The sequence below is a fragment of the Carcharodon carcharias genome, chromosome 26 (genome assembly GCF_017639515.1).
Source record: "Carcharodon carcharias isolate sCarCar2 chromosome 26, sCarCar2.pri, whole genome shotgun sequence".
NCBI lineage: Eukaryota > Metazoa > Chordata > Chondrichthyes > Lamniformes > Lamnidae > Carcharodon > Carcharodon carcharias.
The window spans coordinates 21246055-21367950 of NC_054492.1; the positions used below are offsets into that span (position 1 = coordinate 21246055).

The following is a 121896-nucleotide window of genomic DNA, read 5'->3' on the forward strand; positions in this document are numbered from 1 at the left end:
ATAAATATCCTTGTAAATACAGAATGTACTGAATAGTTAAAAGGGGAAGAATGTAGTAATTATAGTTTTAGGAAATGTTGGACTGTAGCTTTAAGAATAATCCTGTGCTGTAAGTCACATGATCTGTGTAAGCCAATGAGTTAGCAACACGGGCAACCTCGACAGAGGGAGTACTTCTTAGTTATGGAATTTGATGGACACGTGTAGTTGCTGCTGCAACCTTGTAAATAAAACCAAATGTTTCCACTAAGAAAAGCTGTCTGAAGTTTAACTCTATAACAACAAGCAAATGAGCTTTATTCACAACAGAATTAAAAAAAAACAAAAATTTCAAGAGTTTTTTCTAGCAGCTGCTGTGTCACTCATTTGAAATCATTCTTTAAAAATAATCCATCTTGGGGCGTTATTGCCCATCCCTAGTTGCCCTTGAGAAGGTGGTGGTGATTCTCTCACTGCCCAACTTTAAGTGAGTTTAAGTATCAGCTCACAGCTTGAAACCGGAAAACTTTGACACAAAACAGCAATTCTCATTCAGAAAGTGGATGTCGGAAATTCACATTGGTACAACTGGCGACAGAGGGCTTATATCTTTATCTCCTTACATGAGACAGACAATGCATGTGCTTAAGTCTGTTTCCATGGCTAGTCTTTGCTGGAACAGGTCACTAGTCTGTAGCCAGAGGCTATAGCCTGAGGACACCACTCCAAATCAAGCATGGCTCAGGTGACTCTCCCACTCTTACTGCCTGCATTGGTATATCAGAAGGATTTACAAGTTGATACTCAAACTGTTTGGCCACATTATGAACCCACCTTCCTTGGTCATCAAATCCTAGAGTGGCAGGGACACTACCCACTGCACCACAAGATGAGTCAGAGAACAGATTGATTGAAATCAAAAACTTTCAGGTTTTTAATCTTCTTATGCATAGGAAAATTGACCCGGTCAGATTAAAGCTCTGTAGTAATCTATTTTAAAAGGAAGTGTAAACTTTTGAAGTACAGAAGTTCTGTTGTTTCAAAAGTAAGAGTTTAGGAAATCATAGGTTACAACCCATTGTCTATAACAGCTTTGCAAGAGTACCTCAGCTAGTCCCAATGCTCCAAACCCCTGAAAGTTTTCTCTTCAGATAATCCAGTCCCCTTTAAATGCCTCGATTGACCCTGCCTCCACCCCACTCTCAGGCGAAGCATTCCAGACCCTAACTACTGGCTACATAGAAAAGTTTTCTCTCAGTCGCCTTTGGTTCTTTTGTCATTCAATTTAAATCAGTGTCCTCTGGTTCTTGATCTTTCTGCCAATAGAAATGTTTCTCCCTATCTACTCTGTTCAGACCCGTCATGATTTTAGGTCAGTGGAGGAAATTTTAAACTGGCATCAACTGACATCCAGGTGCTGAGTTACACCTGGAAATTGGTGAAACATCTCAGCATTGAAGCATGAAAAAAATCTTTGTTACATTTCTTCTGATCCATCTTCCTTCATACCTCAATCCTTCTGCCAACCATTGACCACAGTTTATATAAAATATTGACATTCAGGAATTAACCAGCAGAGGCAGAATTATATATCCGTAAGAAGCATATGTTTAATAGGAGCCAGGAAAGGGTTTCCAATTGGTGCACAAGATTTGTCCTTCAGCCAAAATCAAAAGGTTTTACATGAAAATAGATTCCATGTCAGGATTTCAGCTGAAATTACTTCCATTTTGTTTTCCAACCACTCCATTTTTTAAAGATTCCTTTTGTGATTGCTAATACATACTGCTTACCCTCAGAAAAGGCAGTCAGTCAGTTCCCAATGCCTTCAGCAAGTACTAGAAATATACAGGAGAAACCCATGCTTCACCCCTTCAAACACTCATGAACAGACTGCCAGACAATTGCAAGCAACAAGTCAAATGAAATAATTGTTACACAGCACATTGGTATGCCTGGCACTACCAGCCAATACCGTCAGTTCACAAAATATTGCCAATAGTTGATTGACAACTTATACACTTATACTTCACAATAAGACACTTTTTGGGCCAAATGAAGAGGAAGATATCAAGCAAGATTTGGAAGAAGGATTAGAGGAGGTGAATATAGGTGTGGCAGATCAGGAAGGTTTACAGGAGGCTTTTAATAACATAATTGATGTTGAGAGGACTAAGGCGAGATGTTCATGATTGCTGCAGAGGTTTCTAACACAATGAACCTTACTTTAGGGGGAAGTCCTCTCCTGTTCTGTAACAATTGTTGGATCTTCTATCTTTTAGATCCTCCCTCTATGTTACTGCATCAATTGATGTTAAATGCATTGAGATGGAAAGCATTGATTGGATGGTTACATGAGCACATGTAAGAGACACTTACTGACACAGGAGTAGAGTGAAGTCAGGAAACATATACCCATAATCTTTCACTCTGTGAATAAATCTATCCCAAGTAAATACTGCTTTTGGATTCCTCCTTCACCAATTGGCTATCAGGAATATAAAACTCTGTGTGGGTCTAACCATCAAACTTGAATAAAGCCCATCATCTTCAATTTTCTCTCACACCCACTACCGTTCCACTCAGCCACATCCCACGGGAATTAGTTTAAAAGTGGAGAATATCAAGACATTTGCAGATTATAATCCCAAAACAAACCTCTGCAATTCTCTAGCTAACTTAATGAAATTTAAAGAATCTCAAGGTCATAAAGTCAAAAGTTTAAATAAAGTTATGTATTGGTTTTATTTTCAGTAAAGTTTTGTTCAAAAGCTTAAAAATAGAGATCATCAAAAGAGGAAGCTGAATGAAAAGCACCTCGTTCTCAACCCTCTCATCCTGTTCAATAATCTCCAAAAGTGCCGGCACTTCTCCATTTCATTGACTTTCTGGAATCTCAATCACCCTGGAGGAGAAAAATATTCACTAAATTAAAACTGTTGAATAAACAGGTTGCTCTTCAAATATGAAAACAGAAAATACTAGACACACAGAGGTCAGTCAAATAAATCCGGCTCATTTTTAGGATCCAGCCTTCATCAGAACACCAGAAGATAAATGAACTACTTCATGGAACTGAACAAGGTAAAAGGAAACAGGTATAAACCAAGAGTCATAAATCTGTCTCTGATCAAAGAATCATTTCCTGTGATTTTGATTAAATCTTTTCATTGATTAGAAAAAAAATTTCAGATTCGAACTCTCTTAAGCAAATGGTATCAGATCAGCTACCGTTACGCACAACACCTGATAGGCCCACGTAGCATTGGCCCCTGATCCACTTTTTGCATCACTCCTAAAGTGGAACTTCTCCCCACAATATCCTGGTCGTCCTAAAGTGTTCAAACAAAAACTAAATCATATTTATAACTGTGACCTTCATATATTCTGAATTTTAAAGACACCTTCAAAACGCAATCTTTAAATAATTTTACAAATTGCCACAAACAACTTGCATTTTGATAGTTCAGCTAGTGACCAGGGCCAATTTCTATCCTTTCCTTATTTTGTAAAAATGGTTATTGGTTAATATTGACTAATTTTTTAATGTATTCTGTCGACTTTTGGTACATTTGTTGCTTCAATCCAAGTGACTATGGCACTTGACAATCAGTTCCTGCACAATGAATATGATTCTCAAGTTAAGCATCTCCAAATATCTATTAAATTTCCCAACAGAAGGGAACTCTCTCCGTCCATATCTTACCCACTCATCCTCTTCAGCTCCCTCTCCTTGGGTGCTAGCTTTGGCTTCTTGCTCATTTTTAGACTTTGCAGCAAATACCTTGTCAGTCCAAGAAGCTCCCACCTTTTCATCTCCTGCAAAGTTGCATTTAGTCACAGTTCCAGCATCCATTTTGGCCAGTGAACCTAAAAAACAAGAGCCTGTATTACTACAGTAAGAGCTGGCTACACTCAATCTGTCAAAAGATAAGAGTCAAGCTTAGCTTATGGAAAGATCACTCAATGACCCACCCATCAGCTGAAGGATAAAGGGACACTGGGTTACTGCTTTACCTTGATGATAATGATGGAATATAGCAAATAATCAGTTGAGTGTCAGCTGCGGCTTAGTTAGTAGCTCGCTCAGCTCTGAATCACAAGGTTCCAAAGTCAAGTCCCACTCTAGGGACTATGAACAAATATCAAGGCTGACAGCAGTGCGGTCGTGCTGCACTCTCTGAAGTGCTGCCTTTTGCATGAGACATTAAACCGAGGCCCCATCCAGTTGTTTGGGTGGTTGTAAATGATCCCATGGCACCATTTCAAAGAAAAGCAGATTTATCCCTAGAGTCACAGGAACATAGCAGCAGCAGGCCATTCAGCCCTTCGTGCCTGTTCCACCATTTAATGAGATCATGACTGATTTTGTTATGGTCTCAACTCCACTTCCCTGTCAGCCCCCCATAACCATTGACTCTCTTGCTTAACAAAAATCTGTCTAACTTTGCCTTAAATAAATTCAAAGACCTAGCCTCCACTACTTTTTAGGGAAGAGAATTCCACACATCAACCACCCTTTGGGAGAAAAAGTTTCTCCTCATCTCTGTCTTAAAAGGGAGATCTCTTACTTTTAAACTGTATCCCTTAGTTTTAGTCTCCCCCACAAGAGAAAGCATATTCCAGGTATCTGCCCTGTCGTGTCCCCTCAGGATCTAAATAGTTCATGAGTCACAACAAAGATAAATCCCAGTGAGGAAGGAGGATTGTAGGAAGGGGATAAACCAACCATGGTTAACCAAGGAAGTTAAGGATAATATCAAATTGAAAGAAAAAACATATAATGTGGCAAAGATTAGTGGTAAGCCAAAATATTGGGAAACTTTTAAAAATCAACAAAAGATGACCAAATAAGTAATAAAGAGGGAAAAAATAAACTTTGAGGGTAAACTAGCAAGTAATGTAAAAATGGACAGTAGGAGTTTCTTTAAATATATAAAAAGGAAGAGAGAGAGCAAAGTGAACATGGGCCCCTTCGAGAATGAGGCTGGGGAAATAATAATGGGGGACCAGGAAATGGCAGAGGAGTTGAATAAATACTTTGCATCAGTATTCACAGTAGAAGACACTAATAGCATTCCAAAAAAACTCAATAATTAAGGGGCAAAAGGAGGGTGGAGGAGAGGCAATCAATACAGTAACTATCACTAGAGAATAAGTACTAGGGAAACTAATGGAGCTAAAGGCCAGTAAAACCCCTGGAACTGATGGGTTGCATCCTAGGATATTAAAGGAAGTAAGTGCAGAGATAGTGGATGCACTGGTAGTAATATTCCAAGAATCCAAGTAGTAATCTTCAAAGAAGGCAAGTGGTGAGGATGACACAAAGAGTCTGCAAAGGGATCTAGACAGGTTGAGTGAGGGGGCAAAAACTTGGCAGATGGAATATAATGTGAAAAAATGATATTGTGCAGGAAGAATAGAGGAGCTGAATATTATTTAATAGGAGAAAGACCACAGAATGCTGCAGCACAGAGGGATTTGGGAGTCCTTGTGCATAGATCCCAAAAAGCTAACATACAAGTTCAACAGGTAATAGGGAAGGCAAATGGAATGTTGGCCTTTATTTCAAAGGGAATGGAGTATAAAAATAGGGGGAAGTCTTGCTAAAACTATACAAGGCACTAGTTTGACCACACCTAGAATACTGTGAACAGTTTTGTTCCCCTTATCTAAGGAAAGGTATACTGGCATTGGAGGCAGTCCAGAGAAGGTTCACTAGATTGATCCCAGATATGGAGGGATTTTCTTCTGAGGAGAGGTTGAGTAGGTTGGGTATGGACACATTGGAGTTTGGAAGAATGAGAGGCAACCTTACTGAAACATATAAGATTCTTAGGGAGTTTCGCAGGGTAGATGCTGAGAGGTTGTATCCCCTTGTGGGAGAGTCTAGGACTAGAGGGCATAATTTCAGAGTAAGAGGTCACCCATTTAAGACAGAGATGAGGAGGAATTTCTTCTCTCAGAGGGTAGTCAATCTGTAGAATTCTTTACCGCAAAGGGCTGTAGAGGCTGGGTCGCTAAGTATATTTAGGGCTGAGATAGACAGATTTTTAATCAGTAAGGTAATCAAGGGTTATGGGGAAAAGGCAGGAAAGTGGAGTTGAGGATTATCAGATCAGCCATGATCTCATTGAATGGTGGAGCAGATTCGATGGGCCGAATTGCCTACTTCTGCTCCTACGTCGTTTGGTTTTATATGTTTCAATAAGATCACCTCTCATTCTTCTGAGCTCCAATAGGTATAGGCCCTGTTCAACCTTTCTCCATAAGACAGCTCCTTCATTCCTGTAACAAGTGCAGCGAACCTTCTCTGAACTGCTTCTAATGCTTCTAACGCAATTATATCTTTTTTAAATAAGGAGACCAAAACTGTACACAGTTCTCCAGATGTGGTCTCACCAAAGCCCTGTAAAGCTGCAGTAAAACTTCCTTACTTTTATATTCCATTCCCCTTGCAATAAACACCAACATTCCATTTGCCCTTATAATTACTTGCTTTAGCTGCATACTAACATTTTGTGATTCATGTTTCAGGGCTCCCAGATCTTTCTGTACCAGCCTGGTTAATATTTATCCCTCAAAGAACATCACGAAAAACAGATTATCTGGTCATTATCATCTTGCTGTTTGTAAGATCTTCCTGTGTGTATATTGGCTGCTGCATTTCCAACATCACGACAGCGGCTACACTTGAAGAAGTATCTTATTGGCTGTAAAGTACTTTTAGACACCCAGAGATTGTGAAAAGTGCTTATAGATGTAAGTCTTTCTTTCTCTCTCTATTTCCGTATAATCTTTCTTCTTGTAAATAAACGCAACTAATACTTCTATCATAAGTGATCTGATTGACAGTGTGTAGTTTCATGACTTTGTGAGACCAGAGTGCACACTGATACCCATGCAATTTCTGTGATTAAAGGATAATTGCTAATCCCACATCAAACTACTCCCTCTATCGGCAGGAGACAAGTTTCAGGTCACAGGCAATGCAATGAGTGGGATATCTCTTCTATATGAATTAAGAATTAGGCAGAAGCCTAAATTGTAACAACAATGGGAATATCAGTTTAGTTGATTATATTGAAAACAGAACCAGTTCCTGATTGTACAGAGACATTCCTACAGAGTAATTAATAGAATCAGTTCAAAGCTGTTTCCAATCCACATTGCACGTAAATAGATATTGGCCCAGACCTCCCAGCCAGCAGCCATGCTGAGGACGTGGCCACTGAATTGCACACTCACCTTTCTGTGTCCTACAGGTCTTTCCATCCTGACTGCTTCAGTGCAACCATCCACGGAAGAAATGGCAAAGAGGAGCAGTGTGGACAACACACAGCCTTTTCACAACATCACCTGCCATAGTCATGTAGGTTTTTAAAGGTCTTCAGCAAGTGGCTGGGTAAGAATGAGTGGGCAGGAGGGTTGGTGGGATCCTGCTGTGCACAGATTGGCTGCCTTGTTTCCTACATTCCAACAGTGACTACACTTCCAATGCAAATCATTGGCCATGAAGCGCTTTGGGAAATCCTGAGAATGTGAAAGGCACCATAGAAATTCTAGTTTTTTCACTTATAAGAAAGCCAGCAAATGATTTACAGCTGCAAAAATGGTCAGCCTCAGCAAAGCCAATTATTCCAGGAGCATTCACATAATACAACTGAATCAACATAACATAACTTACAAATAAAAGGACTGTCCCCCCTGGTTTTCAGTCGTATTCCATCTCCAACCTCTAGCTCAATGTTTTCCATCTCTCTCTCCAAGATCCAAAATGCCAAGCTCTGGTCAGGTGTGTGCTTCTCTGAGATTCTCACCAGTTCTGGTTTATTAATCAGCCTCTTCAGCTCTTCCACTGAAATCTTATCTGTTTGTCCCTTTGCTTCCACTTCTACCAAACAATGGAAAACAAGATAAGATTGAGGAACTGGCCTGTAAGCCCATAAGTGGTTGACCTCGAGACTATTTTCAATTCTCCTTGTTCTGCGACTGATCTCACATCACTTCCTGCTCACTCAGGTTTCATCATTTCTGTTTCCAGTTCTTTAGCTTTGACAGAGCCCAACTCTGAAGAGGAACAACTCCATTGTTTAATACTGCCACCCCCTCCCCCGCTGCAAAGGCTGGCATCTATTGCCAGCAATCCCCCAATTTCTGCATGAATCAATTAGGATGGGCCCTTGAACATCTGTACTTGTCTTCTTTAAAGAAGAAAAGTCCAACTCTGAAAGGAATGGAATCTCCATCACCGTACCACACCCCCCATCTCAACTGAGGACCTTACCAACGCTAAATCTAGAACAACGAAAATTCCAAATGTCCACTTCCTCCAAACATCATCCTTACTCATATGAACAGGCGAAGGCCCATTCAGCCCCCTCAAGCCTGTTACACAGGAACAGGAATAAAATGAGGCCCATCCAGCCCCCTCGAGCCTGTGACACAGGAACAGGAATAAAATGAGACCCATTCAGCCCCCTCGAACCTGGTATACAGGAACAAGGTGGGGGGGGGTGGCGGCATTGGCTCCTTTGGTCCATTCCAACATTGAAAAAGCTCATGGCTGCTCCGATCCAACTATAATTACTCACTGAAGGAAGACATCAAGTAGCCAGTGTTGACCTTTTTAGTTTCACTGAAATTTGGTTCTGTCTCCACCCCATCCAAATCAAACTTTCGCTTGTGAATTCTTGTCGGTTGAATATAAAGAATAAAGTAACGTTCCTGGGAAGTACAAAGAATTTTTAAAACATAAAAATTAATATAAACATTTTTCTTAATGAAACCAAATCAACAGAATTAAATTGCCTTTTATTTCAACTTGAAGAAATCCTTGCAGAAACTTCAATGTTCAATGTCCAGCCACAGAGCTTTGACCCCAGACCCAGGCCCCACCCACAAACCACAAACCCCGCCTCCAAACCTCAACTTCAATATCCAAACCCCACCCACAAGGTACTGGTCCCACCCCCAAAGCCAGGCACCACCACAAAACATCAAACGCTCCAGACAACATACCCTGCCTTAATCTGCTAGCCACACCCAAATCTGAACCCTGCCCCCAAATCACACTCCAATCCACAAACACCGCGTACAATCCCCAGGCCCTGCCCCAATCTCTAAACTACACCCACAAATCCCAAGCTCCTCCCCCACCACTGGGCCCCACCCTACCAAACCCCACCCCAATTCCAGGCCCCGACCCCAAACCCCTCCCCAATCCTTAAACACACCCCCAATCACCAAAACCAAAAGCCCCACCCCTCCCCCCTCAAAGTACAAACCCCACCCACAAACCAACACCTTCAATATCCAAATATAAAAGCAAAATACTGCGAATGCTGGAAATCTGAAACTGAAACAGAAAATGCTGGAAAAACTCAGCAGGTCTGACAGCATCTGTGGAGAGAAAAACAGAATAAAAGTTTTGAGTCCGTACGACTCTTCTTCAGAGTTCAAGAGAAGTAAAAATATGATGCAATTTGTACTGTTTAAGAGGGGGGGAGCAGGTGAAGCTGGATAGAAGGCCAGCAATGGGTGGGGGCAAAGGAGAGATTGCCAAAGACGATATGAACAAAAGGGTGTTAATGGTAGTGGTAAGGGCTAAAGGAGGTGCTGATGGTGGCATTAAGGTCAGAAAACAGAATGTGATAATAGCAGAACAAGAGTAAGCACTCTGGAAAGAACAACATGAACAACTGACAGATGTGGGGATGGGGTGGGGGGTGGGGGGTGGGGGGTGGGGGGTGGGGACAGTGGTGGGAAAAAAGATTGAAAATAGTATAAAAGATGGTGATAAAACAATGAATGAAAATGAAAATAAATAAAAATAAAAATAAATGGATAAAAAATAAAACATAAAAAATTGAAATGAATATTGAAAAAAGGGGGATAAAAAAAACGGTGAGGATGGAGGAAAGAATTCATGGTCTGACGTTGTTAAAGTCAATGTTAAGCCCGGAAGGATGTAAAGTTCCTGATCAGGAGATGAGGTGTTGTTCCTCCAGTTTGCGTTGGGCTTCACTGGAACATTGCAGCAGGCCAAGGATGGACATGTGGGCATGAGAGCAGAGTCGGGTGTTGAAATGGCAAGCGACAGGAAGGTCTGGGTCATGCTTGCGGACAGACCGAAAGTGTTCCACAAAGCAGTCACCCAGTCTGTGTTTAGTCTCTCCAATGTAGAGGAGACCACATTGAGGGCAGCGAAAGCAGTAGACCAAATTGAAGGAGGTGCAAGTGAAGCAGTGCTTCACCTGAAAGGAGTGTTTGGATCCTTGGACGGTGAGGAGGGAGGAGGTAAAGGGGCAGATGTTGCACCTTCTACGATTGCATGGGAAGGTGTCGTGGGAGGGGGATGAGATGTTGGGGGTGGTGGAGGAGTGGACCAGGATGTCCCAGAGGGAACGGTCCCTACGGAATGCCGATGGGGGGTGGGGGTTGAAGGGAAGGTGTGTTTGGTGGTGGCATCATGCTGGAGTTGGCGGAAATGGCAGACAATGATTCTTTGAATGTAGAGGCTGTTGGAGTGAAAAGTGGGAACAAGGGGGATAAGCCTATCATGGTTCTGGTAGGGAGAGGAAGGTGTGAGGGAAGAGGCGCGAGAGATGTGTCGGACACGGTTGAGGGCCCTGTCAACCACAGTGGGTGGGAAACCTCGGTTAAGGAAGAAGGAACTCATGTCAGAAACGCTGTTTTGGAAAGTGGCATCCTGAGAACAGATGCGATGGAGGCAAAGGAACTGAGAGAATGGGATGGGGTCCTTACAGGAAGCAGGGTGTGAGGAGCTGTACTCAAGATAGCTGTGGGATTCCGTGGGCTTGTAATGAATATTGGTGAACAGTCTATCACCAGAAATTAAGACATTGTAGTCAAGGAAGGGACGTGTCAGAGATGAAGCAAGTGAGGGTGATGGAGGCGGTTAGGGCCAGGGAACTGAAAATTGTTGATATGATGTAAGGGAAGAGATGAATCGTGGATGTGGGTGGGAAGAGACTGGACAAGGGGAGAGAGAACGGAGTCCAGATAGGAAGAAATGAGTTCCGTTGGGCAACAACAGGCTGACACAATCGGTCTGCCAGGGTCAGTCCTGTTTGTGGATTTTGGGGAGGAGGTAGGAGCGGGCTGTCTGGGGTTGGGAGACTATGAGGTTGGAAGCTGTGGGGGGAAGATTTCCAGAGGAGATGAGATCAGTGACAGTCCTGGAAACAATGGCGTGATGTTTGGTGGTGGAGTCACGGTCGATGGGGAGATAGGAGTAAGTGTCTGCAAGTTGGCGCTCAGCCTCTGTGAGGTAGAGGTCAGTGCGCCAGACAACAACACCCTTGTGAGTGGGTTTGATAACAAAGTCAGGGTTGGACCTGAGGCAACGGAGTGCAGCGACTTCAGAGAGAGACAGTAAAATAAAAGCAAAATACTGCGGGTGCTGGAAATCTGAAACAAAAACAAAAGTGACTCGAAAAACTCAGCTGGTCTGACAGCATCTGTGAAGAGGAATAGTTAACGTTTCGAGCCCACAAACCCCCCGCCCCCACCACTAACCCCGCCCACAAACCCCCACCACTAACCCCGCCCACAAACCCCCACCACTAACCCCGCCCACAAACCCCTGCTCACAAACCCCTCACTAACCCCGCCCACAAGCCCCACCAACAAACCCCGCCCACAAAACCCCCGGCTCACAAACGCCCCCACCACTAACCCCGCCCACAAAGCCCCACCACAAAGCCCCACCACTAACCCCGCCCACAAATCCCCCACCACTAACCCCGCCCGCAAAACCCTCCCGGCTCACAAACCCCACCCACAAACCCCTTGCTCTCAAATCCCACTCACTAACCCCGCACACAAACTCCTCCCACAAACCCCGCCCATAAACCCCCGGCTCACAAACCCCATCCATTAACCCCGCCCTCAAAACCCGCTCCAAACACCCCACCCATAAACCACGCCCTCAATCCCCGCCCGCAAATCCCACCCTCAAACCTTCCCGGCCCACAAACCCCTCGACCCACAAAGCCCACCACCCACAAATCCCACCCACAAACCTCCCCAGCCCGGCCCACAAACCTCCCCAGCCCGGCCCACAAACCCCACCCACACACCTCCCCGGCCCACAAAGCCCACCCACCCACAAACCTCCCCGTCCCATAAAACCCCGCCCACAAATCCCACCCACCCACAAACCTCCCCGGCAAACAAACCCCGCCCACAAACCTCCCCGGGCCCACTAACCCCGCCAACTAACCTTCCCCTGCCCACAAACCCCACCCAAAAATTTGGCTCCACCCCCGAACATCGAACCCCGCCCCCTTACCGGGCTCCTCCCGCTCGAGTTGATTTGATGGCGACTCACTGAGCGCAGCTCTCCTTCCAGCACCGCCCCGGGGCCCCTGTAAACAAAGCGGATCGTTACTGTCTCCGCCCGATTCCCGCCAAGACCCGGCCCAGATCCCCGGACTCACCGCTGCAGCGCCTCCGGTTCCCAGCGGCCCGGGAGCCGCTCCGGGATGACCGGCTTGTTCCTTAATGTTTGATCGTCGTAAATGCGGCTCATGGTTCAATGCCGGAGTCAGGGTGCGGCCGAGGCTCCTCCCACTGCGGGGGTCAGAACGCGGGGTCAGAGCGCGGGGTCATGGCCGGGCCCGGCCTCCAGCTTCTCCCTCCCGATGCCGGGGACCGCGGTTCTCAGCGCTGCCGCCTGGGGCCCCGGGCTCTGGCTGCTCTGGGCCTCAGGCTGGGCTCCCCGGTGCGGGTGTGTTTACCCGGCGGGGCCGCTCTGTGTGCGGCTTGGCCGCGGGGAGACCGGGCCGAGGGCTTCCTGCAGCTGGACACCAAGTGCGTGAGCCCGGGGCTGGTGGGAAGGCCCTGCCGGGGCCTGAGCATCGGCCTCGGAAACTTACAGCCGCTTTCCTGCGTTAAACTGAGGCGGGTTCGCGTCCGGGCGGTGTTGGCGGCCCGGCCTGGGGCTCGGGGCCTGGGGGGCGAGGCCCGGCCTGGGGCGGAGGAGTTGCTGAAGGAGCTGCTGAGGGATGTTTACCTGTGCCCGGGGTTTGTTGTTGTGGGTCCGGAGCCTGCGGCCTTGCCTGGGCTGAACCTCCTGGAAGTCGCCGCTGTGGAGCCGGAGCTGGAGCTGGGCAGCGCCGGCCTCCTGGGCACCCGGACCCGGCTGGAGGTGGTGGAGGTGCCGAGGCCCGAACAGTTTCAGGGCCGGGGTCTGGGTTTGGGTCTGGGCGGCCTGGAGCAGGTGGCCTCCCCGCTCCGGGAGATGCTCAGCTTCCCGCTCCGGTTCCCCAAGGCCCTGGGCCGCCTGGGGCTGCCCTGCCCACGGGGAGTGCTGCTGCTTGGGCCCCCGGGGGTGGGAAAGACCGCACTGCTCCGCGCCCTGGCCCAGGAGCTGGAGGCCCCGGTATTAGAGGCTTCTCCTGCCGCTATCCAGGGATCCCGGCCCGGGGAGAGTGAGCAGAATCTGAGGCGACTGTTTGAAGAGGCCCAGGCCCGGGCCCAGGCCAGACCCTGCCTCCTCTTCATCGATGACATGGACTCGCTTTTCCCCCGGAGAGCGGTGGCGGGGAACCGGCCTGAGGACCGGCTGGTGGCCCAGCTTCTCACCCTGATGGATGGCCTGGACCCCCGGACACAGCTGCTGGTGGTGGCAGCGAGCAGCAAGCCCGAAGCATTGGAGCCCGCGTTAAGGAGGCCGGGCCGTTTTGACAGAGAGGTGCCCAGAATTTGTTTAACATTGACACTGGGCTCTGGGGTTTATTCCTGTCACCGTCCTATTGTTTTACAGCTGTGGCCTGGGCATTGGACCCACCCGGCTCTCCTGCCCCTCTCTTTAACCAGTCTGTCCACCCAGCTTTACACAGGTAGTGAGACTGAGATTTTGCTCTCTCCCACTGAACCAAACATTCATGCCCACCTGTTTTGCCATATTGCATTAGGGCGCTGACCCATAGCTTGATGTGATAGAACATTAAAATTCCCACACTCGTACCAAATAGGGAGAGAGAAACAGCCAGAAAGATTAGATAGAAATAGAAAATGCTAAAACTGTGCAGCTGGTATTTTTTTTAAGAGATAAGATTCTCCATCCAAATTGTGGACCTCCATGATAACTGGGTGAACAGTGCCTAGCTATGAACCTGCTGCATGCAGGGAGTTTCGCTGACTATTGGTTTGAGCACAGCAATATTCCTGAATACTTTTGAAGACTTTGAGCACAATTTATTTTGTCCCATTTGGCACAATATGAATTGAAATGGTTGCTGTTCCTCCCCTGTCCTGATGATGGTGACACCACAGGGAAGGAATTGAAAATCCCAGCTATCAATCACATCCCCTGGCCAGCGCAGTGACCTATTCATATACGTTCATTCATTGCATGTGGCGTTTTCTGGATAGTAGATTCATCTCTTTCCCTGGTTATAGCACTATAGCTACTCTTCCCCCTGTGGCCCCCTGCACCTTTTTTTTTATAAACTCCATTCTTGTCTTTTATACAATAAAATCCTAAAAAAAAGTAATTAGAAAATTTCACTTTGAATCTAAGTTACTGAGTCTGCTGTTTGATTTTCTCTCCAGATCACAGTCGGCGTCCCGACAATATCACAGCGCCAATCTATTCTGGAAGTACTCACCTCACCAATGCCTCTGAGGGCTGACGTTGACCTGTCTTGGCTGGCAGAAGCTACAAGTGGTTATGTCGGTGCTGACCTGACAGCTCTGTGTCGTGAGGCTGCTCTACAGCTCTTGAGACGCAGCTCCAAGGTACGAGGAATGATGAGCAGAGAGACCATAGCTCTTAGAGCAGCTACCTGGGACATTCTGAAACACTGCTGTTAGAACCAGGTGCATGTGAGGCCTGGAGTGGTGAGTGGGAAAATTTGTTTGAGCAAATCAGAAAGTTCTCCTATCCATAAGAGTAAACAATAGCTCACTGAGCCCCAGAACCCAGCCACATTCTATATAACCAGTAGCCAGCTTGGGAGCCCAGCTGGCTGATTTAATGGGCTATCACTCCAGATGATGGAAAATGTAAGAGAACATTTTTTTTTTAATAAATGCCTACTTCCTAGGGCTCACTCTGCTTACTCCCACAGATACCCAAGGCTAGGTCTGACTGGGTCTCTGCATGGTCAGCGCAGGAATCCTGGCTGGTTTTTCACAACCGTTTAAATACCTTGGCTTATTGTATTACTCCTGACAGCTGAGATCAGAACAGGGAGCTACCTGAGTCCCTGCAATGCCCCCACCTTGCCCCAGGTGCCTGTGGGCTCCCCCTACTTCTAGGTACTGCTGTTGTTTTGCTTTAACCAGATACACTTAGAGAATTGTTTTCATGTTTAAAATTCCTGTGTGTAATTATTAAGGTTGGTTTCTTTGAGGAAGGAGCCATTGGACAAGGAAATCACCTTTGCAGATTTCCGTGAAGCCCTGAAGATTGTGCAGCCTTCCTGTCTTAGAAGCAGCATTGGGCTGACTGACTTCAAACCTGTTCAATGGGACCAGATTGGAGGCCTGGATCAAGTCAAACTGAAACTCAGACAGGTAAAGAGTGTAGCAGTGGCTCAAAGATGCAAATTATTCTCTCATTCCCATCTCTTTCTCCCCAACAGCCTCCCTCACCCCCTCCCAGCTCCCCACTCTTGATAGGTTGTAAGAGTGTGTGACAGATCTAAAGCGTAGATTGTAATTGTTAGCATTCTTTCTGCAGAGTATTGAATGGCCAGTGATGTACCCAGAGGCATTTGTGAGGATGGGTGTGACCCCCATCCGTGGAATTCTCCTGTACGGACCACCAGGATGTGCAAAGACCACGCTGGTGAAAGCTGCAGCCACCAGTTGCCGATGTTCTTTTCTGTCGGTCAGTGGGGCTGATCTCTTCTCACCATTTGTAGGTGATTCTGAAAAGGCCCTGGTTCAGGTGTGTATTAGCAGCAAGTTAATAGTCATTGCACTTAGAGATGAGACACCAGCCAAAGTTGTGTGGTGACACATTGGTTCCATTATATCCAATCTTATAATCAGACTTTCCCTTATTTGAGCCACTGCTACACTCTTCTTCCTTATATGTCTATTTCTATTATACAACAAGAACAAAGTCCCACTTTCTTTGGTAAGGCTTTGATTCAGATTTTACTGCAGTCTGTGTGAGCTCAGTAATCAACATTACACCTTAATTTTCTAGTGGTTAACATAAGTAATTTATCAAATATTAAAGGATAGGTAAAGTACTGTGGATGCTGGAGATCTGAAATAAAAACTGTGCTGGAAAAATTGGTGGTCTGGCAGCATCTGTGGAGAGAAAACATAGATAACGCTTTGAGTCCAATGTGACTCTTCATTGGATGAACGTTAACTCTGTTTCTCTCTCCACAGAAGCTGCCAGATCTGCTGAGGTTTTCCAGCACTTGCTGTTTTTATTAAAGGATAAAATCTTGGTAATAATTATGTAAAAATAATGACAAACTTGCTCGCATCCCCATTGTCTTATCCCCTTACACCGACGCCCTCATACACACATATTCTGTTAATGTACAGGTTTTTCACCAAGCTCGAGCTGCAGCTCCATCAATCCTGTTCCTGGATGAAATCGATTCCATGCTTGGATCACGCTCGCTTGATGGAACAAACGACCGTAGTGTTAAAGAGCGAGTGCTCTCTGTTCTTCTTAATGAGATGGATGGAATTGGACGACCACTGGCTGAGGGGAGAGGCACTAAGAGGAAAATATTTGCACCAGAAGGAGAACATTCGGAACAGACAAAAAAGGTGAAAGATCAAATTGGTTAAGATCAAACCTGTGTGAGCTCAGTAATCAACATTACACCTTAATTTTCTAGTGGTTAACATAAGTAATTTATCAAATATTAAAGGATAGGTAAAGTACTGTGGATGCTGGAGATCTGAAATAAAAACTGTGCTGGAAAAATTGGTGGTCTGGCAGCATCTGTGGAGAGAAAACAGGAAATCAGGAAAGTGCTGATTCTTAAAAGGTTTTGATCAAATAAATAAACTGCTCAACACAGCTGCACAGAACGCTGGCTGATTGCAGATCAATGAGCAGGTCACTCCCACTCGCGGAAATGTCACCGTGATGCTTGGAGCTGCTTTCCTTGGGTTACTCTTCAGCTGTGTGGCTAAGACTAAAACTTGCTTCAGATTTCTCAGTTTATATAGATGTGGACTAAATAGGAAAAACAGCTTGCAAAAGGTCAGTTTAGAAAATTGTTTCAGCTGAACTGAGAGAGTGCGAAGAGGGAAGTGGAATGATACAGCACAGGAGGCTTTTAATTCAGAAATCTGGAGTGCAAAGGGACTTGGGAGTCCTAGTCCAGGATTCTCTCAAGGTTAACTTGCAGGTTGAGTCGGTAGTTAGGAAGGCAAATGCAATGTTGGCATTTATTTCGAGAGGACTAGAGTATAAGAGCAGGGATGTGCTGCTGAGGCTTTGTAAGGCTCTGATCAGACCAGATTTAGAATATTGTGAGCAATTTTGGGCCCTGTATCTCAGGAAGGATGTTCTGACCCTGGAGATGGTCCAGAGGAGGTTCACGAGAATGATCCCAGGAATGAAAGGCTTAACATATGAGGAACGTTTGAGGACTCTGGGTCTATATTCGATGGAGTTTAGAAGGATGAGGGGGGATCTGATTGAAACTTACAGAATACTGAAAGGCCTGGATAGAGTGGACGTGGGGAAGATGTTTCCATTAGTAGGAGAGACTAGGACCCGAGAGCGCAGCCTCAGAGTAAAGGGAAGACCTTTTAGAACAGAGATGAGGAGAAATTTGTTTAGCCAGAGAGTGGTGAATCTATGGAATTCATTGCCACAGAAGGCTGTGGAGGCCAGGTCATTGAGTGTATTTAAGACCAAGATAGATAGGTTCTTGATTGGTAAGGGGATCAAAGGTTACGGGGAGAAGGCGGGAGAATGAGATTGAGGAACTTATCAGCCATGATTGAATGGCGGAGCAGACTCGATGGGCCGAATGGCCTAATTTCTGCTCCTGTGTCTTATGGTCTTATAGGAGGCCATTCTGCCCACTGAGCCTGTGCTGGTGCTGGTAGAGCTATCCAATTGGGAAACAGGGAAAGATTAGCAAAGACAAATGTGGGCCCATTACAGGCAGAGAAAGGAGAATTTATTATGGAGGTTAAGGAAATGCCAGAGAAGCTAAACAAATACTCCGTGTCTGTCTGCATGGAAGAAGATTACAAAAAACCTGCCAGAAATACTAGAGAACCAAGGGACTAGCAAGGATGATGAGCTGAAAGAAATTATTAGTTAAAAAGTAGTACTGGAGAAATTAATGGGACTGCAAATTGATAAATCCCCTGGATCTGATGATCCACATCACAGAATCTCTCAGTGCAGATGAGGCCCTTCGGTTCATCGAGTCTGCACTGACACATGAGAAACAGCTGACCTACCTACCTAATCCCATTTACCTTTACATCCCAGAGTGTTGAAAGAGTTGGCTGTAGAGATAGCAGGTGCACTGGTGGTCATCTTTCAGAATTCTGTAGATTCTGGAATGGTTTCTGCAGATTGGAAGATAGCAAATGTAACCCCACTATTTAAGAAAGGAGGGAGAGAAAACGGAGAACTACAAACCTGGTAGCCTGATTTCAATAAAGAGAATTCTAGAGGATGTACTAACTGGACACGTAGAAAATAATAGTAGCATTGAGCAGAGTGAACATGGATTTATGAAAGGGAAATCATGTTTGACAAACCTGTTGGAGTTTCTTGAGAATGTAACTAGCAGATTAGATAAAGGAGAACCAGTGAATGTGGTGTGTTTGGATTTTCAGAAGGCTTCCAATAAGGCCCCACATGAGAGCTTGGAAGCAAAATTTGAGCACGTGAGATGGGGGTAATATATGGCATTGATTGAGAATTGGTTAACAGGCAGAAAACAATAGGAATAGACGGGTCATTTTCAGGTTGGCAGGCTGCGACGAATGGGATACTGCAAGGATCAGTGCTTGGACCCCAGCTATTCAAAATCTATATGAATGATTTGGATGTGGGGGCCAAATGTGATATTTCCAAGTTTGCTGATGCCACACGGTGAGAATGAGACTTAGGAGGAAGATGCAAAGAGGCTTCAAGGGGCTTTGAACAGGCTGTGAGTGGGAAAAATCATGGCAGATGGAATATACTGTGGAAAAAATGTGAAGTTATCCACTTTGGTAAGAAAAAAGGAAAAGCAGAATATTTCTTAAATGTGGCAGATTGGGAAGTGTTGATAACCAAAGGAACCTGGGTGTCCTTGTTCATGAGTCACTGAAAGCTAACATGCAGGTGTAGGAAGCAATGGTATGTTAACCTTCATTGCAAGAGGATTTGAATACAGGAGTAGAGAAGTCTTGCGGCACTTGTGGAGCGCTTTGGTGAGACCACACCTGGAGTATTGTGTCCAGTTTTTGGTGGTCTTACCTAAGGGAGGATCAGCCTGCCATAGAGGGAGTGCAGCGAAGGTTCATTCAGATTGATGTCCTATGTCAAGATTTTGAGCAGAGTGGGCCTAGAATCCAGAAGAATGAGAGGTGATATCATTGAAGCATGCATAATTCTAACAAGACTCGACAGGGTAGATGCAGGAAGGATGTTTCCCCTGGCAGGGGGCATTGTCTCATAATAAGGGGCAGGCCATTTAGGACTGAGATGAGAAGACACTTCTTCACTCAGGGGGTGGTGAATCTTTGGAATTTTCTACTCTAGAGGCCTGTGGAGGCTCAATCATTGAGCATATTCAAGACGGAGATCAATAGATTTCTAGACATTAAATATATCAAGGGATTTGGGAATCGTGAGGGGAGATCGAGTTGAGGTAGGGGATCAACCTTGATCTAGTTGAATGGTGGAGGAGGTTTGAGGGGCCAAATAGCCTGTTCCTCCTCTTGTTTCCTATGTTCCTTAGATTAAGCACACGTTCACTTTAAAGGAACAAAGAATTAATAGATGAAAATGTTTCATTCTGAAAGGATTATTTCATTTTTTTTGGAACTGACTTTAGAAATGAGAGTGAATCAGAAGTCAATGGAACTGTGCAATGACGCTTTAATAATTCACCTTTAAATTGTCATTTTATTGCAGTTTTACAGTGTTTTTATTTTTTTAAAAGGTTTGGGGCAATTAATTCATTGCAACAATTATTTTGGGGCTGGTAAGTTGAAGTGCATTCTGGGATCTGGTCTCACTTCAATTAACTCAGAACTCATTTCTGTCAAATCAGTTACAGAGTAAATTAGCACGTGCTCTTTTTGCATTCAGGATCTGGGTCTAACTTATCCTGCTAACTGTCAGAAATGACCTTTGTGCAGTGTCCAGGAGTGCCTGCAGTATTTGGTGCCTGCAGGTCTCGTTAGAATGGAAGTAATGGAAGGGGTCATCAACAGTGCTATCAAGTGGCACTTGCTTAGCAATAACCTGCTCACTGATGCCCATTTTGGGTTCCGTCAGGGCCACTCAGCTCCTGATCTCATTACAGCCTTGGTTCAAGCATGGACAAAAGAGCTGATCTCGCAAGGTGAGATGAGAGTGACTGCCCTTGACATCAAGGCAGCATTTGACCGAGTGTGGCATCAAGAAGCCCTAGCAAAACTTGAGTCAATGGGAATCGGGGTGGGGGGAACTCTCCGCTGATTGGAGTCATACCGAGCATAAAGGAAGATGGTTGTGGTTGTTGGAGGGCAGTCATCTTGGCTCCAGGGCATCACTGTAGGAGTTCCTCAGGGTAGTGTCCTCAGCCCAACCATTATAGCTGCTTCATCAATGACCTTCCTTCCATCATAAGGTCAGAAGTGGGGATGTTCACTGATGCTTACACAATGTTCAGCACCATTCGCGACTCCTCAAATACTGAAGGAGTCCATGTCCAAATGCAGCAAGACCTGGACGATATCCAGGCTTGGGCTGACAAGTGGCAAGTAACATTCGTGCCACATAAGTGTCAGGCAATGACCATCTCCAACAAGAGAGAGAATCTAACCATTGCCCCTTGATGTTCAATGGCATTACCATCACTGAATACCCCACCATCCACATCCTGGGGTACCATTGACCAGAAATTGAGGTCGGAGGCTAGGAATAGTGCAACGAGTAACTCACCACCTGACTCCCCAAAGCCTGTCCACCATCTACAAGGCACAAGTCAGGAGTGTGATGGAACACTCCCCACTTGCCTAGATGAGTGCACTTCCCACAACACTCAAGAAGCTTGACACTGTCCAGGACAAAGCAGCCTGTTTGATTGGCACCACATCCACAAACATTCACTCCCTCCACCACTAACGCACAGTGGCAGCAGTGTGTACCGTCTGCAGGAATTCACTAAGGCTCCTTAGCCAGCACCTTCCAAACCCACAATCACTACCATCTGGAAGGACAAGGCCAGCAGATAGGTGTGAATGCCTGTACCTGGTAGCTCCCCTCCAAGCCACTCACCATCCTGACTTGGAAATATATCAGCCGTTCCTTCACTGTCGCTGGGTCAAAATCCTGGAACCCCCTCCCTAACAGCACTGTGGGTGTACCTAGACCACATGAACTGCAGTGGTTCAAGAAGGCAGCTCACCACCACCTTCTCAAGAGCAACTAGGAATGGGCGATAAACGCTGGCCCAGCCGTGAATGAATAATAAAAAAATAACATTCCTGGGTCAAAAACCTGGGTTCAAATCTGATTTCAAGACCTGAGTATTATCTAACCTGGGTGAGAGCAGCGTTGCCCAGGCCTGTGACCTTTGGGTGAAACATTAAGCCAAGAGTTTCTGTAGAAATATATATTACAGATCCCATGCACTACTCAAAAGCAGCAGGGCTATTCTGATCAGGTCCTTCCTGACACTTTTCCACTAAGCAATATCACAAAAATAAACACTGTTACATCTGAAATGTATTGGGCGTTGTTATAATTTAGACCCTCTTCCCAACAACTTCTATAACAACAAAAAGGTACTTTTCCATGACTGAGCTTCCTCTGGCCTGAAACTTATCCCTTATACCTGCCTCAAGACTCATCCTTTTCCCAGTTTAACAGAGCCAGGGACCATGTGTGACAACACATTATCCTGTCTGCCAACAGGCAGTCAGTAAATGGTTAAAACATTATGTTCCATCTAAACTAAGTTGAAGTTATGTGCTAATGAAATAATTACATGGAGCAGAGTGTGGCAAGAGGTTCACAGTCCTGCATTGGATTTGTATATTGCATAAGCTGTTCCAAAATAATGAAAACTCAATCATGGCAATTTCCAGCAGCTTTGGATGAAAACTCTGCAATGTTATGTGGGTGATGACATTGTTAGCTGCCAATGAGAGCAGAGTTGCTTTCTCATTGGCTAATCTATATGTTACACCTAGATGATTTGAAGATGAAGCTGATAACTCCTGGTTGGGTGAACATATTAATCATTTCTAATGTAAATCAGAAAACAGGAAACTTCCATCCACCAGGTTTGTTATTGACTCCTGACACAAGCTAAATTTCAGCCATTCGGCGTATTGATTTGTGTTTCCATTCCTAATTTCTAAACTTGGGTTTAAATCATTAACATCCCAACAGAATTCACACTAATAATCATTTTGAGGTTAATGAAACATTGTATTTTTCCAATTGTTTAGTTGGAATTTCAGGAGGTTCGTAACAAAACAGTGATCGTGGTCGCTGCTACAAATCGACCAGACCTCTTAGATGATGCTTTGCTGCGACCTGGGAGATTTGACCAAATAATCTTTGTTCCATCTCCGGATGAAGAGGTAAGCGTGGGTTCATGAAGTAGATGACAGACTTTCTGTATGGTGCATCTTGGTGCTGTGAGCTGTGCGACTAGTGTCCCAGTTAGTGAGTGTTGACCCAAACTTCACTGTAGTCAGTGGTTTGATTGTTGGTTTCATTTGTATTGATGTCATCTTCATATTCCTACATAAAGATGCTTAAAGAAAAGGTTACATTTAAATGGTGTCTTTCAACACCTCAGGACATCCAAAATCACTTTTTAGCCAATGAAGTGTAGTTACTGTTGTAATGTAGGAAACGTGGCAGCCAATTTGCACACAGCAAACTCCCACAAACAGCAATGTGATAATGACCAGGTAATTGTTTTTTTGGTGATGTTGCTTATACAATGTTCACTTTGTGTTACCTGAAGAAACCACTGCTGTATTTGCTCTGCTCACTAATGACATTTATTACATATAGGCAAGACTTTCCATACTGAGGATTTGCACTTCCAAAACTCCACTGGATGATGTGTCATTGGAAGAACTGGCAGCTGAGACCACAGGGTTTACTGGAGCAGATATACAGAATTTATGCAAAGAGGTGAGTGAAGTGTGTGTGTGTGTGGAACTGGCATTCCTGCACTAAGAATCAAGCACAGGCCTGAGTTTATTCACTCTCTGCCCTGCTAGCAGTTAATGGTAGACAGATTTCAGATGTCACGGTATCGTATGTAACTCTGTCACCGGGTTTAAAACTGAGAAAGGTACATAGTATAGAAATGCAGAAAGTAAGAGTTTTGGAGTTTGGTGGAATAATGGAACTTACATTAATTTATTCTGTCTTTGAGATGATGCTCGTCCAGACTGCTGTTCTATTATACCAGCAAAAAAGGCAGAACAGGCACCTTGGATAATAGTTGGTGTAGTCACACATTGTAAGTGGACCTGAACTGCTGATGAGACCATAAGACGTAGGAGCAGAAGTAGGCCATTCGGTCCATCGAGTCTGCTCCAACATTCAATGAGGTCATGGCTGATCTGATAATCCTCAACTCCACTTCCCTGCCTTTCCCCATAACCCTTGATTTCTAGTGATAGTTATTGTATTTATTTCCTCCCACGCCCCCCTTTTTTGCCCCATGATTATTTAGTATATTTGGAATGCTATTAGTACCGTGAAGACTGAAGCAAAGTATTTATTCAACTCCTCTGCCATTTCATGGTTCCCCATTATTATTTCCCCAGCCTCATTCTCTAAGGGGCCTGTGTTCACTTTGACCTTTCTCTTCCTTTTTATATATTTAACGAAGCTCTTACTGTCTCTTTTTATATTATTTTCTCCCTCTTTATTTTTTTTTAGTCATCTTTTGTTGATTTTTAAAACTTCCCAATCCTCTGGCTTACCACTAATCTTTGCCACAATGTATGTTTTTTCTTTCAATTTGATACTGTCCTTAACTTCTTTGGTTAACCATGGTTGGTTTATCCCCTTCCTTGAATCCTTCTTTCTCACTGGGATTTATCTTTGTTGAGAGTCATGAACTATTTTCTTAATCATCTGCCATTGCTCATCAACCGTCTTTTCTGGTAAACTTCTTTCCCAGTCTACTCCAGCCAACTCTGCCCTCATTCCATTGTAATTACCCTTATTTAACTTTAGCACAGTTGTTTCCAACCCAAGTTTCTCACACTCAAACTAAATGCTAAATTCTACCATATTATGGTCACTGTTTCCTAGGGGATCCTTTACTCTGAGATCATTTATTAAACCAGCTTCATTACACATTACCAGATCCAAAATAGCCTGATTCCTAGTTAGGTTCACAACATATTTTTCTAAGAAACTGTCACGAATACACTCTATGAATTCTTGCTTGTGGCTACCTCTGCCAATGTGATTTTCCCAATCTACGTGAAGATTAAAGTCACCCATGATTAATATACTGCCTTTTTTACATGCCCTCATTATCTCCTGACTTATTCTCTGTCCTACAGTATAGCTACTGTCAGGGGGCCTATAGACTACTCCCACCAGTGTTCTTCCCCTTGTTATTTCTTACTTCCACCCATATGGATTCCACATCTTCCTATCCAAGGTCCTTTCTTGCTATCATACTTATTCCATCTCGTAGTAACAAAGCTACCCCACCACCCTTTCCTTCCTGCCTTTCCTTTTGAAAAGTCACATAACTCTGATTATTTAGTTCCCAGCTTTGATCTTGTAACCACATCTCCGTAATGGCTATAAGATCATACCCATTAACCTCAATTTGTGCCATTAGTTCATTTATTTTATTCTGAATACTACGTACGTTTAAGTGTAGAGCCATTAATTTTGCCTTTTTACCTTTTTTTTCCTCCTATGATCCTATTTGCTGCTTTTTCTTATGTTTGTATACTCTGTCCCTTCCTGTCACACTCTGGGTATCCATTATCTAAATAGCTGCCCTGCAAGGCTGCCATATCCTTTTCCTTTGTAAGCCTGCATATACCTTTTCCAGAACCCTTCCCCCACCTCTTGTTTAGTTTAAAACCCCTACTACAGCCCTAGTTATTCAATTTGCCAGGACACTGGTTCCAGCACGGTTCAGGTGAAGCCCATCCCACTGGAACAGCTCCCTTCTACCCCAGTACTGGTGCCAGTGCCCCATGAACTGAACCCATTCCTCCCACACCAATCTCTGAGCCATGCATTTAACTCCTTGACTTTATTTACCCTTTGCCAGTTGCCCATCACTCAGGTAGCAATCCGGAGATTATTATCTTGGAGGCTCTGCTTTTTAATTTAGTGCCTAACTGTTCAAATTCTTTCAACAGAACCTCCTTTCTAGTCCTATCAATGTCGTTGGTGCCAACATGGATGACGGCAACTGCTTCCCACTTCAAATTCCTCTCCAGCCCTGAGGAGATGTCCTTATCCCTGGCACTGGGCAGGCAACACAGCCTTCGGGACTAATGCTCACAGCTGTAGAGAACAGCATCTGTCCCCTACCACTACTATGCTCCCATTTCCTCCTCTCTTTCTCCCCACCCTGCCCCCCCACAACTTGAATGGCTCCTTGTATCACGGTTCCATGGTCAGTTCACTCACCCTCCCTGCTCAATTCCACACAGCTTTCAAGAACCTTGCAACTGCAGGGGGCAAGGCTCCTCGAACAATCCCCTCTAGGTCCCCACACCTGCTTCACCTGCAGTCACACCCTCCTGTTCCTGATCACAGACCATATTTGAATTATCTAGTCTGAGGGGTGCGAACGCCTCCTGGAGCAAAGTGTCCAGGTAACGTTCCCCCTTCATGATGTGGCACAAAGTCTGCAGCTCGGACTGCAGCTCCTCAACTCGGATCCGAAGTTCCTCGAGCTGCAAACACTTGGTACAAATGTGTTCACTCTGGATCACCTTGGTGTCCAGCAGCGCCCACATGCTGCAGCAGCAACACATCACCCATCCTGCCATCGCTATTGTATTTTATTAAATTTATTAATTAATTACTCTAGTATCCCTGCTCTTTACACTAAGTAACTATCTAAACACCAACTAAAGACCTTACTTTTACTTTAAAGACTAGAAATACTCGCCAATCAGCTGCTCTGTGCTCTTTTGCCTCTCACGCTCTGTAATGGTCTCACACTCTTCTCTCACTGCTAAAGGCCCCACTGCTCTCACACTCGGTCCTTGTAAATGACCACGCTGTTTCTTTCTCACTCTCACTGTAAATGGCCCTGCTGTTTCTCTCACACTCTCACTGTAAATGGCCCTGCTGTTTCTTTCTCTTTCTCACTGTAAATGACCACGCTGTGTCTCTTGTACTTTAAATGACCACGCTGTTTCTCTCTCGCTGTAAACAGCCATATTGTTTCATTCACACACATACTCGTGGTAAATTAGCTTTTTGTGTTTTTACATAATTGGATTCCTCACCTGATGTGAGCAGTGGGACTGAAGCCACAAAATCTTTCAGAATTGCTCTGATCACTGGCACTTTGTTGGTAAGAAATAATGTGCATTTCTATAGCGCCTTTCACATCCTCAGGACACCCAAAGTATTTCAGAGCCAATTAAGTTCTTTAGAATTCCACCAACAGCCTTGTTTTTATCAAAACCAAAATTCTGTGAATGCTGAAAATCTAAAATAAAAGCAGACCTGAAATACTCATTGGTTCTGTCAGCATTTGTGGCGAGGTGAGAAGTCACCTGTGGCTGGAATGTTAACTCTATTTCTCCTCCACAGGTGCTGCTGGATCTGTTGAGTATTTCCAGCACTTTCTGTTAATGTATATTTTTATAAAGTCCGGCCTTGTAGTGAAATTCTTCTCCACTTTTCCTTGTGTGTCTCTGGAAAATTAGGGTTTAGAGTGGCAAAGGCAAGACATTTCCCAGGCTTGTGTCATCAGTAATACTGATCACAAGCTGTAACTTGTCTTTAGGAAGCTGTCCACTGTCCAGCTGTCCCCTGACCTTGCCCTTCCCCCAGATCTCATTCACATCCACAACACCACCTTTGCACCCCAACTCCCTCACCTGACTCCCATTCTTGTTTCCATTCTCACCTTGCCTCAATGTTACTCAGGATCACTCTCCCCTCCAAGGGGTTCCTCTACCCCATCCTCTGTGTCTATTGTGAATATGTTGACGGTGTCAGCCTTAACTAACTTTAAACTCTACTCACCAACCAGGGACAGGACAAGTGTCAGACGTCTCCACACACCTTGTAGCTATCTTGTTATCACCTGCCCATTGTTCCCCTATAGGCTGCCTTATTGGCTCTGCAGGAAAATGGACTTGGTGCTGCTGCTGTGAAACAGGATCATTTTCTCAGATCCCTTCAGAATTTAAAGCCCTCGTTGACTGGCCAACAGCTGGATTTCTACTACAATTTGTTCTCAACAGTGACCCAAGAGACAACCTGACCAATCCTGGCAATGGCAAAGGACAGTAACTAACAACTTGGCTCCAGATGAAAGAATCAGAACTGAAATTTATCATAAACTTGTATTTCGTATGAACACAAACTTTATCCTTCCAAACTCAAAATTAAAAATCAATAAATATGATTAACAAATATCTGCAGCTCAAATATGATCTATTATAACAGAAGTGCTAACCTGATGTGATTAATTATTTAATGTAAATTTGAAGAATGTTTGATTATGAAGAGCAGCAATCACCGTGTTGGGCAGAGCCTAAAGATGTAAAGCCGTGGTGGCTTCATTGTGTATTCTATCCCCTGACGATGTGTGCTGACCCTGTTATAAGTGGAGATTTATGGCATGCAGAGTTACACGGAGATGGCGATGGGAGAATGAAGACTACCAGAAACATTTCATTGCTGTGTCTTTTCTGTCTGGTTCAGTTACTTTGTGCACTGTATTAATGGTTCCTGCTACATGCAGCAGTTTATATGGCAAGCAAAATATGTGTTTCACAATGTGACGTATCAAACCTGCAGAGAGAGGAGTTGGGCGAACTGGCTGAGAGTTTGAAGAGATGGGTTTTAAGGAAGTTTTTGAAGATGGAAAGAGGTCCAACTTGGTTTAGGGGAAAGAGGAGTTGGAGCCAGTGCCACTAGTGATAGAGCAGTGAATGTGTAGCCCAGCCAAGCAGAGTGAAAAAAACAGATTGGGGAAAGACTGGAGTGATTTAGTGGATTTGCTGAGGAAAGAGAAGCTAGTGAAGATCGATGAGTGTAAGGCTGATGGGTCAAACTCAAATATCAGCTATGCCAAGGTTGGATATCCCACTTACATCTTGTTTCAACCCTTTGTGGCATGTTGACCCTTCATTTCAGATGTTTCCCAGTATTGTCACTTAAACAACCAGGTGTGTCCCTTTTGAAGATATTCTGCTGGAAATTGCCAGGGGAAATATGGAGGAAGTTAGAGCCTCAGTTCAGAGAGAGAATGTGCTGATCCCATCTACAAATCAAAATGTTTTATGTTGGACATAAAATAGGAGCTTGCTATTCAGACCATTCTACCATTCGGTTAGATTACGGTTGTGACCTGACTCCATTTAACTCACCTTTTACCCTGGCTCATGGGGACAAACGTAACATGTTTTTGCCATTCAAGTCACATAATTATCCTTGCCCCTCTTTTCCGCTGGGTCTGGTAATGTCTTGGGAATCGAGGTTGGAGAGAGATGGTTAGAAGAATCCTGTCATGTAGGCAGGAACTGAGGATTGTGCATTGGCTGATGCAGTTTATGCAGGGGTGTATAGAGGAACAAGTGGCAAACACCCAGCTCGGAAGGAGGATGGGAACCTGAGCATTGATTCAGAAGGAGGGGAGCAAAGAGTTTAGTGATTAAGGCAGATGACAAAATGGCATTTAATATAGTTATCACTCAAACGTGACTTAAGGAGGGGCAGGAATGGGCAGCTCAACACTCCTGGAGGTAGGGTTTTCAGACTGGATGGGGTATAAAAGGGATGCTGGTTACAATCAGCTTTGAGGAGGGATGATAGGAAGGAGCATCAAAGTGAAACCATACCGATTAAACAGAGGGAGGGGGGGGGGGGGGGGGGAGGGCAATTACACTACTGGGAGTGTACTATAAGACCCCAAACAGGGAAAAGAGTAAATATGTCAGCAAATTGCTGGGAAGTGCAGAAATCAGTGCAGTAAATAGCAGAAGATTTCAACTACCTTAATGTTAACTGGGATAAAACCCATAGAAGAGGAATATAGAGTGGATAATTATTAAAATGCATCCAGAAAACAATGAAGCTAGTACAAAAGAAGGGACAGTTATGGACTTAGTTCTAGGGAATGAAGTTGAGTGGGTGGAAGGGGTATCAGTGGGAGAACATTGTTTTGGGTAATGAACATTATGCAAGTTGGATTTAATATAGTCTATCTTAGTCCTTTTTCATAACTAAAAGTAAAAGTTCTCAATTAGGGAAAGGCCAATTTCACTAAGTTGAGATGTGATTTAGCTAAAGTGAACTGGGAACAGCTACTTTAATGTAAATCAGTGTCACAACAGTGAGATGCATTCAAGAATGAGACAAAGATGCAGAACGAATATTTTTTCTCATAAATAAAAAGGGTAGGACTCCCAAATATGAATACAACATGCTCACCCTGCACCCCTCTCCAGCCATTTGACATAAACTATACAGGGTAGTATAAGGCAAAAAAGGGGAAACGTTATAAGTGTTCGATACGACAGAAAATCTACATAGACCGCATCTGGAGTATTGTGTACGGTTTTGGTTTCCTTATCTAAGGATGGATATACTTTCCATGGAGGAAGTGCAGCGGAAGTTCATCAGACTAATCTTTGGGATGTCAGGATTGTCATTTGAGGAGAGATTGTGGAAACTGGGCCTGTGTTCTCTGGAGTTTAGAAGAATGAGAGGCGATCCCATTGAAACAAAATTCTTACAGGACATGACAGATGTATGCAGGAAGGATGTTTCCCTTGGCTGGTGAGTCCCAGAATAAGGGACAAGCCATTTAAGACTGCGATACGGTCGAATTTCTTCATTCGGGGTGGTGAATCTGGAATTTTGTACCCCGGAGGACTGTGGAAGCTCAATCATTGAGCATGTTCAAAACAGAAATTGACAGATTCCTGGAGACGAGTGACATCAAGGGATATGGAGGTAGCGCGGGTAAAGTGGCATTGAGGTAGATGATCAGCCATGATCTAATTGAACGGTGGCATGGGCTCGATGGGCTAAATGGCCAACTCCTGTTCCTGTGTATAGAAAGTTATGGGTGACGTTAAAAATGAAAAAAATATATTAGCAAGTATCATGGAAAACCCAAAGATATTTTATAATTATTTCTTGCTCTTTATGTATTTAAAAGCTTTGGACTAATGAGATTAAAAAGGTAACCTGTGTGTGGAGTTGGAAGATGTGTTCTTGGTTCTTAATACTTTACAACTGTCTTCACAATAAAGGGAGATATGTAGATGTTGATAGGGTGAGGGAAATATTGGATAAGATTAACAGAGAGAAAATATTAAGGTATTTAACATCTTTGAGTGTTGATGAATTGCCAGTACAGATGAGAAGCAGGGGAGGGAACAGCAGAGGCTCTGACCATTTTCCAATCCTCCTTGGCTTCAAGTGGGGTTCTCAGGCACTACTAACATTATACCCTTGTTTACAAAGGGTGCACAAAATATACCAAGTACTTACTAGGCAGTCAGCCTAACCTTGGCAGCGGGCAAATTATTGGAGCAAAATTCTAAGGGATGGCATTTAGAAAGTCACAATTTTTTAAAAATTCATTTGTGGGATGTGGGCATCACAGGCTAGACCCGCATTTATTGTCCATTAGGGAATTGCCTTGAGAAGGTGGCGATGAGCTGCCTTCTTGAACCACTGAAGTCCATGTGGTGTAAGTACACCCATAGTGATTTTAGGAAAGGAGTTCCAGGATTTTGACCCAGTGACAGTGAAGGAACGAGAACATATTTCCGAATCAGGATGGTGAGTGGCTTGGAGGGGAACTTCCAGATGGTGGTGTTCCCATGTGTCTGCTGCCCTTGTCCTTCTAGGTGGCAGTAGTTGTGGGTTTGGAAGGTGCTGTCAAAGGAGCCTTGGTGAGTTCCTGCACTTCATCCTGTAGATGGTACATACTGCTGCCACTGTGCATCGGTGGTGGAGAGAGTAAATGCTTGTGGATGGGGTGCCAATCAAGTGGGCTGCTTTGTCCTGGATGCTGTCAAACTTCTTGAGTGTTATTGGAGCTGCACTCATCCAGGCAAGTGGAGAGTATTCCATCACACTCCTGACTTGTGCCTTGTAGAAGGTGGACAGGGTTTCGGAAGTCAGGAGATGAGTTACTCGCCACAGGATTCCCAGCCTCTGACCTGCTCTTACAGCCACAGTATTTATATGGCTAGTATAGTTCAGTTTTGAGTCAATGGTAACCCCCAGGATGTTGATAGTGGGGGATTCAATGATGGTAATATGCCATTGAACATCAAGGGGTGATGGTTAGATTCTCTCTTCTTGAAGATGGTCATTGTCAGGCACTTGTGTGGCGCGAATGTTGCTTGCCACTTGTCAGCCCAAGTCTGATATTGTTCAGGTGTTGCTGCATTTGGACGTGGACTGCTTCAGTATCTGAGGAGTCGCGAATGGTGCTGAACATTGTGCAATCATCAGTAAGCATCTACACTTCTGACCTTATGATGGAAGGAAGGTCATTGATGAAGCAGCTGAAGATTGTTGGGCCTAGAACACTACCCTGAGGAACTCCTGCAGTGATGTCCTGGAGCTGAGATGATTGATCTTCCTTGCGCTAGCTATGACTCCAACCAGTGGAGAGTTTTCAGATTCACATTGACTCCAGTTTTGCTAGGGCTACTTGATGCCACACTTGGTCAAATGCAACCTTGATGTCAAGGGACCTCACCTTGGGAGTTCAGCTTTTTTGTCCATGTTTGAACCAAGGCTGTAATGAGGTCAGAAGCTGAGTGAACCTGGCGGAACCCAAACTGAGCACCAGTGAATAGGTTATTGCTAAGCAAGTGCCACTTGATAGCACTGTTGATGACTGCTTCCATCACTTTACTGATGATTGAGAGTAGACAGATGGAGTGGTAAACGGCCAGGTTGGATTTGTCCTGCTTTTTGTGTACAGGACATACCTGGACAATTTTCCACATAGCCAGGTAGATGCCAGTGTTATAGCTGCACTGGAACAACTTGGCTAGGTGCGTGGCAAGTTCTGGAGCACAAGTCCTCAGTACTATTACCAGAATATATTGTCAGACCCATAGCCTTCAGCCATTTCTTGATATCACGTGGAGTGAATCAAATTGGCTGAAGACTGGCATCTGTGATGCTGGGAACCTCCAGAGGAGGCCAAGATGGATCAACCAACTTAGCATTTCTGGCTGAAGATTGTTGCAAATGCTTCAGCCTTATCTCCTACACTGATGTGTTGGGCTCCTCCAACATTGAGGATGAGGATATTTGTGGAGCCTCCTGCTCCTGTGAGTTGTTTAATTATCCACCACCATTAATGACTGGATGTGGCAGGACTGCAAAGCTTAAATCTGATCTGTTGGTTGTGGAATCACTTAGCTCTGTGTATCACTTGCTGCTTATGTTATTTGGCAGGCATGCCCTCCTGCACTCTTCATTGAACCAGAGTTGATCCCTGGCTTGATGGTAATGCTAGATTGGGGGATATGCCGGGCCAAGGGGTTACAAATTGTGGTAGAGTACAATTCTGCTGCTGCTGATGGCCACAGCGCCTCTGTGATGCCCAGTCTTGAGCTGCTAGATCTGTTTGAAATCTATCCCATTTAGCACAGTGCTAGTGCCACACAACACGATGGAGGTTATCCTCAATGTGAAGACGGCACTTGGTCTCCACAATGACTGTGCAGTGGTCGCTCCTACTGATACTGTCATGGGCAGATGCATCTGTGGCAGGCAGGTTGATGAGGATGAGGTCAAGTATGTTTTTCCCTCTTGTTGGTTCCCTCACCACCTGTCGCAGACTGAGTCTAGCAGCCATGTCCTTTAGGACTCGGCCAGTGGTGGCACTAACGAGCCACCCTTGGTGATGGATATTGAAGTCCTCCACCCAGAGTACATTCTGCATCCTCAGTGATTCCTCCAAGTAGTGTACAACATAGAAGAGCACTGATTCATCAGCGGAGAGGAGGGGGAGGGAGGGCAGGCGAGGTGCGGCAATATGTAGTAATCATCAGGAGGATTCCTTGCCCAAGTTTGACCTGATGACCCAAGACTTCATGGGGACCGGAGTCGATTATCAAGGACCAAGTCGGATTAATCAAGGACAGTCGGCATGGATTTGCTAAGGTTATCCCTGGCTAAACTGATTTAATTTTTTGAGGAGATAACAGGAGAGTAGATGTGAGTTGTGTGATTGACATAATCCACAAGGATTTCAGCAAGGCTTTTGACAAGGTCCCACATGGCAGATTGGTCACAAAGTAAAGAGATTCGAGGAGAAGGTGGCAAGTTGGATTCAAAATTGGTCAGAGGCAGGAAGCAAAGAGTAATGGTTGATGGGTGTTTTTGTGACTGGAAGACTGTTTCCAAGGGGGTTCCAGAGGGTTCAGTACTGGCTTCCTTGCTATTTGTGATATATATCAATGATTTAGACTAAATGCAGGGGCCTTGATTTATGAGGATATTGCCAGGAATGGAGAATTTTAGTTGAGGAAAGATTGGCTAAACTAGGATTGTTTTCCCTGGAACCAAGGAGACTGAGGAGATTTTTAATTAAGATGTATTAAATTATGAGGGGTCTAGAAGAAATGGATAAAAAAAGATTTATTTCCTCTAACAGGTCAATAACCAGTGACAAAAACAGAATTACCTGGAAAAACTCAGCAGGTCTGGCAGCATCGGCGGAGAAGAAAAGAGTTGACGTTTCGAGTCCTCATGACCCTTCAACAGAACTGAGTGAATATTAGGAGAGGGGTGAAATATAAACTGGTTTAAGGTGGGGGCGGGGGTGTGGTTGTAGGGACAAGCAAGCAGTGATAGGAGCAGATAATCAAAAGATGTCACAGACAAAGGAACAAAGAGGTGTTGAAGGTGGTGATATTATCTAAACGAATGTGCTAATTAAGAATGGATGGCAGGGCACTCAAGGTACAGCTCTAGTGGGGGGTGGGGTGGAAAGACTAGCAGGGCATAAAAGATTTAAAAATAACAAATATGTGGGAAAAGAAAAATCTATATAAATTATTGGAAAAAAACAAAAGGAAGGGGGAAGAAACAGAAAGGGGGTGGGGATGGAGGAGGGAGTTCAAGATCTAAAGTTGTTAAATTCAATATTCAGTCTAGAAGGCTGTAAAGTGCCTAGTCGGAAGATGAGGTGCTGTTCCTCCAGTTTGCGTTGGGCTTCACCGGAACAATGCAGCAGGCCAAGGACAGACATGTGGGCAAGAGAGCAGGGTAGAGTGTTAAAATGGCAAGCGACAGGGAGGTTTGGGTCATTCTTGCAGACAGACCGCAGGTGTTCTGCAAAGCGGTCGCCAAGTTTACATTTGGTCTCTCCAATGTAGAGGAGACCGCATTGGGAGCAACGAATACAGTAGACTAAGTTAGGGGAAATGCAAGTGAAATGCTGCTTCACTTGAAAGTAGTGTTTGGGCCCTTGGACGGTGAGGAGAGAGGAAGTGAAGGGGCAGGTGTTACATCTTTTGCATGGGCATGGGGTGGTGCCATAGGTAGGGGTTGAGGAGTAGGGGGTGATGAAGGAGTGGGCCAGGGTGTCCCGGAGGGAACGATCCCTACGGAATGCCACTGGGGGGGTGAAGGGAAGATGTGTTTGGTGGTGGCATCATGCTGGAGTTGGCGGAAATGGTGGAGGATGATCCTTTGAATGCGGAGGCTGGTGGGGTGATAAGTGAGGACAAGGGACCCTATCATGTTTCTGGGAGGGAGGAGAAGGCATGAGGGCGGATGCGCGGGAGATGGGCCAGACATGGTTGAGGGCCCTGTCAACGACCATGGGTGGAAAACCTTGGTTAAGGAAGAAGGAGTTCATGTCAGAGGAACTGTTTTTGAAGGTAGCATCATCACAACAGATGCGACGGAGGCGAAGGAACTGAGAGAATGGGATGGAGTCCTTACAGGAAGCGGGGTGTGAGGAGCTGTAGTCGAGGTAGCTGTGGGAGCCGGTAAGCTTGTAATGGATATTGGTGGACAGTCTATCACCAGAAATTGAGACAGAGAGGTCAAAGAAGGGAAGGGAAGTGTCAGAGGTGGACCATGTGAAAATGTAGGAGGGGTGGAGATTGGAAGCAAAATTAATAAATTTTTCCAAGTCCCAATGAGAGCACGAAGCAGCACCGAAGTAATCATCGATGTACCAGAGAAAGAGTTGTGGAAGGGGGCCAGAGTAGGACTGGAACAAGGAATGTTCCACATACCCCATAAAGAGACAGGCATAGCTGGGGCCCATGTGGGTACCCATAGCCACATCTTTTATTTGGAGGAAGTGAGAGGAGTTAAAGGAGAAATTGTTCAGTGTGAGAACAAGTTCAGCCAGACAGAGGAGAGTAGCGGTGGATGGGAATTGTTCGGGCCTCTGTTCAAGGAAGAAGCTAAGGGCCCTCAGACCATCCGGGTGGGGGATGGAGGTGTAGACAGATTGGACGTCCATGGTGAAGAGGAAGCGGTTGGGGCCAGGGAACTAGAAATTGTTGATGTGACGTAAGGTGTCAGAGGAATCACGGATGTAGGTGGGAAGGGACTGGATAAGGGGAGAGAGCAGGGAGTCAAGATAACGAGAAATGAGTTCCATGGGGCAGGAACAGGCTGACACGATCAGTCTGCCAGGACAGTTCTGTTTGTGGATTTTGGGTAGGAGGTAGAAGCAGGCCGTCTGAGGTTGGGGACTATCAGGTTGGAAGCTGTGGGAGGAAGATCTCCAGAGGAGATGAGGTCAGTGACAGTCCTGGAAACAATGGCTTGATGTTCAGTGGTGGGGTCATGGTCCAGGGAGAGGTAGGAGGAAGTGTCTGCAAGTTGACGTTCAGCCTCTGCGAGGTAGGGGTCAGTGCGCCAGACAACAACAGCACCACCCTTGTCAGCGGGTTTGATGACATTGTTGGGGTTGGACCTGAGAGAATGGAGTGCAGTAAGTTGAGAGAGAGACAGATTAGAATGGGTGAGAGGAGCAAAGAAATTGGGACGACTAATAATAACCAGGGACCATAGATTTAAAGTAATTAGTAGAAAGGATTAAAGGAGGAGTTAAGAACATAAGAAATAGGAGCAGGAGTAGGCCATTCAGCCCTTAGAGCCCACCCTGCCCTTCGGTGACTTCATGGCTGATTTTTGACTTCAACACTGTTTTCCTGCACTATCCCTGTATCTGTTGATGTTTTAATATGTAAAAATCTATCAATCTCGGTCTTAAAATACTCAATGACTGAGCCTCCACAGCCCTCAGGGACAAAGAATTCCAATGATTCACCACCCTCTGAGTGAAAAAATATCTCCTCATTTCAGTCCTAAATGGCCTGCCCTTATGCTGGGACTGTACCCCCTGGTTCTAGACCCCCTGTCCCACCCCAGCCAGGGGAAACATCCTTCCTGCAACTATCCTGTTGAGCCCTGTAAAATTTCTGTATGTCTGAATGAGATCACCTCTCATTCTTCTAATCTCCAGAGAATAAAGGCCCAGTCTATTTAATCTTTCCTCATAGAACAATCCCTCCATCCCAGGAATTAATTTGGTGAACCTCCATTGCACTCCCTCTATGGCAAGTATATCTTTCCTTAGGTAAGGAGACCAAAACGGCACACAATCCTCCAGGTGCGGTCTCACCAAGGTTCTACAGAATTGCAGTAAGACATTTTAACTCCTGTACTCAAATCCTCTTGTAAAAAGACCAACATACCATCTGCTGCCTTAACTGTTTGATGTACCTACATATTAGCTTTCAGTGACTCATGAACAAGGACACCCAAGTCCATTTGAAGCTCAATATTTCCCAGCTTCTCACCATTTAAGAAATACTCTGTATTTCTGTTTTTGCTACCAAACTGGTAATCTCACATTTCTCCACATTATATGCCACATGCCAGATTTTTGTCCACTCGCTTAGCCTCTCCAAATTACCTTGAAGCCTCTTTGCATCCTCCTCACAACTCACACTCCCATCTAGCTCTGTGTCATCTGCAAACTTGGAAATATTACATTTAATCTCTGCAGCCAAATCATTGATATGGATTGTGAATAACTGGGGCCCCAAGCACTGATTCCTGCGGTACCCACTAACCACAGCCTGCCAACCTGAAAATGACCCATTTATTCCTTCTGTCTGTTTTCTATGTGTTAGCCAGTTATCTATCCATGCCAGTATATTTCCCCAATTCCATGTGTCCTACTTTTGTTTACTAACCTCTTGTGTGGGGTCTTATCAAAAGCTTTCTGAAAATCTAAATATACCACATCCTCCAGTTGCCCCTTATCTATTCTGCTAATTACATCCCTTTCCGTTTCATAAATCTATGTTGAACCTGCCAATTTTACCATTGTTTTCTAAATATCTTGTTACCACATCCTTTAATATAGATTCTAGCATTTCCCCTATTACTGATGTCAGGCAAACACATCTGTAGTTCCCCGTTTTTTCTCTCCCTCCTTTTTTAAACAGTGGGGTTACATTTGCCACCTTTCAATCTACAAGAATCATCCCAGAATCCATAGAATTTTGGAAGATGATCACCATTGCATCCACTATCTCTACAGCCACCTATTTCAGCACTCTGGGATGTAGATCATCAGGTCCAGGGGGTTTATCTACTTTTAAGTCCCATCAATTTCTCTACTTTTTTTTTACTAATATTAATATCTTGCAGTTCCTTGTTTACACTGGTCCCTTGATTCTCCATTATTTATGGGGCGTTTTTAGCATTTTCCTCTGTAAAGACAGACACAAAGTCTTTAAGATAAAAGCAAAATACTACAGATGCTGGAAATCTGAAACAAAAACAGAAAATGCTGGAAAAACTCAGCAGGCCTAACAGCATCTGTGGAGAGAAAAACAGAGTTAACGTTTCGAGTCTGTATGACTCTTCTTGAGAGCTAAAGAGAAGTAAAAATGTGGTGAAATTTATACTGTTTAAGGGGGGTGGAGTGGGTGAAGCTGGATAGAAGGCCAGCGATAGGTGGAGGCAAAGGAGAGACTGCCAGAGATGTCATAAACAAAAGGTCAAAGGGTTGTTAATGATACTGATACTGTCTAAAGGAGGTGCTGATGGTGGCATTAAGGTCAGAAAACAGAATGTGATAATATCCGGTCAAGGGTAAGCACCCTGGAAAGAACAACATGAACAACTGACAGATGTGGGGATGGGGTGGGGGAGGTGACGGTGTTGGGAAAAATGATTGAAAATAGGATGTCTCTGTCTCAATTTCTGGTGATGGACAGTCCATCAATATTCTTTGTTTAGTTTCCCTGCCATTTTCTTATTCCCTTTGTAAACAAAATGATCAAATAAATGGAAAACAAAAAATAAAAAATATCTGGAAAAACTCAGCAGGTCTGGCAGCATCGGTGGAGAAGAGTACAGTTGACATTTCGAGTCCTCATGACCCTTCAAAAGAATTAAGTAAAAAGTTTCACTCTCCCTCTCTGTGTCTGTCACATACTCTCTGTCTCACACTCTCTCAGTGTCTCTGTCTCACACTCTCTCAGTGTCTGTCTCACACTCTCTCTCACTCTGTGTCTCACTGTCTCTCTCTCCCGTCTCTCTTTTTCTCCGACTCTCTCTCTCTCTGTCTCACTCAATCACTCTGTCTCTCTCTCTCTCTCTTTCTGTGTCTGTCTCACTCACTCTCCCTGTCTCTCTCTCTCTTTCCGGGGTTTCTGTGCCATTCCAGCTGTTGCCAGCAGAGAGCGCACTGAGACAGCAGCTCGCGGATCCCCGTCATTGTGCCTTTCGCTCTCGATATTAGTCGATTTGCTGCTGATTCCTGTGTACGTGATGGGAGAGGCGACCTACCTGGGCTGATATTAAATACATCAGAGAGTCCGGAAGCAGAAAACTTTACAGCTCAACTGGTTCGCTTTGCCTGGAGAAGAGCTGAGACAGTTGTAAACAAACTTTCCTGTTGTTATTGTTTATAAATAGTTACCAAATTAATATAAAGCTGCCAATAATCTGCAGATAACTGTAATAAAGTAATGAGCGTTTCTTGTTTCTATTTTTCAATAACCAGACATTTTACCGACTGAAAATGTTGCGTTTCTTCGAGCTGCTCCGAAAGAGGAAAGAGGTGAGAATTTATTTCACATTCCAATTGTTTCGAGTCCCCGTTTCTTTAACAAAAGTTTTCTCTAAATTATCGTCTCAATTAATTCCACCTGAAACTGTTTAATTCAATTTCAGTGGCGACGCCAACATTTTAGAAATTAATTTAATTTCAGTAAGAAACGGATTTTGCGAATTCTGTTAGAAACCGTTAATTTAAAATAAAATTCCAACTGTTAAATTTATCGTTGAACATTCCTGATTGTCCGGCGCTGCCTCGGGTATTGAACTGAGGGAAAAAAATACCAGCGCTCACATTTCTCAACTGTAATATTAATCCCGCCCCGGGGACAAGTGAAACTCTAGAACGGTGACCTACACCTGCCCTTTCTCCAAAGCTCATCGCTTCTCCCTTCATGTTGATTTATTATTAATTATCTCCTGTAATTTCCAAAGGAGAATTGGATGGGACGTTTGAGGGAGGGAGATGAGCAGCGCAGTGGGTGAATGGGACTGACTCTGTGCTCTCTCTCACTGATCATCTCTCTTACAATCACTGGCTCAAAGCCCCCATTTCTAATTTTTGTTGCAATCATTTCTCAGAACAAACACAAATTGGTTTATTATTTGTTGTTGTTATTTTTTGACGTTATTTTCTGTTACTTGTGGTAGTTTATTTTGTTGAGTAAATTTCTCTCTCTCTCTCTCCCTCGGTCCAGCTCATTCCTATCGTGGCTCTAATGACCGCCGCCGCATCAGCGGGCACCGGCACCTCCATCTACTTCCTCGCCACCAAGACTGATGTCATGTAAGGGATCCACTGAACCCGGGGCCAGGAGTTACATGCCCCGGCCTCAGAAACCTCTCCGTCACTCGGCTTTGTTAACCATTTATTTCTCTGTTTCACTCGGAGCGGCTGATTTCCTGTAAATTTGTATTTGAATTTTATAAAACAAAACAGGAAAAGGGAAGAAATGTAATTATATATTTTATAAATTGAATAGACCCAGCTTGTTGCAAATTGTGAACTGCAAAGTCATGGAGCTCTGAGCAATGTTTATGCCCCTGTTGTGTTTGTATATGAAAGTGATGTTTCTGTGTACGTTAGTGTGCTCATTGTGGATGTACACAGGCTTGTGTGTTCAGTATGTGGATGGGTGGGTGGGTGAACCGCTGGGTGGGGGTGTGAGTGGTGAGTGGGGGTGTGTGGTGGGTGGGTGGGTGAACCGCTGGGTGGGGGTATGTGTGGTGGGTGGATGAACTGCTGGGTGGGGGTATGTGTGGTGGGTGGGTGGGGGTGTGTGTGTGGTGGGTGGATGAACTGCTGGGTGGGGGTGTGTGGTGGGTGGATGAACTGCTGGGTGGGGGTGTGAGTGGTGGGTGAACTGCTGGGTGGGGGTGTGAGTGGTGGGTGGGGGTGAACTGCTGGGTGGGGGTGTGAGTGGTGGGTGGGTGGGGGTGTGTGTGGTGGGTGGGTGAACCATTGGGTGGGGGTGTGTGTGGTGGGTGGGTGTTGCTGGGTTTGGATGAGACTGGGTGAGTGTGTAGAGAGCACTCAGGAATGAGAAGGACACAGTCTAAAACTAGACTGAGATCTAATCACTTTTTAAAATACTGATAAACTGGTTCTTAGCAATTTCTAATGTTGTTTTCACCTGTTGTAGAGTCAATAAAACAGGGAACCCGACTCCCTGGGAGAATGTGGACCCCAAGAAACCCCAGAAGGTATGTGATGAACTCTCGTTCTTCTGATGCTGGGTATGAGCCAGTCCATTCCCAAAGTGTGTGATTCAGGGCAAAACCCAACATTAGGCAATAATAGACAAAGGGAAGGAAGAGTATGGACTGAACATTAGCAGCCCAGAGAAATTTGCAAATCACAGTGACAAATAAATTGAAGAGAATTCTGGCAAACAGCTTACTGGTGAGTCAGGATTGCAAGCTGATGTTGCTCATTCGTGCCCCAGGTAAGGGGCCCAGCATTGCCCCTGTCAGCTCACACCACTGAATGGGCAGTAAATGAGAGTCATAGAGACTTTCTCCTTCTGTGACCATCTCTCCAAAATCTGCTAATTTCACTCGCTCAGGCAGTGCCTAATAAATTAATTTATCTGCTGATTCCTCTACCCATGTTCAGGATCCAGTTGGTGCTGGAAATTTCAATTGATGAGGATGTTCACAAAGTCCCAACACATTTCCTAAAATATCTACATATCTACTTTTAATTTAATTTCAACTGAGACAAAAATTGAAATACATGTGCACCTCGCCCCAGTCTGTGAGGAGAATGAAACGCATGGATCGAGAAAATCCGAGATGATTAAAAATGAATGATCAGTGTAGAGAGTTGTGACCAGTCATTCAGAATGTCCCTTGCTGCAGCATACTCCATTTAAAATGAACCTTATTGAGAATTTGCAGTGTTGTGAGGAGAGAGAGGCCAAAGTTTTCACTTTGCACATTATTTCGAGCTGACCTTTCACATTGTTATGGGAAGGGTGAACTCTAATCCCGTTGATGGGTTAAATGCTGAGGAACCTCTGCTCATTCAAGCACATCTCCAGGATGATATTCCACTTACCTGCCCCACCTCCCCCAAACCCACCCAGATTCACCAGGACATTAAAAGAAGTTGTGTATTTTTCCATTTTCTTTCATTAACCTATTGGAAATGGGATTTAAGGCTGTTTGAGTGACAACCAAGAATAGTCAGTATTTTTAAAGCCAGTATCATTTGTGTTGTAAAGATCTGATAAAATGTTTGGATTAAGAGCTGAGAGTTGGAGACAGTAAAACCCTTTGCTTGTCTCTCCTTTCCTCATGCAGTTAATGACTATCGACCAGAAATGGGAGCCAGTGGAGGAGCTTCAGATGCTGAAACGTTACACCAAATGAGCGTGTGGATTATTGGTGATGTTAGCACTGAGCGGTTCACTGATTTACATCTGCCCAAATTCTGACTGGAGCAGCGCAGAGACGTTTCTGCTACAATTTTAGGATTTCGTCACAAATCATCAATATTCCAGTATGCTTACACCCCCTCCCCACTTGTCTCTCTCCCTCCCCCCACTCCTACCTCTATCTTCAGGGTGAATCTCCACTGGGCGGTGGAGGAGCAACATCTGTGTCTTCAGACATTGAAATCATTCCTACCCATAAAATATATAAACTATTACATTGTTGTAAAATAAACAACATATAATTTAAGTGTGATCAGAGTGTGTAATTAAATGCAAAATTAGATCTTAAGAGCACTGTTTTGTATCTCACATCTGAGATGATTTTTATTCTTCATCACTAACTCATTCCCCTCCGCAAACTGCACAAATAAACCATTGGCTGTTTATTTGATAGTAAGCATTTTGTATTTTATAGAAAATTTTGTATGGTTAATAATTTGTCCTGGAGATTTCTAGGTAAATAAAGAGTCTCTTTGTGCACACCTGTATACACCAAGTATACCTGTACCTGGCCGTGTACCCCTGCACCTGGCCGCGTACCCCTGGCCCTACCTCCTGTGTCGAGTCAGAATCATCATCGACCAATCTCGTAGCAAATTAATCAAACAGTTTTTTGGTTGTGAAGACAACTCCCTGTTTATAACCAGGCACAGAAATGGACACATTGCCCCAATGAGCAAGAAAACCTTTTGTTCCTGATTGAAGAGTGCATAGCAGCAGGATTCCTAAATGGACTGGATAGAGACTGTGAAATGATCATCACTAATAAAGTCAGCCCAGGTTCCAAACTCCTATTGTTCTACCCAAAAAGATGTGACTTTGGAAAGTCTTTCCTGACCCAGCAGCAGACACCAAAACTGTTATAAACCCACATCAGATTCATCAACTTTCAACACGCAACTAATCCTGGGAGACAGCAGGTCCCCAATTTGATGAGGCTGTCCTACTCCAGATCACTGCCTTCTCTCTGTCAGTACCAGCATCGTCACAGGAGGATGTGCAGTCATCGATGATCAATGCACATTGATGGGATAATGACAGGGACTGCAGACTTGAAATGCTTGTGCTTTACCTGTTCTTATTAATCAGCAAGTTTCTGGTAGATTTAAATCAGAGATGAGAAGGAATTACTTTTCTCAAAGGGTCGTGAATCTGTGGAATTCACTACCCCAGAGTGCAGTAGTTGCCAGGATGCTGGATAAATTTAAGGAGGACCCAGGATTATCTGGATGGTGAGATTCACTCTCAGAACGTTCATCTGACTTGGCTGAAAACATGTGGCAGGAGATGAATCCGAACGTTTACATTTTCCTGCCCTGGAACGGGGGGGGGGGGGAAGTTAATTCTTATTGCTTACAATAAGGGATGATATCTTATAAATTAATTTGATTTTCACAACTCCAGAACTATCTAGAGTAACTGTCAGGCATCTGATAGTCCAAAAAACAATCAATATACTTTCTGTGGCCCATTTGACAGTCACTGGGTTACTGAGATGTGATCACGACTAGTTAGATATTTACAGTTTCTGAATTGAGTCTATTTATGAGGTTTGTCCTTCTCTCTTTTGAGAATGAACACTTCCACATACTTCAAAGAACAGAAATCTGCATCATGCCTTTCACAATCTCAGAACATCTCAAAGTGCTTTCTAGCCACTGTTGTAAAGCCAGAAACACAGCTAGATCCCACATACAGCAATGAGATATTAATTAGATAATTTGTTTCAGGGATATTGGTTGAGGGATCATTATTAGCCACAGTGCAGCAGACCCGCCTGTTATTCTTCCACAGGATCTTATAGATCTAACCGACCGAGCAATGAGACCCTCAGTTTACCACTTACCTGAAAGGCAGCAACTTCAACAGTACAGAAACCTGAAAGAGCGCGGCGCTGTCGGAGGCTCAGCGCTGAGGGAGCGCGGCGCTGTCGGAGGCTCAGCGCTGAGGGAGCGCGGCGCTGTCGGAGGCTCAGCGCTGAGGGAGCGCGGCGCTGTCGGAGGCTCAGCGCTGAGGGAGCGCGGCGCTGTCGGAGGCTCAGCGCTGAGGGAGCGCGGCGCTGTCGGAGGCTCAGCGCTGAGGGAGCGCGGCGCTGTCGGAGGCTCAGCGCTGAGGGAGCGCGGCGCTGTCGGAGGCTCAGCGCTGAGGGAGCGCGGCGCTGTCGGAGGCTCAGCGCTGAGGGAGCGCGGCGCTGTCGGAGGCTCAGCGCTGAGGGAGCGCGGCGCTGTCGGAGGATCAGCGCTGAGGGAGCGCGGCGCTGTCGGAGGATCAGCGCTGAGGGAGCGCGGCGCTGTCGGAGGATCAGCGCTGAGGGAGCGCGGCGCTGTCGGAGGATCAGCGCTGAGGGAGCGCGGCGCTGTCGGAGGATCAGCGCTGAGGGAGCGCGGCGCTGTCGGAGGATCAGCGCTGAGGGAGCGCCGCACTGTCAAGGGTCAGTGCTGAGGGAGCGCCGCACTGTCTAGGGTCAGTACTGAGGGAGTACCACACTGTCAAGGGTCAGTACTGAGGGAGTACCACACTGTCAAGGGTCAGTACTGAGGGAGTACCACACTGTCAAGGGTCAGTACTGAGGGAGTACCACACTATCAAGGGTCAGTACTGAGGGAGTACCGCACTATCGGCAATCAGTAGTGAAGGAGCTCTGCACTGTCGAGGGGTCAGTACTGAGGGAGAGCCGTACTGTCGAGGGGTCAGTACTGAGGGAGTACCGCACTATCGGCAATCAGTAGTGAAGGAGCTCCGCACTGTCGAAGGGTCAGTACTGAGGGAGAGCCGCACTGTCGAGGATCAATAATGAGGGAGCTCTGCACTGTCGAGGGTCAGTACTGTGTTGCCCAGAACCAGCAGTGAAACTCACTTTTGATAAAGTTACTCAGCAATCACCTTCAGTGAATGTTTCCAGTGAATGTATTTTTCATATAAAATGTATCTCTCTGCTCCTAAATGTCGAAATATCCAGATGCCAGACTCTGACAGAATACATTCAAATCTCACTCAGAAACCACACATTAATGGGCAGTATCTTTATTCTGAAGCTAAGAAAGCTTCTCTTATCTGTTACTCCTGTTAGTCTTGCTGTCAGGTGACCAGTGGATTTGTGCTGACTCACACCAACTCTGCATTTCTGAGCAAAGGAAGTAAGTACTGGAAATATTCCAAACCATTAACTATCTGTAAACCCCTTCATTCTCCAAGCTGCAGTTTCCCTCTGTTAATTCCAAAGACCAAATGCCAGAAATGTATTCTTGCAAAAGCCCCTGGTGCTCCTGGAAACTGAAATACTGCATTATGAGATGTCTCACACATTTTTAAAGTTATTTTATTTCCTAAAAATTGATAAAGACAGAGAAAACAGAATATGAGAGTAAACTAGTAAGGAATATAAAACTGATTGCGAGAGTGCTTAAACAAGAATGTGAATAGGAGGAGAATAGCAAAAGTAAATGTGGGACCCTGAGAGGCAGAGAAATTATAAATGAGGAATAAGGAAATGATAGAGACATTAAACAAACGTTCTGTATCTGTCTAGGACCTGACATCTTAGGTCTTAGGGATGTAGAAGAGGCAGCTGCAGAGATAGTGACAGCACCTGGGTGTGATTTTTGTAAAACTTCCCAGATTTATGATCGGTGCCAGTGAATTGAATTGCTAATTCAAGAAAGGAGGAAGAGAGAAAACCGGGAACTGACATCAGTCATTAGGAAAATGCTGGACATGGTAACAAAACACGTAGAAAATCAGACTATGATTAGTCAAAATGGCTTTATGAAAGGGAAATTCAGTTTGCAAATCTCTTAGAGGTTTTTGAGAATGTAACCTATGGTGTAGATAAATAGAAACTAGTGGATGTGGTATATTTGAATTTTCAAAAGATATTTGATAAGGTATCACTCAAAACGTTGCTACACAAGATAAGGGCTGGTGGGGCTTTGATGAAACGTTGTTGACCCGAAACGTAGGCTGGTATTTTCCAGCCCCTCAAACCAGCAAGATCTTCTGGTCCGGCTGATGTGAATGCGGATTTCTATGGCTCTCTGGGTCCGCTGCGGGGGATGAGGAGGGGCTGGAAAATTCCGGCCATTAACTCTGTTTCTCTCTCCACTGATGCTGCTGGACCTACTGAGTGTTTCCAGCATTTTCTGTTTTATTTCAGATTTCCAGCATCTGCAGTATTTTGCTTTTGTATTTGGGTTCACGGGTGAGGGCTGGTATATTAGCATTGATAGAGGATTATTTAAAGAATAGAAAAGAGGATGCAGGAATAAATGGGTCATTTTAAGGTTGTAAGGTTGTTACTTGTGGGATTCCACAAAAATCTGTTGTGGGGCCTCAACTATTTGCAATCTATGTTTATGACTTATATGAAGGGACTAACAGTAGTGTATCTATGTTGCTGACAATACATTGTTAGTTGAGAAAGCATGTTGGATCTATTTTCTCTGGAGTTTAGAAGAATGGGTGATTCTAATCTGCGTACTGACTGGACAAATCAGATTGGCTGGGGTAACATGGAAGATGAGTTTGTAGAGTGCATCAGGGATTGTTTCTTGGAGCAATACATTGCAGAACCTACCCAGGAACAGGCTATTTTAGATCCAGTAATGTGTAATGAGGTGGGATTAATAAGAGATATTGTAGTTAAGGATCACCTAGGGGGTAGCGTTCACAACGTGGTAGAATTTCAAAATCAGTTTGAGGGCGAACAACTCGGGTCCCAAATCAGTGTCCTCACCTTTAAATAAGAGCAATTGCAGAGGTATGAAGAAAGAGTTGTCTAAAGTGGGCTGGGAAAATAGACTAAGGAGAAGGTCAGTGGATGAGCAGTGGCAGACATTTAAGCAGATATTTCATAAAGTTCAGCAAAAATTTATCCTGGTCAAAAAGAAGGACTCGATGAGAAGGATGAACCACCCGTGGTTAACAAAGGCAGTCAAGGAGAGTATCCAATCAAAAACTAAGGCATACAAAGTAGCAAAAGCTAGTGGTAGGCCAGAGGATTGGGAATTTTTTAGGAACCAGCAGCGGATGACTAAAAAGCTAATAACGAGGGAGAAAATTGATTATGAAAGTAAGTTGAAAAGAAATGTAAAAACAAACAGCAAGAGCTTCTACGGGTGTATAAAAAGAGACAGAGTGGCTAAAGTGAGCGTGGGACTCTTGGAGGATGCAACTGGAGAATTGATAACGGGGAACAGGAAACTGGCAGATAATTTAAACCAATATTTTGCATCAGTCTTCACGGTGGAGGACACAATAAACATCCCAAAGATATCAGGTAAGCAAGGAGCTAATGGGAGGAAGTACCTTGTAACAGTCTCTATTACAAGGGACAAAGTATTTAACAAACTATTGGGGATAAAGGCAGGCAAGTCGCCAGGGCCTGATGGCCTGCATCCGAGGGTTTTAAAGGAAGTGGCTGCAGAGACACTGGAGGCATTGGTCGAAATATTCCAGAACTCACTGGATTCCGGGAGGGTCCCAGTGGATTGGAAAACTGCTAATATTGAAGAAGGCAGGGAGACAAAAAGCAGGAAACAATAGGCCAGTCAACCTAACATCCATCATTGGGAAAATGCTAGAGTCCATTATTAAGGAAGAAATAGCAGGACATTTAGAAAAACTTAACACAATCAAACAGAAAACATGGTTTTGTGAAAGGGAAATGATGTTTGACAAATTTACTAGAGTTCTTTGAGGATATAACAAGCAGAGTTGATAAAGGGGAACCGGTAGATGTAGTGTATTTGGATTTCCAGAAGGCATTCAGTAAGGTGCCACATAAAAGGTTATTGCTCAAGATAGGAGCTCACAGTATTGGGGGTAATGTATTAGCATGGATTGAGGATTGGTTAACACACAGAAGACAGAGAGTCGGGATTAATGGGTCTTTTTCAGATTGGAAAGATGTAACTAGTGGAGTGCCACAAGGATCAGTCCTAGGGTTTCAATTATTTACTATCTATATTAATGACTTGGAGGAGAGGGCAGAGTGTAATGTATCCAAATTTGCTGATGTTACAAAAATAGGTGGGAGGGCATGTTGTGATGAGACATAAGGAATCTGCAAGGGGATATGGACAGGTTGAGTGAGTGGGCAAAACTTGGCAGATGGAGTTTAATGTAGGAAAGTGTGAGGTCATGCACTTTGGTAGGAAGAATCAAAAGGCAGATTATTATTTAAATGGAGAGAGACTCCAAAAAAGTGCAGCACAGAGGGATCTGGGTGCTCTTGTGCATGAAACACAAAAAGTTAGCATGCAGGTGCAGCAAGTAATTAAGAAGGCAAATGGAATTGTGGCCTGTATTGCTAGAGGGTTGGAGTTTAAAAATAGGGAAGTCTTGTTACAACTGTACAGGGTGTTGATGAGGCCTCACTTGGAGTACTGAGTACAGTTTTGGTCCCCATATTTAAGAAAGGATATACTGGCATTGGGGGCAGTTCAAAAGAGATTCACTAGGCTGATTCCTGGGATGAAGGGGTTGACTTATCAAGAATGGCTAAACAGGTTAGGCCTTTATTCATTAGAGTTTAGAAGAATGAGGGGTGATCTTATTGAAACGTACAAGATTCTGAGGGGTCTTGACAGGGTAGATGTTGAGAAGCTGTTTCCACTATTGGAGGAACCTTGAACTAGGGGACAAAGTTACAGAATAAGGGGACAATCATTTAAAACTGAGATGTGAAGGAATTTCCTCTCCCAGAGGGTAGTGAATGTCTGGAATTCTCTATCCCAGAGAGTTGTGGAGACTAGATCACAAAGTATTTAAAGAGGAGATAGATAGATGTTTTGAAATATTGGGGAGTTGAGGGTTATGAGGAGCTGACACGAGAGGAGTTGAGGCCTGGGGCAGATCAGCCATGATCTTATTGAATGGCTGGGCAGGCTTGAGGGGCCGAATGGCCTACTCCTGCTCCCATTTCTTACGTTCTTATGAATGAGAGGCAATCTCACTGAAACCTACAAAATTCTGAAGGGACCGGATAGGGTGGGCACTGAGAGGTTGTTTCCATTGGTCGGGGAATCTAAAACATGGGGACACAGTCTCAGGAAAAGGGGTTGATCATCTCGGACCGAGATGAGGAGAAATTTCTCACTCAAAGGCTTGTGAATCTTTGACATCCTCAACTCCAAAGGGTTGTGGAGGTTCCATTGTTGAACAGATTTAAGGCTGGGATAGACAGATTTTTGGAGTGTTAGGGAATTCAAGGGATATGGGGAGCAGGCGCAAAAATGAAGTCGAAGCCCAAAATCAGCCATGATCGTATTGAATTGCGGAACAGCTTCGATGGGCCGAGTGGTCAACTCCTGTTCCTGTTTCTTGTGTAAGTTGTGAAGAGGACACAAAGAGTCTGCAGGAAGGTGACAGAGTTTGATGTGGGGAAATGTGAGTTTATTCATTTTGGCAAGAAGAACAAAGAGAATTTTTATAATTGTGAAAAGCTATTAAATGTTGCTGTGCAGAGGGATTTGGGTGTCCTTGTACACAAAATTCAGTATGTTAACATGCAGATACAGCAAGATTTACTAAGACAAACTGCACTTTGGATGGTCTTTATTGCAAGGAGATAGAATACGAGATTAAGGACATCTTGTCACAATTATACCAGGCTTTGGCAAAACTGCATCTGGAGAAGTGTATACAGTTTTGGTCTTTGTACTTCAGGAAGGACTCGCCATTGGTGGAGCGCAACAAAAGATTCATGAGACTGATTCCTGGGTTAAGAGGGTTGTCTGATGAGGTGAGATTGAGTAGAATGGGCCTAAACTGTCTGAAGTTTAGAAGAATGAGAAGTGATCTCATTGAACATTATAGGAGTATGAGAGAGCTCTGATCAGGTAGATGTTGAAAGGCCAATACTCTATCAATCCCCAGCAAAAGTGATCAGAAACTCTGTCTGAACAGGATTGCTCTGTTGAATGAGTTGCTCCCAAAGTTGATTTTTAACAGATGCTATAAAAAATTTATCTTATCTCAACTGATTGATGTCTTTGCATAAAAAGTAAAATGCCATAAACTGTCATTGCATCACATAACTGAGAGAAGATGTTTACATAGTGTTTTAGTTGAGAAAATACAGAGTGGCTGAATGTGAAATCTGCTGAGTAAACAGTTCTTCAATTGGGGTATTTTAACAAAGTCTCACTCTCTACAGATATAAAAACAAAAAACTGCGGATGCTGGAAATCCAAAACAAAAACAGAATTACCTGGAAAAACTCAGCAGGTCCGGCAGCATCGGCGGAGAAGAAAAGAGTTGATGTTTCGAGTCCTCATGACCCTTCAACAGATCTAAGGGTCATGAGGACTCGAAACATCAACTCTTTTCTTCTCCGCCGATGCTGCCGGACCTGCTGAGTTTTTCCAGGTAACTCTGTTTTTGTTTCTCACTCTCTACAGTTTTTCAATCAGGCCTGAGGGAGATTACTAATTACAAGTGATCTCACTCCACTGGGTGCAAATGGCAGGAAAAGGCAGTGTGTGTTTGGGAGGTTTTTCGTTAATGACCTTAGTAACATGAACAGTGACTCATGAGCTTGACTTTCCTGGTTGCTAGGCATCATAAAGTTGTTGAGAAATTATCGAATAACAACCAGGAAATAGAAGATTTCCAGTGCCACACCCCTCATGATTTTAGGATCAGTTAAATGAGAGATTAATTTTTCGTGGCAGAGAAGATGAAAGAGAATCACAGAATTGTTACAGTGCAGAAGGAGACCATTCAGCCCATTGTGTCTGCACCGGCTCTCTGAGCATTTTAACTTAGTGCCAGTCTCCTGCCTTTTCCCCTTAACCCTGCACATTGTTTCTATTTAAATAATCATCCAATGCCCTCTTGAATGCCTCAATTGAACCTGCCTCCACCACACTTCCAGGCAGCGCATTCCAAACCCTAACTACTCACTGTGTGAAAAAGTCTTTTCTCATCTCGCATTTGCTTCTTTCGCAAAACACTTTAAAACTGTGCCCTCTGGTTCTCAATCCGTTTATGAGCAGGAGCAGTTTCTCTCTATCTACTCTGTCCAGACCCCTCATGATTGTGAAAACTTCTATCAAGTCTCCTCTCAGCCTTCTCCTCTCCAAGGAAAACAGCCCCAAATTCTCCAATCTTTCCTCATAACTTAAGTGACTCATCCCTGGAACCATTCTCATAAGCCTCTTCTGCACTCTCTCCAATGTGTTCACATCCTTCCTATAGTGTGGTGCCCAGAACTGTACACAAGGAGGGAGGGATTTACATTCCTGGGGCATTAGGATCAGTTCTGGAGTGGGAGGGATCTGTTCAAGCGAGACTGGGTTGGGAGCAATGTGGTCCTGTGGGATAGGGTTCAAACTAACTATGCTGGGGGTGGGGGTGGATTTGAAGCATTAGAGGAGGGGTGCACAGAGGACTATGAGTAACAAACAGCATCATTCTAAAGAGCAGCTTTGAAACAAGAGAGATCACACAGGAATTGGGAGAAATGCAACGTGGTCTAAAATAGACTTGGAGTGCATGTGTGTAAAAACATTGAGCATCGTAAATGAGGTTAGTGAGCTGTAAACACAAATTGTCACATTGTACTATAATATAGTGCAATAAGAGAGATTTGTATCAAAGAAGGGGAGAACTGAGAACTTAATATCCCTGGCATTAGTGTTGAGGAAAGATGGGAAAGGAAGAGAGAGTGCTGGTGGTAGTATTGATCAAAGATACTTGTTACAACCCCAGCTGATGTTACTACCAGACAAGTCAGGTCCCAGGGAGGATTCAGCTTGGTAGATCCTAACTTTTAGCTTTTGTTTAGAAATGTGGAGAGGAGTTACTGAACACATTCACAGGACTCAGCTGTTGAACTTTTAACAAAAGAATAAAACATTCATTAAAGAGAAAAAGAACCATATTACAATACTGATTCACCCACAACTATATCTTTACAGATACATACAGATTTGGAAGGATAACACAAGTTACAAAAATCTATCTTATACTCTAATGTTCACAGTAAGTATACAGTCCACCTACTAATAGGCAAACTGTGGTCAGACACTCCGAAGCCAAGTGACAGATGCCACCCCAAACAGATGCTATGGATCCCTCATCAACTCCACGCCCCCCAGACACTTGTCACACCGTGAACTAACCAGTCTCACTGAATTCCGTCCTTCATACAAGGGTTTCCAATTTCCACTCTTGAAGTACACACCTTGGAATTTTCTCCTAAGCTACGCTTTCACTTGGACATCTTCAAAAAGGATCTGTCTCTGAGGTTTCAACCTCTCCTTCTGATGTTCCTCTCCCCTGGACCGCCATGTGCATTCAAGCCATGCCAACGGAACACCACTACTTCACAGGCCCATAGTAAGGAGTCACCCATCTTTGGCTGTCTCCTCAGATCTTCTGGCTTTTTGCAAGCCCACTTTGCCTTGATTTGGTGTTAGCGTCTAATAACTTCTGCTTAATGAATGTCAAATATGCAGTACTTAAAGGTAATAAGGTGAACAGGTGCTGAGTGTTGATTTGTTAATTATACTCAATTGTATAAGAAAGAGTTACTCAGCACTGGTTGTCTAGTGTGTTAGAGGGGAGAAGTCAGCTCTGTAGTGTGTAATAAACAGTCTCTATCTAAACATCCCAATCTCTTGTATCCTTCACATACAGGCTTGGGAGATGGCCAACATTCTGCTTCCCTACAGCTTCCTCTCTTTAATTTGGAACCTTTTCCTCTGTTCCTTACTTTCAATTCTACTGAACAGAACCAGTCCAGATTCCTGTTCTTTTTCCCTTAACTTCACTGCCGTCCTGGGACCATCTTCTGCTCAACTCCCTGGTTTTTGGAAGTCTATTCTTTCTTTGGGACCTGCTCCCTGCAGCCCCCTTCCTGCTCTGACTGACAGTTTCTGTGGAATGCCCTACCAACTGAACTCAAATTGCTTTTCTGTTTCTCTGTCTCTGTGCCCACCACCACCCACCACTTGCTGGTCAACAGCAGAGTGTTCTTTGCTTTGTATTAACTTCCCTAAACCACTTCAAAGGTCGTAAAACTTCATTAAAATGCAAGTTACACAAACAAACCCACAGATTTGCAGGCAACATTCTAAAATGACCAAAATCCAGGTTGCCCCTTTCTTAACACATACAACATATAAATTCAACTTAAACTTAAAGCAATAACTTATTCCTAATGCACGCAACTTAATTAAAACTATCCCTAGTTCCTAACAAAATGTAACAGCTCTAGTAGAGTAGAGAGGTCAAAGGCAGAGTCTGTTTGGTTAGAATGAAGGGATAATTGAAGAGTTGTTACACGGCTGATGTACATGATAGGTCATCAAACAGTCGTAAGGAAATAGAGGAGAAAATGTACAGGCAAATAATAGAAAGTTGCAGGAACAACAGTGATAATGGAAAATTTCAATTATCCTCCAAGTTCCCCGCCAAGCCACTCACCATCCTGATTGGGAAATATATCTCCATTCCTTCACTGTCGCTGGGTCAAAATCCTGGAACTCCCTCCCTAACAGCACTGTGGATGTACCTACACCATATGGACTGCAGCGGTTCAAGAAGGCAGCTCACCACAACCTTCTCAAGGGCAATTAGGGATGGGCAATAAATGCTGGCCCAGCCAGCGACGCCCACATCCTGTAAATGAATAAAAAAGTAGACTTGGATAATAGCAGAGTAAAGGGAAAAGAGGGGGGTGTATATCATATTTGCTGCACTATTTCACCCATTACAGAAACCAGGTCTAAAATCTCCAGCGTGAGGGCTGCTGAAAGGATGTGATTCTGAGTAACATCTAAATCAGTTAGCAAATCCTTGCAATTGTTTTAAGAAAGATAACTTAAATTTATAACATCTTTCAGGTCATCTCAAAATACTGAGCGTGAAGAAATCAGGGAGAGAGAGAGGATGAAGAAATCGGAGCGAATAGCAAATGTGGGATTGCAAACAGTTGGAAATGGGGCACTTGGATTAATTCAGCACAGCCGCCAGTGAGAGAGGCCGTGCGGTCAGATGCGCCATCTGGCGGCTACAATTGACTTAGCGGCTGAGAGGCCAAATTGGGAAAATGAATCTTTGTTGACCGGTCAATTGCCTCATTCTGGAAAGCAGTTTAGTATCTTCCGTGTAGGACAGGGAGAGGAGAAATTGAGAGGGTGAATTAGGGAGAGAGGGAGGGGAGGAGAGAAGGTGAGGGTTCAGTGTGACAGGCTTGGTTTTCTCAGGCAGGAACGCTGCTTTTTTGTATGGTCACTTTCATAAGTACTTTTAGAAATCGTATGTTACTAAATCTAACAGTTCATCATAAACCACATCCTGTTTCAACTCCATCAGCAGTCAGAGTGGAAACAAAGCTACATAAAAGCTCAGAATGAGTGTGTGTCTCAACCCCTCGGTTAAAAAGCAGCAACAGAGGTGCTCCTGCCTGTGAACACCAAGCCTGTCACACTGAACCCCCACCTTCTCTCCTCCCTAACTCACCCTCTCAATTTCTCCACTCCCCGTCCTGCACGGAAGATACTAAACTGCTTTCCAGAATGAGGCAATTGACCCAGGTCAACAAAGATTCTCGGTTTCACTTTCCCAATCTGGCCTCTCAGCCGCTAAGTCAATTGCAGCCGCCAGATGGCGCATCTGACCGCTCGGCCCCTCTCACGGCTCAACCCGCCGGGCAAACTCCGGGGAACTTTCGTTAAAAGGGTCTGCATTTCTCGCCTTTATTCACCCGTTATTCTAGCTCCTAACTCCCCCATTTAACACGCAGCCGTGTTTGAAGATTATTCAGTACTTGGGGAAAAGAGGTTTATTATTTATTGTAACAGATTTAAATTTATATCCTCGGAAATAATTTTATGTCCCACTTTGCTGTTCACTTCAGTTAAACCATCGATATGTTTAAGGATGACACTAACAACCCCAATGTTCACAATAATCAGACAGGTGAATTGACAAAGACTTCACCATTGCTCAGACTCCCTTCAATCACATTGATTACATAATTAGTTTGCAATTTCTCAGCAAATGAGCAACTTAAACTTTTATTTAACACAGCAGACAATGGAATTGAAATTTAATTCAAGGGGCCTTTGTGGCTCCTTGCAGATGTTGCCTGTCTTTAAACTTTTATTTGTGTGAAATTCCCTTTGCATATTTCACTCGGCCAAGTCCGGCTGCCGAAATTCCTGAACACGTGAAACCAGCAACGCCGAAGCGTCCGAATGATTAAATGTAGTTTAAGGAGAGGAAAAGGTCCAAATGTGAACTGTGACCCTGCTTCCCCCCCCCCCCCCCAAGTCTAATAGACTCCCCCAGTCTGAGTGACCTCCCCACTGTCAGTGACCCCCCCCCCACAGTCTGAGTGACTCCCCCCACTCTGAGTGACCTCCCACTGACAGTGACCTCCCCACTGTCAGTGACCCCCCCCCACAGTCTGAGTGACTCCCCCCACTCTGTGACCTCCCACTGACAGTGACCTCCCCACTGTCAGTGACCGCCCCCCCAGTCTGAGTGACCCCCTCACTGACAGTGACCCCCCCCCCCGTCTGAGTGCCCCCCCCGACAGTGACCACCCCCCCCCCCCCTATTTTATTGCTGGGAGTCTGGCTGCTGATGGATGCAGCAGCGAAAGCCGCTTTCCACATAAATGGGAGAAATCGCCAATAAATTTAGCCGATGGTGGAATTATGCAAATTCTGTATTCAACTTTACTGAAATTTCTGTACAGGACATTCTGCTCAAAAGACTCGGCAAGATTTTCCACATCATTTAATTCGGCCCCAGAGCGGTTTCCTTTAAAATCTTCACGCGAAAGATTTGAGGGGAGCGGGAATTTATACAGCAACATTTTCATCCCATTGTTCAGCCAGTTTCCCGGTACAGGAAACCACTCCCGATTCTCAGCAAATGAGATCCTTTCACTCGGTGCAAAATGAAGTATTTGTTCTAACCTGGTGCGGTGTGTGTGAAAGTGTAAACAGCGAGAATGTGTCAGAAAGCAGCAGCAAGGAACGCTGCAAAGTCACGTATTTAATGTAATAATTACAAAGCAGCACGAAACAGGAGAGTCAATCCATTATCACCGAAGCAATTAAACATTCAAAAGAAAGAGAGGTATTGAGAGAAAGTTGGGGATATTTGGGTAGAATATACACACACCGATTTTAGATGTAGAATTGATGCACCATTAATTAATTACTTGAAAACAGGTTAATATTAATACGATTGTTCCTGTTGTAGCTGAGTTTTTCCAGCTATTTTTGTTTTTGTTCATGTTATAGTCATTAACTCAAAATCACCAAATCTCTTCCGAGATTGTGATCAAACACTTGGGACTGAAGCTGGTCATTAGCAAAAACCCGCCGCTACAAAGAGATTCAAACCATTTCGCTTTTTGCCTCAGACAGGTTTCTGTGAATGTTTACATAGGAGTTAACTGAAAACAGCCAGTCACATCACCTCCCGGTTTCTGTGAATGTTTACATAGGAGTTAACTGAAAACAGCCAGTCACATCACCTCCAGGTACCCCACATATTCCCAGCTACTGAACATTAACCGCAGTCCCACATCAACCGGTGCAAACTCACTCAGTCCTGCTCAGACCCTGGACTGGGTCATTCATTGGCTGTGATCAGGGTCCATAACCATCCGTGAATAACCCCTCATCCTGCAAAATACTGCGGATATTGGAAATCTGAAATGATAACAGAAAATGCGGGAAATACTCAGCAGGTCCGGCAGCGTCTGTGGCGAGGGAGAGTTAAGGTTTCAGGTTTGTGACCTATGATCAGAACTGGATTCTGAAAGATCTTCGACCTGAAAAGTTAATTCTTGTTTTTCTCTCGACCGAATGACCCACAACTGGAAATATGTGGACCGGGCAGTTCAGATTCGGATGTGAGGCGCCTGCATTTGGCTAGCAGCCAATCTACCTGCAGCACTTGCGGACTCACCTCCAGGGACAGCGAACAGACCCCCAACCACCCCGCAGCCCCCCCCCCCCCCCCCCCCCCAAAAATATCCTGATCACTGAATTATTCTGAAAAGGACTCGGGACTAGAGAATGCAGGAGCTTCAAAATCTGTAACATTTAAATGTTACACAGACCATTTAGCTCTCTAATCCTGGAGCGGACAGTGAGCAGTTAGCAATAAACAGGAGACTGTTTAAGAAGGAAGTAGATAGATTTTTGGAGTAGAAAGGTGTCGAGGGATATGGGGAGAGGCTGGGAATACGGCATTGGGGTAGAGGATCAGCCACGATGTTGAAGGGCCGAATGAACTTCTCCTGCTCCTATTTTCTATGAGACGATTTGTCACAGAGTAAATGCAAAGATGGGATGACCTCCATCCTACTCCTACCATCAACTCCCTCCACACCCTCCACCCCAACTCCCTCCACCCTCCAACACCCCCATCCCCCTCAAGATAGGGAGATAGCTGAGTAAAAGTCTAGCCAATGAGAGGTTGAAGCAGGTAAATCAAGACGATTGTTCAGAGTAACAATGAGGTCCCATAATGCTGGGCTAGTGGTCACTGCTAAGGGAATGTGTGGACACCAGGCAAGGCAGTAATGGCTCCTGTAGTGAGTAGCACTCACTGTCAAAGTTAACACATGAATGTTGATAAGTATGGAATTACACACAACATTTAGAAAAAGGCAGAATGTAGAAGAGTAGTACAATAATTTTAATTTGTTGAGTTGAGGCCACATTGTGATTAAGTTATTGATGTTAAACAGGGTCAAGTATATCCTGGGTCTGAATACATTATTGTAGAATAGGTTGTAATACTATCATTGTTCAGGGACAATGGAAGCCCATTCATATAATTACAAAGATAATCTCACTAACTTGTACAAATCATTAACTACGTTTTCAGTTCTTTTCCTTATAAAACAATCAAAAAGTTTATAAAGTGTGATTTCTCCGAGGGAGGTTTAGGCGTTAACCAGTTAGTTTCTGTGATGTTTGAGGACAGCCATGAAGAGGTCAACTAAATAAATATTACAGGAAATTTATTTGAAAAATATACAATTCAAAATGTTGATTATAAAATACTGTTTAACAGTAAATACTGATATTCAAAACTTCAGATAAAGGAAAAGTTGCAGATGCTGGAAATCTGAGATAAGAACAGCAAATGCTGGAAAAACTCAGCAGGTCTGACAGTGACTGTGGAGAGAAACAGAGTTAACGTTTCAGGTTGATAACCTCTCACCAGAACTCTCTCTCTCTCTCTCTCTCTCTTTTCAGGGATTCTACCAGACCAGCATGTCCCACATGGGCTGCAGTGGTTCAAGAAGGCAGTTCACCACCACCTTCTCAAGGGCAACAAGGGATGGGTAATAAATGCATGTCCTGTTTTTTTACAGGTAATAAAGCAGTATCAGTTTACTGTAGAGTTTTTATATCCATGTTCCAGACAGGCTGCACTATTGCACATTCAACTGTAACTAATTCAGTTACAAAATGGTCCTGCCTAGGCCTCAGGTAATAGTCACACAAGGTACAGACCTGCCTTCAAACCACCGTATATAATCAGATCCAAATCCTGGAGACTCAGGGGAAATGGGACTGGAGAGAGAGCGTGCTGCAGCATCTTAAAGTGAATAACTACCATCTCCCAGCAAACCCCTTAACATTGCTTCAAAAGCACTTACTGGCAACAGGAGATGTTCCCAGCTCCCTATGCTGGGAGAAGGAGATGGGACTAGAAGTAAACACAGGAAATTGGGAGGGAGTACAAATATAACTCCATTACAGGCACTTTCATGATCATTGATTCATTTGGCTGAAGCAACTCGACTGGTTCGTAGTGAATCAAATTTTGATCCAGTTCCTGAACCTTTGAAAACTCATAGAATGATCTAGAAGGAGGCTATTCAGCCATTGTCCTTATGCTGGAATCAATCCATTTCATTCACCAATTCTCATCCTGGTGCCACAATCCCAGAATATGCAATACTGAAAAACCCTAAATCATAACTATAGCAAGTCACTAAAAATTCTAAAATATCTCACTTAAATAGCTAAAATAGAGCTGTTTTCATAGTTAAATGGAAAATTCAAAAACATGTGGAGTTTAATCTGTGGCAAATCAATAACAGGAGAATATAATGACCAAAGATTGGAGGAGTTCACCTGTCTGATTAGCAGTTGAGTAGCAAACGGTCCTTCAAAATAAACAGCGGAGACCAAGCGCTTTCTAGCTAGAAAGCATAGTGAGGTGACTATGTGAGGCATCAGTTGCAATATCACAGTTGTTTTTCCTGGAGAACTGTTGCCAGGTAAAGATTTTCAAAATGATGCTTTTTAATTTTTATAAAAGTTGCGTGTTCTAGATTTTCTGAACAATTTGTTGAATGGATTTACTCTCTTCCCCCAAATTCGAGTCCACTTCCTAAAGCATCCGAGGACCTGCACTTAGTGCAAACATTGTTCAGAGTCTCCTTGAAGATCTGCAGTTGCACTGTGCATTGGTGCATTCCGTAGGTACACAGCAAGATCTGCTGTGCTTTACACTGAACATCTTCCCACCTGGAGAAACTCTCTGGAACTAAATAAACACGAATATAAATCAGAATTCAACAGCCTTCAGCAAGATACAGAAACCATAAACAATTCACTCACTCCCTCTCTCTCTCTCCCCCTTCCCCTCACTCCATCCCCCCCTCTCTCTCCCCTCACACCATCCCCCCCCTCTCTCCCCCTCACACCATCCCCCCCCCTCTCCCCTCCCTCTCCCTCCCTCTCTCCCTCTCCCTCTCTCTCCCTCGCTCTCTTTCTCTCCACCTGAAACCCGTGTTATTCATCCTCTACTCCACTGGCAAAGCCCAGTAACTGCTTGATGCTTTTACTTTCAGAGTGTGCCACAGGGTTAACCCAAGAGTGTGTCAAAAGGTTAATCCCGGTATGTGCCCAGAAAGTGCCAGGATAAACATGCAAACTGCTTACTCAGTTGTAGATGCACAATTGCTGCTGTTTTTCCCACAGTCAATGACCACACATTCAAATCTTGAACAGAGTGAACATCTTCAATCTTTAACAGAGCATCACGTATATGGTGAATATTAAGATGTCTTGGAGTTCCTGAGGGGGACAGAGACCAATGAAAAGTCAGTTTTAGAGGATCTTAACCTTGTCTAAGTGGTTCATCAACCAATCCTTGTACAGCACAAATCTTCAACACACATTTTGAACATTAAACCTAAACCTTCCTGTATTGTCATACTGAGGACAAGATTTCAGAGAAACACCCACCTGCTCTGGGATAATGGGTGTTTATCATAAATTGACACAGGACAAAAAGAAAATTTCATAAAGTGACTGATGACCCCCATCTACAGAGTCACACGACATATGCAGCATCCTGTAGTGAATCAAATCCTGGGCCACGAGATGGTAGATTGGGTGGTAAATCTCACTAGGGTTGAGCAACATCTCAGTATAATATTTTAAATACTGTATAAAATCATAGAACCAGATAAATTACAGTACTGGAGGCCATTCAGCCCTTTGCACCTGCTAGTCCGTCAAACTATAATTATCTAATCCTATGCCATTTCCTTGCATTCTTCCTTCATAAACCATCCAGTCTCTGCCTTAACCTGCAGTAATTCAGGTTGTATTATAATAACCTGCTGCTCTTTGCTCTTCTATTCTGCACCTCCTTATTCTAATTTCCTATCAGTAAATCCCAATCCTTCACTGTCAATTCTTTTATTTACAAACTGGCTAAAAGTAGCTCAAACTATTCAGATACTTGTAATTGCCACATAACATCCAGATATGTCACCGAGCATTACTGCTGGTGGTGTGCGAAGTGGAGGATTTACATAAATTTGTGCTGCTATTCCCAATATTATTCCCTTGTGCAGTGAGCAGGGTCTAAACATTAAGATCCAATCAATGTTTCCATTTCAAATTAGAGTTGAAAGTGTCAACATTTATTTTTGGATATCAGCTGTTTCTACAGAAACTCTTATTGAAAGTCCGTTACATTTAACATTCCACTCATTACAACATTGAAGCTGTTCATCACAATGACACTTTAAACATTTCAAACAGAGACTCAAATCAGAATAATGCGCAAAGGTCATTATATTTAGAGAGTGTTTCAGTGGGGCAAGTGTACAAAATAAAAGGGGAAATTGTGACACTTTACTCATATATGTATATATTTAGTCATTCGGTAGAACAGAACTTGAGTATTGCTGAAAAAAGAGACATGTCAAAGCTTTTCGGCTTGCACTCATCAGGATAGTTCACAAGAACACCAATATAAGGGGAAAACAACAATTTATACTGTATGAGAAGAGAGTGCTGATTGGTTGGCAAGTGGACACTGATGTAGAGGGGTTGCCATGGAGGATGGACCACTGGTGGTGAATGACAGTTAACTGCCATGTATTGTTTGCAATTTAAACCAGGCAGCTTGACCCTGATTGATCAAAGCATTGTCCTGAGATATAAGTCAGCGAATGGCTGTCACTTATTTTGTTTAGCTGAAACAGGCGTAATGTGTGTAAATGTTCTTTCTGTCTGCAAAGAACAGGGCCCTGTGTATTAATATATGTAGCTTCCAGTATGTGCAAATATATCAAATGCAAGCCCGATTGACGATCTTAAATTGGTTGTCAGCGTAATTCTTAGCACACTGAGGATTATTTAGCAAATGTTGTCCAATCGCAGAATCAAATCCAATGTCGGACACTATGTTTTGAGTTTTGAAGCACAGGCTGGTTGGATAGTTACGAGCAGCGATGGGACATGCTGTTTGATACAATCCGCCAGTCTTTGTGACGTACGGCCTACATACCCAGCATTGCGCTGGCACAGAAATTCATACACCACGTTACTCATTTGTGTGGTTGGCAGGTTGTCTTTTTGGCTTGTCGGAGGCATCCTGATAGTAGCGAATACCACTCATGTTGCTACTGCACAGTAGCAGCGTGAAACAGCTAGCTTCACCTGTTGCTCAAATGTTTGAGATACCTTGGCCTTCCAGGGTAATCTGAGGTAGACTGGGCACTTTTCAGGGCTGAAAGTGACAGCCTTAGGCCCGTTCATGAGCTTGTGAGATACACAGTGCAAAATAAACTGATCAGGGTAGCCATTATCCTGCAGGGCAAGGTATTACCGCCTCTGACCTGCTCTTGTAGCCACAATATTTATGTGGCTGGTCAAATTCAGTTTCTGATCAATGGTAACCCCCAGGATGTTGATAGTGGGGGATTCAGTGATGGTAATGCCATTGAATGTCAAGGGGTGATGATTAGATTCTCTCTTGTTGGATATGGTCATTGCCTGGCACTTGTGTGGTGTGAATGTTACTTACCACTGGATATTGCCCAGGTCTTGTTGCATTTGGACATAGACTGCTTCTGTATCTGAGGAGTCACGAATGGTGCTGAACATTGTGCAATCATCAGTGAACATCCCCACTTCTGACCTTATGATGAAAGGAAGATCATTGATGAAGCAGCTGAAGATGGTTGGGCTGAGGACACTACCCTGAGGAACTCCTGCAGTGATGTCCTGGAGCTGAGATGATTGACCTCCAACAAACACAACCATCTTCCTTTGTGCTAAGTATGACTCCAAACAATGGTGAGTTTTCTCCCTGATTCCCATTGACTCCAGTTTTGCTAGGGCTCCTTGATCCACACTGTCAAATGCGCCTTGATGTCAAGGGCAGTCACTCTCACCTCACTTTGGAAGTTCAGCTCTTTTGTCCATGTTTGAACCAAAGCTGTAATGAGGTCAGGAGTTGAGTGGCCCAGGCGGAACCCAAACTGGGCATCAGTGAGCAGGTTATTGCTCATTGATAGTGTTTGATAGCACTGCCGACGACACCTTCCATCACTTTGCTGATGATGGATAGCAGGCTGACAGGCCGTATTGCATTTATCATGCTTTTGTGGACAGGATATAGCTGAGTGTGGCTAATTCTGGAGTACAAGTGTTCAGTACTACTGCAAGGATGTTGTTAGCATCCGTAGTCTTTGCAGTATCCAGTGCCTTCAGCCATTTCTTGACATGTGGCGTGAATCGAATTGCCTGAAGACTGACGTCTGTGATGCTGGGGACCTCCGGAGGAGGCCGAGATGGATCATCCACTCAGAACTTCTGGCTGAAGATTGTAGCAAATGCTTCAGATTTATCTTTTGCACTGATGTGCTGGGTTCCCCCATCATTGAGGATGGGGGTATTTGTGGAGCCTCTTCCTCCTGTTACTTATTTAATTGTCCATTACCATTCACGACAGAGCTTTGATTTGATCCATTAGTTGTGTGCTCGCTTATCTCAGTCCATCGCATGCTGCCTCCATTGTTTGGCATGTAAGCAATCCTGTGTTGTAGCTTCACAATGTAACACCTCATTTTTCAATACACTGGGTGCTGCTCCTGACATGCTGTCCTATGCTCCTCATTGAAGTAGAGTTGGTCCCTTGGCTTGATGGTAATGGTAAAGTGAGGGATATACTGGGCAATGAGATTACAGATTCTGGTCAAATACAACTCTGCTGCTGTTGATGGCCCGCAGTGCCTCATGATGCCAAGTTTCGAGCTGCTAGAGCTGCTCTGTATGTTTCCCATTTAGCACAGTGGTAGTGCCACACTGCAAAATAGAGGGTATCCTCAATGTTGTAAGGAAGATATAATAATTTTCATAATGTTATTGGAATTTATTGTAAAGTAGAGTAATAGTCAGGTGTGTGTGTGCGCATGCACCTTAATTGAATTAAAGGCAGCTGGTCTGAAGGCTTTGATGTAAGAGTAGATAAGCTGGGTTTGAAATGTTAAGTAGGTAAACATAGGTTTAAAAGGAAATTTGCATTTTTAAATAAATCAGACTAGATAGAATTCAAAGGAGAGATGAAATGTTACACCTAGCCAGGAAAAGTTAAGAAACAGTGTGTTATTTTTCCCAAAGATTACTGGTAAAATTAGTACTATGAGAGATTTTTATTATTGGAGAGGTAAAGTCCAAAGACAAAGTGAAACAATGGGAATTTGCATTCAAAGGGGAAAATATGGATAAAGGAGAGAAGACTGTGTGCAAGGGAAGGCATTCTAAAATCTAAAACGTGTGAAAAACCTCTAGCATCTAAGCCTGTCTACAAAGAACTGAAGTTAAGAAAACTCACTTTGAATGAGATCGTTCAGAGTATTGAGTATCTTTGCTTGGGTCTTTTAAAATCTATGTGTCCTACTGTAGCTTTAACAAAAGTGTAACTGGGAGTTGGATTAACTTGGGGATTTAGATGGTATCACAGTAGTAATTTGTACTTAAAATCATTTCTTCTATTAATAAAGGTTTAACCATTATATACTTAAGTATATACTTAACTATAAGAAACCTATAAGGCTCGGTGGTCTTATTACTACTTAATTCAAGGCATGCATCTCGAAATTTATACAAATTGCAAAACAGTTGTGGCAGTTGTTTCAAGTTTCCCTTTGGGATTTGTGCAACTCAGCATTTACCATCGGCTGTGCCTTAACAAAATGAAGACAGGACTTCATCTCCACAAGAACTTTGTAATGGTCACTCCTTCAAACACTGCCATGAACAGATGCATCCATGACAGGTAGATTGGCAAGGACAAGACCTAGCAGGTTTTTCCCTCTTATTGGTTCTCTCACCATGTGCCACAGGCCGAGCCTTGCAGCTATGTCCTTTAGGACTCAGTCATCTCAGTCAGTAGTGGTGCCACTGAGCCACTCTTGGTGATGGACATTGAAGTCCCCCACCCATAATACATTCTCCACCCTTTTCACCCTCAGTGCTTCTTCCACTGGTGATGTAGAACATGGAGCAGCACTGAGTCGTCAGCTGAGGGGTGGGAGGTGGGTTGCGGTACGGGGTAATCAGCTGGAAGTTTTCTTGTCCATGTTTTGACCTGATGCTATAAGACTTCGTGGGCTCCAGAGTCGATGTTGTGAACTCCCAGGGCAACTCCCTCCTGACTGTATACCACTGTGCTGCCACCTCTGGTGATGGAGTCTGGGATATTGGCTGGAATGAATGATTGGGTGAGGCTCCCCATGCAAAGTACTGGGGCTAAAGGCAACCAACACAGCACCTGATCTGAATAACATATCTGTAATGAATCTTTGAATGGTGACAGTGCAGAAGGAGGCCATTTTGCCTGCTGCGTCCATACTGGCTCCATAAGACCAACTCAGCTCCTCCACTCCATGGCCTCTTCCCCCTAGCCAAACAATTTCTTCTTTTCCGATACCGATTCAATTCCTTTTTGAAAGCTACAATTGAATCTGCCTCCACCACATTCTCAGGCAGTGTAATGATCTTGTGCAGTGAGCACACTCAGTAGGGAGAATCTAACGATTTTTTGCGTCTCATCCAAAGAGACAATCAGATGCAAATTTGGTGCTTTTTTTAAAAAGGAAGTGTTTTTGAAATTTGATCAATATAATTCTGGAAAGAGTAACCTCTCATTCCAATACCCCTCAGTATGGAAAGGAAGCTTGAACCTGCATCAAAATGTTAAATTCCATCAAGTGGCTGTGTGAGGGAGGGGTGCACACACATTGAGTAACTGTGTGAGGGAGGAGTGCACACACATTGAGTAACTGTGTGAGGGAGGAGTGCACACACATTGAGTAACTGTGTGAGGGAGGAGTGCACACACATTGAGTAACTGTGTGAGGGAGGAGTGCACACACATTGAGTAACTGTGTGAGGGAGGAGTGCACACACATCAAGTGACTGTGTGAGGGAGGAGTGCACACACATCGAGTGGCTGTGTGAGGGACGGTTGCACACACATCGAGTGGCTGTGTGAGGGAGGAGTGTGCACACATCAAGTGGCTGTTTGAGGGAGGAGTGCACACACATCGAGTGGCTATGTGAAGGAGTGCACACACATCGAGTGGCTATGTGAGGGAGGAGTGCACACACATCGAGTGGCTATGTGAGGGAGGAGTGCACACACATCGAGTGGCTATGTGAGGGAGGAGTGCAGACACATCGAGTGGCTGTGTGAGGGAGGGGTGCACACACATCGAGTGGCTGTGTGAGGGAGGCATGCACACACATCGAGTGGCTGTGTGAGGGAGGGGTGCACACACATCGAGTGGCTGTGTGAGGGAGGCATGCACACACATCGAGTGGCTGTGTGAGGGAGGAGTGCACAGACATCGAGTGGCTGTGTGAGGGAGGCGTGCACACACATCGAGTGGCTGTGTGAGGGAGGAGTGCACAGACATCGAGTGGCTGTGTGAGGGAGGCGTGCACACACATCGAGTGACTGTGTGAGGGAGGCGTGCACACACATCGAGTGACTGTGGGAAAAGATGGCCACTTATCAATCTAATTCTCCAGCACCGCATTACACTAACCTCACCCTGCAACTTGTCACCTGAAATGTAGAGTGAAATCATTATTTTGCGCTCATACCTTCCAGGAAGATTAAACTAGTGTCCCTCAGGATTTGGAAAGTTGTGCATAGCACCAGGAAGGAGAAAATGTAGGTGCAGATTGGGTCAGCAATCTTATATTCAGGCTGCAAAAAGAGAAACAGTCAAAATGAAGGAGGATTGGCAGCAGAAATTGCATTTTGTGTCAGAGACTGAATTAGTCATGTGATTCACACATTCCCCCCAATACCCACACAAACACAGGCATGGACACACAATCACCAGCACAGACACACACACAAAGGCACAAGCCTACATACACACACAGACACAAACCCACACACACAGGCACACACACCCATATAGGCACAGGCACATATACACACAGCCACAGCCACGCAGACACCCACAGACACACCCAGGGACACATGCACAGACAGACACACCCACACACACAGAGACATGCACAGGCACACACCCACTTTTCGCAGTGGGTGGGGAGCAGTGATCCAGCTTTCAAATCAGATTCTTGTGTCCGGTGGGTGGTTAAACCACACCATGCTCACACACACACACACACACACAAACACACACACAGTCTCTGGCATCATTCAAACATCCCAAACAACCTGGCCCGTGTTACTCTAAGCAATTTCTGAGTGAATGCAGCAGCCAATTTGCCCACAAAGTCCCACAAACAACAATATAAGGAATGAGATCGAGGCAACCAGACAATAACTGGCAGCAAGCTTTACAATCATCCAAATGAAAATATAAAATCCCTCTCCACCCCCACCCTCATCACTATCCACACCCCACCCCCACCACCCTCTCCCCCACACCCACCCACATGCCCCTCACCCTCTCCCCCTCCTCAACCCTACCCACCCTCTCTTCCACCCCACTCCACTAACCTATGTTTCACTCCCTCTAGGGCAAGTATATCCTTCCTTAGAGAAGGAATCCAAAACTAAAGACAGAACTCCAGATGTGGCCTCGCCAATTCCCTAATTAATTGCAGGAAGATTTCTTTACTCTTAATCTCCAATCCCCTTATAAAAAAGACAAACATTTACAGTAGACAGAGGATGAAGAATTCTGGGAACTCTTTGAAAAAGAACAACACTGGAGATACTAGTGAAGATTGAAAGTGAGGCAATGAAAGCAAAGTCCGACAGGTCAGAAGGGAGAAATCAGAATGTTGGAGTTTAACGTTGTCTCTTAGCGATTTGGGGAGCAGGGTCCTTGTGCCTGTCAAAAATGTGGATTTAGGGGGTCGAGGGACAGGGGCCTGAAATTGCTACTAAAATAGGAGGCAGGGTTAATTCTTTAGAAGGCCAAAAGGAATACTGATCCAAGGATGGGATCTATGTCAGATGGAATTCTGTGTCCCTAAGTATGAGGTAATACACTGCAGCACTTAGACCAGCAGATAATGATACTGTGAATAGGAGTGGGCTCAGGTGGGGAACAGGGGGACTTGGGTGACAGGTCCACAGGACATTAGAGGCAACAATTTTGGGGGATGAGGCTAAAGGTTACCAAAATTGTAGGTTTTATCATAAGGTATCAAATAGAAAAGAGAAGAGATAATGGTGTGGCATTGTGCTCTGCACTAGTAGAAGAATATTGAGGCTTTAGGGAGAAAACAACACAGATTCACTGGGACTGGGTCTGAAACTTGTGTCTTTTTCCATTAAAACAGAGGATAGTATGAGGTGATTCAATAGAGGTGTTTAAAATGATGAAAGGATCAGACTGAATACATAAAGTGGGCTGTTCTGAGGATCAAGAACCAACAACCATAGATAGAATCATAGAATGGTTACAGCACAAAAGGAGGCCATTTGGTCCATCCTGTCTGTGCCAGCTCTCTGCAACAGTAACTCAGCTAGTCCCACTTTCCTGCCTCATCAATCTTCTCTGCACCCTCTCTAAAGCCTTCACATCCTTCCGAAAGTGCGGTGCCCAGAACTGGACACAATTTCCAGTTGAGACTGAACCAATGTTTCATACAAGTTTAACATAACCTCCATGCTTTTGTACTCAATATTGTTATTGATATTGTATGCTTTATTAAGCACTCTCTCAATCTGCCCTGCCACTGCCAATGATTTATGCACATGTACACCTAGGTCCCCCTGCTCCTGTATCTCCTTTAGAAGATTAAATATAAGAGATAGAACAGAGGGCAAGAGAAGCTTCTTCACCTAGAGAGTTGTGAGGCTGTGGGATTCATGTGAATATTCAAGGTCAGATAGGAGAGGAGGATGAATGAACAGGGAGTGAAGGGATATGAAACAGGGCAGGTAAATGTGATGAAGATGGTTTGCTCATGTGCAGTTAAGCAAACATGAACAGGATGGCTGAATGGTTTTTTGAGAGACGGTAATGTCAACACTAAGTATTAGTGTTGAGCACCCCCAGGTACGGTTAGTATGTTGGATGAGGAGTAAAAACCCCCATTATTGTATTTTCCAATCCAAACCAAAGTCCACTTCCATCTCCCTGCTGAGGTATTTTTCATCATATCAATCCAGATCAAAGGAAGAATAATTTTATCCTGTGGAGCCATTCACCATAGAGAATAAGAATATTCCTCTTCACTGTGGACCCATACAGCTGGCAGGACTATGCATTTTCGCAAAAAAAATGTGGATTAAATACAAATGTGCCCAGTGACGCAATTCTTACATTAAAACAGTGACTGCCCTTCAAAAGTGCTTCATTTGTTGTGAAGTGATTTGGGACAAAATGAGTCATGAAAGTTGCTAGAGAAGCACATGGTTTTCTATTTTTCAGTCACCAAAGGCCATACATACTTTAAAGCGGATGATATAAGCAGCTATCAGGACACCAACGCTCTGCAACAGATCCCCCAGAGCATGGACAAAAGCAGCTCTGACAGCGAGACTCCCCGGGTTATGACCATGTTCAGCATTCCCCCGAACTCCTCTTGCGGTTTGTCCTGATGGGCAATGAGAGTGGGAATGCGCATGACTGGACTGATTCAGCAAAAATCCCATCCTGTTCAATTTAAATTAAGAAACACAAAAAAAAAGAACTGGTGAAACACTTGTAGACGAAACCACACGATCAGACAGTATCACAGGCTCCATTATTACTCTGAACAGCTCCAACAGCAGGAAGACACCCCCAGAAGATGAAATATTACAGAACACAAAGCGCTAGGGACCAGGTGGTGTTTGCAGCTACTCTTCAGGCAGTGATTCTACAATATTTCTGCAGGTCCTGGTGTTGTGGAGCTGCCGAAGGAACTTGTAAGCCAGCTAGATTTTATTCTAGAAGGATCTAGTGTGCTTGCTTAACGTGAGCATTTTATCTTAAAGGCCATTTCCTACTAACATGTGGGCAGAAAGGAAGCCATGTTGACGTTGCTAACCTATTACCACAAACTAATCTATGATAGCACTGTGAAGAAATTACTGATCGGCAACAGGGGATTGTCATAGAGTCATAGAGGTCTACAGCACAGAAAAAGGCCCTTTGGCCTATTGAGTCTGCACCTGTCAAACAAGTACCTAACTATTCTAATCCCATTTTCCAGCTCTAGGCCCATAGCCTTGTATGCCAAGGCATCGCAAGTCCACATCCAAATACTTCTTCAATGTTGAGGGCTTCTGCCTCAACCACCCTTTCAGGCAGTGAGTTCCAGATTCCCACCACCCTCTGGGTGAAAAAATTCTTCCTCACATTCCCTCAAAACCTCCTACCCTGTACCTTAAATCTATGCCCCCTGGTTATTTATCCCTCCACCAAGAGGAAAAGTTTCTCCCTGTCTATCCTATACATGCCTCTCAATTTTATACACCTCAATCATGACCCCTCTGTTAACTCCTCTGTTCAAGGGAAAATAACCCCAGTCTATCCAATCTCTCCTCATAACTAAAACTCTCCAGCCCAGGCAACGCCCTGGTAAATCTCCTCTGCACTCTCTCTGGTGCAATCACATCCTTCCTATAATGCGGATTCCAGAATGCACACAATACTCTAGTTGTGGCCTAATCAGTGTTTTATACAGGTCCAGCATAACCTCCCTGCTCTTATATTCTATGCCTCGGCTAATAAAGGCAAGTATCCCATATGCCTTCTCAACCACCTTATCTACCTGTCCTGCTACCTTAAGGGACCGGTGGACATGCACACCAAGGTCCGTCTGATCCTCGGTACTTCCCAGGGTCCTACCATTCATCATGTATTCCTGTGCCATGTTTGTCCTGCCCAAGTGCATCCCCTCACACTTATCAGGATTAAATTCCATTAGCCACTGATCAGCCCATCTATATCCTCCTGTAATCTAAGGCTATCCTACTCACTATTTACCACTCCACCAACTTTTGTATCATCCGTGAACTTACTGATCAACCCTCCTACATTCAAGTCGAAATCATTTATATATAACACAAATAGCAAGGGACCCAACACCGACCCCTGTGGAACCCCACTGGACACAGGCATCCAGTCACAAAACACCCCTCCACCATCACCCTCACCTTCCTGCCACAGTCAGCCAATTCTGGATCCAATTTGCCAAATTGCCTTGGGTCCCATGGCTTCTTACCTTCGTAATCAGTCCCCCATGTGGGACCTTATCAAAAACCTTGCTGAAGCCCAAGTAGACTACGTCAAATGCATTGCCCTCATACTCACACCTGGTCACCTCTTCAAAAAATTCAAATTGGTCAGACATGACCTCCCATTAACAAAACCACGCTGACTGTCCTTGATTAATCCCTGCCTCTCCAAATGCAGATTAATTCTGTCCCTCAGAATTGTTTCCAATAGTTTCCCCACCATTGAGGTTAGACTGACTGGCCTGTAGTTCCCTGGTTTATCCCTTCCTCCTTTCTTGAGTAATGGTACCACATTGGCTGTCCTCCAGTCCTCTAGCACCTCTCCTGTGGCCAGAGAGGTATTGAAAATTATTGCCAGCGCCCCTGCTATCTCCTCCTTTGCCTCACTCAACAGCCTGGGATACATTTCATCCAGACCTGGAGATTTATCCACTTATAAGCCTGCCAACCAACTTAGAACCCCCTCCCTTTCTATGCTAATTTCTTTAATTATATCACAGTCCTTCTGTCTGATTTCCATACCCATGACATCCCTCTCACTTATGAACACCAACACAAAATATTCATTTAGAACCCTACCTACTTCTTCCGGCTCCATACATGAATTACCACTATGATCCTCAATGGGCCCTACTCTTTTCCTAGTAATCCTTTTACTCTTAATGTACTTGTAAAATAACTTTGGATTTTCCTTTATTTTACCTGCTAATGTTTCTTCATGCCCCCTTTTTGCTCTCCTAATTTCCTTTTTAAGTTCCCTTCTCCACATTCTATACTCTTCTAGGGCTTCCGCTGTTTTGACCCCTTGGTATCTGCCATAAGCCTCTCTTTTTCTCTTTATCCAATCCTGTATATCCCTCGATAGCCAAGGTTCTCTAGATGTGTTGGTCCCACCCTTTACCTTTACTGGAATATGTTGGCCCTGTACACTCCCTATTTCCTTCTTGAATGAGTCCCACTGCTCTGACGCTCATTTACCTAAAGTAGCTGCTCTCAGTTTACTCTGGCCAAATCATATCTGATCTTATTAAAATCGGCCTTCCCCCAATTTAGAACTCTGATTTCTGGCCCATCTTGTCCTCTTCCATAACAACCTTGAATCTACCGGAGTTATGATCACTATCTGCAAAATGCTCCCCCACTGATACCTCTACCACTTGCCCAGCTTCATTCCCTAAAATTAAATCCAGGACTGTCCCCTCTCTTGTACTGGCTTAAAAAGCTGTCCTGGATGTATTTTAAGAATTCCAGTACCTCTAAACCTAGTTGAAATCCCCCACCATTACTACCCTATTATTTTTACACTTCTCTGAAACTTGCCTTCATATCTGCTCTTCTATTTCTCTGACTGTTTGGGGGCCTATAGTACACTCCCAGCAATGTGATTGCTCCCTTTTTGTTTTTAAGTTCTACTCATATGGCTTCATTTGAGGAGCCTTCAAAGATGTCATCCCTCCTTAGTACTGTAATCGATTCCTTGATCAATATTGCGATACCCAGTCCTCTTTTACCTCCTACCCTGTCTCGCCTGAAGACCCTATATCCTGGAATACTGAGCTGCCAATCCTGCCCTTCTCTCAACCATGTCTCTGCGACAGCAATGACATCATAATTCCATGTTGTTAGAAGTACCTCAATTACCGGAAGGATAAATAATTAATCAAATAGCTATTAGGAGCCAGATTATATTATTTCTGTGGTATTTCTATGTTAAGATTTTAAGTTTGAAATTTAGAAGTGCAGTAACATTAGCTGTGAAAAAGAAATCTACACTATCCAGTATTGGCCTATCAAGAACACACTGGCCTAGACTGGCTGAGTTCTAGTCTGATGAATGGGATGCTCATAAAGGCATTAAGATAAGGGATACATCCTGAAGCAACCCATTGTCTTAAGTTTAAGGTAATGAGCACAATTATCCAGAACCAATTAAATTAACCCTTACAACATCATTCACCAATTAACTGTTGCAACAACCTGGGCTAAGGGAGTGACATTTATTTTTAGGTCTAAAAGGGGGTGATGAGAGCCCATCTTGCTGTGTACACCAAGTGAAAGGAGACTGATCTGGATCTTTGGGGGAACAGAGGTGAGAGTTGTGCTGGGCTTGAGACAGAGGGAAATTCCTATCATCCTAGATCCTAAGATGGTGCAATATTCTTTGGAGGGAGATGTGAACATCTGTCTGTGTGAAGGGTTGGTGTTTTCTGGATTGGAGCACCCACTTGAACACGTGAAGTCTGTCAGCTTTTATTGATAAATACATTTGCTTCCTCTTATTACTTAAGTTTCAGTTTATTGGTTAGTCTTTGGTTAATTGAAAAGTGTATTGTTGTTGCATTTTGTTTAGGCTCAATAAACTTTGCTATTGTTTGCTAAATCAATGTTTGAGTCTTTGCCTGATGTTATACCTCTGTCAAACTCAAACACTTTAGGGCTGGTACATCTCAGCACAACGAACCTAAACTGCAGGTAAAATGAATTGTCATCTTGACTGACTTTTAATTCATTCACGGGATGTGGGCGTCACTGGCTGGGCCCAGCATTTATTGCCCATCCCTAGCTGCCCTTGAGAAGGTGGTGGTGAACTGCCTTCCTGAACCACTGCAGTCCATGTGGTGTAGGTACACCCACAGTGCGGTTAGGATGGGAGTTCCAGGATTCTGACCCAGTGACTGTGAAGGAACAGCCGATATATTTCCAAGTCTGGAGGTGGTGTTCCTATGTCCTTCCAGATGGTAGTGGTCATGGGTTTGGAAGGTGCTGCCTGAGAAGCCTTGGTGAGTTCCTGCAGTGCATCTTGTAGATGGTACACACTGCTGCTACTGTGTCAGTGGTGGAGGGACTGTTGAAAGTGATGGCTGGGGTGCCAATATTTGTATTGGATGGTGTTGAGGTTCTTGAGTGTTGTGAGAGCTGCACTCATCCAGGCAAGTGGACAGTATTCCATCACACTTCTGACTTGTGCCTTGTAGAAGATAGACAGGCTTTGGGGAATTAGGAGATGAGTTAATTGCTGCAAGATTCCTAGCCTCTGACCTGCTCTTGTAGCCACCATATTTATATGGCTAGTTCAGTTCAGTTTCTTGTCAATAGTAACTCCCAGGATGTTGTTAGTGGGTGATTCAGTGGTGGTAATGTAATTGAATGTCAAGAGGTGATGGTTAGATTCTCTCTTGTTGGAAATGGTCATTGCCTGACACTTGGTCGGTGTGAATGCTACCTGCCATTTATCAGCCCAAGCCTGGATGTTGTCCAGATGTATTTTGAGGAATTGAAAATGGTGCTGAACATTTGCAATCATCAGCAAACATCCTCACTTCTGACATTATGATGGAGGGAAGGTCATTGATGAAGTAGCTGAAGATGGTTGGGCTGAGGACACTACCCTGAGGAACCCCTGCAGTGATGTCCTGGAGCAGAGATGACTGACCTCCAGCAACCACAACGATCTTCCTTTGTGCTAGGAATGACTCTGGAGAATTTTCCCCTGATTCCCACTGACCCCAGTTTTGCTAGGGTTCCTTGATGCCGCACTGGGCCAAATGCTGCCTTGACGTTGAAGGGCAGTCACTCTCACTCCCCTTTGGGGTGAGGTCAGGAACAGAGTGATTCTGGCAGAACCCAAACTGAGTGTCAGTGAACAGGTTATTGTTGAGTAAATGCTGCTTGATAGCACTGTCAACGACCCTTTCCATTACTTTGTTCTTGAACGAGAGTGGAATGATTGGGCAGTAATTGGCTGTGTTAGATTTGTCCTGCCTTTTGTGGACAGGACATACCTGGGCAATTTTCCACATAGCCAGGTAGATGCCAGTGTTGTAGCTGTACTGGAACAGCTTGGCTAGGGGTGTGGCAAGTTCTAGAGCACAAGTCTTCAGTGCTATTGCTGGAATATTGTCAGGGCCCAGAGACTTTGCAGTATCCAGCGCCTTCAGCTGTTTCTTGATATCACATGGAGTGAATCTAATTGGCTGCAGACTGGCATCTGTGATGCTGGGGACCTCTGGAGGAGGCCGAGATGGATCATCCACTCGGCACTTCTGGCTGAAGATTGTAGCAAATGATTCAGCCTTATCTTTTGCACTGTCTCTGGTATGTTCTGAGTGCTGATCACCCCAAGCAGCAGTAGAAAATCACAACAACTTCCAACCAAACAACATAATTTTATTCAGCTGGAATGGAAATAAACTCTCATTGTGGTAAATTTTCTGCAGCGTAATGTTTTAGGCTAGACTTAGAATTGTGTTTCTGGAGAAGTGTATACAAGGGTAGCATATGCACCCCTGGGTCACTGTTCAGACAGTTACTTACAGCCACTTGATGGGCTGAATGGCCTCCTTCTCCTGGGATGTGAATGATGACACTGTTAGGCACTATCAGCTCACAACACTAGTCAAAACAGAACTGCTCAGAGGACAGGTCTCTGAAAATTGAAGTTATAAGCAATTAATCCAGGATTACTTATTACAAAACAAATAACCAGCTCAGGAAAGCAAAGTAAGTATATTTTGTGCATTAATGTGTTGACACCAGCAGAGCACATCTGTGACATTAGAAAGGTAATGAGGTTGTTAAAAGCAACCAGTAGACTTACACAAGGTTAACAGCAACTCCAATTGCTGCAATGATGATCATCACATCTGCTTGGATCTCAAAGTCCTGGTGTATGGTCCTCTGAACAGCTTCATAGACAAGCCCAATAGTCACAGCATAGATCAGCATCACACTGAGCACTGCAGCCAGGGCCTCTGGGCAACAGAGCAAAGGGACCACATCAATACCAAAAAGCTAAGGAAACAGTGTACTCCAGTCACAACAATGTCAACGTTAGAATCAGAAAGAAGCCAGGTGTCAGCACCAACAACTATGAAGGGAACAATAACAGGCAGCCATTGGCACAAGCCTCCCTGTTGGACCCTCAGCTATGCTCTGTATAATTAAGGACTTAGATGATAGAATGGAAAACCATACAGCCAAATTTGCCAGTGACACAGAGGTGGAACATGTAATCAGTGTAGATGGAAACATAAGATTAAAAAAATGATGGGTTAAGTGAATGGGCAAAATTGTCAAATGGATTTCAGTTTAGGAAAACATCAGATCATCCATGTGGGATCTTAAAAAAAAAATAGAACAGAGTACTTTCTAAATGTTAAAATGAGAAACGGTGGCAATTCAAAGTGAATTGGGAGTGTGGGTTCATTGATGATTAAAATGTCACGAGGTTTATTAAATAATCAAAGGCTAACGGAATGATGCTCTCTCTGTCTTGAGGACTGGAATGCAAAAGGGTGGAAGTCGTGCTTCAGTTATACAAAGACCTGGTTAGACCATTCCTGGAATATTGTAAATAGCTCTGGGCACCACACCTTAGTGTATTTTGGCCTTGGAGAGAGTGCAGTGTAGATTTACCAGAATGATACATAAACTCCAAGAGTTAAATTAAAAGGAGACATTACACAAACTGGGGGGCTGGTTTCCTTAGAACTTAGATGGTTAAATGGTGATTTTTTTTTTTGAGTTTTCAAGCAGGGGAACAGTAGATAGGGAGAAACGATCCCACTGGTTGGGGAAAAAAATTAGAGTCACAGCTTTCAGAAGTGAAATTAGGAAGCACTTCTTCCCACAAAGGGTGAACTCTCTTCCACAAACAGCAACTGATGCTGGATCAACTGTTAATTTTAAATCTGAAATTGACTTTTTTTTTGTTATCCATAAGTATTAAGGGATATGGAGCAAAGTACTTCAAGTTAGATCGCAGATCAGCCATGATCGCATTGAATGGTGGAACAGGCTCGAGGGGCCAAATGGCCTCCTCCTGTTTCCATGAACTAATGAGTGAAACTCATAAATGAGGTTTGACCATCACATAATTTGGAGCATTTGTCTAATTTTTCTGCTTCCCACAACTTATTTTATGTGTGCACACGCACACCTGGTCAGCTAGGCCTCCAATGACCATTGCTGCATTTCACCAGCTATAAACCACATGTGGTTTGTTAGGAACACATCATCTCCCTCTATTCATGAGACACATCACATTCAAACCCAAAGATCTTAAGTGAAGCTTGGAAAGTGCCAAGGCTTTTGTGACTCCCTACCCTAAATATCTGCAGATTGCTGATGGTCACCAAAACTGCTAAATGTCGAGTCTATTAATACAATGTCTGAGCAGCAATAGCCAGCCAGCCAGTATCACCCTCCTAGAGAACCAGGAAATGGCAGAGCAATTAAACAACTACTTTAGTTATGTCTTCATGGAGGAAGACACAAATAACTTCCCAGAAATACTAGGGAACCAAGGGTCCAGTGAGACAATCCCCGCAGGCGAAGCGGGCCCCGCTGCCATTTTACGTGGGCAGGCCAATTAAGGCCCACCCAGCATGACATCCGGTGGGAAGCACTATGCGCTCCCTGTGCAGGAGGGTGTTTCCCCAAAAGCGAGAGGGCGCTCTTTCACGCATGCGCACGAAAGAGCACACGTCTCCCTGAGGCTAAGTGCTGCCTCAGGGAGATCGCTGACACTTTTAAAAAGATTAAAAATAGAAAAAAAAATTCCCTGATATGTTCCCCTCATGTGACAATGTCACATGGGATGGGACATGTTCATAAATTACAGTAAAACTTTATTAAACTTTTTAGAACCCTACATGAAACTTCATCCCGCCTATGGATGAGGTTTCATGTTTTCTCTAGTTGCCGCCGGGGCTCCTGGCCGACCCGACAACCTTAAGGTTGAACGGGCAGGTCCTTTTAATTGTTTAAATGATCCTGTCAAAGGCCTCAATTGGCCATTGACAGGTTGGCGGGCCCGCAGCTGATTTTGCTGTGCCCTTGCCTTCCTGAAAATTTAAATGGGGCGCGGTGACATCAGGGGTTCCGTCTGACATCATCCCGCATCATTTTACGCATCAGCAAGTGGGCCCCGCCCCCTGCTCGCCAACGGCAAAATTCTGCCCTAAGTGTCTTACTGTTGCTTTAACCTAACTCACAGTTACACTTCTGTTAACTTGGGGATTTAGAAGTTATCACAGTAGTAAATTGTAGATCTACATGTGTACTTAAAATAATTTCTTCTATTAATAAAGGTTTACTTTAGTTTTGTAAGAAACCTATTAAGACTAGGTGGTCTTATTACTACTGAATTCAAGGCACGCATATTAATTATACAAATTGCAAAACATGTTGTGGCAGTTGTTTCAAGTTTCCCTTTGGGATTTGAGCAGCTCAGCATTTACCATTGGCTGTGCCATAACTATGGTGGAGCAGGCTTTAAGGGTCGAATGGGCTACTCCTGCTCCTATTTATGTTTCTACCAGTCTGGGCATTGGCCTGAGTATTACCTGGGACAGGAATTTTTGGATAGCAGCCACCTGGAGAATTTTATAGGCCACCCCCACCCACCTGCAAACCCATCAAATTTCAAAACAGAACAACCTGTATTTATATAATGCATTTAACATTTTAAAAATGTCCCAAAGAGCTTCACAAAAACATAATCAGATAAGAATTATTACTGAGCCAAGAAAGAAGCTATGGAAGGGGGTTGGGGGGGGGGAACAATAAACTTATGCAGATGTGGTTTTAAAGGAGGAGGGAACGGTGAAACACTTCATAACGTGAGCTTAGAGTTAAATGGTAAAGGTAAACTGCCGGTGATAAAACAAAGAGAATGGGGGATGTGCAAGAGACCATGGGACTGAAAAAAACTGAAGTCTCATCATCAACATGAAATTGCAGTCTAAAAATACACATCAATGTAGCATTGCCAAGTTTTGGCACAAAGTTCAGCCTTTCACAAACTGCACTATCAACCTGTGTTTCTAATTTGGCCAAAACATTCCAACAAGAATCACAATTACATTGTATTTGACAGAAGCTCAAAGTTACAAAGTTAATCCTCACAGTATTGAACTGCACAAGGCAACACCCAGTCTTGTTATAGCTGCTGAGCTGAGGGTTCAGTGTACAGACTAATCCAACCGTGATTATTGTCTTACCAGCAGGCACATGATACAAAGTTCAGATAGCAATTCTCTGCTGACTCAACTAATCACAGAATGTTATTCCAAAGTAGTGATTTTCAGCTGGGTTACAGATACATGTGTTCCTCTACAGTAAACTCAGCTACAAATCCAGGAATGAGTTACTTTCACAAAATTGTTACAGCACAGGCCATTCATCCTATCGTGTCTGCACTGGCTCTCCAAATGAGCATTTCACCTAGTGCCATTCTCCTGCCTTCTCCCGTAACCCTAGTGCACCAAACAAATAGTCTTTGAATAATATAGTACAAAAGGAGGCCATTCAGCCCATTTGTACCTGTGCTGGATCTTTGAAAAAAACAAACTATTTCCAAAGACAACTCAATTCTTTACATTAATAAAAGATAAACCTTGAAGATGCAGGAGCTTTTGTGAACAGAAGTTTACAAAACCATCTCTAGTCATGAGATTGTTATGAATGAGGGAAGCACTTTGATTCATTGTAACTCATCTTTCCAAAAAGATCCTGGAACCCCCCCCAATTGCTGCAGCTAACACTTTCTGAAACAATTGCAGGGTTTCTCTGTATAGAACCAACTCCCAGATGGAGCAATGTGCTGACCTCTCTATGAATTTGCTCCTGATGAGTTCTAAATTTACTTTTATTAATTGGAAGGGGAGACTGATGTCTTCCTGCTGTCATGGCATAATGCCAGCAGTGGGCAACTCAGCAGCTCAGCCACCCTCAGATTGAGTCACTAAAAGGCTCAATTAAAGGCTATGTCTCATCGCTGCATAAAGGCCACTGCTGCATGGGGCAACTGTCAGGAGAACCTTGGTGACCTCCGAACGGATTCCGAAGGGGGGGGCCTCTTTATGGTCACACCATGGCCCACAGAGCGGCCCCTGGATGTATTGAATTGGCTGCCTCCACATGCACCATGATGTCCCCTCCCACCCCACCCCGACTTGGCTTCCCCACAAAAGCCTACTTGCTCTTTGAGGGTGTCTCGCCTGTGTGCTCTCATCCTGGACTTGCAGCCTCAACAACGAACACTGCTATGATGGCGCCACTGAGCTGTTGGCTCTCTGATTAGGTGGCAGCTCGAGGGAACAGGCCCAACCTTAAAGATGCCACCCCAGGGTCCTGCAGCCTGCTGGTGAGGTCAGCTCCAGGACTTCAGCTTCCCTGGAAAAATTCAGACCCTTGGCATGTGAATTTTAAAATTGAAGCATTGCTGAGCCAGGCAGCAAGCACAGGGAAAGTAGGCAGTGAAAGCAAGGATGAGGGTTTCAATAACAGATGGGCAGAGATGGGTAATGCTACAGCAATATAAGTGGGTGGTCTCAGTGTCCCCTTGTTCTATTCTTGCACTTTAATTTAAAGTAAGATTCCAGATTTTTCTTTGGATCACCTCGCAGACTCCTCCTTTCTTAAAGAAATGTAAAGGAACAAATTTGCAAGGAAATTACAGGGAGGTGCAAACATTATAGAATAGTTATAATGGGGGACCTTAATTATCTAAATATAGACTGAGCTAGTAGTAGTGTAAAGGGGAGAGAGGGGCAAGAGATCCTAGAGTGTGTTCAGGAGAATTTTCTACAGCAGTATGTTTCCAGTCCAATGAGAAAGGAGGCACAGCTAGAGCTGGTTCTCGGGATTGAGGTGGGCCAAGTGGGTCAAGTGTCAGTAGGAGAACTTTTAGCAAACAGTGATCATTGTATCATAAGGATTAGGTTGGACTTCGAAAAGGACAAGAAACAATCCAGAGTAAGAATAATCAACTAGGGGAAAGGCAACTTCAACATGGTAAGAATGGATCTCGCCCAGATGACAGAATTGTTACAATGCAGAAGGAGACCATTCTTTTTTTTTAAATTCATCCACGGGATGTGGGCTTTGCTGGCTGGGTCAGCATTTATTACCCATCCCTAATTGCCCTTGAGAAGGTGGTGCTGAGCCACCTTCTTGAACCACTGAAGTCCATGTGGTGTAGGTACACCCACAGTGCTGTTAGGGAGGGAGTTCCAGGGTTTTGACCCAGCAACAGTGAAGGAACAGCGATATATTTCCAAATCAGGATGGTGAGTGACATGGAGGGAAACTTCCAGGTGGTGGTGTTCCCATCTATCTGCAGCCCTTGTCCTTCTGAATAGTAGTGGTCGTGGGTTTGGAAGGTGCTGCCTAAGGAGGCTTGGTGAGTTCCTGCAGTGCATCTTGTAGATGGTACACACTGCTGCTGTGTTCCTCCTCAGTGGTGGAGTTGGGAGAGAATGTTTGAGGATGGGGTGTCAATCAAATGGGCTGTTTTGTCCTGGATGGTGTCAAGCTTCTCGAGTGCTGTCGGAGCTGCCCTAATCTGAGCAAGTGGAGAGTATTCCATCACACTCTTGACTTGTGCCTTGTAGATGGGGGACAGACTTTGGAGACCCAGAAGGTGAGTTACTCTGCAGAGTTCCCAGCCTCTGACCTGCTCTTGTAGCCACAGTATTTATTTGGCTGGTCCAGTTAAGATTCTGATCAATGGTAACCCCCAGGCTGATAGTGGAGGATTTAGCAATGGTAATGTCATTGAATGTCAAGGGTGTCATGAAAGTATAATAATTTTCATAATATTATTGTGATTTATTGTATGCATGAAAGAGCGCACTCCCAGCTGAGGGAATTCCCTCGCCCACGCAGGGAGCGCATAGAGTTTCCTGGCGGGAGTCATGCTGGGTGGGCCTTAATTGGCCCGCCCACGTAAAGTGGTGGTGCCCCCCCACCCCACCCCAACTGGGGTCGCTGGTCGGAGACCCACCCATCCACACCCACTCCCGCACTTCCCCCCCCAATGGGGGGAAAATGTTGCCCATTGGAACAATGGGGTTTACATTAAAGAAAGAGAAACATGTGTAAAGGAAATGAGGTAATATGAAAGAAGAAGGCATTCTAAGATCTAACAAGTGTGAAAAGCTTCCAGCCTCAAGGTATCAAGTTGCTGTTTACAGGAACCGTAGCTAAGAAAACTCACTATCCAGGGTATTGTGTGTTTTTCCTGGGTCTGTTGAAATGTATTTGTTTTATTGTTGCCTTAACAGAGGTGTAACTCGGAGTCAGGTTAATTAGGGGAGCTAGGAGTTATAGTAGTAATTTGCAGACCTATGTATGTGCATAAAATCATTTCTTTTATAAATAAATGTTTAATATAGTTTCGTAAAAACCTCTAAGAACTGGTGGACTTATTACTACCAAATTCAAGGCATGTATCTTGAAATAAAAATACAAATTGCAAAAACAATTGTGGCAGCTGTTTTCAAGCTTCCCTCGGTTTTGAGCAGCTTAACGTTTGCTATCTGCTCTGCCATAACAAGGAGCAATGGTCAGATTCTATCGTGCTGGAGATGGTCATTGCCTGGCACTTGTGTGGCCCAAGTGTTTCTTGCCACTTGTCAGCCCAAGCCTGGATATTGTCCAGGTCTTGCTACATTTGGACATGGACTGCTTCAGTATCTGAGGAGTCACGAATGGTACTGAACATCCCAATTTCTGACCTTATGATTATGATGAAGCAGCTGAAGATGGTTGGGCTGAGGGCACTACCCTAAGGAACACCTACATTGATGTCTTGGAGCTGAGATGACTGACCTCCAACAACCACAACAATCTTCCTTTATGCTAGGTATGGATCCAACCAGTGGAGAGTTTTCCCCCGATTCCCATTCACTTCAGTTTTGCTAGGGCTCCTTGATGCCACACTTGGTCAAATGCTGCCTTGATGTCAAGGGCAGTAACCCTCACCTCACCTCAGGAGTTCAGCTCTTTTGTCCATGTTTGAATCAAGGCTGTAATGAGGTCAGAAGCTGAGTGACTCTGGCGGAACCCAAACTGAGTGACAGTGAGCAGGTTATTGCCAAGCAAGTGCCACTTGATAGCCCTGTTGATGACCCCTTCCATCACTTTACTGATGATCGAGAGTGGACTGATGGGGTGGTAATTGGCCAGGTTGGATTTATCCTGCTTTTTGTGTACAGGACATACCTGGGCAATTTTCACATTTGGCCCATCATGTCTGCACCAGTTCTCTGAATGAACAATTCCCTTAAAGCCATTCTCCCTGTAACTCTGCACACATTCTTCCTTTTCAGATAACATTCCACTTGAACCTGCCTCTGCCACACTCTCAGGCAGTGTATTGCAAACCTTAACCTTACCCCGAGTAGAACAGTTTTTTCTCATGTCATTTTTGCTTCTCTTACCAATTATTTTAAATCTGTTCCCTCTCATTCTCAGTCCTTTCATGAGTGGGAACAGTTTCTCCCTATCTACTCTGTCCAGACCCCTCAGGATCTTGAATACCTCTATCAAATCTCCTCTCAGCCTTCTCTTCTCGAAGGAAAACAGACCCAACTTCTCCAATCTATCTTCATAACTGACGTTCCTCACCCCTGGGGCCATTTTCGTGAATCTTTTCTGCACCCTTTTCAATGTCTTCACATCCTTCCTAAAGTGCAGCACCCAGATCTGGATGCAATACTCAAGCTGAGGCTGAACTGGTGTCTTATAAAAGTTTAACATAACCTCCTTGCTCTTGCACTCCATGCCCCTATTAATAAAGCCCAGTATATTGCATCCTTTATTAACTACTCTCAACCTGTCCTGCCACCTTCACTGATTTATGTACATATACACCAAGGTCCCTCTGCTCCTACACCCCCTTTAGAATAGTACCCTTTATTTTATATTGTCTCTCCATGTTCCTCAAAAGTCATTCCATAATTCTACTTTGTCCCATGTTCTTCCTCCATTCATTTCTCACTTTGATATCTCCGTGCTCAGTTTCTAGCTATTATACTCACAACAAAGGAACAATCCAAAAGTGAAAGTTTCTCATTTTGTACCATGCCTTATTCTGAACAGCTAGCCCACTAAACAGTACTGGCCCAGTCACCCTCTGCTTCTGTCTAACGAGGCGAATTCATGCAATATAACATACAGTATAACAACAGACACAGCTTTATCACTTGGAAAAGAAACTTGAAATCCGTGCAAAATATTTCAACCTGAGGGAATGTTCCTTGTGTCAATTACTGTCCAATAATAATATCCTGCAGCCAACACAGCCATCACTCCTCAAACACATCACATATTACTCCCTCTACTTCACAACTATCACATGCTCTTTCAGTCACTCCTGCCCTTTAACGCCCATCCTCCAGCTTTCACAGAATCACAGAATCTTAATGGCACAGGCCATTCAGCCCATCATGTCTGCTCTCCAAATGAGCATTATGACTTAGTGCCATTGCCCTGCCATTTCCCCTTACCTTTGCACATTGTTTCTATTCAAATAATCATATAATGCCCTTTTAAATGTCTCGATTGAACCTGCCTCCACCACACTTCCAGGCAGTGCATTCCAGACCCAAACCACTCGTTGTGTGAAAAAGAAAAGTTTTTTTCTCATGTCACATTTGCTTCTTTTGCAAGTCACTTTAAAGCTGTGTCCTCTTGTTATTTATCATTTTGAGTTGGAACAGCTTCTCCAAAAATACTCTGTCCAGCCCCCTCATGATTTTGAACATCTCTGTCAAATCTCCTCTTAGCCACCTTCTCTCCAAGGAGAACAGTCCCAACCTCTCCAATCTATTGTAGTAACTGAAGTTTCTCATCCCTGGAACCATTCTTGTAAACCTCTTCTACACTCTCCAATGTGTTCACATCTGTCCTATAATGTGGTGCCCAGAACTGTATACACTATTCCAGCTGAGGTCTAACAAGTGTCTTATATAAATTCAGCATAACTGACCTGCTCTTGTACTCTATGTCTCTATTAATAAAGCTCAGGATACTATATGCTTTATTACCTACTCTCTCTACCTGTCCTGCCACCTTCAATAATCAATGCAGATATACACCCAGGTCTTTCTGCTCCTGTACCCCCCTTCAAAGTTTCACTCCTTATTTTATATCGTCTGTCCATGTTCTTCCTGCCAAAATGCATCACCTCACACTTCTCCGCATTGAACTTCATCTGCCACCTATCTGCCCATTCCACCAACTTGTCTATGTCCATTTGAAATTCCACACCATCCTCCTCACAATTCACAACATTCCCATGCTTTGTATCATTCGCTAACTTTGAAATTGCCCCCTGCACACCAAGATCTAGATCATTAATATATATCAGGAAAAGCAAGGGTCCCAATACCGACCCCTGGGGAACTCCACTACAAACCTTCCTCCAGCCCGAAAAATAGCCATTGATCATTACTCTCTGCTCCCTATTTTTCAGCCAATTTGGTATCCACGTTGCTACTGTCCCTTTTATTCCATGAGCAAAAACTTTTCTCACAAGTCAATTGTGTGGCACTGTATCAAATGCCTTTTCAAAGTCCACGTACAGCACATCAACAGCATTATCCTCATCGACCTTTTTCCTAACCTCTTCAAAAAACTCCAAGTTAGTTAAACATGAGTTCCCCTTTAGAAATCCATGCTGGCTCTTCCTTATCAACCCATATTTTTCCATGTGACGACTAATTCTATCCCAAATAATTGTTTCTAGAATTTTGCCCACCACTGAAGTTAAACTGACTGGTCTACAATTGTTGGGCTTATCCTTACAACCTTTTTGAACAAGGGCATAATGTTTGCAATTCCCCAGTCCTCTGGTACTCCCCCTGAGTCTAGGGAACACTGAAAGGTTCTGGCCAGTTTCCCTGCAATTTCTACTCTCACTTCCTTCAATATCTTGGATGCATCTCATCCGGTCCCGGTGCCTTGTCAACTTTAAGTACCAACAGTTTATTCAACACTTCCTCCTTATCAATTTTGAACCCTTCTAGTGACAGAGTTTCCTCATCTGTCACCATGGCCTGGGTAGCATCAATCTCCTTGGTAAAGAAGGATACAAAGTATTCATTTAGTACCTCAGCATGAACCCTACGTCCATGTGTAAATTCCCTTTTAGGTCCTTAATCGGCCCTACTCCTCCTTTTACCACCCTTTTACTATTTATATGCTTATAGAAGACTTTGGGATTCCCTTTTATGTTGGCTGCCAGTCTTTTCCCATTATCCCTCTTCACTTCTCTAATATGCTTTTTCACCTACCCCCCCCCCCCCACCCCGAACCTTCTGTATTCCTCTTGATTCTCAATTATATTTTCTATCTGACACCTGTCATAAGTACACTTTTTCTTCTTTATCTTAATTTCAATCTCATTTTTCAACCAGGGAGCTCTGGATTTGTTTGCCCTACTTTTCCCTCTCCTTGGAATATACCTTGACTGTGCCCAAACCAATTCTGTTTTGAAGGTAGCCTATTGTTCAGCTACAAGTTTTCCACCAATCTTTCATTCCAGTCTATCTGGCCCAGCTCCGTTCTAGCCTCATTGAATTTGGCTCTTGTTCAGTTAATTATTTTTACTCTGGAATGCCTATCGTCCTTTTCTATCATCATCCTAAAACATACAATACAATGATCACAGTCTCCTAAATGTTCCCCCACTGACACTTGATCTACTTGGCCCACCTCATTTCCAAGAACCAGGTCCAACAGTGCATCTTTTCTTGTTGGATTGGACACATACTGCTGTAAAAAATTCTCCTGAACACAATCTAGTAGGAACTTTTGCCCCTCTCCCCCCTTTACACAACCATTGTCCCAATTTACATTAGAGTAATTAAAGTCACCCATTATAACGACTATATAATGCCTGCATCTCTCTGTAATTTCCCTGCAGATTTGTTCTTTTACGTCCTTCTCACTTATTGGCAGTCTATAGACTACACCAAACAATGCAATTGCACCCTTTTTGTTCCTTAACTTTAGCCAAATTGATTCTGTTCTTGAACCTCTGGAACATCCTCTTTCTCCAGCACTGCAATTCTCTCCTTAACCAATACCACCACCCCTCCTGCTTTCCTTCCTTTCCTATCTTTCCTGAACACCACCTTGTACCTGGGAATATTTAACACCCAGTTCTACCCTTCCTTGAGGCAGGTCTCCGTTATCAGCACAACATCATATTTCCATATGGTAATCAGCGTCTGTAACTCCCTAATCTTATTTACATACTCTGTGCATTCACGTACATGCACAGTAACCCCGATTTAGATTTTGTTACTTTCTCCCTCACCCTGACTTTACCTATTAACTTACTATTGTCTATACTAATGTTGTCTGTCCCTCCCAGTATTTTGTGCACCCTGGTATTCCTCTCTAATATTTTCTCTTGGTTCCCACACCCCTAGTTTAAAGCCCTCCCAACAGCACTTGCAAAACGACCTGTAAAGAACTCAGTCCCAGCTCTGTTCAGGTGCAAGCTGTCCAGCTTGTACAGGTGCCATCTCCCCCAGAGCCAGTCCCAGTGTCCCAGGAATCTAAAGCCCTCCCTCCTGCACCATCTTGCCAGCCACGCATTCATCTGCCTTATCCTTCTATTTCTGTACTCACTGGGAGATTACTACATTAGAGGTCCTGCTTGTTAATTTTCTACCTAGTTCCCTAAATTCTAAATGCAGGACCACATCCCCCTTCCTATCCAATCCATTGGTCCCAATGTGGACCATGACCTCTGGATGGTCACCGTCCCCCAGAAAAAGCCTTCTGAAATCTTCTCTCTTCAACTGGCTTTCGGGCCAGTGGCTGGTTTGTTTCTGGTGCCTGTGAGATATCTTTCTGTAAGTGAGTGCTGCTGCAGTAATGCTGATACTGCTGCTCCTTTGAAACACCAGGAGATCGAGTACTGTCTGCTGGGCTAAATGTCAGGGTGCCCACCGTTCATCAAACTATATGAGGAAATATACTTGTTGATCCTTCAAAGAAAAGACACAGAAGGTGGTCACCCATCTACCCACCAAAACTTTTTATGGACTAAAATCTGTAAAAAAAAAACCCTAAACAAAGTGAACACAGTAAAGCAATGCCTTCATAATAAAGGTCAGATTCTGCTCACATACCAAAGCGATGCCAGCCAAAGGTAAATCTGCTGCTGGGAGGTTTCCCAGAAAGGTAAAGTGCAACCAAGGAAGCAACAATCCCAAGGACATCAGCCAGCATGTGAACTGCATCAGTCATAATTGCCAGGCTGTTGGAGATGCATCCTCCTATACAGTATATCAAAGAAAGAATCATTTAGACAGAGTGAATACAGACTATGTACCAATCTAGCAGTATAGGTATCAACTGGAAGCTTGAATCGCCTGTCATCTGTGTCTCATCTCCACAGTTAGACTACAGCAGAATCAACAGGTGAGGGGCATTTGGGTTAAATTTCCCTTCTTCACAAATACTGGAACAGTCTTTCCCTGCCTTTCCCATATGTGTGACTCCAGATGACAGGCATGATCACCCTCCATGGGAACATATTTGATGATGTTAACTCTCAGCTTTAGCACCAGGTGCTGTTGGAAATGGTAAGTGAAATTGTACTTTAGACCCTTAAAAAGAAAAGATCAACAATTTTATGTTACTGTGGATTCAGCAAGAAATGATCTGTCATTCACAATATTGTACAGACAGCTCACAATTTCCAAGTAAAATCCCAAAGAAAAAAATTGATTTTTCAATTCATGAAATTTGAATTGATAATTATAGTTCCAATAATTAAATGTCAATGTGTACTTAGTACATTTTATTTCGCAACAATAAATTGATGAAACATAACCTATTCAGTTCTTATATCTCAATTAAAATGAAAAGGCAATGTCACAGATGAAAATCAATTAAAACTGGGCAAAAGCAGTTCAATTCACCTCCAGCCCAGCCCCAACTCCATCTCACTGCTCTCACTTAGCTGAAATAAATAATGCAGATTCTGAACCTTGATCTAAATTACCTGTGCCCAAATCTCAACCTCATCACTGAAACTTCCCATCCTCTCCCAATAGAAATGTCAAGTCACCAACCCACTGCCCTCCCTGTCCTTCTGCCCTGCGCCGTCTTATCCCCCAGCACCCCCCGTTACAGAAAATTCAAAATCCTCGTAGCAATCTCCATCTCTTCACTCTACTCCTGAAATTGTCTTCTAGTTCCATTCTGATTTTCCAACCAACCTCCCTGACATTCTCCCTCACTGGTAGAAAAACTGTCACCTATCTCAGCTTTCTGTACTGGAATTCTCTTCCAATTGTCACTACCTCTGTCCCCAAAATGCACCCTATCCCCTTCCACTCCTGCTCAGCTCCCACTAGCCTCTCCCTATCTAGGAACTACTATTATTACCTATCAAAAAGGGCAATTACATCAAGGAATCTCACCCCGGGGAGAGACACCTCAGAAGGTTGGAAAAGGAATAAAACAGTGATAAACATCCCTCAAAAATTAAGTTAGCATAAATGGTCCACATGCTTTAAAAAATCTGTTTCAAACCTACCTACTAGTTCCCCGATAGTAAACAGAGTGTAGAGTGTAACTGCAATCCAGAGTTTTCTTTTTACTCTCCTTTTCCTGACCATTTCTGAACTCTGAATGCAACTATTGCACTTCTTCTCGTTGCCCCCTCTGTCCGCCTGAGGTTCCTCCCGGACCCCCAGTATTTGTTCCTTGTAGCCCGGCTGAAGGTTGATGCTGTCAGCGCTGCTCCCGTTACAAACCACACTGGGGATGACAGCCAATTCATCCTGGGTGGCTATTCGCAATCTGTTGGCATCGCTGAATGTCGGCAACTCCTCCTCATCCTCCGGGAAATGGAGGGTGACGGTGTCAGCCGTCAGGTCTATGGAGGAGACATTGTCTCTCTGCAGGAATGATTTCAAATCTCCCCACAAGGACCGGGCCATGCTGCTGAGTCCAGGCTCCAAGTTGGACTCTGATTCTCTCCAGTTTGTGTAGTTCTCAATCTCTGTCCCGAGAGCATTAACAATCATTAACCCAACATCTTCACAAAAAGCACGGATGATCCTACAACAGACAGAGACACGTTAGCTGGATCATTGCCCCCACACCCCGGGTCAGTCCAGGAACACAAAGTCCTGGATCATGTTCACATTTCACGGGCCGGTTCCCCTGATCCACAGAGAGCGGCCTCAGGGACTCCGAGAACTGCTCAACATTCACCACATTTCAGCAGAGCAGAGACGGCAGATCGGCAACAGCAGGCAGCAGAAACAATTCATTCACCGGACCCAGACCCAGACACAAACCCAGACCCAGACACAAAGCCAGATCCAAACCCAGACCCAGACACAGACCCAGATCCAGACCCAGACACAAACTCAGACCCAGACACAAACTCAGACCCAGACACAAACCCAGACCCAGACTCAGACCCAGATCCAGACCCAGACACAAACTCAGACCCAGACACAAACTCAGACCCAGATTCAGACCCAGACACAAACTCAGACCCAGACAAAAACCCAGGCCCAGACCCAGACGCAAACCCGGATCGCCGGCCCTGCTCTTTCCCTGTTTCAGGCGCGAACTTCTTCTCACCCCCTAAAACGGGCGATCGCCTGGATTGGGCCCGAGAGGAATCTCAGCTCCAGAGACAAAACTGTCAACAGCTGGAGTGGTTAACAGCCAATCACAGCTCAGCAAGTCTATGGTTGGCTTACAAATAGCCAATCACAGCTCAGCTACTGAATGACTGGAACAGAATCAGCCACTCACAGCATAGGTACTGAATGATGGGGGTTTGTGAGCCAGCCATTCATGGCTCAGGAACAATATTTTGACATTTCTATTGACAATTTAAGGTGATTTGGGCATTTTGTTTTTTGGAGTAAAAACCTTTTAAAAAGAAACTTTGTATTTATATAGCACCACCTCCGGACACCTCAAAGCGTTATACAGTCGAGAAAATTCTTTTTTTGACAATGGTTCAGAGAAACACCAATAGGATTCACATCTATCACACTTCCCAAAATCATGGTACAATTAATAATTAATATTAATTTCAATGTATGACTGATATGCAGAGACAAAATCAAAATACGGTAAATGTTGAGAATCTAATATAAAAGCAGAAAATGCTGGTAACTCTCAGCAGATCAGGCAATATCTGAAACTTTGGCCTGAATTTTTGCACAGACTCTCCATCTTGGTGAAAAATGCAGTCGGTGGCCTGAATCTGGAAGTCTTGCCCCCCCCCCACCCCTCCCCTCCCCTCCAGACCCAGCCTCTGCTATTTTCACAGGGGTTGGGGGATGGGGGCAAATAATATATTGCACGTCCATGGCTCACCTGCCCATTTAAATCAGCAGCTGCCTCCACTCATGTGATTTTGGGGAGGTAGGTGTCTGAAAGCCAAAGTTTACACATTAGACCTGGTAGAAACAGGTCTGAACCTTGCAGATTCATTTGGATAGCCAGTGTAACCCATTAGAGAGGTAAGGTACCCCTTTGGTTATGGTCCCAGGACACCTTTGGGAGAGGTATGGCACCCTTTGGTACTTCTAATCCTGCCCACACCAGCCCCCACCCACCACCACCACCACCACCCCCCCCCCCCCCCCCCCCAACCCCCCCACCAACAATGAAAATCTGATCTTCTGGGCTTCTTTTTGGCGGGTTGAGTTGGTGGAGCTGGAAATGTCCACCTCTATGCTCCTGACCCGGGAGTGAAAATCAGGGCTTGTGTTTTTCTCTCTCCACAGATGCTGTCTGACCTGCTGAGTATTTCCAATATGTTCTGCTTTTATTTAAAGATCTCACCACCAAAATATCGCTCAAATGGATTAGAATGTACAAAGTCTTAGTTAATAAAAACATAACAGCCCTAGTCCAATTACAATCCATTTTGGGACTATTTCACTTGAGGGGTACATTTAGCTCAACTGTCTGTGTGCAATCCTACAGGAGATCAACTCAGATCTATAATATAACAATGTCTTCCCTATGTGCACATCTTTTGACACTGTAAATTTCTAATAGGGAGTTCCCATTGTAAATGTACTATGTTACACAGTAATTACATCTCCTCACTGTGCAGGATGCCTTAAGGTCATCCACCCAACTCCAAAATAATCTAACAAAAGGGATCACAAACCAGCAAGAGCCAAATCAACTGAATCATATCTGTGAACCCTAAATACCATATATGAGCCTAAACTACCAGCCTTCACCTGACTCCATGTGCAGTGTCATAGGAGATTAATTAGTATTTGAAAAAAATTGCATTTTATGGCCACATGCTGTAAATGCAACATGTCATTCCTGTAATACAATCCCTCTAAACATTTGCTGCTAATACCTGTATTATAAAATACTGTATTTTCTGGCTTGCAATGTCAATGCCAAGGGAAATCTGCATCATAACATCATGGAATCATACAATGTTTACACTGCAGAGGAGACCATTCAGCCCATCTTGTCTGTACCAGCTCTCAAGAGCAACTCAGCTAATCCCACAACCCCATCCTTTCTCCATAGCTCTGCCAACTTTTTTCTCTTCAGGCACTTATCCCTTTATGAAGTTCCAATTGAATGTCCCTTCCACATTCTCAGGCAGTTGTTATGGACTGTGATGGGAAGAATGCACAGACACGTTTAAGTTCATTTGGCTCTTGGTTGTTTGTGATGTTATGACACAGCAGATGATGTGTGCCAGGCAGATCAAATCCACAAGGGAAACTTGATCACGCGGTCATAATGATTTTGCAACTTGCATTTTATTTCGAGATGCACGCCCTGAATTCAGAAGTAATAAATCTACCATGACTTCAGAGATTTTTAGAAAGCTAAATTAAACATTAATTAGCAAAAGAAAAGATTTCAAGTACATACATGGGTTTACAAATTATTACGATAATAACTCCTAAAACCCATAATTAATCTGGCTTCCAGTTAAACCCCCATTAAGGTGACAGTAAAATTAAATAGATTTTAAACAGATCCAGGCAAATCACAACAATACCCTGGACAGTAGAATTCAAAGTAGTTATTCCCAGCTTCAGTTTCTGTAGACAGCAGCTTAATGCACTAATACTGGAGGCTTTTCACACTTCTGGTAGATCTTACAATTCCTTCCCTGACACATAGCCTCAATCCTTTATACATGTTTCTCCCTTTTAATGCAAATTCCAAGTTCCAAATGGCTTTGGAACTTTACTTTTCTCATAATATAAATCATTTCATGGTGCTAATTATCAGTAACCTTTGGGAAAAATAAACACACTGTTGGCCTAGCTTCTCTGGCTAGGTGTAACATCCTACCATCTCTTTGAAATTCAAACAACCCTGATTTATCTAAAAATGCAAATTCTCCATACCTCATATTCTAAAACTTCAGCCATGTTTACATATTTATCATTTCAAACCTAGCTTCTTTTGAGTCAAAGCCTCCAGACCAGCTGTCTCCAATCCAATAAATCCCACAAACACAGAGAAACTATCCAAACCCCACTATTAACCTGCTTTTACAATAACTCACAATAATGTGAGAATTTTTATACTTTTGTGACAGTGATTCCTTTTTTTAATTCTAGCCCCACTTCTCCACAGGTTGTAACAATAGTTTAAATGTTTAATTTACCCACAAAACTGGCCAATTGTTTACCTTTTGATACTGTTATTCCCAGCATAAAAAACTCTAACCAGGCTCCTTTCAGTTGACACCAAGAAATAATTGATCTATTATAAAACAAACTTATTTTTAAAAACAAGTTAATAAACCAGTTAACATGAGTTTTGATTTCAAAGTTTAATGATATCCCCCCTTTTTGTGAAAAAAACAGGTGCACAAACCCCCATATATACACACACACAGACACAGACACAGACACACACACACACACACACACACACACACAGGCATACACACACACACATACACACACACACACACACACACACAAAACAGGACAAAACAAACACAGTTCCCTGTAGAGACTGGAGGATGGGAATGTTTGTTTTGAAAGGATAAAATTTGAAGAGATCTCAATGCTGTTGATCAAACAAAATTCTGGTCACAATAGGTCTGGAAGTTCCTTCAGATGGATTTTTTGGTGAAACTGTCCTTGATGACTCTTACTTCTCACAACTTTGCAGACTTTCAAAGTACAGATGAGTTATCCCAAAGAGACATTTCTGGGGAAGGTTTAACACAAAGGTGGGACAGAGGGAGAGGGGGAAAGAGAGAGCCTTGACCTTGCAGCATGTTTCTAAGGCACCCACACACTCACTCTAACAAAGTTTTTAAAGACAAAGATGTTCAAAGAATGCTTCTCTTAGGCCAGGTGTTTTTAACCAATCAGCAAGAATCTTTAGCCTGGCAACAGTTCATCGTTAGATACACATAAAAGCTCTTCCCTTTCTGGATGTTCCCCGTCAGACATGTATCTTGACCCATGGTTTTTTTTGAAGAATGGCATATTCACAGCCTCTAATTAATATTGCAAACTTTTAAAAATACTCGAGAAGAAGAATGTTCAAAATTCAATGTTCTTCAAATTTCGCAAAAAAACTGGTTCCTCACAAAGTGCATTCCAGAACTTAAAGACTTGCTGCATAATAAAGGTTTTTCCTCAGGGCACCATTAGTCCTTTTTTACCTCCCACCAGTCCAAAAAAGAACAATTCACCACTATTCCCAGCCAGTCAGCCAAAAAAGAACTGGCCGCCCAGTCTCACCCTTATTGGTTCAATCAAAAAGGTGCAAAAGCAAAGTCTGAAGAAGTGAGGAAAACGCAGGAACATCACAAACCTACCCACAATGCCCAGACATATTACCATTAATGCCACAAGTTATTAACAACAATAACTTCTATTTATATAGCACCTTTAGCATAATGAAATTTTCCAAGACATTCCACAGGAATATTATAAAACAAAGCATGGCACAATGCCACATAATGAAATATGAGGTCAGGTGACCAGAAGCTTGGTCAAAGAGGTAGAGTTTAAGAAGTGTCTTAGAGGAGGGATTAGAGGTAGAGAGGTGAAGAGATGTAGGGAGAGAAGTCCAGAGACTGGGGCCTAGGCAACTGAAGGCGTGGTCACCAATAGTGGAGCAATTATAATTGGGAATGCATGTGAGGCCAGAATTAGAGGAGCAGAGATATCTCAGAGGGTTGTGGTGTTGGAGGGGATTAGAGAGATAGGGAGGGGATTTGAAAACAAAGATGACAATTTTAAAATCAAGATGTTGCTTGACCCAGGAGCCAATGTAGGTCATGCACAGGGGTGGGAGGAGAACAGAACTTGGTGCAAGTTAGGACATGGGCAGCAGAGTTTTGATGAGCTTAAGTTTACAGAAGGTAGAATGTGGGAGACTAGCCAGGAGTGCATAGGAATTGTTGAGTCCAGAGATTAACAAAAGCATGAATGAGGCATAGATTAACCCATATACACAGACAAGAAAGCTAAGTAAGCTTATATCCATATTGTTTACATTTAATTCAATGATGTATGGGGCAACTGTTACACAGTAAAAATCAATTTATCCTGAATACTGTAAATAAATTACAAGACAAAGTACTTTTGTCTTTCTGCTAATCTCACCATTCCAAACTTGAAAAAGTCCTAAAACAAGTCTCCTGACTTCCTAAACAAAAACAGAAAATGCTGGAAAAACTCAGCCAGTCTGGCAGCATCTGTGGAGAGAGAAACAGTTGATGTTTTAAGTCCTTATGACCCTTCTTCAGAGCTACAGAGAAGTAGCAATGTGATGAAATTTATACTGTTTAAGAGGGAGGGAACAGGTGAAGCTGGATAGAAGGCCAGAGATAGATGAGGGTAAAGGAGAGTTTGACAAAGATGTCATGAACAAAAGGACATGGGGAGTGTTAATGGTAGTGGTAAGGGCTAAAAAAGGTGCTGATATAGGCATTAAGGTAAGAAAGAAGAATGTTATAATAGCAGGACAAGGATAAGCACTTTGGAAAGAACAACATGAACAACCTAACAAAAACAAAAATACCTGGAAAAGCTCAGCAGGACTGGCAGCATCTGTGGAGAGGAACAGAGTTAACATTTCGAGTCCGTATGACTCTTCAACAGAACTAAGTAAAAATAGAATAGAGGTGAAATATAAGCTGGTTTAAGGCAGGGGGGTAGGGTAGAGCTGGATAGAGGGTCAGTGATAGGTGGAGATAACCAAAATATGTCACAGACAAAAGGACAAAGCGTTGTTGAAAGTGGTGATATTATCTAAGGAATGTGCTAATTAAAGGTAGAAAGCAGGATAAGCAAGGTACAGATAGCCCTAATGGGGGTGGGGTGGGGGGAAGGAATTGAAATTCCTTAGATTAGCACATTCCTTAGATAATATCACCACCTTCAACAACTCTTTGTCCTTTTGTCATCTTTTGGCTATCTCCACCTATCAATGGCCCTCTATCCAGCTCTACTGTCCCCCCACCTTAAACCAGCTTATATTTCACCTCTTTTCTATTTTTACTTAGTTCTGTTGAAGAGTCATACGGACTCAAAACATTAACTGTGTTCCTCTCCGCAGATGCTGTCAGACCTGCTGAGTTTTTCCAGGTATTTCTGTTTTTGTTTTGGATTTCCAGCATCCACAGTTTTTTGCTTTTATGAAAAAGTAACAGATGGCCCTTGCGGGGTGTGGTGGGGGAAAAAGGGTTTGAAAATGAGATAAGAAGGGGGGATAAAAAAGGGGTTGAAACAATGAATAAATGAATGAAAGTTCAAAGTCAGGGTTTAGGGTTCATGGTGGGTTTTGGGGTTCAAGAGTTAATCTTTGGGGTCTCAGGAGTCATGCCATTCAGGGACCAGGTTCAGGCTATGTCTTGGGGATTTGGGGTAGGGTTGTGGAGTTGGGAGGCAGGTTGGAGTAGGTTTGGGACTGGTTTGGGGTTTAGAGGCCAGGGTTTGGGGGCTTGTGGTGAGTTTCAGTTTTTGGGGGCTTGGTCCTGCTTTTGAGCAATTGGGCTGTGTTTAGTGTCAGTTTTTGGGGTGGCCAGGGACCGGTTTGCGGGGCAGAGACGTTATGATGGAGCTGTATAAAATATTACTCTGTGTCAGTGATCACAAGTGAGAGTGATGGTGTGGGTATGGAAATTAGGCAGAAGGACGGGATATAATTAAAGAAATTAGCATAAAAAGGGAGGAAGTTCTAAGTGGTCTGGCAGGCTTAAAAGTAGATAAATCTCCAGGCCTGGATGAAATGTAGCTCAGGCTGTTAAGTGAGGCAAGGGAGGAGATAGCAGGGGTGCTGGCAATAATTTTCAATACCTCTCTGGCCACAGGAGAGGTGCCAGAGGACTGGAGGACAGCCAATGTGGTACCATTATTCAAGAAGGGACGAAGGGATAAACCAGGGAACTACAGGCCGGTCAGTCTAACCTCAGTGGTGGGGAAACTATTGGAAGCAATTTTGAGGGACAGAATTAATCTACACTTGGAGAGGCAGGGGTTAATCAAGGACAGTCAGCATGGTTTTGTTAAGAGGAGGTCATGTCTGACCAATTTGATTGAATTTTTCGAAGCGGTGACCAGGTGTGTAGATAAGGGCAATGCATTTGACGTGGTCTATTTGGACTTCAGCAAGGCTTTTGATAAGGTCCTGCATGGCAGACTGATAACAAAGGTAAGAGCCCATGGGATCCAATGCAATTTGGCAAATTGGATCCAGAATTGGCTGAGTGGCAGGAAGCAGAGGGTGATGGTGGAAGGGTGTTTTTGTGACTGGATGCCTGTGTCCAGCAGGATTCCACAGGGATCAGTGTTGAGTCCCTTGCTGATGGTGGTATATATAAATGATTTATACTTGAATGTAGGAGGGTTGATCAGTAAGTTTGCAGATGACACCAAAATTGATGGGGTGGTAAATAGTAAGGAGGATAGCCTTAGATTACAGGAGGATATAGACGAGCTGGTCAGATGGGCTGATCAGTGGCTAATGAAATTTAATCCAGATAAGTGTGAGGTGGTGCACTTGGGCAGCTCAAACAAAGCATGGGAATACACGATGAATGGTAGGACCCTGGGAAGTACCAAGGATCAGAAGGACCTTGGTGTGCATGTCCACCGGTCCCTTAAGGTAGCGGGACAGGTAGATAAGGTGGTTTAGAAGGCATGTGGGATACTTGCCTTTATTAGCCGAGGCACTGAATATACGAGCAGGGAGGTTATGCTGGAACTGTATAAAACGCTGGTTAGGCCACAGCTAGAATATTGTGTGCAGTTCTGGAATCCACATTATAGGAAGGATGTGATTGCACTAGAGAGAGCGCAGAGGAGATTTACCAGGATGTTGACTGGGCTGGAGAGTTTTAGTCATGAGGAGAGATTGGATATTCTGGGGTTATTTTTCATGGAGCAGAGGAGATTGAGGGGGTCATGATTGAAGTGTATAAAATTATGAGGGGCACAGATAGGGTAGACAGGGAGGAACTTTTCCCCTTGGTGGAGAAATCAATAACCAGGGGGCATAGGTTTGAGGTTTAGAGGTAATTTGAGAAAAAAAATTTCACCCAGAGGGTGGAGGGTATCTGGAACCCACTGCCTGAAAGGCAGGAACCCTCATAACATTTAAGAAGTATTTAAATGAACATTTGAAATGCCATAGGATACAGGACTATGGGGGCAAGAGTTGGAAACTGGGATTAGATTAGAGAGGGGCTCGATGACCAGTGTGGACCCAATGGGCCAAAGGGCCTCTTTTTGTGCTGTAAACTCTATGACACTCTGGCTCCCTGGGGGTTCATGTCAGTTTTAGAGCCCAGGTTGGATTTTGAGGATTTGGGGGCGTTCAAGGAGGGTTGAGGTATTTGGTGGGTCCAAGGGTGGATTTGCAGGTTTTGAAGGTTCAAGGATACGAGGTCAGGTTTTTGGGGTTTGGGGCTGTGTTTGGGTGTCTGTGGGGTCCAGGAGGAATTTCAGGGTCCGGTTCAGGTTTGGGGAGATTGGGGGAATTTGGAACAGGTTATGCTCGGGACCCAGGGATACGGCCTGTGGATGGGCCTGGGGTTTGGGGCCAGGGTTTGGGTTAAGGAGGTTCGGGGCCTGCGGGTTTAGGGGGTTCGGGGCCCTGGGGTTTGGGTTTAGGGGGTTCGGGGCCCGGGGTTTGGGTTTAGGGGGTTCGGGGCCCGGGGGTTTGGGTTTAGGGGGTTTGGGGCCTGGGGGTTTGGGTTTAGGGGGCCCGGGGGTTTGGGTTAAGGGGGTTCGGGGCCCTGGGGTTTGGATTTAGGGGGTTCGGGGCCCTGGGGTTTGGGTTTAGGGGGTTTAGGGGGGTCGTGGCCTGGGGGTTTGGGTTTAGGGGGTTCGGGGCCTGGGGGGTTAGGGGGTTCGGGGCCCGGGGGTTTGGGTTTAGGGGGTTCGGGGCCCGGGGGTTTGGGTTTAGAGGGTTCGGGGCCCGTGGGTTTAGGGGGTTTGGGGCCCGGGGGTTTGGGTTTAGGGGGTTCGGGGCCTGGGGGTTTAGGGGGTTTGGGGCCCGGGGGTTTGGGTTTAGGGGGTTCGGGGCCCAGGGGTTTGGATTTAGGGGGTTCGGGGCCCGGGGGTTTAGGGGGTTCGGGGCCCGGGGGTTTGGGTTTAGGGGTTTCGGGGCCCGGGGGTTTGGGTTTAGAGGGTTCGGGGCCCGGGGGTTTAGGGGGTTCGGGGCCCGGGGGTTTGGGTTTAGAGGGCTCGGGGTTTGGGGCCCGGGGGTTTGGATTTAGGGGGTTCAGGGCCCGGGGGTTTAGGGGGTTCGGGGCCCGGGGGTTTGGGTTTAGGGGTTTCGGGGCCCGGGGGTTTGGGTTTAGGGGGTTTAGAGGGTTCGGGGCCCGGGGGTTTGGGTTTAGGGGGTTCGGGGCCCAGGGGTTTCGGTTTAGGGGGTTTGGGGCCCGGGGGTTTGGGTTTAGGGGGTTTAGGGGGTTTGGGTTTGGGTTTAGGAGGTTTAGTGGGTTCGGGGCCCGGGGGTTTGGGTTTAGGGGGTTCGGGGCCCAGGGGTTTGGGTTTAGGGGGTTTAGTGGGTTCGGGGCCCGGGGGTTTGGGGGTTTGGGGCCCAGGGGTTTGGGTTTAGGGGGTTCGGGGCCCGGGGGTTTGGGTTTAGGGGGTTCGGGGCCCTGGGGTTTGGGGGTTCGGGGCCCAGTGATTTGGGTTTAGGGGGTTCGGGGCCCTGGGGTTTGGGGGTTCGAGGCCCAGGGGTTTGGGTTTATGGGGTTCGGGGCCCGGGGGTTTGGGTTTAGGGGGTTCGGGTTTAGGGGGTTCGGGGCCTGGGGGTTTGGGTTAGGGGTTTCGGGGCCCGGGGGTTTAGGGGTTTCGGGGCCCGGGGGTTTGGGTTTAGGGGGTTCAGGGCCCGGGGGTTTGGGTTTAGGGGGTTCGGGGCCCGGGGGTTTGGGTTTAGGGGGTTTAGGGGGTTCGGGGCACGGGGGTTTGGGTTTAGGGGGTTCGGGGCCCGGGGGTTTGGGTTTAGGGGGTTTAGGGGGTTCGTGGCCTGGGGGTTTGGGTTTAGGGGGTTTAGGGGGTTCGGGGCCTGGGGGTTTGGGTTTAGGGGGTTCGTGGCCTGGGGGTTTGGGTTTAGGGGGTTTAGGGGGTTCGGGGCCCGGGGGTTTGGGTTTGGGGGTTTAGGGGGTTCGGGGCCCGGGGGTTTGGGTTTAGGGGGTTCGGGGCCCGGGGGTTTAGGGGGTTCGGGGCCCGGGGGTTTGGGTTTAGGGGGTTCGGGGCCCGGGGGTTTAGGGGGTTCGGGGCCCGGGGGGTTGGGTTTAGGGGGTTCGGGGCCCGGGGGTTTAGGGGGTTCGGGGCCCGGGGGTTTGGATTTAGGGGGTTTAGTGGGTTCGGGGCCCGGGGGTTTGGGGGTTCGGGGCCCAGGGGTTTGGGTTTAGGGGGTTCGGGGCCCGGGGGTTTGGGTTTAGGGGGTTCGGGGCCCTGGGGTTTGGGGGTTCGGGGCCCAGTGATTTGGGTTTAGGGGGTTCGGGGCCCTGGGGTTTGGGGGTTCGAGGCCCAGGGGTTTGGGTTTATGGGGTTCGGGGCCCGGGGGTTTGGGTTTAGGGGGTTCGGGGCCCTGGGGTTTGGGGGTTCGGGGCCCAGTGATTTGGGTTTAGGGGGTTCGGGGCCCTGGGGTTTGGGGGTTCGAGGCCCAGGGGTTTGGGTTTATGGGGTTCGGGGCCCGGGGGTTTGGGTTTAGGGGGTTCGGGGCCTGGGGGTTTGGGTTTAGGGGGTTCGGGGCCTGGGGGTTTGGATTAGGGGGTTCGGGGCACGGGGGTTTAGGGGTTTCGGGGCCCGGGGGTTTGGGTTTAGGGGGTTCGGGGCCCGGGGGTTTGGGTTTAGGGGGTTCGGGGCCCGGGGGTTTGGGTTTAGGGGGTTCGGGGCCTGGGGGTTTGGATTAGGGGGTTCGGGGCACGGGGGTTTAGGGGTTTCGGGGCCCGGGGGTTTGGGTTTAGGGGGTTCGGGGCCCGGGGGTTTGGGTTTAGGGGGTTCGGGGCCCGGGGGTTTGGGTTTAGGGGGTTTAGGGGGTTCGGGGCACGGGGGTTTGGGTTTAGGGGGTTCGGGGCCCGGGGGTTTGGGTTTAGGGGGTTTAGGGGGTTCGTGGCCTGGGGGTTTGGGTTTAGGGGGTTTAGGGGGTTCGGGGCCTGGGGGTTTGGGTTTAGGGGGTTCGTGGCCTGGGGGTTTGGGTTTAGGCGGTTTAGGGGGTTCGGGGCCCGGGGGTTTGGGTTTGGGGGTTTAGGGGGTTCGGGGCCCGGGGGTTTGGGGGTTCGGGGCCCAGGGGTTTGGGTTTAGGGGGTTCGGGGCCCGGGGGTTTGGGTTTAGGGGGTTCGGGGCCCGGGGGTTTAGGGGGTTCGGGGCCCGGGGGTTTGGGTTTAGGGTGTTCGGGGCCCGGGGGTTTGGGTTTAGGGGGTTCGGGGCCCGGGGGTTTGGGTTTAGGGGGTTCGGGGCCCGGGGGTTTGGGTTTAGGGGGTTTAGGGGGTTCGGGGCCCGGGGGTTTGGGTTTAGGGGGTTCGGGGCCCAGGGGTTTGGGTTTAGGGGGTTTAGGGGGTTCGGGGCCCGGGGGTTTAGGGGGTTCGGGGCCCGGGGGGTTGGGTTTAGGGGGTTCGGGGCCCGGGGGTTTGGGTTTAGGGGGTTTAGGGGGTTCGGGGCCCGGGGGTTTGGGTTTAGGGGGTTTAGGGGGTTCGGGGCCCAGGTGTTTGGGTTTAGGGGGTTCGGGGCCCGGGGGTTTGGGTTTAGGGGGTTCGGGGCCCTGGGGTTTGGGGGTTCGGGGCCCAGTGATTTGGGTTTAGGGGGTTCGGGGCCCTGGGGTTTGGGGGTTCGAGGCCCAGGGGTTTGGGTTTATGGGGTTCGGGGCCCGGGGGTTTGGGTTTAGGGGGTTCGGGGCCTGGGGGTTTGGGTTTAGGGGGTTCGGGGCCTGGGGGTTTGGGTTAGGGGGTTCGGGGCCCGGGGGTTTAGGGGGTTCGGGGCCCGGGGGTTTGGGTTTAGGGGGTTCGGGGCCCGGGGGTTTGGGTTTAGGGGGTTTAGGGGGTTCGGGGCCCGGGGGTTTGGGTTTAGGGGGTTCGGGGCACGGGGGTTTGGGTTTAGGGGGTTCGGGGCCCGGGGGTTTGGGTTTAGGGGGTTTAGGGGGTTCGTGGCCTGGGGGTTTGGGTTTAGGGGGTTTAGGGGGTTCGGGGCCTGGGGGTTTGGGTTTAGGGGGTTTAGGGGGTTCGTGGCCTGGGGGTTTGGGTTTAGGGGGTTTAGGGGGTTCGGGGCCCGGGGGTTTGGGTTTGGGGGTTTAGGGGGTTCGGGGCCCGGGGGTTTGGGTTTAGGGGGTTCGGGGCCCGGGGGTTTAGGGGGTTCGGGGCCCGGGGGTTTGGGTTTAGGGGGTTCGGGGCCCGGGGGTTTGGGTTTAGGGGGTTCGGGGCCCGGGGGTTTGGGTTTAGGGGGTTTAGGGGGTTCGGGGCCCGGGGGTTTGGGTTTAGGGGGTTCGGGGCCCAGGGGTTTGGGTTTAGGGGGTTTAGGGGGTTCGGGGCCCGGGGGTTTGGGTTTAGGGGGTTCGGGGCCCGGGGGTTTGGGGGTTTAGGGGGTTCGGGGCCCGGGGGTTTGGGTTTAGGGGGTTCGGGGCCCGGGGGTTTAGGGGGTTCGGGGCCCGGGGGTTTGGGTTTAGGGGGTTCGGGGCCCGGGGGTTTGGGTTTAGGGGGTTCGGGGCCCGGGGGTTTGGGTTTAGGGGGTTTAGGGGGTTCGGGGCCCGGGGGTTTGGGTTTAGGGGTTTCGGGGCCCGGGGGTTTGGGTTTAGGGGGTTCGGGGCCCGGGGGTTTGGGTTTAGGGGGTTCGGGGCCCAGGGGTTTGGGTTTAGGGGGTTTAGGGGGTTCGGGGCCCGGGGGTTTGGGTTTAGGGGGTTCGGGGCCCGGGGGTTTGGGTTTAGGGGGTTTAGGGGGTTCGGGGCCCGGGGGTTTAGGGGGTTCGGGGCCCGGGGGTTTGGGTTTAGGGGGTTCGGGGCCCGGGGGTTTGGGTTTAGGGGGTTTAGGGGGTTCGGGGCCCGGGGGTTTGGGTTTAGGGGGTTTCGGGTGTTCGGGGCCCGGGGGTTTGGGTTTAGGGGGTTTAGGGGGTTCGGGGCCCGGGGGTTTGGGTTTAGGGGGTTCGGGGCCCGGGGGTTTGGGTTTAGGGGGTTCGGGGCCCGGGGGTTTAGGTGGTTCTGGGCCCGGGGGTTTGGGTTTAGGGGGTTTAGGGGGTTCGGGGCCCGGGGGTTTGGGTTTAGGGGGTTCGGGGCCCGGGGGTTTAGGTGGTTCTGGGCCCGGGGGTTTGGGTTTAGGGGGTTCGGGGCCCGGGGGTTTAGGTGGTTCTGGGCCCGGGGGTTTGGGTTTAGGGGGTTTAGGGGGTTCGGGGCCCGGGGGTTTGGGTTTAGGGGGTTCGGGGCCCGGGGGTTTGGGTTTAGGGGGTTTAGGGGGTTCGGGGCCCGGGGGGGTTGGGGCTGGGGCAGGTGTTCAGGTTCAGGTTCAGGTTCGGGTTCGGGTTCAGAGGCGGGCGGGAGGGGGGGGGGGGGGTTCGGGGTTCAGGCCCTGCGGAAGGGCCGGGTTGAGGGGCCGGAGCCGGAGCCGGAGCCGGAGTCGGGGGTCGGGGGTCGGGGTCAGGCCGGCCTCGGGGGCTGGGCCTGCGGAAGGGCCGGGCTCCGCGCTCGGGGAGCCGCCGCCTCTCTGCAGTTCCGGGGGAGATCGGGATTCTCGCTCCGGCCGGATCGCGAAGCCGGGACCGGGGACCGGGAGCCTGGAGCCGGGGCTGCGGCAGGTACCCTGGCCCCCGGGGCGGGGGGGGGGGGGGGGGGGGGTGGGATCGGTCCGGGCCGACACCGGGGCCTCGGCGGCTCCGCAGGCCGCAGCCTCGGCCTTTCCTGGGGCTGGATTGGGGGGCTCGGGCTGTCCCTCCCGGATCATCACCCGGGCCGGGGCAGAGAAACAACAGCTGACATTTATATAGCGCCCTGAATGCAGGCGCTTCACAGGAGCATTAAACAAAAAAAAAAATAAACCGAGACACCAGAAGAAGCAAAGCTCAGCCGGACAGGGAGAGAATCCCAGAGGCTCAGCTCCGGGACATCAGGTGGGGGCCATGGAAAGGCCGGGACGAAGGGGAGCGCAGGGGGCCTCGGCTATGGGGCTGGAGAGGGAGACAAGGCCCTGGAGGAATTGAGGAGCATTTCAAAACCAAGACTTTGCTTGACCGGGAGCCAATGTAGGTCAGTGAAGACGAGGAGGACAGACAGAGGTTTGGATAATCTCAAGTCTACGGAAGGTGGAATGTGGGAGAGCAGCCAGGCAGGCGTTAGAATAGTCGAGTTCCCCAGAAACAAAGGATGAGGGCTTCAGCAGCAGATGAGCTGAGACGGGGGCAGTGTTAAGGATGTAGAAGTTGGCGGTCTCTAAATGATGGCCCGAGTATGTGGTCAGCTGTGCCACCAAGGCTGTGAATTGTCTGGTTTAGTTTCAGCCTGTTGCCAGGGAGGGGGAGCGGTCGTATAAATTATAGGAATTGGGAAAGAATTTGCAACAGGTGGAATAGCCGTTGAACCCAGTTTCTGTTTACTCACTCCTTGTGCACTATTGGTTTAGCAAAAAGCAGCAAGTTTCAGACTGAGGAAGCCATGGAGCCAGGGGAAACCAATCCACATATATCTCCACAAGTCGATCAATCAGCAGGTAAGATTAATAGTTTGGTCCTTGATGCATCAAGCAAGATGTTCCAAATGTCCTCATCAGTTTCGAGGTATAATCTCTCATTTCGCTGCTCCCCAGGTTTACCTAGGCCATGGGAATGGTTAATGTGCCCTCTTCCTTGGGGAGATTGGGAAATTCAGACAGAATCTCCCTGGGCAGCTGATATTTGTTTTCTTGGGGGAAAAGGGTGAGCGTGATGTCTAGAATTCAGAGCAGTAAGATGAAGGTGGAACATGGGAGAAAATTCCTACTGAGATGGGAGCCCAGTGCATCCAATAGCCATCTTGGTTATTTGGTTTGTGCCCTGGATTGAGGCTGATATGTGGACTGATACCGACTGAAGTCAGCACTCGTGCAGTGTAGCTGAAACTTCAATCATTGTTGTAAGATTATTGTAATAAAAGTTATACAAAGGTGTTTCTTGACTGTTGTCTCCATTTTGTGACACTGGTAGTGAGTATTATGGGGATATTTATGCAGTAAGGTGTTTCATTCAAATATTATTGCAAATAATTTACAAAGGTTGGTATCTGTTTGGGGAAGGTAGATACGGAGGATATATGGGGCAAGTGGTTTCTGCTTTAATATTTAGATTTGCAATATGTTTAATAGTGAACTGTACGAGTTAAATAAAGGCTGTAAATAGACTGTGCACAGATGTGGGCGATGACCTGTCAGATTCACATCACAGAATGAGTTAGATTACAGCCCAGCTCATTGGCATCACGTTGTTGGTGTCTGTGTTCCCCACTGCTGTCATTTCCCTACTGGTGTCAGATAACACAAACGCGTGGCATATTATCTAGCACAATATTCATGAAAGGGATGTATGTGTATTTGTCTCCCTCCCTCCCTCTTGTTCTTTATCTTTTCTTTCCTTTCCCCCCACCCCCCCCCAATCCCTGTCTTCTTCACACCTGCTCCTGCTCCTCTCCCCTTAGGCACAGTCTCCTTCTCTTTTTTTCTTTAACTCTAAGTAACTTACTGTGTCTGAGGAATAATCCAGTAAAATTACTAATAGAATGTTCCAGTGCACAGTAACCAGTATTCCTGAATGATTGGGCAGTGTATGAGTCTTCCAGTTTACCCAACTAGAGGCAGGTACATTTCAATCTGCTGACCTTTTTGTGCAAATTGAAGTTTTAACATGTTGTCACAGGGGAGAGCATCAAGCCGGTCCAGTGTGTTACCGGACACCGCCAAGCTCTTGGATAGTGGCTGGTTGTATAATTGCCAGGTGGGTCACATGGTTGACATGTAAAAGTTCATCATGCTTTGCTCCTCTTCATGGTTAAACTTTTGAATTTCCTATTTGCAAAGTGTCCACTGAGAGAGGCCTCACAGACGGAGGAATACTGTAGAATTGGTCAATAGTGGCAGTATAGACATCTTAAAAACTTGAAACAGTAAAGAAAGGTTCATATAAAAAAAAACACGAGAAAGGCACCTTTATCGGTCTTGGGTCCAAATCTAATCCAGTTGCCAAACTGATTGATTCAAAGTCTCCGATCTTTGAATTCCTGAGTGAAATAATTTGGAGTCATTCTCCAATCAGTTGTAAGAGGGTGGGCATGTTTGTCTCATTGAGGATACATTGGCTCAGAGGAGAGAGAGCTTTACTTTGCCTCATCTGGAAATGCTTGGCACTGATACAAAGTTCTAAAACTGTAAAGGTTTTTTTTTTCTCCCCATGCCTCTCTTTAAGTACATTACAATTAACTTAAAACATTAAAAAAAATAAAAATACATTCTTCATCCCAAACAGGAAAGGACATTTGTTTAGAGATTTGTGTGGTGCATGAATTGATGATTGTGATATTCAAATTCTCAACGATAGTCTCATAACTTTAATGATCTCCTATTTTTTGTTCCTATGGTTCAGATCTCAATGAACCCAGAGTGGATTGTGAGAGTCCTGATGAGTTAATCCTTCTGAATCAGGCAACCGTGGAGAAATTGACAGAGGGACTGATCTCTCACTATCTCCCTGACCTACAGCAATCGAAAACAGCCCTCCAGGAACTGACGTATGTTTCTAGAAGTGTTTACCTTTGATTAATTATTGACTGTTTCTCATTATGTGTTGAGCAAATGTACATGAGATCAGCTATGAACTAAGTGGCAATCTGGTGTTGTGACAAAATGTTAAACTGGAAGTGCGCAGCTGGTATGGTTATGTGTAGGTGTTATCCTGGTACCAACAACTTCCAGTTACCTGTCACCAATTATCCGAACTCATTTCGTTTGAATAAGTCTGTATTTAAATGAGCAAGATATTATATTGAGACAAAATCGTTAGAATAAAATTATGGAAGACATTAATCTAGGTGTTTTTTTAATATATAAAAGATCCTCATTTGACTGGGAATGATGAATCTGCAAGGCTTATCAGAAAGGTGAAAGACACAGACTTGCTTCTTCCAATGGCCTGACAGTTACAGTTCTCCACAGCAGTGTTCCCACAAAAATACAAACCACCTCCAGAATAAAACCTCTCCACATGTACAGGGTTAAACTGCTCTTTTAGCTTCCTGGAGCGTCACGAGATATTCTCAAGAGGGCTCACCCCAGTATAAAACCGATCTCTACCTTCCTCCTGGTTGCTGTTCCCATATTCTCTTTGCTAGTTACAGCTGAGAAGCCCCCTGTCAGAGGAGGATACCTGGAACAGTGAGCAAACAAGGGCACTGAGGCAAAGGTTGTATAAATGGAGAGAGGTTATACTGAACAGGTTAGGAGTTGTAACATTAGGGAGCAAAAGGAGGTACGCACAGGTGTAAGAATAAGACAGCAAAGAAGTTAAAGGGCAGATGTGGGATTGAAGGAGTGTCTAAGGGGGAGTGTCAAGGGGAAGGGAAGTCTCAGAAGGGGGTAGTATCAGAGGTGTTAATTCCAATAATCATATGTCGAGGAAGAATGAGTCTGGAGTTAGCCTGAACTTTAAAGCAGGTTTATTTCCAAGACAGCAAAGTCACAGGCTCTCCCAGTTCCTCCTAGACACTCTGTGAACTGGTTTATAAACTCTTACAATGATTCCATAATCCTTCCCCAAAAACATTTCATTGCAACACATTCAACATTAACAGATTCTGTTTTTTTTTAAATAAACTAAGTGAATTTCCTTTTCAGAGAAATAAAACAAAAAACTGAAGATAGAAAAATAAGTCCCCCATTTCCCAAAAAAAATCACATCCTGAGTCTTCCTTCTTTGAATACCTCCTAGCAATTTTTCACTACAAGCATTGTTTTTGGTGAAACAGTCTGATAACTGATGACTTGTATCAACTCACTGGAGCTCAGATTTTCTTTCTCTCCACCATTTGTTTTAGACTTACAATATTAGTTCGTAATCTTCTTACACTCCACAAAGAGTGGTAAGTGAATGTTATCCCAAAGTGAGTGATTGTCAGTATAACACTGTACTGGGACATTTCCTTCATCATTTCCCCCATTTAGTATATTCCCTAACGTTTTAGATAAAGAGAATGCCATGTCAGCTACTTGTCACTAATCCAAGTGTCTCTGCAGCCAGGATGCTCTTTACTCCCCACCTTATTTTCTTGGTTTCCCAAGTCAAGGGTCAACACTTCCCATTTTCAATCACAAGAAATATTATAAAACCACTGCACTTAAAGCCCATCAACAAGGTTTGAGAGAGAGGCGTCACTGAACACAATCAATTTTATATTCTTAGAATCACCCAAAGATGGTAACTGGAGTACACATTTCTCCATCTTTAACTTTAATGTTTTGTTTCCTTGCAAGATATCCTGAACCTTGGGATGTTTCATTATAATACTTAGTTCAAGAACATCAAAACTTACATCCAGCCTCACCTGTGCACCCAGCCAGTTTAATTGCCTAACCAGACTCCACAGTTGCTCAGTCTCATCCTTGGAAGCATCAGTATGTTTTTGTGAAGGCCTAACCTGACTGACTAATAGGACTAACATTTTCTGCACACTGGTGCAAAATAACCTCAGACCCATACTGTTTTATTTCTAATCCAATATATTTAAAGGCCCCATTAGCCCAACTCCTAACCTTGAAGTCTGTTCTAATCTTGTCAATAACCGTTTTGAAATCCACTACTGCACACCCCCCCACCCCCCCCCCCACACCACAGGAGGTCATCAACATGCATCAAAGTGCCTGCCAGTTTCCAGCCATGGTACCAGTAAAGCATGGCAGGATCTGCCTTCAGTTGGCAAAGACCCAGTTTTAACAACATTGTAGTACTTTTCAGTTCGATCACTCTAGAAGCATCATTTAAACCAGATACACACATTGAATTTCCAAAGCTTTCCCTCTGCCTGCCCCTTAGGAGGTTTGAGAAACACTTCCATCTAGAGGTGATCCCCTGCAGAAATGCTGCTTTGATATCCATCGACTTCCACTCTCAAAAACATCACCAAAAGGGACATAAAAATTTACAAAATTACCTTCTCTGTTGTGGGCGAGTTCACTCTGATTTCTGTGAGGCACTCTTCAAATCCCCTGGCCACTAACCTAGCTTTGACCTTAAGTTCCATCTGGTAGGACCTTTTCCATGCAGACCCACCTATGTGATAATGCTGGCTGATCCCTATTCGGGGAATTCTGAATACACAATAAACTCCCTCCAACTCTGTCCGTTTAGCCTCCTGTATTGCTTTCTCCCCTAATTTGTCAGCTGTTACAAAACCCTCTTGGTCTCCTGGGGACTTCTGCTTCTGCTACTTTATTGTAATAATTCCTCCACTCTACTATGTCATCTAGTCAGGATGCGATCCCTAGTTTAAGTCTTTGTGCTCCTACTGTCTGCATACCCGGTCAGAGGCCCTATCACTATATGTGAATGTTTCCTCACCCAGGATTCACCACCTGAACCATTACTGCAACTTGGGCTATGCTTCCTTATTTTCCATTCTCATACTCCATTTTCCCAGTCCATGGCCTTCACTGCTTGTCCATCATCCAGGACATTCAACCAATTCTTATATTTTCCAATAGATTTTCCTGCCCATCCCATTATTGTTGCATCCCTCCAGTTATCTGATCCTTCTAGACAATACAATACCCGGGAACCCGCTTTGGGCAGTTGACCTCTGGACAAAATAGCCCCTTCCTGTTTATCACAAACCAATTTTCCATTGATATCGAACTCCTGATCTGTTATATCTTGTCCCTCTGGCTCTACCCTACCAAATATAGGAGTATGTGGTGCTTTGCATCTTCTACCACATTGGAATGAATTATGAATTCGCGAATACTGACAGTGACCCAATAAGAATGGGCTTTCATCATCTGATTCCGTGTTGAATCATAAGTTTTCACTTCACATCCTATAACTTTCCATTCCCTTTGCCCCTCTCTCTCAATGAGCCAGATCAACCTGAACTAAATTCTACCTCAGGACAGTTTTATGCGGTGTTGCAATGCCCTCCTAATTCTTTCAGAAACCTCTTTCCTGCCTGTATGCAACATATTCAAGTGGCTGAAAAAACCCCCAGAGCTAATGGTAAGAGCAGGGGGAGCATCCGATTGCATTGAAGGCAACTTTGGATTCCTTCTGTACACCAAATGGTATCGACTATACCCCCCAACCATTTGTAAAGAATTCTTTGCTTGTACGGTCCCTGCCAACACCATTTGTAATCTGCAATCCGTTGTTCAGCCAGCATCTTATGCAACATGTTGTCTATCGCTGTACGATTCCTCTCGGACAAACCATTGCTGAACATGCTCTCAGCCGCAGTCTGTGTAACTTTGCTGTTCAAATTTTCACACATCCTGAAACTCCTCATTTGCAAATTCCCCTCTATTACCTGTCAAGAATTTTGTTGGTGTTCCTAATCTGTTACCCACTCATTTCTCCATGGCCTTAAATCGACAATGGTTTGTTTGTGCTTCCCATGTATTACCATAGATAGGCTAAACCTGGTCACCATAACTACAAAGTGTAGCAGCAAAAAAAAACCCGATCCTTGTCCCATACTTTTAAGTCCATACCCACTACATCATTACATTTCCTGGCCCATGGTAGACTCACAACAGGATGTGGCGATATCTTTCAATGTTTAAACACAAATGTCATATTGAGATGTGACTTGCTCAGTAAAGGTTGTCGTATTTGTTATCAACCATTCCAGCTTCCCACGGTAAAGTTTTCCGTCTTTGTGGCGCTGGATGTGCAATTTGGCTATGCAACCTCCAAATAATCGTCTTCATTTCCACCAAACTTTTATCTCCAGAAGTTAACAAGACTGCTTGAACTCTTCGAGCAATATCTGGCTTCCTTAATGGCAGGCAGTAATAGCCTGACCAAGTAAAACAGAAATCCACTGTTTTCCCGAACACAATCGCTCTGTCATTCTCCTTGTCTAGCTTTATTTGCACTTTTCCCCCACCCGCCCCAATCGAAGATCTGCTCAACTATAGAGGTATCTCGCTAGAGATCACATTAGCACTGATGAAGAGACTGATTCCAGCTATCTTGCAAGGGAGGACTAATTATTTGGAAGATGTTAGCATATTATCATCCCCAGACTTGAAGCAGATGTAGTTTCCACACTCCTCAGCCTTCCACTGATCTGCCTCAGAGAGACTCCAGGTAGCAGTTAAGCCAATCCACCCACGTATTGTGGAAGGGTAATCACTATATAAACTGCACAGTTGAATGAATCAGCTATCAAAATACTCAACCGGATTCAAACTCCCAGTGACCAACACAATTCCTTCATGGTGGTCACCATCACCATTTTCAGTCTCAGAATCCTGTCTTGTGCGTTAGTTCAAACACATGATTGTTTCACTGAGGGAAGTTCATTGCGTAATGATATTTAGAATCACACCAATAACACCGATTAACCGTTCCCCGTGGATTTCTCATGTTCAAGCACCTACAGTCACCATCCCAGACCCACCTTTGTCTCTACTGTCAAGTTGGATAAAAGTACAACCACCTTACGACCACTTATCAGCGAGTCCCATCTTTGTACTAAAATCTGCATTTTATATCTTGTTGATCTCAAAATTCTGATCTCAATCCTTTGTTTTACTGCAGAGTTGTCTGTATTTGATAAGAAAATAGCTGGAAATGACACAGTTTTCCCAAAAAAGTTTTTAGGGTAGCAGCCATTCGGTCTGGGAGAGAGTCTTTCCCATGAAATTGAACCCCCGTCAATACCAAAAGTCTATCGATATGAGAAATGCATGCACAATCAAATAACGTAAATGCCAATATAAACTCCAGGATTTCTAGATTAAGCTTTATCAAAGTCCATAATATATTCTTCCACGGATTGATCATCTGCTTTTTCCAATCTATCAAAGGTTGACTATGCTTCATATGCTTCCAGAAAAGCATCATTTTTATAAAACTGTAATAGAAGTGTTCAAATCATCCACATCCAATTCTAAAAACACCTTACTCCTAATCTTACTTTTTGCTGGTAATGCCAAAGCCATACCCTTGCTTATTTTGGGGTAACAAATGTCCACACTTCAACTTCATTTCCCAATGCTGATATTGTTCAATTGCCAAAAACAAAAATCAGCGGATAGTCAGAACTGGAGATTTTGTGATGTCCCTCTGCCATTCTGTAATAGAGTTTATCAGCAGCAGTATGCCTCTTTTTGTCTCTCAGGATAGAGACAAAAAGCTTCTTATTCAGTAACCAATTACCAAAGCTCATCCTCTGCTACCATGTTAATTCCAATAATCTTATGTTGAGGAAGAATGAATCTGAAGCTAGCCTGTACCTTAAAACAAGTTTATTTCCAACACAGCAAAGTCACAGAATCTCTCAATTCTTCCCAGACACTCAGAGCAAATTGGTTCATAAACTCTTACAATGATTCCATAATCCTTCCCCAACTGGAGATAGCTGTGCTTAATGACTAATTTAAAATATGCATTTCATTGCAACACAAATTCAACATTAACGGAGGGTGTATGGATGGGATATTGCTTGCTGTAGTTGCTGGGATATCCTGAATGATTTCTCTCAACTGCAGAGTTTGCTGTAGCAAAATGTCACCATTCCCACTCTGCACCTCCCAGTCTGTGAACAAAACCGCTAAAAGCAGCTGCTGAACTGTGGGGGCAGCACAGTTAGCTGTGGAACCATCAAAGCCTAAAATAGAACTGACAATAGTAATGGATTTTGTTACTGTTTAAATCAGTTTGTATTTCAATTATTTTAGACAGAATCAAGTGGTCCTATTGGATACCCTGGAGCAAGAGATTGCCAAGTTCCGTGAGTGTCACTTAGTGCTGGATATCAACGTGCTTGTAAGTACCATGTTGTACAGAGTGTGTAGGATAAATTAGGTTGCAGCACAGAGGGACTGAGATTGCTCTATAATAACTGCCAGTGGTGTCATGGATGTTAACACACTTCAGGAAGTGCTGAAAACTGCATACATCCACGATGGGAAGCGGTCAAGCTGCTGGACAAAAGACAGATCACTTGTATGTCCTGGCAGGCAATTGTGATGAGGCACGGTGTGTTAAGTTGGTAGAGGCACTCTGTGTTGAGCATTAGATCAACCTGATTAAAGTTGATGACAACAAGAAACTTGGCGCATGGGTAGGCCTGTGCAAGGGAAGCTTCGCAAGGTTGTAGGCTGCAGTTGTGTTGTTGTCAAGGTTTATGGCAAAGACTCACAAGCCAAGGATGTCATTGACAGCTATTTCAGAGGAAGGTAATATGTTTCATAAATAAAAACAAATAATAGAATCGTACAGCACAGCAAGAGACCATTTTTCCCATTGTGCTTGTGCTGCCTCTGAAAGACCTATCCGGCTACTAGTCCTCTTGCCTGCACTTTTCCCATAGATCTGCATAAACCACAACTGCAGAATTTGAAAGGCTTTTTAATGTTGCCGGAATCCCAGTGGGTGTCACTGCCTTGGACTGGGAAATAAACCAGCTTCCAGTGCAAACTGCATCTTCCTTGTCCATGTCTCATTTACAAGCAGGGAAATGATTCAAAGGGGAGGGGTTGGTCTGATAAAATATTTTACTGGCTGTGAAATGGGAATTTTGGAGCTTTTGAATATAATTAATCTCTCACATTTTAACTGATAAAACGCAAAAACCTTCAATATTCTAGATATATTCAATGTTTATATATATTCCATGTATAAATATATGTGGCTATGTTTTTTATTTATTTATTCACAACATGTGGGCTGCAGTGTCAAGACCAGCATTTGCTGCCCATCCCTGGTTACCCTTGAGAAGGTGGTGGTGGTGAGCCGCCTTCTTGAACCGCTGCAGTCCATGTGGTGTAGGTACACCCACAGTGCTGTTAGGGAGGGAGATCCAAGATGTCGACCCAGTGACAATGCGGGCACAGTGATATATTTCCAGGTCAGGATGGTGAGTGGCTTGGAGGAGAACTTGCAAGTGGTGGTGTTCCATGTGTCTACTGCCCTTGTCCTTCTAGATGGTAGCAGTCATGGGTTTGGAAGGTGCTGCCTAAGCAGCCTTTGCAAGATCCTGCAGTGCATCTTGTAGATGATACACACTGCTGCTACTGTGTGTCGGTGGTGGAGGAAGCAGATGCTGAAGGTGGTGAATGGGATGCCAGCCAAGTGGACTGCTTTGTCCTGGATGGTGTTGAGCTCCTTGAATGCTGTGGGAGCCACAATAATCCAAGCTATTGGACCGTATTTCATCACGCTCCAGACTTGTGCCTTGTAGATGGTGGACAGGCGTTGGGGAGTCAGGAGGTGAGTTACTCACCGCAGGATTCCCAGCCTCTCACCTGCTCTTGTAGCCACAGTACAGCTAGTCCAGTTCAGTTTCCAGTCAGTGGTAACCCCCAGGATGTTGACGGCAGCAGTTCTCTTCTTGTTCTAACCAGAGGTCAGAAGTTCAAATCCCAGCAAAACAAAATATGAAACTGAATTTGATAAATCTGATAATTTACCCAAGAAAATTAATCCTGACGTCCTCAGATTATGATCTAGCCATTCATGAAGGACATGAGTGAGTGGGAGGGACAGATCCAGCTTAAAATTCTGCTGGAAGATATGCTGGTGCATTGCTGAAAAACAAATCATGTCGAAGCTTTTCATCTTGCACTCATCGGGATTTTCACAAGAATACCAATGTAAGGGGAAAACAACAATTTATACTGTATGTGAGGTGAGTGCTGAATGGTTGGCAAGTGGTGTTGTCATGGAGAATACACCAGTGATGGTGATTAACAGTTAACTGCCAAGCATTGTTTGAAATTTAAACCAGGCAGCTTAACCCTGATTGGTCAAGGCATTGCTCTGAGGAATGAGTCAGCGAATGGCTGTCACTTACTTTGTTTTGCTGAAACAGGCACAATACTTGTATATGTTCTTTCTGTCCGCGTATTAATATGTGTTGCATATATTAATACGCGACCCTGTTCTTTGATAAATTGTTAAATGTGATGAGGTGGCTCCACATCTCCCAACGTGACTGTTTGGCTGTTGTCTTTAAAATAAATGATTAGAAACCAGAGAGATTGGGTCGTCTTAGTGGCAGCAATTGCCTATTGTTTTATTGTGTGAGATTCTGCTGAATCTTGATATATATTGTTCTCCTCATTTCTGTAATTTGAATCCTGGCAGGAATTGAAACTCATGGATTGGACAGTTATGTTAGTTAACATATTTTAGATGGAAACTTTTCTAAATATGGTGAATAGTAAGTTTTGTTCATTCTTTCCCTTTAGTTCACAGAAGCAAAATGTTATTACAATAAACTAGTTAACATTCGAAAGGAAATGGTAACACTGCATGAAAAGACAACTAAGCTAAAGGTGAGTGACAACAGTGACCCAACCCCCACTGGCGGGAAAGGTCACGCAGTTTCCCCCCTGGACAGTGTAATTTCCAACCTGCTGAATAACTCCTAGCTTTCTGTTCATTAACTAACTTTCTTCCGGGAGAAATGTTCGCGGAAGTGGATTTCAAGAAATGGTTTAAGCTGGAGTGAGGCTGCAAATGTTGTTCCGATGCTCCTGAATCCACTTTGTCCTTGGTTATTGTGTTTCTTCCCAGGTGATGTCCGCTTCCTTGTGGAGCCTTTCTGCTAGCTTTTTCCCCACTTATTCTTGGCCATTTGTGCCCTTGTTTCAGTTGGCTGCCATCTCAGTGTAAGGAGTGATGGTTTAGAGTTTTGCATCTTCAGTGCATGGACTCACCGTGAGGAACCTTTATTTTGGGAGCATTGATGGCTGACGCTTTGACAGTTCCTTAATGATGTTGTTCGTCAGTTTACCCATTGAGGTGATTGTGAGCATATATCTACACAACTGAGGGGGGAGTTTCTTGTTCAGAGGCTGGTGTTGCAATGATGGGACAGACATGTGGGTCTGTGGATATTTGGATCTGCTCAGAAAAGAAACCTCACCTTTGTTTAAGTAGAATTGCATGAAGTTATGCTGAGTTTGCACCCATTTAGGACTGTGCACTCTTTTTGCCCAGTTAGGGCAAGTGCTGGGCTGTGAAATGTTAGCAGATTTTAGGCTTGTTAGGCCTTGATTTAATTCCAGTTACAGTGTGTTGACATTACTGGTTCCTGCTACTTTTTTAGCATTTGTGTTAAATATTTGAGTGACTAATTTCCAAGACTTTAGCAGATAAGGCAGGACTGTAAAAAGAGATGTGAAAGGAAAGCATAGATATGATAGAATCAGAATGTTAGTTTGGATTATTTAGCAACAGGACTTCAATACACCAACTGTGTGGAAAATCCAGTGCAGCACAGAGGGATACTGCACTGTTCGAGGGTCAGCACCGAGGGAGTGCTGCACTGGCAGAGGGTCAGCACCGAGGGAGTGCTGCACTGGCAGAGGGTCAGCACCGAGGGAGTGCTGCACTGTCGGAGGGTCAGTACCGAGGGAGTGCCGCACTGTCGGAGAGTCAGTACTGAGGGAGTGCTGCACTGTCGTAGGGTCAGTACTGAGGGAGTTTGACAACAAAGATCACCTCCGTCGGTGATTTATCCTCCCTGTGCCAGATGACCACAGCGTATATACTTAGCAATGTGCTGAGCACACAACTATGGAGCAGATGACTAGTGCATAGGCCAACATGACCAGGACCCCCACGTTCCCCCCCACCGACAAATGGAATAGCTTCCCAATGGCACATCATTGATGCATTTTGTATTCCCTGATAGGTGATGTAACATCTGTGTTCGAGAACATCTCCACTCTGAGTTTGAAGTCCATCCTGACTTTCCTGATTATTTTATTCACTCAATAATTTCTCATTCTTCTGAGGTGTACAACTTCCTTGATTTGGAAGTTTAGGCCCCTTTCTCTGGTTTCAGTTCTGTCCTGATCTTCAGATTAAGATTTAGGTCTGTTGAGAATCTGTGGAAAGTGTATAGCCCAGTATTTGTCCCTTTGCTTGTACCAATGTCAACTCAATCTCACCTTCTGTGGGGAATGGCATTTGCCCTTTTGTGACTTATTGTTAAACCTTTAAAATGTTCCTTTCTTTCACTTCATCATTTGCAGAGACGAGCTCTAAAGCTTCAGCAGCAGAGACGGAAGGATGAGTTAGAGCGAGAACAGCGGAGGGAGAAGGAGCTAGAGCGTGAACGACAACTCATTGCCAAGCCAGCGAAGCTCTCCTAGCCCAGCTATCTTGTGGTTCCTTCCAATGACTTGGAGCAGGAAATTATGACGACTAATCTCTTGTTTCTTTCTATATTATGATTAATTCGAAATAGAGACTGTATAAAATTGAAACACTTTATGTAAAGTGGAGGTTCACAGTTGGATTTTCATTGGGAGCTGCTAATTAACTTTTTCAAACAATGTCATTGTAACCTACCTTCCTGCTGTGGAATGTGAAACTGCCTCTTCAGGTTATTTTGGAGCACTAGTGATATCCTGTCACATGATGCCAGAAAAGTATTCCTCCAGGCTACTTATTTTCTTAAATAGTGCAATCCCTGAAATGATTATCAACTGAAATTCTATGTTCATCCCATGTGAGTTAAGAGCTCACTCGGTGCACAGAATCTCCTTGACTCACACCAGTTGAAATTGAAACCGATGATTGAAGCCTGGGCAAATTTGCTGTTTGTACGTTGACTGTAAGTGGTGATTCTGTGGATGAGCCTGTTACAGCGTCACAGTCTCGCAGGAGATCAGTGTGACTTACTAGAAAATGTAATGCAGCATGAGAATATTTAAAATAGAAAATTAAATTTGGGAATGTGTTCAGGTGTTTCTCTTTGGAAGTTTTTGCTCTTTGTTAACATCAGTTCTGTTTTTAGATTTATGCTGGCAATTTACTGAATACATTCTGAGATCCTGCATGTAGATGTATGTCAATATGAAGGCTGTGGTCATTATTAGCAACAATTTAGACAAATAGTTTCACATTGAGTTATGTACTCTGGTCATTGTCACAACTTCCTGCAAACCAATAAAATTGTAACTTCTCACTCCATTTCTGTGTGTTTGGCTTTTAATTATTACATCGGATATACAACACAACAGGCCATTTGGCCTAACCAGTCCATGTTGGTGTTTATGCTCCACTAGATCCTCCTCCCATCTTTCCTCATCTAAATCTATCATCCTAACCATCCATTCCTTTCTTCCTCGTATGTTTGTCTAGCCTCCCCTTAAACAAACACATCTATACTGTTCACTTCAATCACTCCCCATGATGGTGAGTTCCACATTCTCACCACTCTCTGGGTAAAGACGTTTCCTCTGAACTGCCCATTGGAATTCTTGGTGACTATCTTATATTGATGGCCTCTTGTTGTAGTCTTCCCCACAAGAGGAAACATTCTCTCTGTATCCACTCTATCAAAACCTTTCATCATCTCTATTCCTCCATTCTCTATTCAGTGATCCCTCTGTCTCCACTTTTCAAGAGAAAAATGACCCAGCATGCTGATGGTTTCCTGATCTGTATACCCACACCTTTCTGACATCATCCTTGTAAATCATCTCTGCACCCTCTCCCGTGCAAAGATGCCCTTAGTGCAATATGACAAATGGAACTGCATGCAGTACTCTAACCAAGAAAGATGGTGAATTTCACCATTTCCTCAATTTTCTTTGAATAGGTGAAGCTGTGCTGCTCTATGTGAAGCTCAGGGCTCAAGTTTCATCCTCATGTTTCTGTGGGTCAAGGTTAGGCATAATGTAAGATTATTTGAAAATATTTTGAAATTACTTCTCAATTTTTGTTTCATGTTAGTGTAATATAACTAACATAAAGGACTTGACCTTGTCTGTAGTTCAGCCTCTCATGGATCGTACCGCTCAATGACAATCTGTCTGATGAGCAGAGACAATGACGATAGGTGTCTTCAGACATGTCACGTGTCTGGGTCGGATGGCATAGTTTCTGGGCTAATGGTGTTGGTGCCAGCAACTAGGGTGTAAGGGCCTGACTTTCCTTCAGCTAGTCTTAACAGTGGGCTGAAAAGATTTACTGAGGCCCAGATCTCTTTCCCCACCTGCTCTGTTTAACTTAAAAAGAAGCTACGATCTGACACAGCCCTGGAGGAAAATGTTGGAGCCCCTTTCAAAGCACAAACATAGAGGCTTGACCACTGCATCACCCCAAAGGATTCTAGAACACATTGCTTGCCAGGAGGTGGAATGCTTGAACAAACTTTAATCATTGTGGCAAGTTAAGACTAATCAATTGTACCAGGTGTTGGGTGGATAATATTGTGTAGCTTGCCAACCTGATCCACATTTACTATTTGCCTATGTAAAACCTTCATATAACCTTACAATCATTTAATTTTATCTCATGCATACCTACACTTTGAATGGGCACACAACCAAGATGCAAATAATTGAGGCGACGTGGGTCTAGTCCACTGGCAGGAACCCCACGTTGCCTCCTTTGGGGAAGGTCCGCCAGGATTAAGTGCTAAACAGGCATTTAAGTAGCCAGCGGGCTTTCCCCAGGATCAAGGACCCCAGGGCAGAAGTCCTGCCCCTGAGATCTGCTGGCCAGTCAGAGGCTCGTAGCTGTCCATTGCAGGAAATGGCAGAGGGGCTATGGGAGCTGCTGCCAATGCACCCATTAAGAGCCTTGGAGGATCACCGAGAGACCCAGGCCACAGGTGAGTGAGGGTGGGATGGAGGTCAAAGGGCAAGGGCAAAGGGTGGCTCTCAGCGCACCCTCACCTTCCTGATGTGGGTCCCTCATTCAGGCACTGAGCGCCTTATAATCCATAATTATTTTGATGGAAGTTAAGTTTTCCGATTTGCATTTAATAAAATAGCTTTACCACATTAATTGTTTATAAAATTTCTAATAAAGAAATTATAGTATATTTTCCCCACCATTTCTCCTGGGAAACTATTAACTCCCTCCTGACATCTGGTTCCACAAGTCCTGGTCACCTCTGGCCCTGGTCACCTCATTCTTGGTCACCTCTGGCCCTGGTCATCCTGTCCCAGGTCACCTTTGGCACCTTTCCGAAGCATCTATTATTTCAGGCCTGAGTTGTGACCCGAACGTTAGCAAAATACTCAACTACTGAGTTTTACTCATTTTTACCGTGATACTGGAATGAATTTCTCTGTTTGGATAGCAAGTGCACAACAATATTTTGTTGCTGCGCATCTCTTGGAAATTGGTCAGCGCACAGCTTTATTGGCCACATTGCTGACACATTCCTTCACCCAACATTCACATGCATTTCAAGTACAGTTTGTTGGATAATGGGAGTGCGGCCAACGTGAACCTGCCCCACCTGCCCCACCAGAACTGTCGAAGGGCATGAGGACTCGAAACGTCAACTCTTTTCTTCTCCGCCGATGCTGCCAGACTTGCTGAGTTTTTCCAGGTAATTCTGTTTTTGAGTAAGACAATAGTCTGCCTAGGGAAAATAGGTCACACATACCAATAGCCAGGAACCATGCCAAAATAGTCCATCTAGCCAGAGATTGGTGCTATCGAAGGAACACAGCAAGAGTGAAGAAAAACTTGGGAGCTACTCATACTTAAAACCCTACAGAAGGAAGAGATGTAACGATGCCCATACCCAGTGAGCATGTCACTGCCCCTAACCCGCCTGTTTGAGAGTCTCAAGGAGGCCAAAAGTAGGAGTTATGGAAGAAACACTTCCTCCGATGTCAAGCAGCATCAGGTCTTCACACTAAGGAATAAATGCAATAAGTCAGTTTGTTTCCTTATGCTGTGGGTCCAATAGCAGACAACATTCTGCTGAGGCAGAGGGTGGACTTTGACACCGTTCTCAAAGCCTTTGACACATATTTTAGCTGGAAGTGAAACTTAGTAATAGAGCCTGCTCGCTTTAACCAAATGCTCTAAGGAGACGGAGAATCAATTGAATTATTTCTTATGGACCTATATCGCCCAGCTAGTTCTTGTACAGGGCATTGAAGGATGAGCTCATCCACGATCACAAAGTCATTGATGTACATGATGTAAAGCTCTCCAATTTTCTACAGACCAAGGACCACCTCATATTTGATCAAACAGTTCAATATGTGAGACAGGTTATTATTGGGAGAACAAAATGGGCTTATTATCTGTCTCAACTCTGAACGTCTAGACAATTCTGTTAATTGGG

General features: G+C 44.9%; 5 protein-coding genes across 8 annotated transcripts; 3 read left to right on the plus strand and 2 right to left on the minus strand.

Annotated features, from left to right (window-relative positions):
- Positions 1–2705: 2705 nt before the first annotated feature.
- On the minus strand, positions 2706–12577 carry arpin (actin related protein 2/3 complex inhibitor). 2 transcript variants are annotated; one of them, XM_041174714.1, is made up of 6 exons: positions 12444–12577; positions 12296–12371; positions 8574–8706; positions 7667–7873; positions 3686–3849; positions 2706–2884 (listed from the first exon to the last, which is right to left on the minus strand). In XM_041174714.1, the coding sequence occupies exons 1-6, from the start codon at positions 12533–12535 to the stop codon at positions 2876–2878; spliced, it is 681 nt and encodes a 226-aa protein (XP_041030648.1). In that variant the 5' UTR covers positions 12536–12577; the 3' UTR covers positions 2706–2875. The 2 variants fall into 2 exon arrangements, with proteins under 2 accessions (XP_041030648.1, XP_041030649.1); XM_041174715.1 differs by lacking the exons at positions 12296–12371; positions 12444–12577 and adding an exon at positions 8791–8885.
- Positions 12542–27775, plus strand: spata5l1 (spermatogenesis associated 5-like 1). Of its 2 annotated transcripts, XM_041174713.1 has the most exons (8): positions 12542–13699; positions 14563–14748; positions 15370–15528; positions 15695–15904; positions 16522–16752; positions 22615–22749; positions 23192–23314; positions 27465–27775. In XM_041174713.1, the coding sequence occupies exons 1-8, from the start codon at positions 12542–12544 to the stop codon at positions 27621–27623; spliced, it is 2361 nt and encodes a 786-aa protein (XP_041030647.1). In that variant the 3' UTR covers positions 27624–27775. The 2 variants fall into 2 exon arrangements, 1 of the variants encoding a protein (XP_041030647.1); XR_005941414.1 differs by lacking the exon at positions 27465–27775 and having other exon boundaries at positions 16522–16751; positions 22613–22749.
- Positions 27776–39121: 11346 nt separating this feature from the next.
- On the plus strand, positions 39122–42779 carry c26h15orf48 (chromosome 26 C15orf48 homolog). The gene is made up of 5 exons (XM_041175127.1): positions 39122–39276; positions 39402–39458; positions 40153–40241; positions 41098–41158; positions 42260–42779. Exons 2-5 carry the CDS (start codon positions 39420–39422, stop codon positions 42326–42328), a joined length of 258 nt encoding a protein of 85 aa, XP_041031061.1. The 5' UTR covers positions 39122–39276; positions 39402–39419; the 3' UTR covers positions 42329–42779.
- A 15265-nt stretch (positions 42780–58044) lies between these two features.
- Positions 58045–90857, minus strand: slc30a4 (solute carrier family 30 member 4). Of its 2 annotated transcripts, none has more exons than XM_041175349.1 (8): positions 90769–90857; positions 89708–90234; positions 88293–88439; positions 75956–76109; positions 69586–69790; positions 66804–66909; positions 60333–60467; positions 58045–59934 (listed from the first exon to the last, which is right to left on the minus strand). In XM_041175349.1, exons 2-8 carry the CDS (start codon positions 90198–90200, stop codon positions 59747–59749), a joined length of 1428 nt encoding a protein of 475 aa, XP_041031283.1. In that variant the 5' UTR covers positions 90201–90234; positions 90769–90857; the 3' UTR covers positions 58045–59746. The 2 variants fall into 2 exon arrangements, with proteins under 2 accessions (XP_041031283.1, XP_041031284.1); XM_041175350.1 differs by having other exon boundaries at positions 90717–90798.
- Positions 90858–98205: 7348 nt separating this feature from the next.
- On the plus strand, positions 98206–118769 carry bloc1s6 (biogenesis of lysosomal organelles complex-1, subunit 6, pallidin). The gene is made up of 7 exons (XM_041174887.1): positions 98206–98212; positions 104139–104405; positions 105227–105313; positions 107214–107358; positions 113519–113606; positions 116033–116119; positions 117827–118769. The coding sequence occupies exons 1-7, from the start codon at positions 98206–98208 to the stop codon at positions 117944–117946; spliced, it is 801 nt and encodes a 266-aa protein (XP_041030821.1). The 3' UTR covers positions 117947–118769.
- Positions 118770–121896: the final 3127 nt, after the last annotated feature.

What these genes read in the sequence shown, in the direction of transcription:
- arpin (XM_041174714.1), bottom strand. Translation starts at nt 12,535, where the DNA reads ATGAGCCGCATTTACGACGATCAAACATTAAGGAACAAGCCGGTCATC. An exon ending in ACTCGAGCGGGAGGAGCCCG is followed by an intron (nt 8,707 to 12,295) that starts GTAAGGGGGCGG and finishes TGTACTTCCCAG; the next exon opens with GAACGTTACTTTATTCTTTA. An exon ending in CTACTTGATGTCTTCCTTCA is followed by an intron (nt 7,874 to 8,573) that starts GTGAGTAATTAT and finishes ATTGTTTGGTAG; the next exon opens with AAGTGGAAGCAAAGGGACAA.
- spata5l1 (XM_041174713.1), top strand. Translation starts at nt 12,542, where the DNA reads ATGCCGGAGTCAGGGTGCGGCCGAGGCTCCTCCCACTGCGGGGGTCAG. An exon ending in TCAAACTGAAACTCAGACAG is followed by an intron (nt 15,529 to 15,694) that starts GTAAAGAGTGTA and finishes TTCTTTCTGCAG; the next exon opens with AGTATTGAATGGCCAGTGAT. An exon ending in TTCCATCTCCGGATGAAGAG is followed by an intron (nt 22,750 to 23,191) that starts GTAAGCGTGGGT and finishes TATTACATATAG; the next exon opens with GCAAGACTTTCCATACTGAG.
- c26h15orf48 (XM_041175127.1), top strand. Translation starts at nt 39,420, where the DNA reads ATGTTGCGTTTCTTCGAGCTGCTCCGAAAGAGGAAAGAG. An exon ending in TGCTCCGAAAGAGGAAAGAG is followed by an intron (nt 39,459 to 40,152) that starts GTGAGAATTTAT and finishes CCCTCGGTCCAG; the next exon opens with CTCATTCCTATCGTGGCTCT. An exon ending in GCCACCAAGACTGATGTCAT is followed by an intron (nt 40,242 to 41,097) that starts GTAAGGGATCCA and finishes CACCTGTTGTAG; the next exon opens with AGTCAATAAAACAGGGAACC.
- slc30a4 (XM_041175349.1), bottom strand. Translation starts at nt 90,200, where the DNA reads ATGATTGTTAATGCTCTCGGGACAGAGATTGAGAACTACACAAACTGG. An exon ending in CTTATATCATCCGCTTTAAA is followed by an intron (nt 66,910 to 69,585) that starts GTATGTATGGCC and finishes CTCTTTTTGCAG; the next exon opens with CCTGAATATAAGATTGCTGA. An exon ending in TAGTTTAATCTTCCTGGAAG is followed by an intron (nt 60,468 to 66,803) that starts GTATGAGCGCAA and finishes TGTCCCCCTCAG; the next exon opens with GAACTCCAAGACATCTTAAT.
- bloc1s6 (XM_041174887.1), top strand. An exon ending in TGGAGCCGGGGCTGCGGCAG is followed by an intron (nt 104,406 to 105,226) that starts GTACCCTGGCCC and finishes CTATTGGTTTAG; the next exon opens with CAAAAAGCAGCAAGTTTCAG. An exon ending in TGCTGGATATCAACGTGCTT is followed by an intron (nt 113,607 to 116,032) that starts GTAAGTACCATG and finishes CTTTCCCTTTAG; the next exon opens with TTCACAGAAGCAAAATGTTA.